Here is a 124608-nt window from a genome sequence, read left to right on the forward strand (position 1 = left end):
ACTTAGTTCTGCATAAGCCCTAGAGAGGCTTCGAGCATGACAAAAGGGGTCCGGAAAGCCTCATCTTCCTCACCAGCTACCTCTGGAAGGCCCAGGTCCTGGGAAGCCTGAGGACTACCCGTACAGAAGCGAAGGCTTTTCCTGTCATTGTCACCCCCGGAGGGCCTGGGTCCCCTCCGAGCCCTCAGCTGATCTCCACCCTCAGGCGGTTTTGTGGGGGGTGCGGGGTTGTTGCCTGCCTTTGCCAAAAGCAAAGACCAACCCCCAGGGTTTCAAGAATTTCACTTTGGGGCAGAAAGCAATGCCCCTCCAGGTTATTTCTCCAAATCCACACTAAACAGGCCTTTAAGGACATATCTAATCAGCTTGGCCTTGGGTCCTGACAAGAAAAACCAAAGTGGTCCTTTGTTTCCGACCTCAGAAACCCCCACTCCCACACTTGTAGTTCTCTGCCTCCCCCAACCCCTGCTAGAGGGAAGATGAGAACTCGCTCACTCCAGGTGACATTCCAGGAGGACAAGACAGAACCCTGGGAGGGTGGGAAGGGGGGGGCGAGTCCGTCCTTCCATCCTGGCCTTGCCGGCCTTCATCCCTGGGCTCCGTGAGGCCCCCTTTACAAAGGGGGCTGCTCCCCAACCCCCACTGTGCTCCCACACCGAGCACGTGCTGGCCAGGTGGCGGTGAATCTGACAGTGACTCCCTGCCTCCTCGGAGCTCACCTTCTAGCAGGGAGACAGGCGATTTATAAGAAAACAAATGATCAGCTAATGTAATTGCAGGTGGGGACACATGCTCAGTAGAAAAGCAAAGTGGGAGCGTGGGAGAAGGCAGGACTGAGACAGGAGGCCCAGGATGGAGCCCAGGGCCTCACCCGTAGGATCAGGAGGCCTCTCTAGGGACTTTTGGATTTCAGAGCCCTTAGGGTGTCCACTCAAAGCATGGGGGGTGCAGTGTTATAACTTCTGAAGTGACAGCCCTGTGAAGACAGTGGTGGAGAAGCCAGCTGGAACCCAGGTCCCCCACTTGCCCCCTCCCTGCTCCCCTGCACACACCACAGGGCCTTTGCAGATGCTGCTTCCTCCATCAGGAATGAATCCATCCCAGATATTCACCTGGACTCCCCTCCCACCTCATTCAGATCTTTTCTGGAAGGCCTTGCCTAACCTAAAATAGCAACTTCTTCCCTCTTCCTTCCTTCCTCTTGAGCTCCTTAATCTGCTTCACGTTTCTTTATAAGAAGCGCCATTATCTGAAATAATCTTGCTCATTTATTTACTTCATGGTCTATCCCTCCCACCATTAGCATGTAAGACCATAAGGGCAGGGATGGAGTGTCAATGGATATGTATCACCAGTCCCCACAGTGGTGAGAGCACATAGGAAGTGCTCAATAAATGTTTGTTGAATGAATAAATGACATCCTAACTTCTTAGCATGACACACAGTCTCTCCCCGATCTGGCCTCTGCCCACTTCTCCAGCCAGATGTCCTGTCCCTCTCTCCAAGAATACTCCAACCATACTGAACACTTATGGGCTGGGGAGGTAACCCAGTCATTGACAGGTCCCAAGTCTTCGCACAGAATGTGCTATTTGTCTGGAATGCCCTTCCCTACTTTGTCTGTCTGCGGACAACTTGCTCTTATTTCTAGATTCAGCTTGAGCACTACATCCTGACAAAGCCTTCCCAGGCTCCCACAGACCAAGCTACCCCTCTCATTCCTTTGTCTGATACCTCCCGTACTCAAGCCTCTACACCTCTTATCTCACTTAGGTACTTGTCCATCTGCGTCCTCCTCTAGCCTTACTCAAGGGCAAGGCCAGGGTCTCCTTCATCTTGCATCTGCTGGAGCCAGCACAGAGCCTGGTACCCAGCATGTGCCCAGGGAATGTTGGTTGAGTAAGAGAAAGAATCAGCCAAATCTCCTGAGTTTTATTTTTCTTAATATTACTCTTAAAATTGCAAAAGTAATCCATGCTAATTAGTTTTTGTGCAAATACCCAAGTGTGCATATACAGGGAAAAGTAAAATTCTGAATTTTTTAGAACTCTCTTGAGCTGCTCCTGACCCCCAAGCACTTCCTCTCTAGTTTGGGAGAGCCCAGGCAGAGAGCCAGACGGTGCAGGGAAAGGAGACGGCCCAGGACCCTGACCATGGCCTAGCCGGGTCCCCCATGCATGTACCAAGCGGAAGTGGGAGTGAAACCCCCTGGTGAGGAGGTTAAGGCTGACACAGCTGACTAGCTGACTCCTCTACTAGAAACTTGTGACACCTTCTGCTTCCCCTCCCCCCAGCCCAGGAAAAAAAAATGTGCCTATGATGCTTTCTTATCACTTTAGGGCTGCCCACATTAGAACTTCCTGGAGAAGTTGGTAACGTTAGCATCAGGAAAATGGATTCGTTGATCGTTCAGCCCTTCTATTTCTTCTTCTTCTCCTGTTTTTGGAAATAAACAGATTCTTTCTCAAGCTGGACCTTCACCATGGCCTTGGTGTTCCCCTTCTGCAGAAACCAAACGCAACCACCGAAAGCCCTCAGTGGCCAGGCCCACACGGCACTCCAAGGCAGCCTGTCCTTCTGGTAGACTCGGGCAAGCCAGCCAGCTTACAGCTCAAAAGTTGGCATCCCACACGGTTTTACTACAGAGAAACGATGCCCCGGTTGGCAGACATGAGTCTCTGGATGGCTCGAAAATCGTACTTCTCATCGTAAGTTGTGATTTTTAGGTTTTTTTCACTCCTAAAAGAGCTCTAGGCATTGGCTCTCCAGAGTCTACTCCAAGTCCCTCTTACCACCTTCTCCACTGTCCCTGCCTCTGGCCCCCAAGGCTGGCACTTTGCCAAGGTCTCCTGTCATTGGTTTGCTTGACCAAGTGTATCAGGTCCACGCCTCAATGTAAATCATAATTCACATTTGCCCGGTACCCTCAGGTTCACGGTTTGCTTTTGCATCAATTATCTGATTGAACCCTCTCCTCGTGGGGTGCAGAGACCCATGTTACAGGTGAGCAGACTGAGCAGCAAAAAAGGGAAAGCGATTCGCTCAAAATCGCACAGCTGGTTATGTAGCGCACTGAGACACAGACGTGCACAGTCCGACCCTGAGCCGGGCACTTCTCCATCTACACAGGGGCACACCAGGGGAGATTATCTGCTTAATCTGAAATACAGAGAAGAAGCTCCCTGGGCTCAGACCTGGTTTGCAGAGACTTGGCTAAAGGCACCAAGAAGGTCGGAATCCTCAGTAAATACGGGAGCCAGGATAGTGCCTTGTGCAGGAAAATGGTGAAGAAGATTGAACTAAGCCAGCACAGAACAGCACTTTAAAATGGGAGAATGTTTGGAAATATTTTAATGTGAGTTAACCCAATACAACATTAATCAGAAAAAAAAAAAATGTAACCAGTCAGCATTTAAAATTCCAGAGATTCCCCAAAACCATAAAACGGAACTGGTTTCCATTGCGCCTTCTGTGGCAAAACCAAAATGGAAAGACGAGACTCGGGGATCCGGCACTGTGGTTCTTGCATGAAAACAGTGGCCGGCGGTGCCTGGCCCTGGGACACGGCTTCTGCCGTCACAGTGAAGTCTACCCAGCGGAGGCTGGAGGACCTGAAAATCCCCTAGAAGCTCCACCACATTGCTAGCTTATCATAAATGGGTTGATCTATGTAACAATTTTATGTTCACATTTCTAAAACATTTCTAAAAAATAGAACTATAGAGAAGAATAAGAGAGGTGTTAGAGTTCGTCATTTTAATAAGCATCACAGGGTGGGCCAGGCACTGAAATGAGACTCAGCAGAATGGGGAGGATTACGTTATATCTCACCAAATATATGACTCGGGCCCGGCAGGGCTGATTCACTTAGATTCAGTAGCGCTACAGTCTACACGGCTTCTGGAATATTGTAGAGTCACGCTCGGCTCCAACTGGTGGTGGGAGCTTGACATTCCAATGGCCCAGGACAAACAGCAGCCTTTCCACGCGTCAGGCTAGGACATACTCCTCACGAGCTATCACCTGCCTAACGGATCCCAATTCACATGAGACATCGAGTCCCCTGGAAGGCATCATGTCACACAAAGGAATTTTGTAGCTAGGGACATCTCAGAATAACGGGGTATTGTTTCCCCGTGACCCTGGAGTCAGTCCTTATAGATACCACAAGTTTTCAATAAAATGGAGGCCCCAAAGTTCTCGCTGCTTTACCCTGGTCCATCTCTGGATTCTTCCCCGTCCCACTTTCCCAGGCAGGACCCTTGAACTGGCTCTTCACAAAAGAGGACTTACAAATGGCCAATAAATATATGAGAAGGTGTTCAACTTCACAAGTCCTGTGGAAATGCATGTGAAACCACAATGGGATAGCACCACATACCAAACAGAAAGGCCGAGGTGAAAGAGGGGGGCAATGCCAAGTCTTGGCAAAGAGATGGTGCAGTTGGAACATTCCTACACTGCGGTACGACCATTGGAAAAACTGTTGGCATACATCTCATGACTCACTCCTAGGTATATGCCAACAGAAATGCTTACATGTGTTACCCAAAATACATGTACAAGAACGTCACAGTCGTTTCATTTCGAATAGCCTGACACTGGAAACAACTCAATGTCTATCAGCAATAGAATAGATAAATCAATTCTGGTATACTCAGACAATGGAATAGGGTCAGCCAATGAGAATATCAGATTGTCCCTACACACAACACAAATGAATCTCACAAAGATGAGGCTGAGAGAAAGAAATTAAACACATCACAAAAAAAATACATGTAGAGTGCATATAGGTCTGCTTGTATGAAGTTCAAAGGCAGGCAAAAGTAATGGATGGTCAGCACGGAGTTACCTTTTGGGGAGGGGGCATTGAGGAGGCTTCTGGGATACTGACAATATCCTGTTTCTTAATCTGGGGGCTGGTTATCTGGAAGTTTTCAGGTCATGATAATTATTCAGACTATACGGTGATAATGTGCTTACTTTTCTTTTTTTTTTTTTTTTAATGGAAAGGCCCCTTGCTTTTTTTTTTTTTAATTTTATTTATTTATTTGACAGAGAGAGACACAGTGAGAGAGGGAGCACAAGCAGGGGGAGTGGGAGAGGGAGAAGCAGGCTTCCCGCAGAGCAGGGAGCCCGATGCGGGGCTCGATCCCAGGACCCTGGGATCATGACCTGAGCCGAAGGCAGACGCTAAATGACTGAGCCACCCAGGTGCCCCTGTGCTTACTTTTCTTAATGTATGTAATACTTCACTGAAGGATTTTAAGACACCATTAGTTTAATAGGGATACAGGATAAATATAGGCTTCAATGGTGCTGGGTTAGAACGGTATAGACAAACTCATATTTTCACGTTGGTGGAGCAGGTTGATGATTAGAGTCACGGATAGTTGAAAACAGCTGCAGATGGAGTAGCCTGGGTGCTACAAATAGGAACAAATAGGAGTCTGAACAGGAGTCAAAAGCTAGAATGGATGGCAAGTAGCAGGACCGGCACGTGGTTGGCTGTTGGTCTGGACCACACCTGCACTTACAGATACGGATCCCTGCCACAGCACCCTCGTCCCACACAAAGGAAGCCTTTTTAATAGACCCTATGTGGCCATCTGCCAAGGGACAAGCAGACTCCCCGCTGGGCTGGGAGCCTGATGTGGGGCTCGATCCCAGGACCCTGGGATCATGACCTAAGCTGAAGGCAGACACTTACCCGACTGAACAACCCAGGCACCCCTGTTGTGAATATTGAATGAGTTAAAACATGTAAAGTGCCATTTATTCATCTTCTATTCCTTTATCAATCCCATCTAATTTATTCATCTTCTATTCATTTATCAATCCCATCTAATATACTGCTTCTCAGACTGGGTCCCAAGGATACCCCAAAGGTTCACTGATGGAAGATTCTTGGAGGTCCACGAAATTTTTCTGATAAAGGAGGCCATAACTAACTCAAGTTTCAGAAATCCTGAGCAAGAGGCCCAAAACTTTGTTCTAAACATCAACAAGAGCCTCAAAGACACGTAAGACCGAGTCCCTTGAAATCCAGCTCACATATCCTGTTGAATAAAAGAGCAAGTTGCAAAATAATACATATTATATGACCTCAGTCTTACTAAAATATATGCACGGACTTGAAACAAACTTGGATGGATAAATATCCAGGTGCATTCTCTCTAGATGATGGGTTGTGGGTGTGTTTTTATTATTTGCTTTTCTGATCTTTTCTGTGTTTTCTACATTTTCTACCACAAAGGTATATTACTTTGGAAATTTAGGAGAAAAATACATAAATGTTTATTATTTTAAAAAATCATTCCTAGCCAGAAGGCATAGAACAATCATATAGCTCCCAGCTGAACACACATACGCTCTCACAGAAAGGATAAAAAGACTTGAGCCTGTATCTTTATGTAACACCTCTCACAGCTTTTCTGTCCTCTATCATATGCTAGTCCCTCGGTTTCTGGGAGAGGGAGTGTAGGACTATGAATTCTACACAGTGCCCAGCGGAGCGCTGCTCAAAGAGGACACCCACGTGCAAAATAACCAGCATCACCGTTACAGAATCGCCAGCCGATGTGGGGGCATCCGGCCAAGCCAGCCCCGTAACAGGCACTTCGCATGTTTTAACTCATTCAATACTCACAACAGGGGCGCCTGGGTTGTTCAGTCGGTTAAGTGTCTGATTCAGCTCAGGTCACGATCCCAGGGTCCTGGGATCAAGCCCAACGTCGGGCTCCCTGCCCAGTGGGGAGTCTGCTTGCCCCTCTCCCTCTGCTCTCCCCCCACCCGCTGCCTCTCAAATAAATTTTTAAAAAATCTAAAAAAAATATTCACAACCTTCTGCAGTGGGTAGCATGGTAATCCTCAATTTACAGATAAGGAAACTGAGGCACAGAGAAATTAGGTGACTTACTCAAGGTCACTCCCCAGGCATTGTATGGGAGAGGAGGGGTGGAACCGGTGGGGGGGAGTAGAACCCCCAGAGTTCTCACCCCTTCCCTTGACCACTGATAGGAACAGGGGCTGCTGACATTTCTGAGCACTTTATCCAAGAGCGAGGGGAGCTTCACGCTTTCCACCCGTTGGCTCACCTACTTCTCTGACACCCTCCGCAGGCCCAGCTGAAGGGTGAGGCTTCTCTGCCCCCAGTTTCCAGCTGAAGGAGCTAAGGCTTCATGAGTTAGCCAAGGCCTCCCTGGAGGCCGAGGAGGCACCAGGCCTCACAGCCAGCTGGTCCAGGCCTGGAGCCCACCCTCACACCACGGGTCCACCCAACGTCTGCATGCTTTTGGATAAATACTTGTCCAGGTGGTGGGATCTCAAAAGCAAGCCCCGGGCTCACTATTTTTACCCACCATTTTATGGGAGGAGGGACGATGAGGCTTGTGTCTGTAAGTGGGGAAAGGGATGCAAGGGAGGGAGGGGCTGAGATCTCTCTTTAGCTCAGTCTGAAATTAGCCTGAGACCAAAGACCTGTGACTTCTCACCCCTGTCACAGACCCCCTGAGGAGTTAAAGTGGGTCTTGCCAAGGGGTTGACATTTCCTCAGAAAGCAGGACAGAACATCCTAAGCGTGGGGGTTCGACACAGTGGTGCTGGGCCTCGGTGTCCACCGTTCACAGCAATGTGCTGTTAAGAAGGAAAGAGCTGGGAGCACTCAAAGTTGCTCAGATGAGGCTGGGGGTGCTGTGGGCCCCTCCCCAGGGGGTGACTCTGGGCAAGTCAGTTTACCTCTGGAGCCTGTGACTCTGCTGGGAAATGCTGACCACAGCGTTGCCTCGAGGCTTAAAGACTGTCCTTGGACCACCATGACTGTCACCCAGGAGGCTGTCTGCCCATCCTGTTAAGGGCAACATGGTGTTAAAGGGATGCAGTCCCCAGTGCCACATGTGGTAGGTGTTAAGGACGAGGATGCTTGCAAAGAGGACGAGCAGGAGGGGCAAGAAAGGAAGGAGGGTGTTGATGTGGACATACTGCATCTCGCAGAAGTATGAGCTCAAAAGTCATGGAATAAAACAGAAATGAAGAATAGGGGCAGACACTTGGGTCTAAATGACAAGCCACAGGGGTGCCTGGGTGGCTCAGTCAGTTGAGCATCTGACTCTTGATTTTGGCTTGGGTCATGGTCTCGGGTCATGAAATCAAGCCCTGCATTGGGCTCCATGCTCAGTGGGGAGTCTGCTTGAGATTCTCTCTCTCTCTCTTTTCCCTCCCTCTACCCACAATCCACTCTCTTTCTCTCTCTCTCTCTCTCAAATAAATAAATCAATCTTTAAAAAATAAACAAATAAATGATGAGCCACGAACTACTCCATGGGATTTCTCACCTGAGGAGTCTTCACTCCCCATCTTACTGGGCCTCTCAGGATCTTCCACGGTTGGCCACCTCTCCTTCCTGAAGGCTCTACCTGGCTTCTTTGACACCTGTGTGCCCAGGCTCCCTCCTACCCCCCAGGTGCTCCTTCTTGGGTTCCTTTACAGGTCCATCCCTTTCTCAGAGTTCCCACACCTGGGAGGTCTATGGCCAGGTTCTACCAAGACCCTGTGCTTGTCTTACTCTCTGTTCTCTCCTTAGATCATCACTCCCAGGTCAATTTCTGAGGTTATATTCCACTTTTATTTTTCATTCTTCATTTTTAATTTTTTTTAAGCAAGCTCTGGACCCAACGTAGGGCTTGAACTCACGACCCCGACATCAAGAGTCGCATGCCCTACCACCTGAGCCAGCCAGGTGCCCCTATATTCCAGTTTTAAACCACTCTTCTGAACACCCCCGATAGCCAACAACCAAACTTGGATGTATCAAAGGCACCTCCAATACCATGTGTCCAAAGTCAAGCTAAAGATTATGCTTGGAAATAAAAACTACACACACCTCAATCACATACATTTTCAGGGACATCAGACAAGACAGAGATACCCATGAGACAAGGAGACAAGAACAGGATCTGGCAGAAGAAGGTGGGGGTGGAGGACGAAAATTATAATAATCAAGGAACAAGAAAGAGTTCTTGGAAATTAAAATATGCTAGAAAAAATTAAAATTAAAAGATTAGGAGACAAAGTTGAGGAAATCTTTCAGAAAATAAAGCCAAAAAGCAAGGAGATATTTTTAAAAGAAAGAGAAAAAAGATTTTAAAAATAAGAAAATCAGTTCACACGAATTCCAGAAGAAGAGAATAGAGAAACATGAAGAGAAGAAAAAACAAATCAGGAAATCATAATTTTTTTTTTTTTTTTTTAAGTCTCAGAGCTGAAGGACACGGGTTGCATTGGTGAATGGGGGCCATCTTATTCTGACTTGTGACAGCCACTTTTTAAATTTTCAGATTTTCCAAGGTGGTTTCTAAACACAGCTACTAAGAAAAAATGACATTATGTAAACTTACAATTAAATAAATTGTATTAGAAACAAATGTAAGGAACACTCAAAATGCCTTACTTCTCATCAGTTTGCAACATTTTACGAGTTACTATTATTCTCTGTGCTTTTGAGGTTGTTTACACCTGTTGCGTCTGCGAGGGACAACATCTTCGTTGTCTGACTTTGTCTTACTCTTGATTATAAACGGAAACACCAACCAACAACCGTTCCGGAAGTACACGTGTTCGTCGATGACACGAACACCCCTTTTGCTGAACTGGCTAATAAACGGGGATTTGCTCGTTATCTGATTTTGTCCAGTCGCACCTGGATTGCAGCTAACGGCCACTTACAGCGTAAGAGGTCAGCAACAACAAGGAAAGCAGTCTTTGAGAATCGACTGGCCATATAGAATTTACAGCAAAGCCTACTGCATATTTTATTATTCTTTGTAAATGGTGGGCCTGGCTTTCCAGACAAAAGCCCCATTCAGATCCCAATAAATGAATGCAAGGAGTCCCACATGGAAACACATCAGTGAGATCTCAGAATACTGGGGAGGGGGAAGGGATGATGCTAAATGCATCCAGAGGAGAAAACAGACACAAAACCACAACCCAGGTCATCACGCAGGAAGCACCGATCACCGGCAACACAGACTGCTGGGAGGGGTAAGGGAGCAGCGCCTTCTAAACCCCGAGGGGAAACAGTTTCTAACCTGGAAACGTGCACCCAACCCAAGTGACAATGGATGTCACAGCAAAGACATTTTCAGAGACAAGATGTACCCTTCCTCAGGAAGCTTCTGGAAAATGTGCTCCCTCCAAACAGGGGGCGGGGGGTGTTGACTCAGAAAGAGGAGGGAAGGGATCCAGGAAGCAGAGGTGAAGGGGATCCTGGGGTGCTGATGGAGGGGGTGCAGGCTCCAGCCGCGACAGCTTCGGGCAGACCAGAGCAGGACAGAAGGCTCGGCTTGGTTTGCGTACATTTTTTGACAGTCGTCTCCCATGCCAATTTTAAGACGCCTGGTACTTGTGTTCGAAAAACCCTTGGGTTTGGTTCAATCAAAAGAAAGTGCATCTGAGTCTTGTTTTCTAGTCTGTCACTCAGGTGTTCCTCAGGCTTCCCAGAGACTTTTGTGAAGGCTGCAAAGTACCGAGGCGGGGGGCGGGGGTTGGGGTCACCAAGAAACTGGGGCAGGGGACACATGGCCAGGCAAGGCATTTAGTGAGCACTGACTGCGTTTCTCTGGCCACTCAGCACCAAGGTAAGCACCAGGTGTTTGCAAAGCATCACGACCGCATTGTCCCACAAGTCACCCACGCCAGGACCAGCCAGATGCAACAGTCTTGAAACTGATAGTGTCACGGGGGGGACGGGGGGGGACATCGGCTGTGGAGAGTGTCAGCAGTGCCCCCGGCAGCTGGTTATTAATCCATGGCCTTTACCGTGTCCACACCCCTTCCCCCCGATACTCCGCTTCGGAGGTGTGACTGTGAGTAGGGCGGCTTCTTCCTTCCCTCAGGCCTGTGCATGCAAATGAGCTCTTGCTCCTTGCAAATGGCCACGGGGAGGCCACGGGGGAGGCCACATTTCTACTCCAACCCGAACCACTGCCTTTCCACAAGTTTAGGGAGGACCTCCTTGGCAGCCCCACAGCCCCTGTGGCATATTCTCTTGAATCCCCTCAGTAGAGAAAGACTGTCACCCTTTGAGAGTTTGGAGGGCATGCACAGCCAGAACTGATGTCCAAAGTGATAGGAAATGGGAATATTTTCTTTGACCAGAAAGCAAACTTGAACCAAAGCAGCGAGGTGACGGTGATGATCTAGAGCTAGCCCCACAAGCGAGTGGGTTTGCGGAGTGTGGGTCTGGGCCTGGGCCCCTGTGGTGCAGGACCACACTCCCATTTCACAGACGAGGAAGATGAGGCTCAGAGACGTTAAGCAGACTGGTTAAGGCCTCGTGGCTACTAAGTGGCAGAGTGTGGCCTGCGAGCTGGCTCCATCTGCCCCCCAGAGCTCTGTCAGGACTGGGGAAGGGGCTGGGGGACTGTTCCTCGAGGAGGCAGGTTTCTTGCAGGGTGGTGAGACAGAGGGCCTGGCGTGGGCGGGGGATGGAGGGGAGCTGGGTGACCCTGGGAGAACTGTGACGGGGAGCAGCGACCAATACACACAGAGAAGCCTCAACACTTCTGTGCAAGGGTTTAAAAAGCCTGGGACTGCCCGGGGCCAGCTCATGGGTCAACCGGAGGTCACATCCTCTTAATGACCTCTTCCAACACAGGAATAGCCAAAGAATGCCTTGAAATTAGATTTTACACTTGTAAAAAAAAAAAAGATTTTACACTGGTTTTGTATATAACACGGTGCTGTTGAGGTCCTTGAAAACTTTGCTGGCAACCAATTAAATATTACCCTTCTCCCTGCAAACTTTTTGTACAGTGCATTGGCTTAGCACATTTTTTTTTTTTTTTAAATAGACCAAAACTTCTCTACTTAAAATGTACAGGATCCGAATTAGTAAGATTGGAGCCGAAGTAGATGATCGTTGTGGCCAGCACTCACTGTGGACTCACACGGCCCAGACTCACACAGCCTGGCCAGGCCAGGGTGGAAAGAGCAAACCGGAGGGGTTGACAGCTTGAGAGGGAAAAGGGCACGTCAGCCAGGCCCCAAGGGCGTTCTCCTGGGTGCCCGGGCCTGGGCCCCCCCGGGAGGCCCTCAGTAGTTGGGGACAGTCCCGTCTCCCATTCTAAGTAAAAGTTGAAAACTGCAGCTCGATCAGCCTGCCCCCAAAACCACATGAAAGCTTGCCTGGTCATGAGTCCAAAGATGAAGACAGGAAGGACGGCATCTGCGGGGCCCGGGGTGACGTGGAAACATGGAAACCCCTGTCCAGATCCCCAGGCGGCGACAGCAGGGTGACAGCCTGAACATACAGATGGATGGTCAGCGGCCGGACCGTATATAAAAGGGGGGCTCTGACCCACAGCCTGCAGCAGCCTGCCCAGGACATCGGCACCTCAGCCACCACGCTCAGCCCAGGAAGCCAGCCTGGTAGCCGTCACTCCTGCAGGAAGTCACGCTGCTCTCTCTAGTGACAATCCGGGGGGCCAAACGATAACGCCTGTACCAACCCGCCCCAAGTGGCCGGGACTTGATCACTAACCAGCAGCTTCCTTAGTGTTTGCTCCCATTTCCGACTTGGCCCCAACCAGAGAGTGCCCAACCTGCGCCCCGCACGGGTCCCAGAGGCTGCCCAGTTTCCAGGCTGCCCGCCTCCAGCTTCCCGGCCTGGGCCCTACCCTCGGCTCCCCCACAAGGCTTCCCCATCCCTCCGCCGCCTTCCAGTCTCTCTGCCAACACGCAGATGACAGCGGCTGACCCCCTGCTCAGAGTAAACAGCCTTTGCTTGGGCTCACTTGGCTGGTCTTCATTTAGCCCCAACTAAGCCTGGCCCTTCAGCGCATGAGGCCCCAGGTCACACTCACCTGTCGCCCAGCCGGGCCTCACCGGAACTGCGCAAACAAGCCAACTACTGCCCTCTGCTGGACTTCCGACCATCCTCCCACCGGCGAGCCAAGAAGACCTCAGGGACCCCACCTCCGGACGGGGACCCTCCCACACAGTCTCCTCCTCTGGGATGTCCATCCCTGGCAGAGCACTGCCTGGTGACCTGGCGTAAGCCAGAAAGCCCATGCTGTGCCTGGGCTTCCTGGGTGGAGGCATTCCCACAGAGCACCCTCAGAAATGCATGTGGTCGTGGCCATGGCCGTGGTGGTGGCCGTGGCCATGGGGAGCAGTCCCTCCTACCTTGGATGGCTCAGCTCTGTGGACCTGGCCCTGCGGGCTGGGAGCCTCAGGCGCTGTCCCACTGGGGGCTCAAGTTAGACTTCTCAGGCACCAGGGGGCGCTGTGGCTTCCCAAACAGGAATGGGGGGCCAGATCCCCACCAGTTTCAGGGCCAGGGCTTCCCAGGGGGCACGGATCTTGAGTGAGTGGCATTGCTGAGCCAACCTGCAAATTTGTTCCTTTAACTTCCACTTCTCAAATGGAAGCTGCATTGTTACATGCCCCGCTCTGCCCACCCCCCAGCCTGTCTCACCCCATCAAACCCCGCTTTGCACGTCGGGTGAGTAAATTAAGGATCATGGGCGTGTGATGTTCTGAGCTACTTTGTCTAAAAACACAAGACGTCCCCGGTGTTTGCCTGACACCGCATTATCGCAGCTTCTAGCCTACAGTTAATGGCCCAAGTGAGTTTTTCTAGTTTGTGTTTCCTGGAGGCTCACTGTCTTCCTCGGGGTTCACAGCTGACCGTTCTGCTTTGAATGGCTTTCCCACGGCAAACTGCAAATCTACCCTCTGCTCGGCCTATGTTTTCATTCTGAAGATCAATTCCCTGCCCCCCCGGCCCCCAAGCTCGCCTGCTCTCCGTTTTCTGTGGGCACCCTTACCCACTGCAAGTCTGCAGACCAACAAAATGCAACACAATCTTGATGAATTGGGCCCTGCTGGGGAGAAAGCACGGCTCTCTCTCTGACACCTGGCCACACACATTCCAGAACCTCCTCAGGAGGCAAAGGAAGAGGACACGGTTGGCTAGTTGTGGGCAGTACTGCCTGGGCAGAAACCACCCTCCTCTTGGGGGTCAGGACTTGGGGTTCGTGTCCTGGCTCGACCACATGCCACCCCATGTCTGCAGGAGAAAAAGCATTGCTCCCCCCCGCGGCCTGTTTCCTCACAGAGCTGACGGCAATCCTGAATGAAGGAGCTCAGCCCGAGCGGAAGCCTGGTCGTCACCGGTCCACGAGGCACAGATATGATGGTGACCAGGCCACTGTGGGAAGACCGTGCTCAGGAGATGGCTGTGGGCAAGGCAGCTGGTGGAGGGAGTGTCTCGGAACAACACAGACCCCAGATGCGAGGGTCCTGCACCACACCGCCTGGCCTCGCACCCCTCCCCCACCCCCTGCTGCCTGTGTCATCACCACGGACAGGTTGGAAAACTGCCCTCCGCCTCAGTTTCCCCATCTGTGGAACAGGGATGGTGTCAGTAAGAGCACTTGCCTTGCGGGAGGGACTGTGGCGGGGCGTCAGTGCCTTACTCACGAGCGGTGCTGGGCACGGCGCCCGGCTCCTACTAAGCCCTCAAACCTGGTTAGCAGTCGTTATCTGGGCTCCGATCGTCGGTTTTGCATCCTGGCTCTACCACCTACGAGTGCGATTGAGACACAGCGAAACCCTCTGAACTTATTTTCTTTTCTGTAAAGTAAGGATAGCAATGCCTTGGTCGCAGAGCTAATCGGAGGACTCTACGGGATCCCGCGGTCCTTCGCATGCTGTTCCTCCTCTGGGACAGACGTCTGCGTAGGAGAACCTCGACAAGCCGCATGTAGACAAGGAGGAAGGGATGGGCGTCCGCGGGTGCAGGGAGAGACCCTCTGATCACGACCAGCCTCAGAGCTGGCCCCAGAGCGCCTGCAGCCCCAAGCACTGGGGATTTTCACGTACAACCCGGCAGACCCACGGGTTCCCAGGGCCAGGTCTGCAGACCCAGAGCCAGCAGACCCTGACGTGCACCTTCACACGGCGGGGGGAAGGCGGATGGTTCATGTGAGCTCCTCCAGGGCCCCGTCTGGCCCTTGAGCCAGGGCTCACTCGAGCCCACGGTCCTAAGCAGTCACCATGCTCTGCCACCCAACTGTTTCCGCCAACAGCAGTGCACCGAGGACAGGATTAGGCGGGACGGCCACCCGAGCCACGGCCTCCCGGAGCCAGCGGGGGCAGCTGCGGCCTCTGACCTCACCTCGGCTACAGCCTTTAATGGACGGCCCAGATGGAAGAAGTACTAACCTGTGGCTGATCCGAGAATCACAAACACCCTCCACGCTCGCGTGTGGCTTCGTATCTTATGCTGCACCGTGTCCCTCTAAGCGTGGGGATGTGTTTCCAGCTCCTCTGGGGCAGTTGGCCTGGGGCTCGGGGGCCGGGCTGGGCCTCAGCCTGCCTAGGTTCGAAGCCCAGCCTCACCAGCCCCCAAGTGACCGTGAGTCGCTGACTCCCTCCAGGCCTTTGGAAGCACAGACAGCTTCCGGTTCTCCTCTGTCGCGCTCACTCCTATCCTCGCCACTCACGGGTGACCTCGGGTCCACGCCCTCCTACCTTCCCCACCATCACTGCTGTCACTGTTCGGTGACTGTCACGGCCTTCCCGAAACCCTGGCCACTCCGTTCCTGACCTACCTGGCTCCAGTGAGTCCCTCCTCCTTCCCGGGGGTGGGGGGGACAGCCCCCAGCACCAGAGTCACACTGCGGCAAACGCGGCATTCCACCACCTCTGGAAGGGTCACTGCAAATGGCCCTCTCCAGCCACCCTCTCTCCCTGTGCTCCCACCACTGATTCCAAAATTCCACAATTCTCCACCCTCCGAGCCACCGCCCTGTCACTGTGGTACCACCTTCCCAACCCCCTCGCCCCCTCTGCCTGGTCGTAATGGGCTGACAAAACCCCAACCCGGATTAAACCCAACGCCCCAGCGGGAGAAAATGATCCCGTGAAGTGGACATCACGTCTCCAGGGCGCCCTCGACATTCCCAGTTCCCCAGCAAGCAGGGGGGATGTCACTGGTCGTGGCTCTCTGCTGAGACCGTGACACCTAGTTCCCGGGGGGAAATTGTACATACCGCCCGCCTGTGTCCCCACACGGCCATTAGGATGCAAGGGACATCGCGCTCCAGCCCAATGCTGAGCCCTCCCCTGGTCGCTGGGTCTCAGACTTTTTGCCTTCTTAAGGATTTCACTCTCACGCTTCCCCTTTTCTCAAGACATGGTCAGTTTCTCCCCCTTCAGCACGTCACTGCTGTGGATGTATAAATATGCCTTGTGTCATCGGTCTTTTTTAAAGCTCCCTGATGCCATTCATGCCCCCTCCTACTCTTGCAGCAAAATTCTTCGTGCGTTGCCCCCGTGGGCAGCTCTGCTTCTCACCTCACCCCTGCCCCACACCCACACCCACTCCCACCGGGCTCCTGCCACCGCCACCCTGGGAAACCATGCCTGTCGGTGTCATGACTGATTTTTTTTTTTAACTAAAAGTCATCTTTTAAATACATCATTTCTTAAGCTGACAAAAACAGAGGCCTTAAAAATTATGTGGAAGCTGAAGACAAGGGATTCTGATTTGGAAACCTAGGTGTAAGGTCACCAGTATTTGGGTGGAGGGGAGGCTCCCGGAAGATCGGTAATTGTCACTTTCAGTGGGCGCAGCCTGGACCAACCATGATAGTTTTTATGGAGACGAATGTAATCTGTCAGTTTGCAATTTTGGGGGTACCACCCATTTGTGAACAAATTTAAAGCACTGTAATGTTGTTAAAATTTCAGGATAATTTCTTTCGGATCTCAAACCAGTGTCCGCTTTGCTGTATGCTAGGATGTTTGGTAAGCCGATCATCCAGTATTTCTTGAGCAACTACCACGTGCTAGGCACTATGGTAGGCACTGGGTATGGAGAGGTAAACAAATGGGCATGATCTCTGTCACAGGGTTTATAATCTAATTTAGGCAATAAAATAAGCACCAGATTAGGACATAACTGCAAATCGGGACATCTGGCATGACGGGGAAGGGGAGGAGAGACTCCTGAAATCTCAGTGGGCTTTTCCGAGGAAGACATTGGCTGAGGAATTGAATGTGAGGAGTAAGCCTGTGAAGTGTTAGGGAAAGGCATTCCTGGCAAACGGCATATCCCAAAGCTCTGGGGCAGAAAGAATCTGGTTCCTCCAAGAAGAGAAAAGAAAGCCAGTATGAGCCAGAGGAAGGTCCTGAGATGGCTGCCAGGGAAGACTGCGGGGGCAACATGCTCACGGGACTGAAAGCTGCTCCAGATGCAACCACCAGTGACTCAAGTGTTCAGACATACTAGCCAATCCTCATCACTCTCTTCCTCCACTTCTTGGCAGCATTGGACATGACTGAAGGCTCCCCTGACCGGGTTTCCATTAATGACGTCACCTGGGTCTCCTCCTCCTTCTGGGGACCACTCTTTCCACATCTCCTCCAATGGCTCCTCCCCCAGCTGGGAGACAATGAGCTCTACATCCCATAGGATCCCATGGCCATGGTCTTCGCCCCTTCCATGTGCACTCTGTGACTCAGAGATCTTGACTTTACAGCCTAGGACAGCAAACCGTACCATAGATATATTAAATTTTATCCTTCACACCTCTTCCTGCAAAAGGCGGGCAGGACACAGTGGTGCAAACTAAGTGGTGGAAGGAAAAAGGGGCAGCAACATGTTATCAACGTGAGAACATTTTCGCAGCATCATTTGACATGCTGACAGTCGTGGGTGCCAGTTTATAGTAGCTACTTGGGCTCCTAAATATCCAGTTCTACTGGGACGCCTGGGTGGCTTAGTCGGTTAAGCTCAGGTCATGATCTCAGGGTCCTGGGATTGAGTCCTGCATCAGGCTCTCTGCTCAGCGGGGAGTCTGCTTCTCCCTCTGCCCCTCTCTCTGTGCTCCCTCTCTCGCAAATAAATGAAATCTTAAAAAAAAAAAAAAAAAAAGGAAAATAAATACCCAGTTCTGCTATCTGAAAAGTGGAAAAAATACAAATTAAAATAATCATGGTCACTCTGCAACAGGAATCAGGAATACAGAACTAAATAAAATCAGTTCCTAAGGTTTCCAGCCTGGTTGGGAGGATATGGGAACAGTGGCAGTTGGAAGGGCAGGAGGCACGAATTACAAACTTGTCTCCTTGCTTTAACATTGAAAACATCTATGGAGCCGGTCCGCACAGCGTCCCGCGGCCATGCCATGGGGCGGACTGACCATCTCTACCGCAGTCACCACAGCGTCTGGGGGTGCTGTTTAGTCTGCACACCCCAGAGCGAGGGTGTCATTGATGAGTCGTAATCGCCGGTTAGCCAGCCTGCTTGGCCCACACAGACCCACTCGACGTCTAGCACCCGGTGGAACGTAGGCTTAAGGCTGAAATGTGGCCTTCTGGGATTGGGTTCTACACATTGCAGTGCCCAGACTCAGGATAATTAGGCCCGCCGTTGTTTAAACAGATTTACAGAACTGTGAGCATGTTGCGTGTAAAATTAATTACATCAGGGTCATTTGTAAGGAAAAAAATATATCCATTTTCAATGCATCTAAGGGAGCAGCTTTTAATTAAAAAATGATAAACATCTAATTACTAAAAAATAGCTTCCATAGACTATAAAGGTTCTCAACTTCAGTGGGCATAAAATCAGGTGAGCTGGTTAAAAATGCAGGCCTGGGCCCTGTCTCCACATTCTGAGTGGTCTTGGGTGGCACCCATAAATTTGCATTATTAATCACCAGCCCAGGAAATTTTGATGTGATGGTGTGTGTTTCATGGAAGATCCTGTTCCAGTGAGCCCAGAAAGTGAAAAACATTATCTATATATTAATAATTCATTTTCTTAGAGCCAACCCTTTAATAATTGAGAATTTCTAAACTGAATATTCCTAAGACTTCATGTACTATTTCCTGCTCTAAAATAATCCTTACTCTCATACTCTAAGGTTTCTGTGACCTTGACTTAGTATAATCCTAAGTACCATCTCCCTCTGCTCAGTGAGAACTAAAAATGGTATGTTGGACAAATGTATATTCTAATAAATGCAATCAGTCTGTAATAATTGTCACAAATGCAAGAGGTACCAAAGAAACTGATCTGCCCTGGAGGACTCATGCAACCCACGATTTCAATCATAGCATTCTCTAGAAGTATTTAGCACATTTGCTTGCTGGATTTCCTCGAGAATTGCAAGTATTTAGATTAACTCAGACATCTATATCTATATCTATATCTAAGAGGCCTTCCCTAGTTATGGGGTCATCAACCCAAGGTTATACTATAATAGTTTTCCTCACATTTATATTCAAATGCTCTAAATAAAGAAGATAAAATGTTTCAGCATTTTGCTAAGTGTAAAATTTTTTATTTTGGAAAATTCAAGAACAAAAGGAAAAAAAAAAACAACCTACAAAGCCAGAGAATTAGCAAGACTATTATCACAATCCCATTAAGTCGGGCACCAAAAAAAAAAAAGGGCTATTTAAATTCCTAAAATATCAACACATTTTATCCTGGAAAAGAGCAGCACAGAATTTTAATAAGTGCTGATCTTTATCAGGTGTCTCCTATGTGCCAACCACAAAGCTCTATGACACCCATTTAGTCCTCAAACCCTGAGACAGGTAGTTGATTATCTCTACTCTATGAAGGTCAGGGCCCAGAACTCCACGAACAGCCTGTGTGTGCCAATGCCCAGCACCCAGGATCCCACATGTCCCACTTTCCTTGTCATTCACTCAATTCAAAACTCAAATTCAGCATCTGCTGCTAAATAAACCAGAAATGATAGTCTATAATGCTCAAATTATTTCTAAATATTAAAAGCAGAGTTTCTGACAGTGTGGAAATCATAGCCTACGTCTAAAAATATAATGATAAAACAGATTATCTGCACTACACTTATTAAAACTTAAAAAGGAATTCAGATATCAGTTCAAACTTTTCTACTTCGATATAATACAAATCCAGTTCCTAAATTATTTATCATATACATTAAAAACATTAATGAAGAAACTATCCTAAAATTAGGAATGATTCACAATTATTTAACTCGATGATAAGGGATAGCTAGTACATCAGTGGAACTAGCACTGATGCCTGGTTCGAGATGATGGCAGAGTCTGGGAGTCTCGGTTTCAATTCATCCGTAGGCTGGAACTGCAGAAAGCAAGCGTGCACATATCAAAAAATCTTTATAAATTTCATGCTGAAGTCACATAGGACAGATTACCGTCTAATAAAGAACTGGTGGCTCATTGTGAAATTGCAATTTATTCTAACAAGCTATAATGTCGCCTGAGAGATTACCTTTCTTGCTCACAAAAGCTAATTCAAGACATCTGCACAAGGCCATGAAACTGACCAACCACCAAGAAGCATTTATGTAAATTACATATTAAGCGTGTTCGAGGCCTGCTATGTGCAAGGCCGCATGCAGGCACAGCCGGGCTCCTGAAGATCATGGTTCTAATCGCCAAGCTCATACACACAACAGTGGCTTCTTGTCAGTATTCCCTTCAAAACTGACACAGATCAGACCAACTGAGGTACCTGGAGTATCTAAAGCATGATGTACCTAAAATCCAAGTGCAACAGGTACTATTAAAGAAACAGACAAATGACACAGAATCCGGCAGTTACCCACTCATGTGGTTAAAGTATATTTTCCTGCCTAAAGATATTTAAAGCTTCAAAAAGTGATGCTTTCATTTATCGGTGAACTGATACTAGAATTCATATATAAAACGGAAACTCTTTGAAAGTCTCATGAGAATACTACTCAACTTTAGGAATGAGCACCAGGAAATCAACAGAAGCTCATGTGCACTAATGTTAAATTAGGCTTAGTTGATCCCACGTTTCTTGTGTTCATAAGGCATTGCACAGAAAGCCACCATGTGTCTTTGACCGATTATAAACAGAGGAAAAAGACACATCTAAATGCTGCCAATTCAAAGGATTCAGAGCTCAAATCCAGTAACAAAATGAGATAATTATGTAGGTGTCAAGCAGTGTTTTTGCTGTTTAGATCATAAAGACAGTATCCATCTTCTGGCTTATTTAGCATCACAGTAAAGCAGTATAATTTTGAAAACATAATTTTGGAAAGCATTCTGGAGACTGAGAATCAACTAGAAAAGGGAAGATGGAAAAGGAGGAATAAATGTTATCTATGTTTTTAAAGTATTAAAGCATCAAAACTTCCAGTGATGAATGACTATTTAAATGTAATTTCTTCTTGATATAGGAATGATTCCTGATACCTATCTTTTAACAGAAAAGACTGAAATTTTCCTCACATTCAATTTATGTTTTCTTTAAACATGAGTTCTGCACACAGTATTAAAAAGAAATCTTGGCCAAAAAAAAGTCTATTATAGTGACTCTACTACTAAGAAGCTGAAGCAGAATAAGGAAAAATAAAATGTATGGTTTATTTCTTTGTTACACAAAGAAAATTAAAAGTGGTCCAAAACATCTTCGTCCATATCCCATGTCCTCCCTGGCACACCGAGAACATAAGGGCAAGCTAGATCAGGAGTCCAGCTCAGGGTCAAGTTTTTCCACCTTGATGACTACGTCCGGAGCTGCGGCAACAGCTCTGGCCTGCGGGTTCTCCGCCTCCGCCTCCGACAGCACCTCTTCCTTTATCTTCACGGGCTTATTACTGGCTTCCTCCTCTTCATCCGAAGACTCATCAAGCTCCCATTCATCATCTATGTCCATTTCAAATACTCTTACATGACGGAGGTTTGAGCTTAACTGGAGAAGAAAAGGTCAAATAAAGACTCTCTAAATTAATGGCTGAACTAATGCATAATATATAAGAAATGAGAAGCTTGAAGAATGGTTTTGTATGAAAGTTATTTTCCCATCAATTTACAACAAAATCACTAAGCTTAGCCTCACTTGCTGTAAAAGGATCTCTATATACAACAGTGACAATTTCATGATAATTAAAATCTAGGGGCGCCTAGTGGCTCAGTCGCAAGACCATGAGATACTTGATCTCAGGGTCAGGAGTTCGAGCCCCATGCTGGGTGTCGAGACTACTTAAAAAATAAATAAATAAGTAACATCTAGAATTGTATTCCTCAGTCAGCTTTCTCAGAACGAGAAAGCTACATAGCTAAGACCACAACATGTTCGTAATCAATAAAGGCAATACACCACGAAATGTTTACACTTTCTGAAAGGACCTTATAGATCCAAAGTCACTTCCTCCTGTTACTCTCAGTCAGTAAACAGTCTGTAAATACTTACCACACAGGACACTTTGCGAAAACCATTCCCAGCAACATACTGAGCCTTCATACTTTCCAGTAATCGCCAATGCTTCTCAAAATGCATGGTACGTGTGGGAATAGCACTGCACTGTTCATCTAGCCTGGAGAGGGGAAAAACCAACCCCAGAATGAAAAGGCGATCTTCTCCCTGGTTACAAGGGGTAATATTAGGATCCACCATGGGTTCGATTTCTACCAATATTCCCATTTCCAAAATAATTCTATCAGCCACTGTTTAAAAAGTATTTTCCTATATCCTAGGAAAATACTGCAATTCCAAAGAGCCAGAATGGCATCTTACTAAGGTTTCTGATTCCAGCTCAAGGAAAGCAAACAGACACATTTTTTAAATTAGAGAAGGGTTAGAGTTAGCTGTGTACCTCCATGTGGCTACGGAGGTCCTAATTCTGGAAGGAAACCACTAGGAGCAAATCTAAAATAACTAATTCTATCATTAACTGGGGCTAATGCTACCCTTAAAAATAGCACAGAAGCCCCATTCACCACTCCAAATAATTCCCCACCTTATTTGAGCAAATACTCTCGATTTATTTGTAAAGCAAAAGGGCAGAAGAGCTGCTGAAGCCAGCATTTTTTTTAAAGAAAAGTACGTCTGCTCGGCTGACTTTCCTATCCCTAGTAAGCACTGTCTAGCATACCTGAGGAGCTAGAATGTACGATACACATTCAAAAGCATTTAACTGTTAGGTCAGCAAGACTTTCTTACTGATGAGTTAGTTACCTTGTGGAGTAGGCCCCAGTGAACTGATACTCTGCAGCATCCTCGCCGTTATACACTGAAGACAACGGCAACTGGACCAGGAGTCTGTCTCTCCCTTCGCGCCCCACAGTGTCTTTCAGAACTACTGTTACGGTCTCATCATCATAGAACTGTGCGTCTAAGCAGCTGTAGGCACTAGAAGTGAAGGACGTTCTGTTACATCACAGATGATCAGGACCAAGGAGCAAGTACTGTGGTACCACGCAAAAAATCAATACAACAAAAACCAGGTGACATTCTATACTAGTACACTAAAAATACATCATTAGTTTGTGCTAAAATCAGTTACCGATTGCAGTGATTGTTCACAGACAGAACTAGGCCCTAAAAAGAGGTCATCATGAAAAAAGAAAAATCTGGGAGGGTGAGGTTGGTCCAGTTCCAGAAAACTCCTGATACCAGTAGTCAGGCCTTAAGGCTGTGGAAATTCCACGAATGGCACCTTGTAGATATCTACTGCCTAAACAAACAGAGCTGACTAGACTGAGAAGTAAAAGTAAGACTGACAGAGGAAAAGTCACAACAACTTCAAAGACATTCTCATAAAAATCTCCTTTTACGTAAGGAAAAGAGAGTGAGGAAAAAATTGGCCTGTGATGAGTGTCCACCCCACAGCCTCAGGGACAGCTCTGGTACTTTTACCCTTTTATATCGTAAGAACATCCCAGAGCAGGGAGAATGAGGCCACCTCATGTTAGTGTTGGTCCTAACAAGAACTTCAGCCACATGCCCCCTGGAGCCCCCTTGCTTTCATAACAGACAGAGGAGCTCAGAAGTATCAATCACGGGAAACCAGGGCTCTATAAACCCCTGAAGGGCAGTAAGGTTCTATTCAATTGTGAAGTCAATCAAAGTATAAACTATGTGAGCAATCCTGTGTCCTCTGCTGCAAGTTACAAAGGCCTCGTGGGCATAACATCATCACTGTACCTGAGTCTAACCACATTTCTGTACAGATCATTTGTACATGTGAACAATCTCATCCAAACAAGATTCAAGACTTACCTTCTTCTCACTTTTTCGGTTGTAGCATATGTGAAGCTCCCAAACTTAACAGCAATTAGACCGTTACTTACAGATCTTGAAGAAAGAAGGGGAGAAAAAAGAGACTGTGGAACAACCTGGATAGCCAATGATCGAAATGCTTGAAAGAACATGATTGTCAGTGTTAGTATATTTACCTAAACAGCCAAGTCCCAGACCCAAAATACCATTATGCTCATTCTGCAACACTGACAGCTAATTTAAACACCTGGATAGACAAACCTCCATCAAAATTACAACTTGCTTTAAAATCTCAGTTACTCAAGTAGCTAGATACCTTATAAAATTAAGGACAATTGGGACAACTAAATTACCTCTCTTTGGCCCCATCTTGGGTCTCAAAACATTTCCTTCAAATTCACATTAAAAACCATTTGAGAGACTAAAAACGAATACATTGAGAAACACGTATTCTGCATGTGATTTATTTTTTAGAACTTTTACTTCAGATTCTCAAAAGAAGTCTCTATAGGCAGGCCTCTTGTTTAATGAAAGGCATACCTAGCTGGAGGCAAAAATTCTTCCTATAAGGAACCCAAACCACAGTTTTGAACTGCTACAAGTTCATGAGATATAATCCTGAGTGTTCCACTGTTGTATTTTTCCTAACGCTAAAGAAATCCTGCAAGTCACAGCTACACCTGTACAAAATTAATAATCTAGAATCAGAAGGGATCATATAGCTTCCTGATTTGGCATTATCCTCTTAATGATGTGAAAACTAAGACTAAGAACAGTTCAGCAACAAGCCTAAAGTCATAAGGTAGCTTAACTGAACCCCAAAATGTAGGGGAGGGAAACTGTATGTTTATTATTAAAAATAATACAATCTCATTCTCAAAATCAAACTTTAGATTAATACTTACTGGGAAATATCAGTATGTCTCCTTAAGATGCACATTTTATGAAGTGAATCTTCTAAAATAGTAAAAAGAAGATAATGTAGATTTGAGGTTTTATTATTCCACCTAAGGAAAAAAAATTAATGTCAAAACATGATATTCAGCTGTCACAGCAGAGAACAAAACTGTTTTTCTCGCATGAGATGGGGAGAAACACACACTTACAGGAAGGGAAATTTGAATAATCTGCGTGTACAGTCCTGACTAAAACAAAAGAAAAAAAGGTAAGAAAAAATTAAATTGGCCGCTGAATTTTACCACCCAAAAAGTAAACAGAATTACCTTCTAGCATCCCTATATAATGGAATACAGATTGCTTGATTCATCGATTTTCCAATGACATCCTAAATAAAATAGATTAAAACAATACCCCATTAAAGCATTTACATACACACAGGTACTCTATAGAAAGTCCCTGACCTTCACTGCTCAAGTCTAGTAAAAAACCATCCAGATAGATCACCAAGCTTTCACATGAGAAACTTCAATGACAGTCCTAACAGCAAGGGAAAGAGACAGAAGAAACTCTGAAAAGGACACGGGAAAGAAGCGCAGACTAAGAACTCCCAGCCCATCTCCTTGTCTCAAGGCACGGACCTGCCCTCCTGCGGCAGTGAGCTAGACGCAAGACAGCCCTCTAGCCAAGACCGTTTACAAGAAGTTTGTTCTGGGAACAAATAAGATAATAAGGATGCCAACACTCTCAATAACCTTGTTATTTGTTTAGCTTTTAGTTTATGTAAGAAACTAACAATAAGAGGAAATGTTAGGGTGAGCCCAACGAGCCTGCCATTTTTGTTAGCCAAAAGGTGAATAGCAGCATTTTCATACGGCTCACCTTAATAACTGTTATCGTTTACATAAGTGAGCCCCATATTGTAGAGATTCTCACTCCTCCACAAAGGCAAGTATTTCTTTTTCAAACTTACTGCTGGTTTTTGCAAGCACAGATCAATAATGTTCTCCATCCGCCTTTTCACAAAATGCAATGATTTTCGAGGATAATATGGAAACAGCAAAGGACTTTCTGGTTTCAAACAAGAAAAGAAACAAAAACACAAAGCTATAGTAAACCAAATGATTAGCAGAAAATAATCTCTTGTCCGAGGCAGCCCGCACCGCATCTCTGGCGGCAGCGATCTCCCTGGTCGCTTCATTATCCCTTCACACAACCTCACCACGCATGACTGTGGCCTCCCGCCTTTCTTTCCTCATCCCCTGCTGCCGGCCCACTAAAACCCACCACACTCGCTGCAGGCCGAGTCCTAGCACCTTGATACTATCTTTTCTATTTTCCCCACCCAAATCCGACAGTATGCTTCCACTGGGTATAAGAAGGAAGGGGTGATTTGGGAACCACAAGACACATAATAGAGTTCGTTCTCTACTCTGCCACAGTGGTGTGACAACAGCAGTTGGAAGAGTGTAATACTAAAAACAGAAACAAGAGACAAGACCCTAGTGCTGTGTAAATAAGCACTTTACTTTTCAAAAGGCTACTTTACCAGTAGAAAGTAATACATAATTCAGCGTTCACTGGTAGCGACTCCGCTAGATTCCTTTCTGTTACTTCTATTGCTCACAACAGCTGTAAAAGTAAGCACCGCGCTCTCCCAACTTACAGATTAAAAAAAATGAGGCTCACGAGGTTTGGGCAATTTGCCTGGTGTGAAAATGATGAAGAATCCACACCTGTGACTCCAACCCTCGGGCTCCTAGGCCCACCACCCTCTTCTCCTGAGCTCTGTAGGCTTCCCTCACTCGAGGCATCTCATATCCCAGCTATGTTGGCAAAATGGGTTTTAATCAGTTAATATTTTAAGCTCCCCACAGGTGACAGATGCTGTGGGAGCAGAGAAAGATATCTGGTCTTTGTCCCTGGTTCCTGGCACAGAGCTTCTAAAACCCTCAGAATTTCCTTAGTGATAAGGGTGACAGGAACATCTTTTGGTGTAAGGAGGCGACTCTGGGTGGATCCCTAGGTAGTTTCAGGATGAAGACTGACTGCCAGAAAGACTAAGCCCCAACAGAAGCCTGGACTTTTCAGCCCTCATCCCCCAACTTTCAGGGTGGGGAGAGGAGCTGGAGTTGAGTCCAATCACCAGTAATCGATGATTTAATCCATCGCACCCCATAAAGAACCCCTGAACAGAGAGCTTCCGGCTGCTGGGAGGGTGGCATGCCCAGAGCAGACGCGGAAGCTCTGAGCCCCTGTCCCCATACCCTGCCCTATGCATCTCTTCCACTTGGCTGTTCCGACTTGTATCTTTATAATAAAGCAGTAAACCATTTTAGCAAATTACCAACCTGAAAGGCGGGGAGGGGTTGTGAGGACAGAAATGTGGGCCACCCAGGGACCTGATCCTTAGGACTGAAGTCAGAAGCAGAGGCAGTCTTGTGGGACTGAGCCATGGAAGCTGTGGAGTCTGGGTAGTTAGCATCAGAACGCGATTGCAGGACACCCAATTGGTGTCAGAATTGGTCTGAGGAGGAAAAACCTCCCATTTTAGTGTCAGAAGTGTTCTGAGTAACAACAGCTCACATACTAACATCCTGATTGCTCAGGAGCCATGAGCCAGGCACCAAGTGCTCTATCTACATTTACTGAATCTTCACAACAGCGTTTTGAGGGAGGCACTACTATTGTCCTCGTGTTACTGAGGAGAAAACTGGGGCACAGAGAGGTTAGACGGTCTGCTCTCAGCCACACTACGAGGAAGTCGTAGAGCAGGTTCCAACCCCCACGGCCCAGAGCACCAACTCTCACCCATCGTACAACACCGACGCTCCCTCATGTACCCTGAGAAAGTACATGTAGCAGATAGTTAGCACGTGATTTTTGCAAAGTGCTAGAAAGAAGTTTCATGAAAGTTTTCTTAACGGTTCCATAATGATGGGGCATCTGGGTGGCACAGTCGGTGGGGCGTCTGAGCCCTGGTTTCGGCTCAGGTCGTGATCTCAGGGTTGTGGGACTGAACTCTGCGCTGGGCTCCATGCTCAGCCCAGAATCTGCTCGGGATTCTCCCTCCCTCTCCCTCTGTCCCTCCCCACCACACTCTCTCTAATAAACAAATAAATCTTAAAAAAAAAACAGAAACAGTTCCATAATGAGAGTCTGTATTTCTTCACACTAGACTAAGAAACTGGAGAATTAATGAGTTTGTTCCAATTCACATACTAACAAAACCTTGAGCATTTAAGAGAGGGAGTTAATAATACGAAGTGTTATCTTGGTTAAATATGATGCCCCTAGCTAAGATTAGGCCTTCCTGTTCAGTCATAGAAGATGTGAGGAGAAAAGGGGTAGGGCCTATTTTTAGCCCATCCACATTCCCAGGACCAGTATTAGCCCACTCCCAGACAGGGTTCAGGTGCCACCACTCCTGGCACACTGCCATGAGCCTTCCTCAGGCTGGGGATGCATCCTGATTAAACAGCAATGGCTTTATTCTCCCTCCATTCAATAACTGACATTAATAGATCTCAAGCAATATAAAATGTCCTGCTTTGAAAAAGAATTTGGACTTCTCACATTAAAACAAAAGAGCAGCAAGCCAAGTTATGAGCTTCAGAGAATTCTCTCCTTCCCCCAACCATCCTCATTCATTCATTCATTCATTTATTCAGATAAACAGCAACCAGACAGAGTGGCAGAGGTTACCACTGAGTCGAGTTAAAAACTCAGGCTTTGAGGTCAGCAGCACCCTAGTTCCACCAGGTACCAGCTTGTGTGATCTTGGGCCTTCTCTGACCTTCAGCCTCCTTGTTAGGAAATAGGGATAACAGGTGCTTCCCCCTAGGCTCCTGGGGCATTACGGGAGGAACTACATGCACAGGGCTATTACCCTAGGGACATAAGAAACTGACAGGCTGTGATCAGATTACTCTGTGAGAAAGCAAAGAAATACAGCTTCAAAAATATCTGCATCTAAAATAGTGAAGTTCTGATATATTTAGTGGTTGCTATTTTGTGTTGCATCCCGAGTAATGCTGGATCATTTTCCTATACCAACATTTCAAGATCCTAGAGAATGAAAGGCACAAATACACACAAACCTACAATCTCAGGAGAACAGTTAAGCATCACTATGCTTTTAGGAGTTAACAGACTGGAATCAGCCAGACTTCTCTCACTAGCAGGTTCTATAATTTTCTTCCCAATATCCTTTTTTTTTTTATAGGGTACAAAACAGACCATATAAGAATACCTGAGAATAAGCAATCTTACCCCATCGCAGTTAATTTCAGAATGTTTTCTATCATGGTAATGTCATATACTATTTGTTATTTTGCTATTTCTCTAATCAAAAACAATAGGCACAAATGATCTAAAGACCTGAAATAAATATTCAGTAATTGTCCAGCAACATCATAGTTAATATAGTGGTCTCAAAGCAAGTATAAACATGGCCAAAATCCACTAAGTTCATTAAATACCTTTAAGGTGGTTGCTATTTTGAAGAAAATCATACCACTGGTTTCCTTCTGTGTTAGGCGGTGACACGAGATCATCATCTTCATCTTTCAAGTACTAGAATTAACACCAAATCAAAATTTTAAGTGTTGTAAACAAAGAAGAAGGCTTCGCAGACTTTATAGTTAACATTATTCTATTTAAAAAGTGATTCTGTTTGGGCGCCTGGGTGGCTCAGTTGGTTAAGCGACTGCCTTCGGCTCAGGTCATGATCCTGGAGTCCCTGGATCGAGTCCCGCATCGGGCTCCCTGCTCGGCAGGGAGTCTGCTTCTCCCTCTGACCCTCCCCCGTCTCATGCTCTATCTCATTCTCTCTCTCAAATAAATAAATAAAATCTTTAAAAAAAAATAAAATAAAATAAAAATAAATAAATAAAATAATTAATTTTATTTAATCTCAACCCTGGAGTACAAATCTTTTTACTGTTCTCTGTGAGAGGACTGGGAAGTATACATAAAGCACTTTTGCAGATACTAAAGTACAATGGCGACCCTGAGGAAAAACATTTAAGAAATTGTTTGAGTTGTGGGTTAAGCCAGGCACTTTGTTGCTGTCAACGGAATTCCATTTTTATTTGAAAGAATGACTGGCAGATAAGCTATGATCATTTGTACGTGGGTATTTGGTAGACAGTTTCTTGAAAATAAAGCAAGCCTGTCACTTTAAGAAAAACAAGTATTTGTTGCCAATGATAAAATTTAAACATTTAAGCAAAAATTAAAATTTTGGAAAATCTAAATCTGCCACTGTGTGCTTGACAGCCACAGTACTTAAAGATTTTCTGATGATATTGGTACGGATATTCATAAATGTGACTTTTGGATACTGCATGGAGAAACGTGTCAGCATTTGGAAGATCTGCATAACTCAGTGAACCAGTATTTTCCAAACAACCAATACATAGTATTACAAAATCATGCACGGGTAAAAGATCCATTCAAAGCACAAGACAGATGAATGGATTTTAATATATCAGAGTACGAAAAGCTCACTGATGCAATTTTAGATTCCACATTAAAGCCAACCTTTAAGACACTCTCTCTTATCAAGACTTGGTATAATATCAAAAAACATCCACATTATCTGAAAAAGCCATTACAATACTTCTCCCTTTCTAAAACCTACGTGAGGCCAGATTTTCTTCACATACATTGACCATAGAAACCCAACACAACCGACTAAAGAAGCAATGAGAAGCTGTTTTCTATTAAGCCAGACAGCAAAGAGATTTGCAAAACTACAAAACGATGCCACTCTTCACTAAGCTGTTTTATAAAACAGTCATTTTTCATTAAAAATATTTATGTTAACATGTAATGGTTAAGCGGAATTATTGTTACTTTTAAATAATTTTGTATTCTGTTTCATTTCTAATGCCTACTAACATCTACCATTGATAAATATAACCCACATTAGCAAAAACTCTTTGGGGTCTTCAATAATTATTAAGAATATAAGAGTTCTGAAACCAAAAGTCTAAAAACTGCTTTTTGGTTACTTTACTAAAAGAACAGGGCTGCTGTGTAAGCTGTCACTGCATTATTTTCCAGAAACTTTGAATAATAAAGACTAACACTGCTAAAGTTTTAACATTAGTTTTTAATAATTTCTTTCTTTTTTTTTAAGATTTTATTTATTTGAGAGAGAGAGAGAGACAGTGAGAGACGGAACACAAGCAGGGTGAGTGGGAGAGGGAGAAGCAGGCTTCCTTGCTGAGCAGGGAGCCTGATGCGGGGCTCGATCCCAGGACCCTGGGATCATGACCTGGGCCGAAGGCAGACGCTTAATGACTGAGCCACCCAGGTGCCCCAGTTTTTAATAATTTCTAAAAAAGAGTAATAACCAAGTTCAATCAAAAGCCCATACCTGACCAACTTTTTCAACATTAAAGTATTTTCCTTTTCGGTTATAAAGGTCTGGAGCCTAGAAAGAATAAACATAGTTTAACTCTTAAGTCAACTCACAAAAGAGAAAGAAAAAAATTTTTAAGCTTAACGAAAGGCTTTATTTTTGAAGAGAGCTGTTAGTGGCAGTTATCTTTTTCTTTTTGATTGTATGACACATATCCAAACAAAAGTTGAATTTATAAAGGCTCTAAAATAAGTACTGCCATTAATTAGTTCAATAGTTTAAAAAGTACAACTGCTAAAAATGTCAATTAAATTAGATTAAATGTGATTACTTCTTACCATTACCCAGGTTTATTGCAATTCTTAAAAAAAACAAACAAACAACAACATTATATAAATACCAATTTCCTACCTCATTGAAATGTTCAGTAAGAAATTCGGCAACAAATGTGATATCTTTTTGAGTCATCTATCAAAACCAAAAAGGAAAAGAAAAACAAATCAAGACAAAAGAAAGCTTCCCAAAAGATCTTATATTTTTATAATAATAAATGTGACTTTTTTTTACTATCTACTAAAAGCCATGATACAAGAGGCAACATTGCTTCAAAGAAACATCAACAGAAATCCAAAAGATTACGCAACTGTGAAAATATGAAATCTTGAGGCTCTGACAAGCATGTAATTAAACATTTTAAACCCATTTTCCAATCAGCTAATCTAATAGCTACAGAATTCCTTATGGCCTAAAGTTGTTTATTATTTTAGGCCTTATGTTAAGACTGTGTGTGCAGGGTCCCTGCTCTGGAAGAGGAGACTGTACGTCCAGAGAAGTTACCTTGACTTGAGTGAAGACCTACAACTCAACAGTGATGCTCACACAGAAATCAGGCGGGAATGTTGCCCTAGTCTGAACGTTCTCACTTAAAGGAAAGTCCACGGCCACTTGCCACAATCCTTGTAGTCAGAAAAACTGTTTACCAGACATCAGCACTGGGACTAATATCTAAAGTACCAGATTTCCAAAGAAATAAAAATGCATTCAAAACTTAAGGAAGGTAAAGAATACAAGCACCCTACATAATGCAGGTTACAAAATCTTACATAAACATGAAAATTATAAAATTAGATAGCCATGGTAAAGGTATTTTGTGATGAAAAACAAATTTCTTAAAGGAAAAAAAAAAGGCTTACTAAGCTGTACTTAGCATCCACAGCCCGACATCTTGTAAACTAGCAATGGTGTAAGAACACCGAGACGAGCAGCCACGCTGAGCTCAGCGAGAGCAGCAGTAACGTGCTGGAAAACGTACTACCACATACTACCTTATTCAGCTCCGGAAGCACATGGTCCTCTGTCATTCTCAACATTGCTGGCAACAGAAATCAAAAAACTGTCTTTAAAGGAAAGCTACAAACGTAATTTTAATACAGATACATTTCAAAGACTAAATATGTTTCACTGGACTAAATCTTCAATATTCAACCAAAGAAATCTTTTCACCAAGGAAAACATTTTCCTTCTAAATGCTAAAACATGAAGACTTTAAATTTTATTTGTATCTTCAGGTTTAAAATGGCCGGCCTAACGATCCTACTAAACTATTATTTTTTATTTTCTCCTTCAACTCAACCCGTTGCCACTCTGGACAGACCGATGTGACGGCTGCTTTGTACGAAGGCGATGTGTGCAGATTGGATTCTTTCCTCTCTTAACACATGGCGTTTCTTCTCCTAAAATCTGCAAGCAATTCATTCCTCCAAAAGCCTTAGAATACCAAACAAACTTGTTTCTCTCCCTTGGGTCTTTTGCTACACAAAGATATTTGCACTAAGACTTCTGTGTATATACATACACTTATATATACATATATTTACAGACTCTTTAATATTCATTTTGTACTTTCTGAGGGTTGTGTTTTTATATTATGTTCACCTAAAAGTCAAGAGGAACGCTGCACGTGTTTCTGCACAGTGTTTGAATATCCTTCTTAATTGCATTCAGTCAGGAATAAGCATGCTGGATGTGATTCTGCAAACACAGATTATTTTAGAAACTGTTCTTAATTAGTTCAAACTTCTAAATTATCTGAAAAGCAAGCCATGATCTAGTCCACTCATTCAGTCATCTGTCCAAAAATTACTCACTGAGCATACTATAGGTGCTGGGGATACAATGGTATAAAAGAAGTTCCTGCCTTCATAGAGGCTCCACATTCCAAAGGAGCAAACCAAGGCTGCACAGCTAACGAGTGGCAGAGCCGGGATTATAATGAGGTCTCTGGTTCTCCGATCCAGCGTGCTTTCTGCAATGCCCTGCTCTAATGATAAGGACTGAGCAGTAATTCATTTCTCTTCTAATCAGACTTCTCATTAGAGTTAGGACATGCAATAAGAATATAAACTGCCTCAACTACTCCAGTAATTACAAGTAAAACCAATCCTCTTCTGTAAAAGAAAATTATTTCGAAGACCTCATTCAGTTTTAATATTGTAATTTATTCTAATCAGTATCTCTGATATTAAACAGGCTGGCCTGATAAACACTCTGGCTCCCCATTCTGGCTAGCGTTGGTACGGTTTTGAGAAAAAAATGAAGAATTTTAAATGCCAACATCTGCGGATCCCATTCTTTTTTTTATCACAAGCAATTACATTAGGCTGACAAATACAAAGTCTGTTTATAAGATATCAGAATTGAAGATTTGGGCATTTGTTTAAAAGAGATGAGCACATTACAGATAATTTAACTTCTATTTTATTTACTCTTTAGAATTTTAACAAACGTGGGATAAATCCCATTTAAAACTAAATTTTGCCTGTGTTGGAAGGGAATGTATGCTGGATTATTTCAAAGATACTAAGGGGGGAGAGTCACAAAAATAGTACAAATGGACCTCCGTAAAATATGCACATGCTGTAGAGTAAGCATTAAAACACTATCAAGTCAATAAATCCTGGTTAACTACCTACAAATGAAAAGACACTGTGGAGACACAAAGAAAGGCAACGAGTGGTCTGCATTCTAGTTAGCTAGGGCACTAGTGTCTGATGGAAAGGATGCTAGAAACTTCTTGTTCAGTGCTGTTCAACGTGGCACTGACAGTGTGTGGCCACAGAGTACTTCAAATGTGCATAGTGTGACTAAAGAACTAAACATGTAACTTACATAATTTCAACTAATTTATTTAAAGATTTTATTTATTTATTATTTAAGAGAGAGAGAGAGAGAGAGTGCACAAGCGGTGGAAAGGGAGAAGCAGGCTCTCCACTGAGCACAGAGCCTGACACAGGGCTCCATCCTAGGACCCTGGGATCATGACCTGAGCTGAAGGCAGCTACTTAACCAACTGAGCCAACCAGGTGCCCTATAATTTCAAATAATTTGAAGAGCCACAGGTGGCTACTGGCTACCCTAACGGATGGCATACATCTAGAAACAGAAGATCAAGAAACAGAACAGAAAATAAGCTACTCAAGAGCAGAGGCCAGATCTTTGTCTTCCCCCACTCTCATTTTAAAAAACCTAACACCTACCAGTGCTTAATACATAGCAGAGATTCAAAAGTGTTATTTTAACCTAAGGAGAAGTTACAAGGTTAAAAAAAAAAAAAATGTTAACCATCAGCAGTGAGTGACAGGGACAATCGGTGCTACAAGTGACGTCTGGGGGGGGCCTGGGCCTGGTGGTGCAGGAGGAAGGAGGGCCACGCGTAGAAACCGCTGACACCCGTGAGGGGTACAAGAGGGGTCATTTACACCATTCGCTCTACTCGTACGGCTACTTGAAATTTTACCAGAATAACTGAAATATTCTAAATTGATACTCCCACAGTTTTTAAAGAAGTGTTAAGGTAACAAGAATGCTTTATTCAATTAACTTACCCACATAAAGCCAGCGAAAAAACGCTTTGAAGTTTTTCATACTACTATCTATAACTCTGAAAAGATAAAAGAAATCAGCAAAAAAACGCCTTGAGGTTTTTCATACTACTATCTGTAACTCTGAAAATATAAAACTAAAAGAAATCAGAAATAAAATGATGATGTGTGGTTCATGTATCATCGTTCAACTGTTGTGGGATATAATACTCCTTACCATTCTCTTTTATCCTATCTGGAGGACATTTAAACCTTTGATTTTACAAATCAAACACATACCTAAAAATAAAGCTTCAGAAGAGCAGATCCTGGTTCTTTTCAAAAATAAAGCAAATGACTCAGATTCTAACTGGTTATAACAGCCTTGCCACAAACTGTGTAATAGCCTTTCCCAGCATTCAGTAAAGTATGAAATCCTTTTCCAACTTTGCAAATAAAAGAAGTTAGGGAAAAAAACGTTTTCAGCATTATTCTCAGTTAAAAAAATACTCACTGGTAAGAAAAAACATCAACGCCAACAGAAAGTCATGATTATAAATTTGTACTATGTCACTGCCTCTGGTATCAGTGGACATTATTTTTGGAAGTTGGTTTTTGATGCTTACAGTAACTGATCTCAAAAACTGAACTTCCTTGAGCTTTACAGAAATGGAACCCCCAAATTTAAGTATTATAAGTGGAAGTCATGTTCATTTTGATGAAACTGTCTCTAAATATGGACAGGGGTATCACTGCTTAAAAAATCTCTTTAAGCTCACATCTACAAGATAATTACTCTAAGCAAGTAATACCTGCACTTTTCTTTCCTAAATCTCAAAGCCCTTTCCAAGCAAGAAGCTTCATACTACTGGAGAGGTGGGTCAGTATCATTAAGCTAGCTCTCTAGAGTAAAACACTTGACATAAAAAGACTGCGACATTTCTGATGTTACCAAGCAACATAATCAAAACTCTCTTATGGCAAAAATGGAAAAAGGGAAGAAAAGTTCCTTTCTGTCTTTCCCAATCAATACTCTGACCCCCTCCCCACACCCAGCAGGCAGTCCCTGCTCTGCTACAGGTGAACATCAAAATTCTCACTGCCTCAATTTCTTCGTCTATAATCTAAATAATGCTATATTCAACTTACTTCCAGCGAGCCAGAAGTTAAATAAACTACCTTGCATTCATATTGAAAAGTGATCACAAAAAGCTTAATATTTTATATTTACTCTCTGCAAATACGGTGAACCAAAAAATAATTCAACATAGGGGAAAAGCAATGTCATCTCTCCTCTCATTTTGTCTTCTGAACACAAGTGTGTCTCCAACCTCTACCTTCTAAAACTCCATTAAAATGATAATGGAGCGGTGGGGAGGGGTGTGTTATAAACTCACAAAAACAAAAAGGACGGTAGAAAAGAAATTAATTTCAGAAATGTCAGAAAGGACACGAGGCTGACAAAGCTCAACAGAGGTGGCCGCACGCAGGACACGGAGAGGACATCCAGCAAGGAGACTTCCGGCCTGCGACATCCCAGGGACACTCAACCTTGTGAACGTCAGGCTCGACGGGATGACACGCGGGGCTGGACACAGGAGGACAAACTGAAATACAGAGCAGTCAGTATGTCCTTTCCCCCAAAACGTGAACGCCTACGGGTTTATCTCCCAAACGAAAACGAACGAACGGAGTTCTCCCAAGAAAGCACGTAAACTGGGAAGAACCGAGGTAGCTCCGTGCGGGCGCTGGTGGCCCATGGCACAGCTCTGCACGTCCCGGGCAGGGCACCGAAGCCGGCTTTCTGCTGCCCCTGTCCGCACAGATTCCAAGCAACTTCAAATCGCCTCATGAATAAACATGAGTAAACACCAGAGCAGCAGGTACCAGAAGAGAGCTTGCAACAAGACGCCAAGACAGACAGAAAGGTGACCCAGGAACGGGAGATCATTCAGGGAACGGCAGGCTCTTAAAAATATCTAATTAATGTCCTCAGAGATTTGAGAAGATGTCTTCTACAAAGCAAGAGCACAGCTTTGAAAAATGATTAAAGAAGTAAGAAAACACATTTGGAAACTGAAAGACTAGGGCTGCCGCGATAAAGAATTCAATGCAAAGGTTCCAGTAACGGTCACATCGTCCACCTCACCTGACTACCGATTCCAAAGCTGACAGCCTAGACCCCAGCACTGCCAACGTGAACCCTCTGACTTTTGTTTTTTTTTTTAAAGATTTTATTTATTTGACAGAGAGAGACACAGCGAGAGAGGGAACACAAGCAGGGGGAGTGGGAGAGGGAGAAGCAGGCTTCTCGCCGAGCAGGGAGCCCGATGTGGGGCTCGATCCCAGGACCCCGGGATCACCACCTGAGCGGAAGGCAGATGCTTAACCACCTGAGCCACCAAGGCGCCCCCTCTCTGACTCTCAGTGTCAAGCATGCCACTCACCAACAACCACCTCTCTTCCCAGGGACCTCTCTCCAGCACCTCAGCTTTCATCTCCCCAAGACTACTGCCCACTGGTTCCCCACCTTTCCTCCCTGTCTCCCACTCACACCATGTCCCCACTTCCCCCCCAAACCAGCTCAAATTCCAGGTTCATCTGAATCATACCCTCACTTTAATTCCCTCACCCCACTCTGGCTTCACTTTGGTCATGAAGCCTAGCAAATCTAAGTGCTCATCTGCTCTGTGCCCCGGCACAGCTGGCTGGCCCCGGCTGGAGAAAAGCCAACAGCCTCGCTGACCAGGGTCACTTCTACTCTCACAAGGGCTCCCCAACTGGCCCTCAGCACCAGCAGCATCTGCCTATTTCGCCCGTTCTTTCTCCCACTGCCTGAGACAACCGGCTCACAGCTTTTCCTTTATTCTTAAACCACCTCCCACCCTTAACCTCCAGCTGACATAACATTGCCTCATCTCATTAAGATGGTAAGAACAGTTGGAAGTGAACGTCCGCAAGCCCCCATGGGCCCGGATACTAGCGTCTGTGACCCTTTCCGCAGCCTTCTCTCCCGCAATTGTGGATACACGATCTTTCCAGCCCATTCCCCAATGCCCCACATAGCTATCCCCTCCCGTACTTTTACTCCAGCAATCCTCTCCTCCCTCCACCATCAATCGTTCCCCTTCCGAAACACCCCATCATATATAAATATGCTCTAACTGCTCCTATCGTAAGAAGATAAAAAAACCCCAACAACTATTTGCAACTACAATAAAACTCCTCAAGAGACAACACCTGCTGTTTCTTTGCATCTGCTCTCATTCTGTATCCCAACAGCTCCACGACTCCATGACGTGGCTCCGATCAAGGTCACCAATAATCGATTCTAGTAATACTCTGAGTATCTGTTCTTTTTTTTTTTTTAAAGATTTTATTTATTTATTTATTTGAGAGAGAGAGTGAGAGAGAGAGAGAGAGCACAAGAGGGGGGAGCGGGAGAGGGAGAAGCAGACTCCCCGCCGAGCAGGGAGCCCGATGCGGGACTCGATCCCGGGACTCCAGGATCATGACCTGAGCCGAAGGCAGTCACTTAACCAACTGAGCCACCCAGGCGCCCTCTGAGTATCTGTTCTATTCTTGGTCTTCATCTTACTTGACTTAGCAGCATCTGACAACTGATCCCTCATTCCTTCTTACCACGCTTCCGTCCCTCGACCTACAGGACACCCGCTCTCCTAGTCTTTCTGCCTCTCTAGCTTCCTCTGCTAGCTCCCCATCAGCCCCATTTCTAAATGTTGGAATGTCCATCTCTGGAGTCTTTAGATCTGTCCTCTTCTCTAAGCACACTCACTACCACCTCATCCAGTCTTATGGCCCAAAATAACACCAATGTGTTGATGGCTCCCAAACTGACATGTCCAGCCTGGACCCCTCCCTTGAATACTAGCCTCATATGATCAACAATGTCTTGGACAGTTCCATGAAGCTATCTAACAGACATTTCAGATTTAATATGGCTGACACACTGACCAGGTCATCAAAATTCACATCACTAAGGAAGGGCAGACACAGACATCATTTGCTTGCCTCCGGATGTGACACCTTGAGAAGGACACTCCTCCAGTTATGTAGTATTCTGGCCAGGGATGTATAACCTGAATCTAATCATAAAAATACCAGATAAACCCATATTGAGGAACATAAAATACACATATACAGTTTATATATTCTCTCCCAAGTCTTCTCTATTTCCGTAAATGTCAATCCTACTCTTCCAGGTGCTCAGGACCTAAACTCATAATTACCCATGACTCCTATATTTTACCACACAATCATTCAGCAAATCCTGTTATTTCTACTTTGAAAACATACCCAGATTCTGACCTCTTTGGATTCTAACCACCATTTCTCTCTTGGCTTCTGTCGTTGCCCTCTTTTAATTTATTCTCAAAACTAAGCAAATAACAAAAGGATCTTTTATTTTTTTTTTAAGATTTTATTTATTTGAGAGAGAGAGAATGAGAGAGAGAGAGAGAGAGAGCGCACATGAGAGAGGGGAGGGTCAGAGGGAGAAGCAGACTCCCTGCTGAGCAGGGAGCTCAATGTGGGACTCGACCCCGGGACTCCAGGATCATGACCTGAGCCGAAGGCAGTCGCTTAACCAACTGAGCCACCCAGGCATCCCAACAAAAGGATCTTTTAAAAACCTAAGTCATATCCTTTCACTCCATGACCTTAACTGCTTCTTCTTATATCCAGAGTAAAAGCCAAAGTCCTTCCAACTGCCTACAGACTCTACACAACGTGGCCCATCCTCCTCTCTCAACTCATCCTCTATCTCTCACCCTCTGTTGCTCAACTCACTTCAGCAGTGGCTCTCGAGGCATGCTCCAAAGTCAGCGCCTCCACACTTGCTGTCTCTTTTACCAAATATCAATGACTCACTTCTTACATCATCATCTCAGCGAGGCCTGCCCTATGTGAAATCGCATCCCTTCCCTGCTTGGTTTTTCTCACCACTACTCACACTATCTGCCTTGCTATATATTTTAATCATTCATTTCTTTATTGTCTATCTCACCACATTAAAATATAAGATCCATAAAGATTTTACCAGTTTCGTTCACTGCTATATCCTCAGCATCTAGAATAATGTTTAAAATATAGTTAAGTACTCAATAAATGTCTACGATGAATGACAATGCTGGGTAAATAAGTCAAGAAAATTTCTCAGGAAACAGCAAAGACACAGATATGAGAAATATGTGAGGAAAAACAGTAGACACAGATCAGTTCACCGCCTAATACCTGACCAACCAAGTTTCTAGAACAAAAATCTAATTAAAAAAAAAAAAAGAAAAGGAGATTACCAAAATAATAACAGAATTCAGGTTCAAATGGTATTTTCTTATTATCAGCGTAATGAAAAGACCCATATCTAAAAACACTACTGTGAAATTTCAACATATCAAGGATAAAGAATGAAGCTTTGAGAGATGAGAAAGAAAAAAACCCCCACAGAGGGATGAGAATCAGAAGCACCAGACCTTCCATCAGCCACAAAAAGGCCAGCATACGATGAAGCAATACTTTCAAACTTCTCTGAGAAAATGATTTCCCCTTCATCATCCTATACCCATTGGACACCATCAATAAAGTGTGAAAGTAGGAGAAAAGACACACAGTTTATCGTCTCGTAGCTACTTCCTGAGTAAGTCACTGGAGGATGTTTCCCAACAAAGTCATTAAAGGAAGCATGAAGCAAAGGAGATCATGATGTCCGGACCTAAGAGAAAGCACCCAAGTGCCTGCCTGAGGGCTGCCGGGGGGGGGGGGGGGGGGGGCAGAGGAGGAGCCATCAGGGACTGAGGGGGCCCCAGGGTGTGATCCTGCCCTGCAGACAGGGGGAGAATCTAAGGATGTGATCAAGGCAGAAAGAAGAAAACAAAGTCTAGGAAAAACAAACACAGAGAAGAAGAATTTCTAAAACTGGATAAATAAAAGAAATGCAGTACAGTTACACAACTTAGAAATATGGAGGTAAGCTGCAGAAGAACTACAAACAGAAACAGTTACAGGAGTTAAAAGGATTCCCCCTGGAGAGGGGACTGGAGTGAGGATGGGGGCGGTGGGGGAGAGTATAATACCACTTTAACTGATGAGACGGCTGTGTTATTGGCTTGTTTTAATCATGTAAAGGTAATAACTTTGATAAAAGCATATAAAACCCATTTTAAGAAAATCATGACAATTTGCTGGGTTCTTGCTTATTAGAATAAAATATTCTCAGGTCAATGATTCCAGGTATCCCCAATACTTACTGAAGAAGTTCATTTGCCTTGAGTATGAAAGAACCCACAGCGGTAATAGCATCTGAAGAGAAATAAACAAACATCATTTTTCTAGTAAGGAAAGTGTGTTTAATGTATTCTATTGAAAAATTAAATTACTACCTTCAATTCCTGCAGCATCTAGTCCAAGAGGTTCATATTTTTGCTTCCACGAAGCCATTCCTTTCAGTTCACTCAAATGGTACAATAAAGACTCGGAGCCACTATCAAAACAGAGCAGAAGTAAGTTAATATCATCACCATCATCAAGGTGGCAGACAGCTACTTCCTCACCTAAATATTTCCAAATTTTCAGAAATAAAAAATGAAAGTAACTTCAATTTTCTTTCTATGAGAAATGATCATTTCTCAAGATTTTCTCTAAAAGCCATAACAGAACCATTTGGCCATCCGGACAACTGAGATGAATACATGACCGTAAGATTTAACCTTACAAATCACACTATGTTCTACAGTTGGCCCTGGCACTTTGAAGACAGTCATATGGTCATCTTATTTACCCAAAAGCTATGTATGTAGCATTCAACAAACATGTATTAAGCTCTAGCTTTAAGTCAGCACCGTGCTACATACTGCGGACACAACAGTGAACAAAGCGAAAGGATCCTACGGCACTGACAGTCTCATCGTGGGGGGGGACACTCATAAGCACATCAGACAGTGTATCATTCCAACTATCATAAATGCCTAGAAGGAAATGCACACGAGTGCAGGTCTGATTCAATAACCTGACCTAATCCGGGGAATTGGGGAAGGCCTCTCGGAACAAGTGAGATTTTAGCTAAGGGGTTCAAGTAAAGAGCAAGGTGGGAGTGTTCCAGAAGGCAAGACGGATGCACAAAAGCCCTGAGTAGGAAGAAAAAAATGTCAAGTCTGGTAAGCCCACCAGTGCGCATGAAGCAGAGGCAGATGTGTTAAAGGCTATGCAAAGGTCTTGGTCCTGAGAGCAACAGGAAGGCCCTGGAAGTTTTTAAGTAAGTGTAACATGATCAGATCTGCTATGGGGAATACATTTGAGGCGCACATATATATTTGTGGACTGGAAACCAGGCCAAAGGGCACTGCAGTGACCCAAGGCTGAGATGATGTAGTAAGGGCTAGGGAACTCAGCATAAAGGGATTTACCAAAATTTAAGTCAAACTCCGAGCAGCCACATGCAAACTGCTTCACTGAGGGAGCTGTGGATAGAAATAGCATGAGACCTGAAGATCGGAGACGGAGTCTGGCAGTGACACTTAGTAACTTCAGGCCAGTATGGGTTTCAGTTTCTTCTTGTGTAAAAGGAGGAAAATCATAATCAACACCTTGCCAAAGTGTTAAATGCAAAAACACGTAACATGCTTTGTAAACTGTAAAATGATAAATATAATTTCTCTGCTCAAGAAAGGGTATATGGGGATGCCCGGGTGGCTCAGTCGGTTAAGCACCTGCTTTGGGCTCAGGTCATGATCTCAGGGTCCTGAGATCGAGTCCCGCACTGGGCTCCTTGCTCAGCAGGGAGCCTGCTTCTCCCTCTCCCTGCCGCTCCCCTGCTTGTGTGCTCTCTCTCTCTCTGACAAATAAATAAAATCTTAAAAAAAAAAAACAAAAAAAGGTATATGCCTTTTCAAAATATACCTCATGGTTGTCTGGCTGGGAAAAAAAGCCCAGACAGAGAGCCTAACCCGGTGAACAGATGTTTGAAAATTATTTCAAGATTTACCACTATTGACTCTTTGTATCTTGGGCACTCCAAGATTCCCCTCAAGTGCCAATGCAACAATTTTAGCTAGAAAAGGCTAAAAAAAAGAATGCCAGCTGATGAAGAACACCGACACATGTAGTACATGTAGACACAATACCAAAGATTCAACATCCCCTTCATACCTCTGTAAGTGACTTATAACCAATTTTTGTATACTAGAATATGATGACTCTATAGACTGGCCAAGCTTCTTTAAGCCCTAAGTAAGAGAAAAAAATATATTTAGCATATAAGTAAGATATTGCATGCTGCTCTAAAAAAAATCAAGAATGTGCACAAAAGCCATTTAAAGACAAAGATATTTTAGCTGCACCTTTACTGTTAACTGGTTCATTAAGAGGGTCTGAAGTTCAGCACTACAATGAAAAAGAAAGTATTTTTAGTCTTCTCTATTCAAAATGTGAATGCAGCACTTAAAACTTTTAAAAGTAAAAACAACATTTTTAAGCAAAATAAACAAAAAGAAATAGCCCAACAAAAATTAAGACTTTGTTGTACTCAAAAAGGGACAGAAAACAGGAAAAATGAAGTCCAGAAACAGACTGAAGTATATTTAAGATGTACTGAATGCTAAAAGGGCATTTCAAATCTGTAAGTAGAAAGAGTGATACCCAATAAATTATGCTGGGCAATTATCTAAACCTTCAGAAAAAAAGAAGTTAGTCTTCCATAGCATATAACCAAATAAATCACATCTGGAACATGTAGATGGAATAAAACATAAACTATAAAAAAACTCTAGAAGAGGGACGCCTGGGTGGCTCAGTCAGTTCAGCGTCTGCCTTCGGCTCAGGTCATGATCCCAGGGTCCTGGGATCGAGCCCCGCATCGGGCTCCCTGCTCCGCGGGGAGCCTGCTTCTCCCTCTGCCCCTGTCTCTCTGTCTCTCATGAATAAATAAAAATAAAATAAAATAAAATAAAAAACTCTAGAAGAAAACACAATTTTTGAGTACTCTTAAGATGGGAAAGGTCTTTTTAAGAATAACACTAAGGCAGATACCATAAAGGAAAAGACTGACGGGACCATAAAAAACTAGAAATTTTTTTACACATTTAGAAATACATATATGTATTATAGACATAGAAAATGATTACATTTACAAAAAACGCATAGAAAATTTAGAAAATTAAATACTATTTTTTATTATGTACCAGAATTTTCTATTTTTTTTACAATGAATATGAATTCCTTTCAAAATAAAAAACTACTGTAAAAAAGAAGAAAAAGCAAGAGCACCTAATACGAGTTTACTACCTTGCTTTCCCCCATAACAGCAAGTGCATGAATTCATCTTGCACAGAAGTGGTTGTGCTCTTCTCCTAGACAAAATGGATAACATCATGATATATATTTTTAAAATTATAACGATGTATAATTCAAAATTAAAACTATAGGAGCATGACTCCCTTCCTTTTCCTTAAGCTTCCTTCAAATCCTTATTTAAATTGATTATCTGACTATCGGTTCATGGAGAGTAGACAGTCAGCTCTTCCAACACCCGTCCTGACTCTCCACGCCCCACCTGCTCCACTTCACAGACCCACCTAGGTTGTCCTGATGCGAGGAGAGCCCTTCCTCTCTGGGGAAACAGTGTGAGATCAGACCAAGCCATCTGAAAGCTTGACCTTCATCTTTTACAAACCCAACCAGTATCCATCAGGTAGCTCGGAAAGTCAATGAGGACAGCGTGCCCGCTTCCACTCCTTCCAGGGGAAACCTCACAAACATTACCTGTACGAACTTGGTGAGACGAGAATCCATCTGCATCAGTATTTCTTCCCAGGCTTCACACATACACGTTAGTGACAAATTTATATACTATTAACAAGAAGGGAAAAAAAATAGCTATCAGAATAGTAAAAAAAATAAAGAAAAGAAACTACATAAATCAATTTGCTAAGTAATATATGCTTCTTCCTGCCAACTATCTCAAAGAAATCCAGAATTTACTTTCAATCATTTTTAACTCACCCTGTGAAAGAGAAGACCACAGCTAATGCTTGATAACCACTTAATCATCAAACATTCGGAAATTAAGTTTTTATCTGGTAAAACAGACATCCTCCAGCTTTTTATATGTACGTTTCATGTACACGAACTGTCAAAATGCTGGTTGAGTCAGCTATTCAATTTTCAAACAGAATCCTTAAAAAGACACCGATGTGCAGAAATCTTTGACATCAAGTAAGTCAGGGACTGTGGCAGACTGAAAAAGAACAGCCACAGTTCTTTGTAGCTCCTCTATCCAGAAGCAGACTCCATCTCCCTAGTCCCTGAATCTGGGCTGGCCTTGAGTCTTGCCGTGACCGACACACAGCAGAAGGGACACCGAGTCCAAGGCCTCCAAAGGCTCTGCACGTTCCCCCTCGCACTCCTGACACCACTGCTGTGGCCGCCACTTCAGGAACGAGCCCGCGCTAGCCTGCTGGGAGATGGCACATGGGGAGCCACCACGGCTAAGAGACACTCAGACCAGCCAGCTGGCCACTGACACACGACCGGGCCAGGCTGCGATGAGCTGAAGCTGGCCCGGATCAGCAGAACCTTCTAGCTGGCCCAGCCCAAACTGTGGACTGACTAAGACACTGACCTACAGAACCATGGCTAATTTGGGGTGGGTGTTTATGTACAAGAGTGAACTGATATGATGGCTGTTTCCCATAAGGCTTGATTTGCAGTAAGCCTTTTCAAATTCCAAAATGTTATTTCACTTAGGGGATTATTTTTAAAAGATTTAAACTACTTTTTTCTTTTCTGGTGGGAATAGATTTTCAATTAAATTTCTTTTTCTTGTTAACGGACATTATAAGATTATCAGAATAGACACTTTATACCACAGTTAGCTTTACAGAATAAAATTTGCAAGTGTTTTATTTATAGACTGTTAGAAACTTAAGAGTAAATATTCACATAAAACAAGTTACAAATAAATACCTGTAAAAGGGCTGAAATGTGAGTAAACTTTCTAGCCATCCGAGTTACTTCAGGTAAGAAAGAGTACAATAGATTGGTTTCAAGCTATAAAATCAAAATAAAGTGAGTTACAATCACACACACTTCTTTCAAAGATAAATCAGTCCCAGCTAAAAAAAAAAAATCCTACAATTTAGAAGAGTAAAGGTCTAAGTATGTATCAGAAACACTATGTCTGAATTCTGCTACCTTTGAGCCTAATACTTTGGAGACTAAAAGAACAGAACTTTAGGATTTTCTAATCTGCCATGTTTAAGTGTGCACAGGTCACCCCTCTCTAGGTTAGCAATGCCATCTCCATAGCTAGATAAATATAATAATCTATTTTGTCACACTATTATGAGAAATTTAAGAAATGATTACAAATATACATGAAAAGTTTTTAAAGAACTATAAGCTACTGATAAAGACAAGCTAAATATCCATTACAATGGTGTAAGAATTATCTTAATAAAGCTGTTATTTAAAAAAATATCCATTACAAACTTCAAAGAAATAGGGAATCATTTTATTACAGCATCAAATGCAATCCTAGAAATCATATTTTCACGGAATCTTAAGATGAAGAGTAAATATGACCAACTATTCTGGGGAATCAGGACATCAAGAGTCCCCTGATGCTCTGAATACAACAATGAATACTGGAAAGCATCAGACACAGTGCATCCTGCATCTTTTTGTTCTACTTTTGTTTGAGAATTCGCGCATCCTTAAGCTAAGTGGCTGGGTTATTTGGCATGAAAATCTAGGGAAGGGGCGCTTAGCTGGCTCAGCTGGTGGAGTGCAACTCTTGATCTTGGGGTTGTGAGTTTGAGCCCTATGTTGGGTGTAGAGATTACTTAAAAATAAAATCTTAAAAAAAAAAAAAATCTAGGGAAGACTTTCCTAAAGGCAAGGCTACAATCTAAATACTCTATAGGAGCCCACACAGTTTCCACAACTTACAATATAAACAGCATACAGTACAAAAGGTGTTTTCCAACTTTTTTTTTTTTTTTAAGATTTTATTTACTTATTTGACAGAGAGAGAGAAATCACAAGTAGGCAGACAGGCAGGCAGGCAGAGGGAGAGGGAGAAGCAAGCCTCCCACTGAGCAGGGAGCCTGATGCGGGGCTCGATCCCAGGACCCTGGGATCATGACCTGAGCTGAAGGCAGACGCTTAACGACTGAGCCACCCAGGCGCCCCAGTTTTTCCCAACATTAATTGATCACCTTACACAAGAGGCAATGTGTTGGTGAAGAGCACTGACTCTGGAGCCACCCTGCCCAGCATCACTTCCATATGAGTGATACCGAGCAAGTTCTGTAGTTTCTACTTATCTATAAAATAGGGATAATAATAGGACCTACCTATTAGGTTGCCATGAAGATTCAAATGAATTATACTGAATCACTCAGTACTTGGCACTAATAAGTATAGCTTATTAGCTAATAAGTATTAGCTTTTATTATTTTTAGGATCAGAGTCCTAAGAACACACCTGATAGAGGGGTGCCTGGGTGGCTTAGTTAAGTGTCCAACCCCTCATGATTTCATGGGTGGTGAGATGGAGCCCCATGACAGGCTCTGCACTCAGCACAGAATCTGCTTGGGATTCTCACTCCATCTCCCTCTCCCCCTCCCCTTGCTCACATGTCTCTCTCAAATACATAAGTAAATCTTAAAAAAAAGAATACTTGCTACAAAGATAAACTGGTATAGCAACCAATTAACATGGTCATTAATAAACTATCAAAACACTGTTTTTATGAAAACTATACTGGGCCCTGGGAATAATCAAGTGTTCACTAGAGTAAGATTCTATATATGAGATTTAGAAGCTCCGAGTTGAGGTTTTTTTCCCCTTGCTTTGTTTTAATAACACCTTTAAAAAATGAATTTACTGTCTGCTGCTACCAGGTTTCCACGCTTACCTGGAAGTATGAGACCTCCGAAGCACCGCCAGCAGAAACCTCTGTGACCACTGACAATGATTTCAAATCACTGGATAAACACAACGCAAGACAAGTACCAACGATCTGTAAAAGAGTCAAATCCCCTAGTCCATTTAGTATTATTGCTAGTCTGCACCTGCTTATAACACAGGCAACAGAAACTCATGGAACTCTCTAAAGCAGAAACACACACGCCTGACGCCTTCCACGCATGTGCAGGAGGGAAGGTGTGTGTCCCCCCAGTCCACACCCCTCATGGACACACACCCCTCCACCAGGGGTCCCAAATCAAGTGCTGGAGAGCCTGCAATATATCCTCTTCACCTCAGAAATGGCAAGAATAGGACAGAAAAGCTGTGGAGAAGACCGAGACTTAGCAACCAGCACAGATCTGGTCCTAAGTAGAAGATCACTCCTCATGATGTTCGTCACGTTCCAGTCACAAACTGTAGCTCTAGCCCTGACTACAGACTAGAAAACCATTGAATCGTAATCAAGTGTAGCATGTCAATCTTTTTCTTAAGAAAAACTTGATTAATTCCACTAATAGTACCTGATCTTCATAGATACCCTATCACCACTATTTTATCTTAGTAATAAAATTATCCTCTTAACATTTAAAAATGAGTAACTCCAATAATTGAAACTGAGAAAAATACCCTGGTGTTTTAATTTTTTTTCCATAAATCAGTTAGCTGGTATATTCTAGGTGGTATATTCTAAGAGAAATGACGTGGAAAATTTTAAAGGAAACTTACCCCCGTGACTCGAGCAATTTTGAACATTCCATACGCATAAAGCTCGATAAATCCAGAGCTTCCTCCGAGGACAAGAATATTAAGCCTAATTAAAAGGAATGTAACAAGCTGAGGACATCAGAGAAGACCGAGTTCTTAAACCAAGATATAAGTTGTTCTTGCTCTCAGATAATCTGCATGCTAAGGCTTCCCTGTGGGGAAACTAAAACCCCAAACAAATTCACCAATACTCAATATTCAATCACACTGGGCTTCTTCCTTTTCTCAAAGGAACATAAATTTGCTCTAGCCTAAAAAACATCGGTTTATAGTAAAATAAGGCTATAGTATTTTAACAACTACTGTATTTATATACTCTCAATAACAACACAATCCTTTTTCCACCTAATAGAAAGTGCCATTAGTTGTTTCATGGCTCTGATGCTAAATGTATTAAAAGGGCTTTAAAAACTTGAAATATTTAATTTTAATTTCAGAAACGCTAGTAACATCTATCCTCCTTTACTTTTAAAATAAACAAAGATACATTATAGTATTATTGAACTTGACACAATCAAAGACCATACAATAAAAACAAGTAAATAATAGACACTAATGTCTGTATATTGTTCAGTGTTGTTTGTCAGCAGGGAAATAACATGACACATAAAGGAACTGCCCTTGAAACTCTGAACTCTTGTCTCAAATGTCAAACACCAACTTTAAGAAATTAGACTTGTTATTTAAGATATTTGCAAACTTTACCTGACGTCTCCCAAAAGCTTAATAATTTCATCAGAATTTTCTTCACTAAAATATAAAAATAATTGGGTTACCTTTCAACTACATCTTTCAACTAATAAAAGATTATTTTACCTGAAAACAAAAAAGGCATATCTTACCTAAAGATTTTTGAGGTGTTGCTGTAACTAGAGAAAAACAGAGACTAGTGTAAAAAGCAATAGAAATATGTTTTCAAAAACGCATGAGAAAATGATCACAGTGTCAAAGGAAAGAGAAATCTGCAAGATGGATTCCAGTGAAATTAAACTCTGATACTTACTTTTTTGGCAGGGTAGGTAGTTTAGGTAAGAGAAGATTTGATTCATCCTCAGCATTATAAAAGGATGTTAGAACACTGAAAAGAAAAGCCAAGAAGAAGCATTACTAAAACACCAAAGATTTTACTTGTTTTTCCATTAAAAAGTACTTTTTTTAAAAACTGCCCAGTTTTACATATTATATACATTACCAAGTAAACAGATGCCACACATACTTTACTATTATAAAACAGTCATTGTAATAATCACAGACAACAAACAAAAAAATAGGAAATTCTTCATTTACAAGGGGCCTTGTTTCTGGGGGGGGGAAACCCAGCCACTTTACACTTAGAGGAATAAATAATTTTCTCTCTGTATTCAGTATTACATACTAAGAATTTAGGTTTTTTTTTTTTTTTAAAGATTTTATTTAAGAGAGAGCAAGCAAAAGAAAGAGAGCGAGCATGAGCAGGAGGAGGGGCAGAGGAAAAGGGAAAAACAGACTCCTCGCTGAGCAAGAAGCCCGACATGGGGCTTGATCCCTGGACCCCAGCATCATGACCTGAGCTGAAGGCAGATGCTTAACTGACTGAGCCACACAGGCATCCCAAGAATTTATGATTTTTTTAACTCTCATCTAAGAACCATCTAAACACATATGAGTATCAAGGGTGAATGTGGGTTTTAAAGAACACTGCAGTAATTATCTCATTTAACTGTGGGTTCTACGGCTTATATACATTTGGGGATTTGACAATCCAGCAAGTATCTAAGACGACACTACGCATTTTGACATAGTCTTGCTTATTCCCTTTTCTCAATTTTACCTCCAAATAAGGGTGGTAATAAATGAGTGAAAAGGTGACTTGGCACACGTTTTTTTCCCACTTTAACACAAACTTGGTGTCCTGAGAGATCCTGGAATCTCCACATTATATTTCTAAACTATTAGTAGAAAGTATGTTAGGATACACTTAGCAGGGACCTTGAATGGGATAGAAATGACATGGTATACTCTGCTCCTCTAAGCATTGAAAAATTCACATGACCATTCGCAACCCTGGATTATTTGATGATGCATTAATTATAGATAAATGTTTTATCTATAGTGAATTTCAAACACCAGGTGAGATCCTTATTATTCAATTTTTTATAGACTCCCCCTTTAGTTAATTTGAAATTAAGTTAAAAGTTTATTAGAAAGGAAAAACTGGGGCGCCCGGGTGGCTCAGTCGTTAAGCGTCTGCCTTCAGCTCAGGTCATGATCCCAGGATCCTGGGATCAAGCCCTGCATCGATCGGGCTCCCCACTCAGTGGGAAGCCTGCTTCTCCCTCTCCCACTCCCCTTGCTTGTGTTCCCTGTCTCGCTGTGTGTCTCTCTCTGTCAAATAAATAAATAAAATATTTTTTAAAAAAAGGAAAAAAAGAAAGGAAAGACTATGGGTAAGAAAATTATCACATTTCCTAAAAAAAAAAAAAAACTTTTATTTTCAGTATTAGGTAAACCCATTTATTCTTTTTTTTTTTTTTTTTTAAGATTTTATTTATTTGCGAGAGAGAGAATGAGAGACAGCATGACAGAGGGTCAGAGGGAGAAGCAGACTCCCTGCTGAGCAGGGAGCCCGATGCGGGACTCGATCCCGGGACTCCAGGATCATGACCTGAGCCGAAGGCAGTCACTTAACCAACTGAGCCACCTAGGCGCCCCACCCATTTATTCTTTAGGCCATCTTGACTGCAAACCTGGTAAATGACTTGAATGTAGACTAAGGCAAAGTTATTTTCATGAGACCAGGAAACTATCAAGACCACAGACACAGAAAGAACTCATTCAATATCAAAACAAAGCACTGAGGAGCACCTGGGTGGCTCAGTCAGTTAAGCATCTGCCTTCAGCTCAGGTCATGATCCCAGGGTCCTGGGATGGAGCCCCACATTGGGCTCCCTGCTCAGCGGGGAGTCTGCTTCTCCATCTCCCTCAGCCCCTCCCTCTGCTCATGCTCCCTCTCTTTCTCAAATAAAATCTTTGAACAAACAAAACAAAACAAAACACCCCAGAATGCTCAACTTAGCACTTTTTGTACTCTGAGGATATTTACGAAGATGCAAAAAAAAAAAAAACGCCCAAGCTCCGAAAGAAATGGGTGGCAAAAAGGAACAAAGAACCTCAATTTGCTAATCAGTAATTTTAATTTCTATTACTTGAAAGTACAAATCACTACCCACAGAATTTCACTCATACGTGGAATTAAGGAAGAAAACATGAACACACGGGAAGGGGGGGAAGAAAAAAAGGAGAGAGGGAAACAAGCCATGAAAGACTCAATGACAGAGAACAAACTGAGGGCTGATGGAGGGAGGTGGGTGGGGGATGGGTTAATGGGTGATAGACATGAAGGAGGCCACTTGTGATGAGCACTGGGTGTTGTATGTAAGTGATGAATCACTGAATTCTACTCCAGAAACCAATATTGCACTGTTTACCTAAAATTTAAGTTAAAAAAAGAAAGAAAGAAATAAGAAAGTATAAAGCACTGGGGCGCCTGGGTGGCTCAGTTGGTTAAGCGACTGCCTTCGGCTCAGGTCATGATCCTGGAGTCCCGGGATCGAGTCCCACATCGGGCTCCCTGCTCAGCGGGGGGTCTGCTTCTCCCTCTGACCCTCCCCCCTCTCATGTTCTCTCTCTCTCTCTCTCTCAAATAAATAAATAAAATCTTAAAAAAAAAAAAAAGAAAGTATAAAGCACTGATATTAACTACTAAAAATAAAAAGCAAAGAAAAATCTTAGCCCTTCAGGCATATAAACTGAAAACCCAAAGTTAAATGCAGCGTGCCCATGCTCAACACTCAGATCCTCCCAAGTGTCTGTTTTAATCCCGGCAGGCGCACAGCTGTCCCACGGCGGCTGCTGGAGTCGTCCTTCCAATCCTTCCTCTACCTGCTTTCTGCAGTCACTTCCATCCAATGCATACAAGACACTGGGGCCTCCACAGAGAAGGAGTGCAAGCTTTCAGGTTTCTCTACATCGCACAAAACGATTTTCTTGGTGTCCGCAAGAGCAAAGGCCAAAACTGAAACAAGAAGAGACGATGAGGACGACTTACTGTAACAGTCAAGAAAACGAAATGGCTATTTCACTTCTTGCCCAGTTTTACTATTTTAAATGTATCATCATCATAGAAATTATTTAACCTAAAAATCCTTCCTTTAAATAATATTTTTTAAAATGGAAAGCTATCTTTACATGTAGTCATGCTGTCATCTAAGCTTATTTTCAAAGGCTCAAACTCTCATGAGTGACCGACTACTTTCTCGTGTACTGCACTTAATGTCTTACACATCTTACACATCAAAGCCTCTGGACTGGAGCCCTGCTTCCAAGCAGAAGATACAGAACAGGTCTCAACAGACAAACAATAATATCCTATCACCAAGATATGCTGGTCTTGTGAATGTGCCTAAACGGTGAGAAGTGATTCCATCTGCTTAGTTCTTAGAAAGTTCAGTATTCCCTTTTGTTCCTAACCCTTAATGGGAAACGAGACCATCAAATGCTGATGAGTCTTGTTTCTTTCACTGTGGCTGAATTATCTAGTATAGTCTCTCCACACAGGTCACTAACATCTTCCTAACACATCAAATAAAGAATTTCTGGGTGCCTGGGTGGCTCAGTTGGTTAAGCGACTGCCTTCGGCTCAGGTCATGATCCTGGAGTCCCTGGATTGAGTCCTGCATCGGGCTCCCTGCTCCGCGGGGAGTCTGCTTCTCCGTCTGACCCTCCCCCCTCTCATGTGCTCTCTCTCATATAAATAAAATCTTAAAAAAAAAAAAAAAAAAAAGAATTTCTAAGTAGAGGGCTATGCATTTCACGGTATACCAAGACACACAATTTTGCAAGATGTGAGGCAACCCACATCTCCTCTTCTTCAAACAATTTAAAGCAATCTTGAAATAATCCCTACCTAAAAAACCTTATTTCACTGTCCAAAAACACAGGGCATATTTTTTTAATGATAAAAAATTCATCTACTTATATACATTTCAACACACACAGACTTTCATGATTTATTTTTGAGATTCTGGTGTTTTTGGATGAATAGTGCAAGATCTCATGATGTTACTTATAAAAGTCCTCTAATTTTACACATACCCTTTTTTTGTTTTTTTATTAAAAGATAAAACGAGAGCTGAACAGGCTTTCCGGGTGTTTTTACAGACTCATTTATATTTACCAGGAAAAAATTAAGCAATAAGGAATACATATCATTTTACAAAAATGATTCAGTTTTTTTTCCTTAAAGCACCAATGATAACAGATGAACTTTAAGCTGTATCATTTATAGCATTTTACTGTATTGACTCTGTGTACAGCAGCTCAAATCACGACTGTCATTGCAAAAACAACAGGTGGAAGCGTAAGAAGCTACAAAATAAAGGGCACGCGGAGAAAGAGGAAGGAATGGGGTCAGAGCTGACAGTCCTTCAGGTGAGACAAGCATTCGTGCCAAGAGAATATTTATGAGCTACACATTTAATGTTAACATACATTTTGGGGAGAAAAGACCACAGTGGTACTTGACAGACTAGTGAATGGTAGATGGAACGTGGGCCATCAGTGCAGGACAAGACAGCGCCAAGAGCAAAGCCTAAGTATTTTGTACATTCCACAGATTTTATTCTAGTTTATATGCCTGAAGGGCTAAGATTTTTCTTTGCTTTTTATTTTATTCTAGCGTTACCTTTGCCAAGAAGTCAAATTTCATTTTAGAGAGATCTCAGCCAAGAAACAACACAGTAAAATTAATCTCAACTCTACGAAAACACTTCAAAGCTTCCAAAAAGCAAAGCTCCGAAGCTGATATTTAGTATACAATAAGAATATAATAAGAACAATAAATTCTTTCAGGAAATAAGCTTTCTTTACAAGATACTTTTTTTGTTAATAATAATAATAATAATAATGTATTTTCAAAGAATCCTATCATTACGTTTGCCATCTGGTCTCCAAGCCAGACAGGTCACTTCCTTTCCTGTATTTTCATTTGGTGGAAAACTCCAAACTCGATGAAAACTTGCAAGTCGGTGAAGTAAAACCTAAGACAAAACAGATACATGGCAAAAAATTAAAAATCCATTTCCGAAACTGAAATAAACCTAGATCCTCACTATAAATCTTTAAATATAATCTCAAGCATAATATTTAGCTATCAGAAGAAATTAGAAGACAACAAGGTCTGAATGAACTGAAGGTATATTCAAAGTGATGGGTGAAACAAAACCTAATTTAACCCTGTACTCTATACATTTTCCTATCTTCTATGTCAATAAGAGACTTATCTTTTAGAAAGAAATAAGGTTGTCCAAGAAGATCATGACAGAAAAAGAAATAAGGAACATAAAAAGCAGAAAAGTAGCTTTAATAGTCAAATAACACCAAACTTGGAATCAGACACCTTGGGATGGAATTTCAGCTGTGTTGCTTACTGGCCATAGGTCTTGGGCAAGTCACTTAGCCATTCTAAATTTCCACTTCCACACAGGAAAATTCCTAGGGTCAAGATGTGCCCCAGAGCTCCTTCTGACTCAGAAATAAGGCTGTCCCTACTCCATCCTCTACACAACCACTGAAAATAAGGAACTGCATGCATCCCTGCAGACCCTCCCACACCTTCTCAGGTCCCCACACTCACAGCTTCACCTCTCCCACTTTAGCTCACAGCACTCTTCACTCCTGGTACATTGGCCCCACAGGGAATCCTTCATTCCCTAAACACAGTGCTCTTCTCCAAGCCTGTCTCTGCCATCCCTTATTTCCAAATCCTTTCCTCTGTGCCCTCTGAAATTCACAACCAGGTATCATCAAGATGCCCATATCCATCTAAAACTAATGATGTAATGTATGGTGATTAACATAACAATAAAAAATTACTGGGGGGAAAAAAAAAAGAAGCCCATATCTTCCTTCTCTTCCCTGAAATGTGTTTGTCACCCAAGGACATCGCTTTCCAGCAGGATTCTCAGGTAATAGCCGTGCTGCATCCCATGTTCCCCACTCTACTGGGCCAGGAGATGAAGGTGGTTTCCTCCTTGATTCCAGATGCCATTTCTGGATGACTTTTCTTCTCTAAAATCCTCTAACTCTGAATCATATGCAATCACACCATACTACCCACTACCCCTCTTAACTGCAGTTCCCTAAAGACCCCTAGGCCATCCCCCTCATTCCTGGAAGATCTGGACTCCTGTCTGACTCACTCATGCTTTCCAACACTATTCATCCCCATTTTTGGTGATTTCAAGAGCTACGATGTCCTGGCTTTTCAGTGCTCAAGTACCTTTCTTCCAATGGTCACGTCTTCCACACAGGTCACCTCAGTCACTCCTGGGGTCATGCCCTTGACCTTGTCCCTACAGTTACAAGTGCTGCCATAATGTCTCAAACCTCCCACCTTCCATCACTGTCTCTATCCTTCTAGTTCATCCCTACTAATACCCAACTTCAATTCTCCAACCTCACCAAGTCCTACAACCCACTGATCCCACCTACTCATTGTCCCTCACTCACACATGCCCCCACTTCCATACTTAATCCAAGGATCATCATTACCACCGCCCCTCTGACATGTAACTTTAACTCCCTTGCATCTTTCTTGCTATGTCACATTTGCAAAACAACAACCCTGTGAAACCCAACCGTGCCTACACCCACCCAGTCGAACAGAACAGCAGAGACACAACCGTGCTCACTAGATTCCCTCAAACTGCAAGACCACTAACCTCCGTGGCTCTTAACACTGACCAGCAATCTTACTAAGTTTCCCTAGTCTGCCTGCCTTGTCAGCTTTTCATACCCCGCCTTTCCCCGCAAACTTCCAGTATTTTCTCCTCCATCCCCACTCCTGGACAGCACTCTCTCTTCTTCACTGAGGAAATGGAAACAAGTGCCCACTATCACATCTACACATCTAGTCGCACCGATGCCCCATCCTCTCCCTTCTGGCCTGCTGCCCTGGCTCTCCTCTCTAGAGCATGAAGAGTTCCAAGGCGCAGTGGCAAAGGAGGGGGGCCAGAGGACACCACAGAGGGCCTTGAGAAAGGAGCCGTCAAGGCCTGATGAGAAGCTATTGGTAGTCAACAGAGTGAGGCAGCTTTGCAGGCTGCTAAGTATTCCTTACCACCTGGTGGCCACACCGGTCTGCACACAACACAACTCTCACCCGGCCAGGTAACTCTCAGGAAACCTGCCCAAAGGCCAAAGGAGGACAGGTGGAGAGCTGAAGGTTTCCTCACACAATGGCTGCCAGGTAACCAGGCCTCTCAGGAGAAAGGTAGAAGCTGCGGGTATACCTGACGAAGCCTAGTGCGATACGCACTAGAAACGCTAAGTGACAACACTCATGCACACCCCGTCAGGACCCCAGGGACGCATCACTCCCTTCCTAAATGTAAAGGTATTTTTAACAGGACGTGGCGATCCGGTCCACGGTAGGAAACCTGGACGAGGGATTCTGCATTTTTTAACGTATCCTCTGCGGCAGCTACATGCATGCACATTCGCAGCTCCTGTGACGAAACCGTAAGCAAATTCAGGGCTGGGTCTGTGCATCTACTATTTCTAGTTGATGACTGACGCATTATGCGCTCTTAAAAAGCCCGTTTAACAAATGACTAAAAGAGACCCGGGGAAGGCAGGGCTGTGCGACTATGCTGTGTGAAAACTGCTGTTTTCGCCATGAAATACGGGAAATGGGCACATAAATGATCCTCCCCCGATATGCTCCCTTCTACTTCCACCTAAGGTTTACAGCTGCTTGGAAAGGAAGGGGGCGGGGTCCACATGCGGCCCAGCGAGTCCACAAAAGGGGAAACTGAGGCTGGGCCAGGCTGCCACGCGCTCGCTGTCGGGTCGGGCTCACTCACCTCGCCTGCCGTGTTGGCCAAAGCGATGAGATCCCGCTTGGGTGACCAGACCAGGAAAATGACCTCCTGCGGCAGCTGCTTCTCTCCCACCACCCGGAAGGACGGAAAACAGGTCGGAAAACGCAACATGGGGGCGGCCCTGCAATGACACCCCGGTCAGAGGCCGGCAGGGGCCTCCCGCGGCCGCCCCGCCCCCGGCCCTCCCCCGAGCGCTCCGACCCCGGCGGTACCTGGGAGACCCCGCTCCGCGGCCTACGCGGTCCCGGCCGCCTCTCCCTCCCTCCACGGGTCGCGCGCCCGCGCCGCCCCGCCGGCCCGCCGCCGCGCGCTGCAGGCACTTCCGGCGCCCGGACTTCCTCGCGAGAGGACCAGGGGGCGCGCCGGGCGGGGGCGCGCCGGGCGTTCCCGAGGCCGCACTCCCGCCCGCAGGTAAGGACGCGCGCCCGCCGGCCTCGTACGTTTTCCGGGAAGTTCGCTGCTAGGGGGTCACTGGGCGGGCATAGGTTTGGGGGCGAGGCCTCAGAGACTTCGAGGAAAAGGGACGCAAACACTAGGTTCTGATCGGCTGGAGCCTCCCTTGACAGCCTCTAAACGGGTAGTTAACAGTCCCAGTTGCTCAGTAGAAGCACCTGGAGAGATTTATTTTTTAAACCCCTCCCCTGCCCAGGCAGCACCCCAGATCAATTAAAAGAGAATTGATAAGGAATGCGAGCATTTATTAACTCTCTAGGCGAGTCCAGTTTGCAGCCAAGGTGGGAGGGCCCTGCCCCAAAAACTCTTGAGTAGGCAAATACCTTGATTATCCCATTAAGCCTCAACAACTTATTGGTGGTAGTAGACCCACCGTAATAAATGAGGGCTGTGGGCTCATCCAGGATTTATCCTACAGCTGTCTGAGGATCTACCAGGACAAAGAATCTGAAAGAATCTGGGCTACACAAATGCGCAGAGCATGAGCTCTGCCCTAAAAGGCTTATAGTTCAGCTCGGTCAACAATAGGATGCTGCTTTATGCAGGACAAATTTAAATGTTAGCATGTTCAAAAGTTGACATAAGTTATGACCCCGGTTAAGAGAATGTGACCAAGTGCTGCCAGTGGCTCAGTTGGTTAAGTGACTGCCTTCGGCTCAGGTCATGATCCCGGAGTCCCGGGATCGAGTCCCGCATCGGCCTCCCTGCTAAGCAGGGAGTCTGCTTCTCCCTCTTACCCTCCCCTCTCTCATGTGCTTTCTCTCTCTCTCTCAAATAAATAAATAAAATCTTTAAAAAAAAAAAAAAAGAATGTGATATCATCCTGTGATTCTTGAACTTAAAATCTATGGTAGAAAACCATCTACCTTTCACTTATTCAAAGGAGAAAGTGGTAGAATCTTCAAGTTTAACAAGCCCCATCTTCTTGCCCTCTATCTGGATCTAGCCCCTGGGAAGTAGGTGTCAGAGGTAGATTCATTCATTCAGCAGCAAATACTCGAGGCACTATTTTGTGGCACTGTTCTTACCTGATGCCTACCCCGCTTCCCTCTCAAGAGATAGGCTTTTCCCCTTGCCTTTGCTGCAATTTAGCATGACCCCCAAATTCTTCCAGAGGCAACATTTTTATTATTTTTTTGTATTATTGTTTCAGGGGTACAGGTCTGTGATTCATCAGTCTTACACAATTCACAGCACTCACCATAGCACATACCCTCCCCAATGTCCATCACCCAGCCACCCCATCCCTCCCACCCCCCTCCCCTTCAGCAACCCTCAGTTTGTTTCCTGAGATTAAGAGTCTCTATGGTTTGTCTCCTTCTCTGGTTTCATCCCATTTCATTTTTCCCTCTCTAACCCCCATGAGCCTCTGCCTTGGTTCTCAAATTCCACATATCAGCGAGGTCATATGATAATTGTCTTTCTCTGACTTATTTCCCTTAGCATAATACCCTCTAGTTCCATCCACGTCATTGCAAATGGCAAGATTTCAATTTTTGATTGCTGCGTAATATTCCATTGTATATATATACCACATCTTCTTTATCCATTCATCTGTCGATGGACATCTAGGCTCTTTCCATAGTTTGGCTACTGTGGACATTGCTGCTATCAACATTGGGGTGCACATGCCCCTTCGGATCCCTACCTTTGTCATCTTTGAGGTAAATACCCAATAGTGCAACTGCTGTGTCATAGGGTAGCTCTATTTTCAACTTTTTGAGGAACCTCCATACTGTTTTCCAGAGTGGCTGCACCAGCTTGCATTCCCACCGACAGTGTAAGACGGTTCCCCTTTCTCTGCATCCTCGCCAACATCTGTCGTTTCCTGACTTGTTAATTTTAGCCATTCTGACTGGTGTGAGGTGGTATCTCATTGAGGTTTTGTATTTCCCTGATGCCAAGTGATGTTGAGAACTTTTTCATGTGTCTGTTGGCCATTTGGATGTTTTCTTTGCAGAAATGTCTGTTCATGTCTTCTGCCCATCTCTTGTTTTTTGAGTGTTGAGTTTGACAAATTCTTTATAAGTCTTGGATACTAGCCCTTTATCTGATACGTCATTTGCAAATATCTTCTCCCATTCTGTCAGTTGTCTTCTGGTTTTGTTGACTGTTTCAGAGGCAACATTTCTAAGGTGAGAATGGACTTGCCTTTATTATTGATAAAATGCATTTTTAGGCATTATTTAATGTTCTGGGGTGGCAGTAATGGATAATCTGGATGCTGGGGTGGAGGGGAGATAGGGAGTAGGCAATATCCATCCACCTAACATTCTTACGGAAATCGAATGCCCATTTTCTTGAAACTTATCCTGATTATGAACCCTCATATAACACGAGAAGGACTAATAGGGGTATACACTCAGTGCTACCAGACAGAGGAGAGTAGTGCATTCACAGAGAATTTCCCAGAAGGTATTATAGCCCAGGAACCAGCGTAGCAGTGGAGTTCCAGATGTGGCCAGGAAACAGATGATTTTATGTGGCCGTAGTACCTCATGTATACTGGTGGGACTGGGGGACACTGTAAATTATCCAAAGTAGCCATAGGACAAAGTAGCCACTAACACAGTGTTTCCAGCCTTTTCTTTTCCCACTGACCCATAAAAGATATTTTGGGCTTTACTCCTCTTCTTTGCCTTCCCCGTTCTCTAAGGAAAACATTGCTTTGGCAAATTGGTTTATACTTAGGCTTCTGTGGTACAGAATCAAGAGGAAAAGGGAAGAATACCCAGGTGCTTTTTAAGGAGGTAAGGGCAGGAGATAGAAATGGTATAGGATTGGCTTTTGAAGGGCCAGGCAGCTGTCAACAGATTTACTGGGGGGGGGGGGGGGTCCATATTGTTGGTTGCATCATACTGGTTCATTGGTTATTCAGGACCTGAACTCATGTGACAGGGGTGATGACTGCAGGTGTAAAGATGGGCAGGAAGACTAGTTAGGTGGGGATGGGGGACGCACAATTCCAGACGTTTCTGAAGTAGAACACTAAGAACTGATTATTGATTAGACTGAGGGAATGAAAGCAAGGGAATAGTCAAGACTAAGTTTGGGATATTTGGGTATGCAGACTCAGGGAACAGAGAAATGGTTGTTGCTGGATCAGAGCAGAGGTAATGAGGAAGTATGAAGGGGAAGGGAGGGAAAGCAGACCAGAGAAAAGGAGTTGAGTGAGGACTATGTTCAGGTGGAGGTGTGGTGTGCAAATCTGTAATGACCAACAGGCACCTGGAATGGCAGGTTTGAAAGGGAAAAGTCAGGGCCTGAGCAAAGATGTGGGAGTCACTGTATACAAGAATGGGAGATGGAACTATGTGGGATATGACTAATCTAGGCCATGTGAGAGGCTGTTATTGTGAGAGGTCTATTTTGAAGTCATAAAATAGGTGAAACATACAAAATAAGAAATTGACCGAATTTGCTGGAAAGAGATAAATGTAGAAAATTGGTGTCAGAATCTCTTGCCCTACCATGGTTGCATTTATTAGGTAACAAAAAATCCCAACTTAAAGTGGCAGAAGTAATAACTAGAATGTATTGGCCCATGTAAATTACAAGTCCATAAGTAGGGCCAACTTCAGGTCAGGCTAGATCCAGCAACCTGGAGTCATCAGGGACCAAGCTCAGGGCGTACATCATCATAAGTCTGGGTCCCCATGTGGTCAGTGGAAAGCTATCAACAACAACTGGATCTACATGCGTCTGCATTCAGAGAGAGAACAAACACCTCTTCACCAATCACAAGGCTGAAGTCCTGAGTTTTGCTGTAATTAGACCAACCCCTATCATGAGCCTACCTGAAATCAGTCACAGGTAAGGGGTATGGAACTATGCCCAATAAAAAGTCCTCCCCAAGAGCTGAAGAGGATATCAGTCATCTCTCTCCCAAACCCCACGGCAGGCACACGATGGAGAGGATGGGAAAGATCCTGCTGATGCAACCAATCAACAGTGTTCAATAGGACAATCAATCACAATTACCTAAGTTTTAAGTACAAAAGGCATTTGGAAGACGGTCCATCCTGGCAGAGAGTCTAAATCCGGGGTGTTCTGTTTGTCTCTACAAAAGAAATTCAGAGACCAACTGATGAAATTCCAATCTGAAGAAAGAGGTTCTAGTAAGAGCTGCAGACCCAGTATTCATATGTCTAGAAATTTATTCTAAGGAAACAAAAGATTTAGTCATAAGAATGTTTAGCATAGGGTTGTTTACAAGAGTGAAAAAATACAAACAACTTAGATGTCCAACCATAAGAGATTGATTTAAGTCTGATTTCTCTGGTTTCTCCTACTCCTGGCCCCTACATTCACAGGTGAAGAAACTGGCCCATCTCCTCAGGCTCAGTTTCTTAGAGACCAGCAGCTAATAAACTTCTCATCTGCAGTAGTACGAAGCAACTAAATAGTGTGAGAATCTTGTGACTGTCCAGCTAATGGGATAAAACTCATCCCTCAGAGCTATGAGATCTGCTTGCTGTTGGGTGCTTCTTTCCCTCAGTCTTGCTGAGTTAACATTTATACTAAATCGCCTGAAATCCAACTGTCAAGATCTTATCTGCACTTGATTGCAATGACCTTCTTGGCTGACCCTTGACTAATTTGACCCCTATCCTAATGTTCCAATTAAAATCACATCAAATTAAGTGAAATTGGATTTTCCTTTGCAGTCTGTGCAAGCTTTCCTTACCTAGGCAGCTCTAAGCATATTAGCTTCGTCCTCATGTGGCACAGTTAAGGTTTTGAGACCTCAAGCAGTATATGACATGGCATTTCTATTCACTCAGTCCCGATTTAGGAGCAGCTACCACTTGGTGGGTGGGGAAATGTGTCAACCTGGCCACCCGCTTCCCGGGGTCATGGCGGGGGGGGGGGGGGATTGGTGAAGTCACGTGGGCAGCAGTTGGTTGTCTTGGACATTACTGTGTGCAACGCACAGCTCTAGGAGCTAGAGAACACACACCACGGTGCCTGCAGGCCCCTGCTACCAATGAGCTTCTAATCTGTACAGGGGAAACAAGCACAAAAAGGTCGATCTAATACAGAGCATACTTTAAGTACCTTAAAAGAAGGAGAAATGAAAAGACACACAAACACATTTTTATTTCACTGGCAAGAAATGTACTATTCCAGTGGAGACACCAACAAGGACATTGTGAAGGAGACAGCATCATACCAGGACCTTTTGTGGGCTGGGATTTTACTTTAAAAATTAGTCAAACTTCTCCTAGATGCCTAGTATTTTTTAGATGACTTTGAAGGGACCAGACATCAACCTAAGTGTTTTTCTTAAAATAACCCTGGAAGCTGAATTATTCTAAGCTTAAAGGCTGTCAATCTTGCTCACACAGCACATCCCAACCTTAAACACACATCTAAACCCTCAGTATCAAGACAGTCGTCCTACTGACTCTAAATATCTGCCAATATTGTTTAGGTCTGTTTTCCTTTTTTTCAGTCCTTATAGGAAAAAAGACCAAGGGGAGCCTGGGTGGCTCAGTCGGTTGATCTTGATCCGGCTCTTGATCTCAGCTCAGTTCTTGATCTAGGGGTCATGAGTTCAAGCCCCACATACTTAACAAAAATAAATGAATAAAAATGAAAAATAAATACAAGAAAGAGAAAAGACCAAGTCCTCTCCATATCTTAGGCATGCCTACTGTTAAGAACTGACTTGTATCCTCTAAATCCAGATGCTGAGAGGCCCTAGCCCCCAGTACTTCAGAAAGGGACTGAATTTGGAGATGGGCCTTTAAAATGGAAATTAAGGTAAAATAAGGCCATTGAGTGGGCCCTAATCCAATCTGACTAGTATCCTTATAAGAAGAGGAAATTTGGACACACAGAAGAAACATCATGGGAGGAGTGAGAAGGTAAGCTAAAGAGAGAGGCAGCAGAAGATCCAAACTTGCCAATACCTTAATCTTGGACTTCCAGCCTCCAGGACTGGGAGAAAATAAATTATTGTTATTTAAGCCACCAGTCTCTGATACTTTGTTATGGCAGCCCTAGCAAACTAATGCACCCACCATCTGGAAACTTCTAGAAAATTCCACGCTTTCATCAAATTTTTATTGAGCACCTATAATGCATGAGAGATATAAGATGGTATAAAATGGGTACTGACATTAAGAAACTATCTTTGGGGGAAGTAGAATCTGTAAATCTAATTACAGAATAATACACAAAAAGTGCCTCAAATGTGGTTGCAGAACACCCAGGCTTCAGAGAGGAAGGTACCGGCTGGTAGCGGGGACTCAGGCAAGACTTCCCAAAGAGAGTGGGACTTGGGCCAGGGCCTGAAGGCTCCATAAGACTTTAATAGATGGCATATGGAGGAAACATTCCAAACAGAAAGAAGAGGGTGAGATGAAAACAGTGGGGCATACTGAAGAAATAAATCAGTCTAAATATTGAACTAAATGTAAGAAAAACCTAAAATCTGATCATTCAGGGCCTACAAAGTAACTATGGATTTCCTCAAATTTTGTAACCTAAGCAAGAAGGGTAATGAAATTTAGCTGTAATAATTTAAGAAAAACATCCTTTTAAAAAGCTTAGAAAGTTTTATGTGTCGAATTTAGGGATTTTCCTCTATTACTGTTTTGACTAGGTATCTTAATGTTCAGATATGCAGATTTCTAATTAGAACAAATGACCTCATCTCCCATCCCACTTTATCTCCCAGAGACATTTTTACATCCTATTAGTTTACTCCCTGAGAAAAGAAAATCCTTAAAATTAGTATTAATTGAGCAAAGAACAGAATCACCAAACTTCTTTTTTTTTTTTTAAGATGTATTTATTGTCAGCAGGGGTGGGGGGTGGGTAGAAGAGGGAGAGAATCTCAAGCTGACTGCCCGCTGAATGCAGAGCCCAACACAGGGCTCAATCTTACAACCCTGACATCATGACCTGAGCCGAAATCAAGAGCTGGACGCTTAACCAACTGAGCCGCCCAGGGGGCCCCAGAATCACCAAATTTCTTATTTTTAACTTCCTAAGCAGTTAAAGTTTTAAAGTAAATAATTCCTGATTATAAGTAATACCCTATTTCAATTCTAAGGTGTACTCTTTTTTTCACATTTCAGTATTTCTGAAACAGGATACCCCTAAAATTTAATATACACAATTAATGAGCTATGGCGTTTCTCCCCCTGAAAGGCTACAATCACATCAACAGTGCATTTTACAACTGATGGTACCTCAGAACTCAGGAAATGGGGCGATGATAACCCCTGGCCAGCAGGACCCAGTTCTTCAGGAATCATGGTCCCTCAAGTGTCTGAGTTTCAGGGGAGATTTCAAGAGATTTTACCATGGTTTTGGGGGACACCATGAAAGTCAGGTAAAGTCTAGGCCTGTGGTTGAATCGGGGGTGGGAGGGAACACTCACAATGATTCTGCAAAAGGTTCATGTCTCACCCAGTCACCTCTGAATCCACCCCTCTGATCACCACAGCAACCCACGTGGAAAAGGGGGCAAGGGAAGGGTTTTCTGATGCTTGTTAAATCCAGGGGGCTTAGCTCATCTTTTGATGTCGCCAGATATACGCCCCTATCCACTGATCAGGGCCACGCTTGTGCCTTCCACATCAAGCATCCAACAGTCCTAACTTTAAGACCAGATGGAATTTCCAGGCCAGATGGGGTACAGCTCTTGTACCTTCACTCCCAGGGCTCTAGCTAAGCCCAAGCAAGCATGCCTCCAAACCTGCTCTAAAGCAGCTGTTTGGGAATAAGAGAAAAGTCATTATGCAAATGTAAGCAATTCAAAAGTATGCAATCTGAAGGCGATCATGTCAGGTACCTAGCAGAGAAATGGGGAGACGAACTGTTTGTTCTCAGAGTTTAAGCCCAGTCCCTTCCCGGCTATGATCCTGGACCACCAGATGATTACCATGAGGGCTCCAGCTATCTGCTGGTTAACATTTGTTAACATTTTCACCAACACAACTGAGAGCCAGGCACATGTGCCTCATTTAACGTCACCACCACGAAAACAAGCCTGTGGTATAACTACTGTTATATAATAAAATAATTACATAATAATAACAAAGAAACAGGTTGCCAGTGAATGACCTGGTCAAGGACATAGAGTCAGGAAGGGTTCGTCCCAATAGGGATGAGAGGTTTTAATCCCCAAACTCTTCTGCCTTCTGCTATTACTTTTACAAAGAAATAACCTTAACTGCTTCGGTTAAAAGACACTGAGATGACAGAGCAAGTCATAATTCTAAATGTCTCATTCATCCTACAACATTTAAATGACTCTATTCCATCAAAGGACACTGTAAAGAAGTACTTGAGAAACAAATATTTAGTAATAAAATCATAATTATAATCTTCATATCTTTAGCTTTGTCAAAACTCTTCCCATCAGGGGCACCTGGGTGGCTCAGTCGTTAAGCATCTGCCTTCAGCTCAGGTCATGATCCCAGGGTCCTGGGATCGAGCCCCGCATCGGGCTCCCTGCTCGGCGGGAAGCCTGCTTCTCCCTCTCCCACTCCCCCTGCTTGTGTTCCCTCTCTCACTGTGTCTCTCCCTGTCAAATAAATAAATTAAAAAAAAATCTTTAAAAAAAAAAAAAACTCTTCCCATCATCTTCGTCTAAAAATAATTGTTCAGGGGCGCCTGGGTGGCTCAGTTGGTTAAACGACTGCCTTTTGCTCGGGTCATGATCCTGGATTCCCGGGATCAAGTCCTGCATTGGGCTCCCTGCTTGGCACGGAGTCTGCTTCTCCCTTTGACCCTGCCTCCTCTTGTACTCTCTCTCTCTCTCACAAATAAATAAATTAAATATTTAAAAAAAAATAAAAATAATTGTTCATTGTACTTTTCTTTGCAAGTGGTGTTTAAGTCATCACACAATGTTTTGATATTTAACTTAAAACATTTCTGGACCTAATTTAACATACGTGTGTTCAATGTAAACAAGACCTCAAGTTTTCACTTTCATTTTTCTTCTGACATTTTCTGCAAAAGAACATGCATGCCCATTTTTCAAAAGAGGCCAAAATCATGTGATTGGGTGAGATTTTAAGGGAGAAAAAAAGGCACACAGAGAGATCTGGTCAACCAGTTCAGGATGGAACACCTCCCCAGGTCCCCAGAGAGGCTGGAGAGGGGTCCATAAACCAGCAAATACCACCTGCCTATTATCTGCCTTAGAAAGGTGCATACCTTTGAAAGCGACAGAATTTAAGTCCAGTGTGGCACTTGCAGAAAATGGCATCAAAGGTTGGACTATAAATCTTTCTTATTCTCAAGTCACTGGACATTTAAGAGCAAAGATATTGATGGGCTCTTTCTCTCTTGTTCTTCTTCCTTGTAACAGATGTATGATTCATGGATTGTCCTTTAGTGGTCCCCATTTTCATCTTATTACTTTTTCTTTGCTTCTGCTTTCTGACAGCTCTGAAAAACAAGGTGCTAAATTATTTTGTAGAATAAGCATAGTGAATTATGTAATTATGTTGGAATTTAATGAACCAGCTGACCAAATAAGAAAACAGAAGGAAAAGAATTTACTGTATCATAAGCATAAATCCTCAGGATCCTAACCATAATAACAAGGAGACAGTGAGAGGCCTGACGAAGCAAAATGCTTGAGTAAAGAAATTTCTTTGAAAGACAGTTACCACAGATTTATTTGGGACAAACCCACCACAGAGGTAAAGAGTCAAGCCAGGAAAAACCACTGCTGTGCTGAACCGTATGGCAGCCTCTAGCCCAGTCCGTGTGGCAACAGAGCACCTGGGATGTGGTGAGAGCGAGTTAGAAGTGCTCTGAATGTAAAATGTACACCAGATGTTGAAGAAAGAATGCAAAGTATCTTGTCAATAATTTGTATGTTGATTGTGTGTTCGAATAACATTTGGGATATATATTATTTAAATTTTAAAAATAGGAAAGCCAATGAGTTAGGAGGTTTCCTTGCTATTGTTTTGGTTTCAGTACATCTGTACTGCTCAGCTCCGCACTTCAGTCTCCAAATCCTTGAATGACGTTTTTCAGGAAAAGGACCGATACATTTGCCAGTTAGCAGAGGCAGAGAAATGAAATAGCACAATGGAAAAATGGACAACACTTACAAAGGCCCATCTTATAAGCCCTACCACTAATTTCCCTTTCCCCAGTAGGTCTAAAAGTCTGGACAGGTGCCACACAGGATGTCCACGTTTTGTGGTCTTTGTCTTCTTGAAAGACTAGCTTCACAATGAACGAGTTGGAACTCACACTCTAAAGACACTAAACCACACCAGAACAAAACAGATCCTTAGCTTCTGGTGCTCTCTGAACTAGGTCACAGACGATCTATAGCTGAGAAAGATTACTGGTCTGTTCATTCACTTTCTCCACGCTAGCAGTATCATGCAATTTATCATACGGCGAACCGAGGAGAGGGCTGGGGCTGCCAGCACCAGCAAACCTGGAAAATCCCCACGGGTAACTGGCGACATCATAGATTCACTTCTCCTAAACCACAAGTCCTGGGGAAAAGCTTACTCTTTATCTTTCCAGGACCCAAATCTGCGATTCACAAGCAGAATATAGTCCCTCGATGGAGCAAACTCTGGCCTCACTTTTGGTTCACACAACATACATAGTAAGTGTTGGAAATACAAAAATGAGTGGGCATCATCTTTGACTCCAAGGATCTGGGAGACTGAGACAAGGCAAATGTCACCTTTCATCTTCCTTCCTCCAACTCTTTTTCTGGGGAAGAAACTGAGGCTATGAAATCCTCCAATGAGGAAGTAGCAGAACCATCTTGATTCTAGAACCTGTGCTCTTAATTACCTTGATACTATATACTCTGCTATAAGTTATTCAGATATGTAACATGCTAAGCATATTGTAATCACTAAACAAATATTAGCTATTATTAGGGGCATCACATGACTATTCTTCAGAATTTTGCTTGACAACTTTCCATTTTTCCATATTTAGGTTTTGGATTATAGACTATCAGTTCAAAAATAAAACAAATACCACAGCCATCTTTATACTCTTCTGGGTATGTTATATAAATCTCCTTTCCCTCCAGCCATTATTTTAAGAAGGCTAATGTCCTGATAAGTGATGATTTAGCAAATTTAATGAAGTAGAACCTCTTGATGGCACAATCAATGAAGCTGTGTGTGTATGTATACAAAATTTAAACACGTTTTCTTTGGCTTTTTCACTTATAAGAACTAAACATGAACCAGATCTCACTAGTGGATATGTAAACAAAAGCAAAAGAAAATATTCATTTTAATATGAATAAACAAACTTTCCAGAGATGGAGTCTGTCAACGGAGTATAAATTGAACTGCCTGAGTATAAATCAATTCATTGTTTTGTTTTGCCTTAAAATTGAACTGACCTAGTGTTTGTCCTCTAAATTATAGGTATTCGTGTGATGATAAAAATGATTAACCACAAGAGGGAGCCAGCACCATTCCAGTTCAGGAGAAAAGGCAAACTAAACTCAAGAAAAACAAGTTAATATAAGACAGCTATGAGGTATCTTCTATGCCATATATGCTAAAAAGATGATTAGAATTATTTTTTACTATTGTAAAGAAAAAAAAAAAAAACATTTTGCCTTGTCAATTTCATTAGGAAAATTTTTTGAAAGCAAAACCTGAAGGTAACTGTTCACAGGAGTTTAGGAGTCTTTTCTGAGAGAAAAAAGTAATACTATTTAAGATTTTTCAGGTATACCGCATCCTAATGGATTTGCTCCTTGAATTAAACTTGATAAAATCTAATACTGAAAGATACTAAATGGTTTCCTTCAATGAAAACAACAGAATACCACCAAGCCAACTAGCCCAGGCCATGGAGGACCAACAAAGAGCCTACAATACATTACCAAAATACTAATTCAGTTTCCCTGTATCATAAGATCACAGACTGAAAGTCTGAGCATGTCACTAACTCTGTCTGCAACCAGAATTACCCTGTACCTGGTGCAACAATCCCAGACCAATAGCTTATTAGGTGGTCCTCTATTCTTAAAGGTTTCTAAGAAAAAATCTCTTATAGGATTCTTCAATACAGTTCTTAATTTAGAAACTTCCATTTCTACCCTGGATTACTTAGTGGAAATAATTGTCTAAAGTAAATGTGATGAAAAGTAATGGAAAAATAAAACAGTAGGTAGAATTCAAATGGCTGGGCCTTAATGGGAAAAACTAATTGCCACTGACCAAAAAAAAATGAACAAATGGAAAAGAATTCTAATACGATCATAAATAGTTACAGTAACATCAGATATTTCTAATACTAAGAAATTATTTTTATCACAAGTTATAAGATAGCTCAAAAATTTTATGCTGATCCCATAATGTTAAATTTGGCTATCTGGTTTTCATAACAATAAAACAAGAAGTCTCAACTATCATCCCTTTTAGTTTTTTTTTTAAGTGTAATTATTCAAATGAGCCCAGCTGAAATAGCAATGGTTTTTCTAAATATGCTGTTGTCATTGGTATAACTTTGTTCTGAGTGATAACCAACACCAAATATTGGTGGAAGAAGTGAAAATAAGCATAGAAAAAAATAGTAAAAATTAAAATTTTACATATTTAAATACTCAATGTTTTTTAGAAGTCTGATATAATTTAAAGAGATAACTTCATTTTCCGATGTGTTCACTGTGGGATTACACACTACATTCCACCTGAAATGCCTTCTCCAGCCTTGCCTGCTGTCACATGTCTGCATCTGATCTGTCCCGACTTAAATATCATGTCCATCAATAGAGGCTGGACTCTCTCCCCACAAACTGTAATTTCACATGAACCACAGGAGATAAAAAGTTAATCAGTTTCTACCTTATACTTTGGTGATTTTCATGTCTTACCTGTAAAATGTTAGCTCTTTCACTCATCTTTGTGCCCTCCCACCCCACCATCTATGCAAACAGTAAGTAACAGTAAAAACAGCAAATAATTCAGCACTTCTGAATCCTCTATTGTATACTCTTGTGGAGGACTGCTTTACACAAATCACACAAGGAAAATTTTTTTCTAGGCAATAAACGAATTCAACTTACTTGTTCGCTTTCTTAGATGTAGCGATCTTAGGACAAGTACTGCGTTTGTGGTCTAATTCACCACAAATAAAGCAGCCATCTTTAGGGCCCCCGCAAGAATGATTTGGAAGAGCACAGTGACTACAAATGCTACAGTGGATCCAGGCTATAAAATAAAAATTAAGTTTTAGAAGAAGTTCATTTAATATAATTTTTCATTTGATCAACCTTTATGACAGGGAAGCATGAATAGTGTTTACTTCAAATACTGTGACTGGTCTGCATAGCTGGTTATAATTTGGCTAAAGCACCAAGGTTAAGAGGTTGGAATCCCACATAAAGCAACTAACTTCTTTCTGATACATGGCAACCAATGCAGCCCTTCCTCAATGAGCCATGAGCAGAGAGCCCCACTGACACAATGGGGTCTGGCTGAGTGACACAAAGCCCTAATAAAATGAGCCAAACCAAATGCCACAGTGGAACAGGTTACAAAGTCATGTCTCCCTATGAAAGAGAGAGTGTGTATTTTGGCAACTGCCAAAATTATAAAGCAAGTAAATCAATGCAGGTCTTTATATTAATTTTTTTTCTCTTATAAACACAAATAAAAATCCCATTTAGCTGAAGAAAAACTCTGAAATGTTTTCATAGGATCTCAAACACGGAGTCTAAATACTTACAAGGTTTTACACACTTTTTGCAGAGAAAGCAATGGTTCCATTTCCTGCCATCCTACAACAATAATTTTTAAATTATATTTAATGTATCATTAAAAATCAAGTTCTACAATTAAAAATTAAAATGTCCTTTAAAAATCTGTGTAAATTATTCATTCCTTATTTCTCACTTTCGTGGGCTTCACAATTAAATACTTTGATTTTAATCTATGCATTTCTCCACTCAATTCAAATGCCTCCTTGATGGGCCCCAATTTCCTTAACTGGAAAACTAGGGGATTTATCTACATGATCTTGAAAGTCCACTCCAGTTCAAGCAACCCAATCGGCACAAAGAAGGACTCAATTTCAAGAGAATTAATGATTCATAACTTTTACGTGTCTATGCAGCATAATCCTTAATGAAATTCATATTTGAGAAATTTATATAATTTTAAAAGATACAGATTATAGGGTACTGTTTGGGTAATGTTAAATCTGTGAAACAAAACTACCTAGAAAAGTATATAAGACACTTACATGTCCAGTTTAATGAGTCTTATAAAGTACACATTGATGAATCCCAACAGGTCAAGGGTACACTGTCAGCCCCCTAGACACTCCTTCGGGTAGCCCTTCCCAATCCAGCATTCCTCTTCCCCACCGAGTAACACCTACTCTGGTTTCTGTGATGGTCACTTCCTTGCTTTTGTTTTTTTACCACTTATGTGGTAAATAATAAAGTTTTGTTTTCCTCATTTTGAGCTTTATAAAAATGACCTGGGCATAATTTTTTTTAAATAAAGAACACAGATAATATCTAAACTGATTGAAAATACATGTAATCAGATGTGCTACCACAGTTAAAAACAAGTATAACCAATAACAAAATTGTAAAGTTATGCAAAATGTATCTTATGATAGTTATAAAAATACAGGCTTTCCTTTGGACAATCATTTGTGCGTATTAGCCAAACTAAACTTCACCTGTTCTTTCTGACTGGATTTAGTTAAAATAAATAGGCCACCTTACGGGTCATCCCACCTCCTTAAAACAATAAGTAGGAGGTGTGTCCCCGTCCTTCCTGACCTGTAAAAACTGGAGAGTACTTATCTACTAGGGCTTTGTGCAGAGTGACTCAGTTAATCCATGTACAGCCCTTAGGGAAGGTCCTGGCACATAAAAAGTGCACAGTATATGTTCTTTATTATTTCATCAGAATGGGGACGGTATCTCATAGTTCAGTTCCTTATTTGAAACATCTTAATTTTACCCTCAACAAAGGTTAGCACTCACCTCATGCCTTATTTGAAATATTCCTGATTTTAGCAGTCATACAGTCATACAGTACCTCACATAAAAGTGAATTTAGGGGCACCTCGGTGGGTTAGTCGGTTAAGCATCTGCCTTCAGCTCAGGTCATGATCCCCGGGTCCTGGGACTGAGCCCCGCTTCGGGCTCCCTGCTTAGCGGGGAGTCTGCTTCTCCCTCTGCCCCTCCCCCCAGCTTGTGCGCGTGCTCTCTCTCTCAAATAAAAAAATCTCTTAAAAAAATAACATTAAGCAAATGTAATGAAACAAGTAAGCTAAAATAAAATGAATATATATGAATAAAAATGCATTCTGTAGAAACTATACCTTGGAGGTACAAGAATTACAGTGCTCACAGTGTTGATTCTCTAGGGAAACATATCGTTGACACAGAGGGCAAAATCTAAGGAGGAAAGAAAGACTTAAATCAGCTGCATATTTTCAAGAAGATTCACAGAGCAGATAAATGGCACTTGTTATAAAAATGGAGTGTAATCCAAATTCAATTCAAAATTATAGACCAAATTTAAAGGTAGCAGAAGAACTACATGAGTCAATATTAAAAGCATTTTCATGTTGGATATATGGAACTTTATTCTCAGTGATTCGTATATCTCAAGGCCCCACTAGGATCTTACCTGTACCCTTCTTCGCTAGGAAGGATTATTTTGTTGGGTGGAATATTGGTGAAAATACGCACAGGAGACTGTTTTCGACCTGTCTTCCCATGTTTATAAAGTGCATGATTATCATAATCTACCTAGAAAGTTTAAAAAATTGAAAAAGAAAATTTACTTAAAGGAGTCAACATCTATGAAGATTCTTTAACCAATAAAGAATAAGCTGATGCTAATAGAGGAATTAAACCAAAGTATTTAAGAAGAAATTCTTAAAAGCAAGAGTTTACTTATTAATCAACAGAGAGGCCTCTATGGCGGTGAAATTTCATTATAGAAAATGTAAACTTTATTATAAATTCATATTGCCTGGTCTTAAGAGAACAACTGTAATCTTTTATCCAAAACAACAGACTTTGCAAGAAGGCCTATTATGGAAATACAAGTTTGGCTTTTGGCACTAAAGAATTCCACCCTTGAAGATGTGTGATGCCTCAGTGGGGGCTTTTCATTTTTGTGTGTGAGATGGGCTACTTGTCAGTTCGCAGGTCACCGAGTCTCAGTACAGCCTTACTCTGACGCCCCCCACCATTCACAGGCCGAGCATAGCGTTGGGGACCAGAGAGGCTCTGCCACTCACCTGTTGCGCCGTGAGACAAATTTACATAATTCTCACCTGGAAACAGAGGTTACTGAGCCCTGCCCCAGAGATCTGGGAAGGTTACATGAGACAATGTGTGTACAACGCCCAGTTCAGGGCCTGGCATATTGTAGAGACAGAAAGATGCGGACGAAGAGAGAGATTCAGCAACAGTTGTGACTATTTCGGATATTAACCTCTCCTCAAGACCCCTACCTCAGCTTTCAGCCTTGGCAGATCATCCTGAAAGGAAGCTGGAGCTAACAGGCTCAATGTCTATTAGCTTCTTGCTCTCGTCTCCTTCTCCAACCTCTCTGCTATCCACACACGTTCTCACTTTGGTTTTAAGCCTGCTCTGAATCCACCTGGTCACTAAGTCCATCCTTCTTTAGATCACTAATTCTCCAAGTGCGGGGACTGGATCAGCAACACCAGCATCGCCCCTGAGAGCTTGTTAGAAAAGCACATTATCGCCCCACCAAAGGACCTCATAAAACAGAAGTTCTCGGGGGTCAGGCCCCACAATCTGTATTCTTAACAAGCCCTCCTGGCACACTAAAGTTTGAGAACCATTGTTCTAGATTATTCACAAGAATATGGTGAGTTTTTTATTAAGTCAGTAAAGGCAGAACCCAACTTTCAAATACATTATAATGAACTATTTAGATTCTAAATAAGAATACACTTAAGAATTTTTCAAAAGAACTGGCTTGCAAGCTAGCTCTAATAAGCAAACCACAAAAATGTAAGGACTTACTGACAATGGAAAGAGAGGGCTTTAATGAGAAATTCCTAAGCTCTCCGAACGACCCTGCCCACGGCTACCACTTTAACAGGTGAACGAGTTCAGGAAGACTGATCAATAAGCTTTAGCAGTGGGGGGAAAAGTAAGTGCCATACAAGGAGACCCAGCTAGACAAGGGACAGTGTGGGTAAACCAAACCAAACCAAACCTGGGGGTTCTGGTTAACTGTCAGCATGGTGAGTCCACAGTCTGGCTAACTGTACTAAAGCTGTCATGGGCTCACGGCCGCCCTGTACGGAAGTGTAATACCATAACAAGCCAAGGATGAGGTCAGATCATATGTGAAGCCCTGCATTCAGTCACTGCATTTGAAGGGAGACCCTGATAAAACCAGTTCGTTTCTACCGAAAGTAATGGGAAGAGGATTTGTCATTTAACATTTTGGGGGTGTTTATTCAGAAAAGCGCAAACTAGGAGGATCTGATAGCTATTTTATAACTGAAGCGGTGTCGGTGGAATCAAAATGAGACTTAGCCTTTATTGCTTTGGAGAACAGAAGTAGGACCAATGGTTAGAAGTTAATAGGGAGCATATTTTATCTCAATATGAGAAAATTTTCTAACGATTAGAGCTATTAAATAAATTGAGTTGCCTTGTAAGGCTGCAGGACTTTGCTCGCTGAAAGCATTCAAGTGAGGCCGGGTGACGGCTTGTCATGAATTTAGCAGAGAGGATTATTACAGTGGGAAGTTAGCCTATGGTACACCCCTCATGGTTCTTTCCAACTTTAAAATTCTCTGAATATATGTCACCTGTTAGAGGCTAAGATACAAAAGCAGATTTTACTTCAAAATCACCTTAAAATAGTACCATTAAGTAGTTTTTTCAAAATGATTTAAATTCGTAATTTTTCCCTAATGCACTCCTCTATGTATTTTATAAATATATGACACTTTATTAAATTCAACAAAGATATTTTGAACATTTGTGTCATAAGAAAAAAAAAATTCTTCCCAAGAAAACCTTTCAAAGATCTTCAAATGTTGGAAAAGAGGGCCTTAGAAAGATTTCTAGTAAATGGAATATTCCATGCAACACAATAGATAGCAGATGGAAGAGAAGGAAAGAAAGAACAATCTCTTTATGGTTACCCAAGGAGTCGGAGAACGTATGTGTCAGGAAGGTGGTTGATTGCTTGATTTTGCATAACCTAATTGAGATTATTATTATTTTTAAATGCGGGTTTGTTGTGCTAATTAACTATAAACATATGGTATGTAAAACGCATGCTGCTAGGATAAATTAATGTACCTCTAACATACATCCATATTTCATAGCTTCATCCACACAAATAAACGTCCTATGGAAGCGCTGTAAAGCAAACACAATTTTGCAAATTGCGTATCACCAGTAGTAGAGCTGATACACCATTTTCCCATCATTATCTCTGACATTTCACTCACAATGATGAGAGGAATTTTCAAATAGAAAATTTCTCCCAGGGAACTGATTAATGTGATGAAGTACTGTATAGAAATGAGGGAAAGCAAAGAATCTCTGCAATTCTTAACTTTTAATTTTATCTATACGCAAATTTCTTCTGTGACATGAGACTGAAACCAGTTATATGGAAACCAAGATGTTCAAGTCAACAGACATTTATTTTGCACCTACTATGTTCTAGGCATCTGGTCGGGAAACAAAGATGAAGTAAGACAGAGTATTTGTATTTTCCTAACTCCCTCGGGATTGTGTTCTATTTAATTTCAATGCATCAAAAGATTGCCATCAGCCAACTTCCACAAGAGCAAAAAGGTCTTTTAGTCATATTGCCCATATCCCTCTTACCTCTTATTTAAAATTATATCTATATGTATGTATATTATATATATATTATGACCCTTGTCACTCCAAACCCATTAAATGTTTGTGTTTATTACACATCAAGTTTTAAGAATTTCAGCTGTCATCTTGTAACTTGCAATCACTTGTCAGAAATTCCTGTCAAAATATCTTCACTTCTGAACATGAAACTAACCTCAAAAAAAGTCTTCTACACAGGATGATTTTTTAAGGGACAGCTTTAAAAAAAAAAAAAGCTTTACTTTTAACAATCCAGACAAATGCCCCAGATGAAGTAGGAACAAGACATCATAGCATGTTCCTGGTGGAAGGAAAGTGAGATCTAGTTCAGATATGGTAAATACAGGACCTGAATTCCACCACGCCCAAACCCGGCCCATGGCAGACATCACTAATGAATCATACACTACCCCCTCCGCCACTGAGCCTGGTATTCTCCACAAATTCTCCAGAAAGTCACTACCAATTTTCAGGCTTAGCACTAAAGCACTAAAAGTGAAACTTATCTGCCATCTCTTTCCTGATCCAATCATTTTATTTTATACGTAAGGAAACAGAGGCCAAGAAAGATAAACTGACTTCTCCCTCTTAAGATTAAAGAGCCTCTAAAAGGCAGTGTGCTAGGACTCACACTTTTGATTCTGGGTCAAAATTTCTTTTCCTTATCACATCCTTCCTTTCTAATCTGCCCTTAATAAAACTCTTGCTTTTCTAGGTCTTTGATGACTGTTTTATTCTGTACTCATCAAGTGCTTTATCACTGAACAGTCTACATAATTTATATTTTATGGAGATCTGCGGCATTTCTGCCTCCCTATTACCTGAAAAGTATCTCAAAAAAAAAGATTTAGTGATTTGGGGTTTTTTGTTTTTTTACTGCATTGTGGTTTGGGGGCTCATAATCACCTTAGGCAATGTGAGAAAGAAGGTCTAATCGAGGTGTATAGCAAAAGACCTGTGAAGGAGGACAAGAGACTTTCAAATTTTTCATTTGATGAAGGCAGCTAATATACAAGAAAAGAAATTACTACAAAATAAGGTTAAAATAACAAGAAAAGGAAAAAAGAAAAAGTTTCAGAAAGAATAATAATAATAATAAATCCAGAGAAACTTTCAGGAAAGAAAGAAATTAAGAAAAGCACGAAAGACCGATCATCAAGGTGAGGTACAACAAATAAGACTTATGAACACAATAGAAGATATGGTAAAATCAGTTTCTCCAACTGAGCATGCAATGGGCAAGTAGTGTTCTTATCTTTAGTAGGAATCAGGAAAAACGAAGATTTGTTTTGTTTCACAGATTTTATTCTAGTTTTTCCTTTCAAAGTTTGGCTTTCTCTTTACTAAAAAGACTGCTTTTCACCTTGTCTGATACCCTGTCTGATAAGGCCTAGTTAGAAACTTTCTTCACCAATACACTGAATTGTATAATTATTTTTAATAAGCTTGGACCTTGGAACTATTTCTCAAAACTGAGACTGCAGTATTTCCACAAGTTCCTTTCTAGTAACACAGACTGTCGAAACAAGCCATGGCTGGTTTCTCCACTTGAACCTCTCTCGTCCACTCTACTCTGGATCTGCCTTCTTTGGCCTCCTTGCCATTTCAAACTCTTGCCCGCAGTGAAAACGCATTTCTAAATGTGCATGGAACAGTTTTCTGAGGGACCCTATGTTTCATATACTGTACAAAAAAAACGAAAGCCCCAAAAAAGAGTTTTACCCGTACCCGGGGACTATCTGAATGATCTCAACAGTGCTGAGAGCAATAACCTTTGGTCTACATTTGCTGTGTGTTCGGGACAAGGCTAAGCCTTTTCGTGTATTGTCTCATATAACTCCTAAAACCTTATGAGGCAGGTATATTATTACTCTGCTCATTTAACAGGTCACATGAGCTACAGGGAGTTAGATAAAATGTGTAGGCCTAACTAGTAAGTGGCAGAACCAGGATTAAAACCCAGTTCCTTTCCAACTCTGGAGTTCATGCTATTTTTCACTCAACATGTGTAAAGCACCTACTCTGTGCCAGACATTGTTCTAGATGATTATTCACTGTCGAAGGCAGCAGGCGCTCCTGCCAACTGAAAATAGTTTATTTAGTTAACGTCTTTAGGATATGTCTGCTATCTCTGCACTGCAAATGTCAATACTAGAAGTACCCCTCGGACAAGAAACAGAAAACTATGTGCTCTAAAAAGGAAAGTAAACCAGATTTGGGAAGAATTATGATGTGGACTTTACCTAATGCAGAGCTCAAGAAGTTAAGGTTAAAATGGCTTGTGCTATAAACTTTGGAAAGGAACTGTTATGTGGTTCAGTAGCCATAAAATGTCCATTAAATTTGATAACATAATTTTTGGAATTCTATTTCAGTTTTGGAAATTCATTTTAAGGAAGTTATGTAAAATCTGGAAAACTTATGTGAATAAGAGATGTTTATGGCAGTGTTACTTATAGTACCTTAAAGGCAGAAGCAACCTGTGTGTCTAAGAAAAACAATGCTAACAATTGATAATATAACCTGCTAATGAAATAATGTGAAGTGATTAAAAGCAGGTGCCTGGGAGGCTCAGTCGGTTAAGCATCTGCCTTCGGCTCAGGTCATGATCTCGGGGTCCTGAGATCGAACTTCCCACTGGGCCCCCTGCTCAGTGGGAAGCCTGCTTCTCCCTATCCCTCTGCCTGCCCCTCCCCCTGCTTTTGCCCTCTCTCTGTCAAATGAATAAATAAAATCTTAAAAAAAAAAATAAAGTGATTAAAAGCATAAAGACTATGGAGCTACATGCCTGGGTGGCTCAGATGGTTAAGCGTCTGCCTTCGGCTCAGGTCATGATCCCAGGGTCCTGGGATCGAGTCCCGCATCGGGCTCCCTGCTAGGCGGGGAGCCTGCTTCTCCCTCTGCCTCTGCCTCTCTCTCTCTCTCTGACTCTCATGAATAAATAAATAAAAAACATTTAAAAAAAAAAGTTATATCTGGGAAAAAGAAGAAAAAAATAGAATAATATTTAAAAAAAATAAAATAAAAATGTACACTTACGTACATGAGACACAGTGAAGAAAGCAAAATTCGGATTCATCTGCTATGATTACAAACCTGTAAAACGTGTCAAATTATGATATTTGCTACTTGGGGTGAATGGCAGGTAGGGGTCTGTCCTCTCATTTTTTTGATAACATTGTTTCTTTCAGAATTTCTAGATAATTTTCCTAACAGTAAATGCCTTCAAGATTAGAAAGGTGAGATCCAAGTGCTAGCTTGGAACAGGTAGTGAAGACATGTTCATTTTCAGTTCCGGGGCTGAAAAGCCTTCATCAAGGTAGTCCATTGCTCAGAAAGCTCAAACAGAAAAATGTCATTACAAAAGAGGAAGCAATGGCCACTTGGCGACCCCCCACGGTGCTGGTGACAGGGGTTAACTTCAGAACCCAAGGAAATGAACAGAGAAGGAAGTGGACACTAAAGCAGCAGGAGTTGAGGGCAGAGGCGGGAGGGAGGGCCGGTCAGCTCCACCCTGGCATCAGCACGCTCGCCCCCACACGCAGGCCTCAGCCTCTCTGCTCCTCTGCCACCTGCCAACCTGGACACACCTCCCTTCAGAGCTGCCAGCATCCTCTGAGTGGTACAGTAAAGTGTACTTGACATTCCACTGACCAGAAAAAGCAACTCACTTCTCTACAATCTCTGAACAGACAAAACTGTTCATAACAATGACTCTGGGGTCAGTTAGGTCAGTGGGTCTAAAACCTAGCCGCGCTGCAGGGTCACCTGGGAAGCTTGGTAAAATGTGCTTTCTTGGGGCTCTACCCTCTAATTTTGATTTAGTAGGTGTATTTTGGTACCTAAGAATCTATATTTTTTAATAAACACCCCTAAGAATTACATTTAGGAACCTCTGGACTAAGCAATGCATGGTACAATTTTAGTGTTTAATACAGCTTATCATAGTTTCATTTCCTAAAATCGATGGACAGTCTGATCAGAGTATTTATTTAAGTGGAATATCCATCCATCAACTGTGCCAGAAAACAAAATGTTTACTATACCTGGTAATCCAGCATGCAGAAGCTTGGAAAAAACTGACGAATTCGGGATTCAAAAAAATAAGGGAAAATCCAGAATATGGGTAGTTCTTTGTGACTGCTATCTAATGGACCACAAAAAAGGAAAAGAAAATAAGAAATTGGTATTTTAAAAAAATAAAAGAGCTGTAACTGAAATACTTCTAATATTGGGAGAAATTGCAATTGTTCAATACACTTAAATCATACAAAAGAAGAGAACGTTTACCAGAATGCCATTTACAACTTGACCTTTCCCAAAAGTCAATGGAAACATTCTTTTACACCTAAACGCAGGTATAAAGGGTATATAAAAGTAACCCTTACACACATAATCACTATATTCTAGGTAAAGGCAAAGATATCACTAATTAATAAACAACCCCATTTTATAGACAGGGCAACTGAAGCCATAAGATTTAAGTAATTTGTTCTTCATTGCTTCCTCAGTAACACTGACTGTATCCATTCTGATCAGTGGACTTAAGAACTGAAAATAAGTGGAATACTTAACACTGAGTCATGTTTCGGATTTCTTTTGCATTCTGTCTCCAAAGCACACTATTTATGTAGCACAATTAAAGAAGAAGCTCGATCACAAATTCCTGACACTCTTAACAGTTCGTCAACTTGCAAGCTGGAAACTAAAAAATGATTGTACCAACTAATTAAACAATTAATTAAATAAAATATTTTGAAGGCCTAAGCCACTTTAAGCTGAATAATAACCCCCAGCCACTAACCCACCTCTACTGTGTGGGTGTCTATCTGTCACTGATAACCACGGTAAGGCTGGTGCATATCCGATCTTCCTACCTAAATCTTGGCACAGTTTAGAGCTCTGAGCCAGAGGCTGGGCACCCTCTTAGAGCTGTGGGCAAGACTTTAGGAACATGGAATGTAAGATCCATGAGGGCAGGAATATGTGTCTGTCTGGTTCAGTACTCTATTTCCAGCACCTAAACAGTACCTGGTACACAGGGGCCACTCAGTAAATAGTTATTGAATAAATGACAACAGTTTACTGCTATTCTTCATAATGTCCCCTTATGCTCACCTACAAGTCATTTTGAGAACATGTGATTAGGATAATACAAAGTGTATCATGATAATGAAGTCTGCCACATTCTCAAATAAGCCTATTAAAAAAAACACACACACACACAAAAACACAAGAACCCAAGACATGTATATTTTATCAGAGCTCCAATTCACTGAGCTCTGCTAATATTTGACAGGAAGTAGATACACAGATACATGTTTATTCTGCAGTAAGTAATAAATTACACACCTTGGCTTTGACCTTCTTTCCACATAGCAATTAACTTCTTGAATGTAACAGCCAGAGGTTCAACCAAGCCACCAAAAGGAGGATCTGTCACCATAATGACTCCCTCACCTTTATCTTCCTTTAAAAATGTTCTGCATACTTCAAGGGCAGCCTGGAACAAATAAAAATTCATTTCTAAATGAGGACTACAGGGAGACACTCCATCCTATTCAGAGAATGCATTAGGCTCGCTCCCACTGTTTGTACTGAAACTTCACCCGTCCTGCCACCCCAGAGTCCCTCAGTGACGTCCTGAAGCCTCTCCCATTCAGCCCCCAAGAGATTTTATCTTTTGGGTTCCTTGATAAGTGGGTTTTTAAAATTGCAAATTCAAGCACCATCACTATCAGAGGACTACACATTTCAAATGGTTCAATTAAAAAACTAAATTTAGTAACCTGAGAGAGAAAAACTCATTACCCATGAAGACTATCTAAAATGCTGAATTCAATCCCACAAACAGAAGCGGGGACTGAGCTAGACACTGGAGACACAAAGACAAATAAGACCTATTTTTTCCCTGTCTGATTTGTCCACCACCACGAGTTCACACATTATCAGTCACCGCGCACACATTGCTGAGCAGCAGGTACTGGACAGACGTGTTCGGACACGCACGGTAAGTAAATGAATGAGAGTCCACAAATAACAAAGCTCAGCCAGGCCATAAAACCAGGCTATTAACACATTTTCCCAACAGACCAAGTGGAGTGTTTTTAGTCATTGTAAAATTAACATTACGCACTGTCTATTATTTTCTGCTTCGGGAGAAGACATAATAAGAGATATACCTATTATACTAACTCCAGTCTACTGGCTCTGTAGTCCTTTCCAAGCACTCACCTATAAAAGCAAATCAGCACAGTATACAAAATAGTCTAAGACTTTAAAGTTTAATGGCATTTTAAACTTTAATAAACCCATATGTACTTTATAATAAAATATATATTGCTCTACTACTAAATCAATTTAGAAGACTCAGCTGATGACAGGAAAAACGACAACATCCTAATCCGCTTTCCCGAGGAGAGTCTTTATTAACTTCCTACTGGAAGTCCTAGAGCGAGGGATGGTGTGTCAGGAAGGTTAATCATTTTTCAAGTGCTGCCTGGCACTTCCTTAACCTGCCTACATGAACAAGGACTTAAAATACAGATGATGTTACTGAAAAACCTTCCAGTTCCTTAGACTTAAAGGTAGGAAAAGAAAATAAACAAGGAAATGAAACCTCCACTCTTAGCCAAATTAAAAAACCATAGAGTACATCTGTTTCCGGGTAAGAATCAATGGGGTGACGTCCAGTCGTGACCCGCTGAGGGTCCTAATGTTGACCACCTATGGAAACCAGACGCTTGCTTATGCTACCCGTGTTGACAGTGCCTTACCTCTTCCCTCCATCTCAATCATCACTAGAGAAGTCCTTGGTACTTTATTATTTTTTTTAAAGATTTATTTACTGATTTGTTTGGGGGAGAGAGAGAGAGAGAGAGTGTGGGGGTGTGCACACGAGCGGGGGGAGGGGCAGAAGGGGAAGGAGAGAGAGAGAGAGAGAGGAGCAGACTCCCCACTGAGCAGGGAGCCCAAGGCGGGGCTCGATCCCAGGACCCCAGGACCATGATCTGAGCCAAAGGCGGACGCTTAACCTATTGAGCCACCCCAGGCACCCCAAAAGTGCTTGGTACTTTAAATAACCATCCCCTGTACATACTTCAACCTCCCTGACCATTAAGGCATATGACATTTTCTATTACCTGAAAGACTATATGATTTTCTATGAGAAAATCCTGCACAGGGAACTCCCGCTTTTTAATCCAGTGCGCTGTGAAGTGCTTATGGGCCTCAACAGAAGCTTATATACCCCAAAGCACCCTGTACACCTTCATAGGCGCCTGGTAGACGCTTCAATACTCAGGGATTGGTAAGTAGATGGTAAGCCTCCACTAAAAACCCTGACTCAGGAAGTAGGCAGAAAAAGGGCAGAGAGTAAAATCATCCAAGACAACAGTTTTCTGTAGATCAATCCCTACAGTCTCAGTGCTATGTAGAGGCCGCTCCTAAAATATAGAGAAAGGAAGGCCTGAGCTAGATGATTGTTTTCTTCCGGGAAAAATAAAGTGGAGCCCAGTCTTGGCAGCTTATTCCAACCATTATCTTAGAAACTTATAAGGTAATTCCATAAGCTTTCAATAAAAGTTAAAAAGAATTTTCTAGAAAAAGGCTAATTACATGCTACATTCTTAAAATATAAACAACGGTTAGCCAACTGTTAGGTATTCAAACATCATTTCACTCTTATCTCACCATTACTGTTCAAGACAGAAAGCAAAGTCGTGGTATGAAAAACAAATAAGCACATAAACAAAGCCGACGCACGACTGCAGCATCCAGCAGTAATACAGACGTGGTTATTTTACCTACTCTGACGCCGGCCCTGACTGCACCTGTCCCCTGACCACACCCTGGAGCTTGAGGCCCCAGAGTTTCAAGAAGCCATACCGAATACCTCTACATCAATATTCCACCTGCCCCACAAACCCAACATTTCCAATTTTCAATTCCAACCTTTCCTACCCTGTTTTGAAGAATGAAATACAAAGCCAGGCTGGACCACTAAGTCATCTTTGACTTCTCCCCCAGTACACTTACCACCAAGTCTTCCAGTTTCCATCTGTGAAATGCCTACTGAACCCACCTCTCTCATTTCCTCATCACCACTGGCCTAGCTGAGAAGTCCACCATCGTCTGTTGTCAAGTGAGTTTGCAATTCCTCTCTCCTTCACATTCATCTAATCAGTTCTTAAATCCTAGAAATTATCGACCACATAAGCCCTTCGGAAAACTAACTATGTCTAATTCTAAACTGCTATTTATTTCAATACTTGGTTTACATGGCTATCACAGCTAAAAAATATGTATTTCAATGCTGACTGAGTCTCATGGAAGGAGTGCATCATTGGCTAGACTGAACCAGGAGACTCATTTTCCAATCCCAACCAACAATTTAAAATTTGTTTTCATTTCCTAGATACGTAGTTTTTTAGTTTTGCTTGGTTTTTGTTCTATCATTAATTAACACCTTAAAACACAATATATACTTATACATGGTTTACAATTTTTGAAAAAATTGATATACGTGCATATATGGATATGTGCTTCAGGTAGTCTTGATCATTTCAAACAGTTGCGGCCAACTTCCTGTCAGGTGTGATTACTTGGTTGGGTATAGTTTTTACTTTGTAATACAACTAGATACTAGAAGTATCAGCTCTGCTATGTTGTTTATTTATAGTGACATTAATAACATCGTATTATTGAAAGAAGCTACGCCCTGCTACCCATGGACGGCCTCCCTCATTATCACCATCCCCCACCAGAGTGGTGCATTTGCTGCAACTAATGAACCTACATTGACACATCATTATCACCCAGAGTTAACAGATTAGGGGTCACTCTTGACCCTGTCTAATTTTTAAGAATTAGTTTAATAAAACTATAAATCCCTTTAACTGGTACATGACATTTACCAGGGAGGCAGACTGATACCAAACAACTATCCACAGAATTTTTTTTTTTTAAATATTTTATTTATTTATTTGAGAGAGAGAGAATGAGAGACAGAGAGCACGAGAGGGAAGAGGGTCAGAGGGAGGAGCAGACCCCCCACTGAGCAGGGAGCCCGATGCGGGACTCGATCCCAGGACTCCAGGATCATGACCTGAGCCGAAGGCAGTCGCTTAACCAACTGAGCCACCCAGGCGCCCAATCCACAGAATTTTTTAATTATAGTATCATATAGCTACAGAGGAGAGCCTGACCTTGTCTGGGGGTCAGGGGAGGCTAGAGAAAGTGACTTGGAACAGAGCTTTGAAGGACAAGGTAAAGTTAACAAAGACTAGAAGGCAGAGGGAACAGCATGGGCAAAAGCCCACTTGGCAGAAAAGACAAAAGCCAGTCCCAGATGAAAGCCATACATCCAGAACACAAACAAACCCCAGAGCGGGAACAAGAAGACAGACTGGAGGGTGGCAGGGGTCAGATCAGGCAGAGCCCTGGGGGCCTTGGTAAGAAAGTGGGTCTGTATCCAAAGAGCAGTGAAAAATCACAAAAGAAGAACAGCACAATTCACTTCTAGATGCTCGATACACACTCAGTAGATGAAGAAAAAAAAAATGCCAATCAATAAATGGTGGAACAGCCATGATATGATCTTGAGGGACTCTAAGAAAATAAGAGAGGGTACTCTGGAATTTGTTCTTCCACAATAAGAAGGATAACGGTCGTAATTCTTACCTTTCCATCAAAGAAGTGATGGTTAAACATGTTATAATGGCAAAAGCTATCTTCCATATAAAACTGTGAATACCTGTAAAATAATTTATTACTGTAGTTATTTGTCCAGTTATGGCTATATAGTAAGTAAATACAAACTAAATTTTAAAACTATGAAATCACACCTTTAATAAAAGCAATTTCATCATTCCTTAGTGTTCTGGAATATAAAGAATACTTCTCCAAAATCTCAGGGAGTCAGTCACAATGAATGAATATCAAACTTAAATTATGTTCCCAAGTTAATAAGCTAGTGACAAAACTACAGAAGACTCATATATAAAGTTCACATGTTCCTTCAGACCACAGAATAATACAGAAACAATGAGATCACTGATAGAGTGTTATACAATTTAAGTTTGAGATGGGTTGGCAATTAAAATACATTTCATACTTAATAATTTTAAGAAAAACACTGAATCAACATTTCTGCTCAACAGCTGTTAATTAGTTTCTTCTGTGGTTAACAAAAAAAATATTTAATACAAAGCATTTCTTGTCTATTGCAGATTAGCTCAATAAAATATGCTTCTCAATATATAAGAAAAATAAGTACGTGCCTTTCATATTTACTGAATTAGTGCCAGGAAAGAGAGATATTTATTTACTGATTGAACCATTTTATTCTTCTAAGATACTACTTTACAATGCAATCAGTAATGAATGAGAGTACCAGCTTTGGGCATTAACATTTTATAAATTTTTGCTAATTTACTAAAAACTCATAGCACATTATGATTTAAATTTACTTTTATTTGATTTCTTATAAGACTGAGCTTTCTTTACACCTTAATTGTCTGTCTCTACGTTTTCCCCATTTTTACATATATGGGTCTTGGTAGTTCTGGCTGAATACTGAGCTTTTTGTATAATGTTTGTTATCACAATAGGATTCTGAACTTCCAAAATTTTGCTATAAACAATTCACATATGAACCACACCATCCTTCTACAGAATTCATAACCTAGTGAAAAAAATCAGGGACACATGCTTTTTACACAACTTATTTAACCAAATCGTGAGAGCAGCACTTTGCTTCTACTTCTACTCCTCCCTTACTGTCCATAACTGACCACCCATGGTGACTATTTCATCTAACAGGCAGCCCTGCTTTATCCTCTTCATATTACACTATGATTAAAAGTACAGGCTCTAGGGGCGCCTGGGTGGCTCAGTCGTTAAGCGTCTGCCTTCAGCTCAGGTCATGATCCCGGGGTCCTAGGATCGAGCCCCGCCACTGGGCTCCCTGCTCCGCGGGAGGCCTGCTTCCCCCTCTCCCACTGCCCCTGCTTGTGTTCCTGCTTTCGCTGTGTCTCTCTCTGTCAAATAAATAAATAAATAAATCTTAAAAAAAAAAAAAAAAGTACAGGCTCTACAGTCAGATGGTCTGGTTCCAAACACTGGGTCTTAGGGCGCCTGGGTGGCTCAGCTGGTTAGGCATTCAACTCCTGATTTTGGCTCAGGTCATGATCTTGGGGTCATAGGACTGAGCCCCCACAAAAGGATCTGCGCTCAGCTTGTCCCTCTCCCTCCCTTCCTGCCCCTCCCTGTGTTCACTCACACACTCTCAAATAAATAAAATCTTAAAAAAAAAAAAAAAAGCCTGGGTGTTTCACTTAGTACTTATGTAACCTTAGTGAGTTACTTAACCTATTGAGCCTCAGTTTCTTCATCTACAAAATGGAAGAAATAATAGTGTCTACTCCAAAGGACTTGGTAAATATAAGTGAGATAATATATGTAAAGTGCTTAATACAAAGCAGCTGCATACCATATACTAAAATGTTAGGCATCGCTATTTTAATAAATATCAGCTATAAAGATTTATGTCTTAATGCCCCTCATATTAGGGAATCATGTTTATGTCCAACCAAAATTTCTCCTCCTATAATCTAAACCCCTTTCGTCTTGTGCTGTAGAGACAGAAGAACAGCTGTTCATTCTAAGTACAATGTCCCTTAATATCATTTGAGATACTGTTAGTACATCTGCTGATTTCATAAAACATAAATTTACACTGAAGAAATAAACAAAAGGTTTAGATAACTGAAAACACATTTAAACTATAGACTGTAACCTGATGAACATTCCAAAACCTGTGGGAAAATGTCAATTAGCGTTAGTAAACAAATGTCTTCCTAATTAACTCAATTCCAAGTAACTGATGATATAGATATATCAGTTATCTATAGGTGTATCTCAGTAGTAGTAATGCCGTGGATCAACTATCATTTGATGATCTTCTTTCTTGTATTGCTTTGTAAGTGTGAGCAAAGGAAAATACAATCCCTTTTAAAATATATTTCTACCCCCTCTCCACTTTTTCGTATTGCTTCTCAAAGACACAATAGTCTGTTTTTTAAAAATTAAAAAAGAAATTTTATTTACATAAAATTCAGCACAGCACACTTGTCTAAAACATTCTGGGCAGCAGTAGGCAGAGTCAGAGAGAGAAAAAAGCCAAGATTTCAGCTTTGAGTTTCCATCAGATACAAACAAGGGAGCATAATTTTTCATATTTTAAATTACGAAAAATCACTGAACATTACCCTCTTAAAATGAAATTGGCCTCAAAGAATTATTCTCTCTATTGAATAAGGCAAACAAAACCAATCAGAAATGCATGCACTTGAAAACTGCAAAAGGACATTCATTTAATTTGGCCATTCATTCTCTTTAAATGAGAGTCAGTTACCAAGTGTGAAACATGCTCTATACACAGGAAATGTAATCAAGAGCTGAATAAAATTAGTCCATGAAATGAACCTAAGAAATTCATTTTTTTGATATAACTTTATTTGGATGATAGTTTGCCAAATAGAGTTTCACATCTTTCATGCTAAAATTAGAGCATATAAAAATCCATCTTAGCAAATGTTAACTTCATATTTTAGACCCCCCGAAGAGGATATTTATAGCATATGTAACACTGGAGTTGAGGTAGTTTTCTGAAGCCTTGGACAGACCTTTTGTAGGGCAACAATAAACCAAAGTCAAAGTGCCAAAACTTAACTACTCGCTGTCACTCTATATCACATAGGAATTTGTTCCTGATTTAATTGTGGTCCTTCTGAGAAATCTGAACCAACTCCACACCCCATAATATTGTGTGTACGGGGAACAGACTCAGTTGATTCTGGCCACTAACATGTTTCAATAAATGGGCTCACTCTCTCGCTCTCTCTCTTTTTTTTTAATTTATTGGAGGGGGGGCAGTGGGAGAGGGAGAGAGAATCCCAAGCAGGCTCCACACCCAGCACAGAGCCCAATGCTGGGGGTTCAGTCTCACAACCCTGAGATTATGACCTGAACCAAAATCAAGAGGCGGACGCTTAACCGACTGAGCCACTCAGGTGCCCCAACGAGCTCTCTCTTAATACCCAATGTCGACCTTTTACAGAACTGACTCAGCATAAAAGAAGCTAAGCTAACTAATACAACCCCTTCAGTTTTTGTTTCCACACATACACAGAAGTTTATTGATATGAAAAGAAAAAAATATCAGTATATTCAATAAGTTACAAAATAACTTTATCCACATCCCCTACTCTGTGCAGGAGATTTCAATATACAGGCCCAAGAAAGGTAAAACTACAAGACATATAGCTTACATTAAGAGTTAAGGGTCCATGTAAATCTTTCAAATTAAAAGTAATTCAGCTATGATGAAAAGAGTTCTGGTGAATGGTTGTACCCAACAATGTGAAGGCATTTAATTTACTTAACACTACTGAACTGTACACTTGAATAACTAACATGGTAAATTTTAACCTATATGTATTTTACCACAATTTTTTTAAAGAAGTAAATCAGTACACTAGCAATGAACAATACAAAATGAAATTTAAAAAACAATTTAATGTATAATAGCAACAAAAAGAATAAAATATTTAGGAATAAGTTAAAAGAAGACAAGCAAGACTTGTACACTGAAAACTACAAAATATTGTTTAAAGAAATTAAAAACGACCTAAATAAATGGAAGGACCTCTTATGTTCAAGAACTGGAAGACTTAATATTTAAAACTATTCCCCAAACTGATAAAAAAAAAATGCAGCGAAATCCCTATAAAAATTCCAGCTGGCTTTTTTGTAGAACTTGACAAGCTAATCCTAAAATTCATATGGAAATTCAAGGAACCCACAACAGCCAAAACAATCTTGAAAAAGAATACAGCTGGAAGACTCACACCTGTAATCAAGACAGTGTGGAACTGGCATAAGGATAAACATAGATCAAATGAAAAGAATTGTGAGTCTAAAAATAAATGCATACATTTGTGGCCATTTGGTTTTCAGTAAGGTACCAAGACAATTCAATGAGAGAAGAATAATCATTTCAACAAATGGTGCTGAGGTAACTGGATAGTCACATGCAAAAGAATGAAGGTCTTGGACCCCTCCCTCACACCATATATAAAAAAAATAACTCAAAACAGAACAAAGACCTAAATGTAAGAGCTAAAATCATAAAACTGTTCAAAGAAAGCACTGTGCAAATACTCATGACCTTGAATTTGGCAAGATATGACACCTAAAACATAAGTAACCAAAGAAAAAGGAGGAAAACTGGACATAATCAAGTGAAAAGACAGCCCACAGAAAGGGAGAAAATATTTATAAATCATATATCTATTAAGGGTCTAGTATCCAGAATATATTTATTCTTTCAATTTAATAACAACAACAAAAAAGACAAGTAACCAATTAAAAAATGGGCAAAGGATTGAATAGATGCTTCTCCAAAAAGATAAACAAATGGCCTGTAAACACATGAAAAGATGCTCAGCATCATGAGCCATCAATAAAATGCAAAACAAAATCACAATGAGATACCACATTAGAAAGACAGACAATAGAGGCACCTGGGTGGTTCAGCTGGTTAAGCGCTTGACTTTTGATTTCAGCTCAGGTCATGATCTCAGGATCATGACATCAGGGTTGTGAGATCAAGCCCTGCATTGGGCTCCGTGCTGGGCATGGTGCCTACTTAAGATTCTCTCCCTCCATCTCCCTCTGCCCCTCCCCCTGCCTGTGTGCACTCATGCTCTCTCTCAAAAAATTAAATAAATAATTTAAAAATACAGACAGACAATAACAAGAGCTGACAAGAATGTCGAGAAATTGGAACACCCATATATTGCTGGTGGAAATGTGAAATAGTAGTCACCTTAAAAAACAATTTATCAGTTCCTCAAGAAGTTAAATGTACAGTTACCACGTGATCCAGCAATTCCAGTCCTAAGATAAATACCTGTTATGGGCTGAATTGTAACCCTTCAACATTAATCTATTGAACCCCTAGCCCCCAGTATCTCAGACCATGAACCTATTTGGAGACAGAGCTTTTAAAAAAATGATTAAAATGAAATGAGGTTATTAGGGGAGACTGTGATGCAAGATGACTGGTGTCCTTATGAAAGAGGAAATTTGGACCCACAAAGAGAAACTGGGGCTGTACACACACAGAGGAAAGACCATGTGAGAACACAAGAAAAAGGCCAACTGCAACCAAAGGAGAGAGGCCTTAGAAGTCACCAAACCTACTGACACCCTAATCTTGACCTTCCAACCACCATAACTAAGACAATGAATTATTGTCGTTTAAGTCACCCAATCTATGGCTCTTTTGTTACTGCAGCCCTAACAAATTAACACAATACCCAAAAGATAATAAAACCTACATTCACACAAAACTTGCACACAAATGTTCACAGCTGCATTATTCAAAGTAGCCAAACATGGAAGCAACACAAATGTCCATAACCTGATGAATGGATAAACACAATTTGGTATATCCTTATAATGGAGTATTATTCAGCCATAAAAAGGTATAACATCATGAACCCTGAAAATACTATGCTAAATGAAAGAAGCTAGATACTAAAGGCCACATATTGTATGAGTCCATTTTTATGAAATATCCAGAATAAGCAAATCTATAGACAGAAAATAGATTAGTGGTGGCCAAGGGCTGGGAGAGGGTTTCAGAAAAGAGGAGAGGTCAGTAATTGGGACCACTTTGATGGAGACACCTCCATCAAAGATGATGGAAATGTTTTGGAATTACGTAGTGGTGATGGTTGTACAACTCTGAATAATACTAAAAACTTCTTTTTTCTATGTGAAATACATATGTCTCAATTTAAAAGACAAAAATATGCCTGATACATAGTGGGGGGGAAAAAAGACTATCTGATTCTTACTTTTTAAAATGTTTATATGCATAAAAAAGGTCTAAAAGGCCAAAATCCACAATGTTTTTGGTGACAGAATTAACGATCATGTCTCTTTAAAAAGCTTAAAAAAAAAAAAAGTAAACCAGAGATCCTTGAAATCTGAACAAGAGGAATCACTGATTTTTTTCTGGGTTGTGTATAAACCAGTCCACCACAACTAGCTTAGAAAAAGCTTGATTTGAATGAAATCAGAATACAAATTGTATGGTAACTTCAAAGAACCATACTATTAGGTAACACTGTACCATTTTCACGGAGGTGAAAGTCCCAAAGGGAGGAAGGTGAGCGCTGCTGACAACTGAGACACATTATGTTAAATAATTCGGGTTTGGACATGTGACGTGTGTGTGTGTGTGTGTGTCTCATGCACCTACGGTCAGAGAGGGGTTTCCTTTGGTGAACCCACTCCACGTGTGGGCACCCTACCTGCCAGGCCACAGAGGTGGTTCTGGAACGGGCATATGGACCCCGTCAAGCCAGTCTTTCCCGGGAGCTGTGCTGCTGGGGCTCTCAGGAAAGAGAGCCATGTCTCCTGGACAGTTAAGCTGAGACTGCAGAAGCTGAAAGCTGCTGCTGCCAAAATCCTTGGCAGGGAGCATGAAGCAAACTGGAGCGGAGAGCCAATCCAGAGAAAGACAGGACGAGAGTTGGAGAGAGTAAGACAGAGCCCAAACAACAATGGGCAAAGCCCAGGATCTCGCCTGCTCCGAGGCCTGCTATGTCCTAGGCTCATCATGTGAGCCAATACGTCCTCTTCGACATAAACAGATTTCCAGGGCTCCAATGAAACGTGCCTGATAAAGAAGTGCCTTACTCTAAATATACGAATAACCTGCAAACCCATTATTGACTCATGTGAATCTTCGTGGAATAGGCATGGGGGGTAGATGGAGACAGGGAGAGACATTAGGACGACAAAAGAGAAATGGGCTATATTAAAAAAGGCTTATATACAAGTTCAAAAGCAGAGTTACTTCCAGAGGGTATCTTAATTTTTGGAGTCACACTGACTGGGTTTGAATCCTGACTTGGCCACTCATCACTGTGAGGTCAAGTTATTTCACCTCCTTCATACCTGATTTTCTCGTCTGGAAAATGAGGAGGGTAACAGCATCTACCGTACAGGAGAGGCTTTTGTGAGGACTGACTGAGGTAGAGCAGGGTTTCACAGGGGACTAGCACTCGATGCAAACACCATTTATTGTTGGTATTGTTACGATAAGAACCCCGAAGTTAAACATCTACCTTTAAAATAATACATTTACAATAATTTAACAGTCATTCTTTAGGAAAGGGATGTAAAACAAGAATCTGATGTATCTATTCAGTGGAACGTTAATACAGCCACAAAAGGAGTGAAGTCCTGTTATGTGCTGTGAGCTGGACGAACACAGCAACATGTGAAAGAAGACACAGCATGGGTCACATATGGCAGGATGCCATGTACAGAACACACACAGAACACACAGACCCACGGAGACAGAAAGCAGATCCCTGATCGTCAGGGCAAGTGGGGAGAGGGCTTCTTTCCAGTGTGATAGAAACATTCCAGATAGGGGTGATTACTGCAAAACATAATGAATACACCCCAAACCACTGGCATATACACCTTAACCTGGTGGGTCTTCAGGGCACTGTATCTCAATTTAAGAAAAAGAAACTGAGTTTCTCTTTAAAAAGTCTGTATTATCACCTATGGAATTCCATTGTGCCAAGCATCACTCATGTTAAGCAGAGATTAGTGAACTGTGCCAGTCCTGTTAACAGGGAATGAAAGGCTACAGAAAGTGTGGCTTCTTTCTGAGAAACGTAGCTGATTCTATTAGACACCCTAAAGTTGACCTGGAAATCTAAAAAAAATAAAAAATAAATTATAAAAGCTGTTCTTCTTGTTGTGACTTTTTACACTTCAAAATCTGTCCACCTTGTTTTTAGAGAGAAAGCACATGTAATTTCATAGGTTCTCTCCAACAAATACTGGAATATTGGCCAAACAGACCCTATCAGATTAAATAAAAAGAAACACAGTACCTGCCTCCTTCAATATATTCAAGAACCGGTAAAAGATACTAACAACACAGTGTTTTAGAGTCTCACCACGATCTTGTGGAATTCAAACAACTATAGAAAGTAGAAAGACTACTCCAAGTTTATAGGATCCCAGAGACTGTGGATGGACACATATGCTACCAAATTACCACCTAAAGGGAGCCACAACCTGTGCTCCTCCAGCACTCTCATCGCTATTTGTCCCAACACGTCAGATGCCATTTAATTCTGACCCTCTCCCACAGACTCCATCTGTTTGCTAATCCTCTGCTTTAAGACCTGTCTGTTCCCTGGTTGCACTCCCTTGACCTCAGGCTATATCCAGTGAAAGACAATATGCACATCATCTGGTAAAATATATTTAAATAAATTACAATGAATAAAATGTGTTAAAATAAAATATATTAAAAGAATGAGAACAAATAAAATGAATTAAAATTAATTAATTAAATATTAAAATAAATGCATTAAAATATCATGATGAAACAAAATCCTGGAATTTATCTTTGAAAAATTTCAAAGAGTTATCTTTGAAAAATAAGTGTATAAGAAGAAATTTCACTCAGTAAGAATTTATCTCTAAATTACAAGCCCAAGTCAATGAGACACATTCACTGAAAAAATTTAGGAAGCACATCAAGCAAAAAAAAAAAAAAAAAAAAAGAAATCCACCGCCTTCCTGTTTGAAATATGGAAGATTACAAGGGGAGTTTATATGAATAAAAAGGTGGCTTCTAACCAATTACTACTTCTGAACATTAAAGGATTGTAATAGGTAATAAACAATTAATAAGAGAAAAACATTAAACAGAAACAGGAGACAATGAATAAGAATAAATATCATACTTTATAAACCTACCTAAAATCAATATCCAATAAAAGGCTTTTAATGTTAGACTTCTTTTCACCTGATGCTTTCAATCTGATCAGCTCATGCAACCTAAAACAATTAATGAAAGCAAACTTAATAAGGAATTACAAATGTCACAGATAATAAGCAAATAAACCAAAACAACCCCACCAATGTTCTCCTGGTATTTCTAATATTTCAATGAAACACTGAAGAGAATTTGGCAGATATAACCAAGGTTTCAGTTTTTCAAATATTTTTTTAAAAGGCAGAACTTATTTGAAAAGGAGAAGTCTAAAATTATAAGCAATTAAAAAATCAAATCAGAAGGAATCTTCTATCATATATCAGAAATCTATAAAGATTTCTCTCAAATGTAATATAGATTACAAACTCCTCAAGAGAGGGACCGTGCTTTATACTTCTCTTGTATATTTAAAACTGCAATGCTATGTCCCAGAACATAGTAAATAACTACTTGGTAATTTTTTCTTACAGTTTAAATAGTGGGCATAGTAGAAGTTTTTTAAAAAATCATACAACATACCTTGGTGTTCCAACACATAGTACTCTTGTAAATCCAAGGGTAGAAAGTAGGTCTACCAAGAACTGACAGCTCCGATCAGCAAACAAATACTGGGCATTTGTCTTCTTGTTTTCCAATGGATAAAGAAGCTGACTGGGCCTTTTCAACTGGGTGATAGAAATATCGCCTACTACTCGATGCTCCTGATGCTTCTCCCAATCGTCTGGCAACAGCAATTGCTGACATCGTTGACAAAACTTTCTCTGAGACAGGGACAACTCAATAAACTTCAAGTACCTTCAAGACATATTTAAACACAAAGTAATATATTTTAAGTTTGTGGTTTTAAAGACAATTTCTGTTTGCTATTTTTAGTATGCACAAAGTACTATTACTTCCTTAAGAGTACCCTGTAAAGAAGCCAAGGTAAAAAAAAAAATCTGTGGAATGTTGGCTAGAATTTATGTCCAGCTGCATACCTACAAAGTAGAGAAGAATCAGCAATTTTATAAGAACTGAGATGCTCCAATTCAGTCACTGAATGAGGATCAATATCCATTTAAAATGTGAACATAATATACTACTCAAACAACTTAGTAGTAATGGAGACTACTATCAACGTTTAAATTTATTGACAAATCCATGTGTTCTAACTTTGAAGTGTTAAATAGTCTGGCTCAATATGACAGTCATTTTAAAATGAGAAATTAAGGTCATTCTTCAATTTTTTTATGGCATACTTAGCAAGAAAAATTACCTCCTAAAAGAAAAAATGTTCCTACAAAGTTCCTCTATTCTTAGCAGCACTGAGGAAAGCAGTTCTGAAAAAGCTCATCCCCAAAAAAGCTAGACAATATCCAAAGCCTTAAAAAAAAACCATACTGATAGCCCATTTGATCTCTTTCAAGTCATACTCCTATCTGATTTCAAAGTTACCACTTTGGTTTTTTTTTTCCTTTCATTTTATTAGAGATAATTAGAAAGAGAAAATAATCACGGTACGTTATTTTAAAACTGCTGTTACCAGATATGAAATCAGAGTAAGAAAACCAAAGAAAAACAAACAACAGTATCAAGGCCTACAGCAGGTCGGCAATGTCTAAATCTAAGCATGTCAAATAGTGCACTAAAGGATTCTTAACAGTTTAAGAAGAGTCACAGAGTTTCAACTGAACTAACCTCTAGAACTGCACTGTAAAAACTGTGAACTTCACATAGAATCAAAGTGGGTTTTAAAACTTTTTATATCTAAGCAGAGCTTCACTTCAAAGCACCCAAGGCAGTGACAAATCGATATTCTGAATGGCTACAGCAAGAAATAAGCTTATCGTGCCAGTAATTTAAATGTTTCTATTTCCATGACAACTGTGCTTCTGACAGCTTTATCTATGGTTGGGAAGAAAAGGGAAAGCGGTATCAGGGGAAATTTTATAGTAATTCAAAGTAAGAATGTCAGTAGAGAAAAGGGCCCCTAAGATAAGAAATGCAGTAGAAAGAATCAGGACATTCTCCAGCAACAGAAACACTGAATTTACCTTTCGTTATTAAATGCTAAGGGTCAAAGACCTCCATATCCAGCCATGATAGAGTCGCAGAGACTAGGTTTACCATCCTGGCCCTCAAAATTTTTTTAAACAGACAAAGTAACATAATGGACAACCGGAAGCCCAAGAGTGAGTAAGAGAAGGGACCAGATGAGGGAGTCTACACCCGCCCAGTTTACTGCCTGTGGCTATAGCCAGTACGGGCACGGAGAACCCAAACACGGCTCAACAAACTGAAGAGGCAGAGCTGAGAAGTGGTGGAGGCGAGGGCGGCTAGAATTCACAGGGCCGAGTACTAGAGAATACATATATGGAGCCCACAGGCCAGAAAGCAGGACACTGAGAGAGAGAGCTGCACGGTTTGCCGTGATTCCCCTCAATATATTTAATTAATTTATTCGTTAAGGGTCTGCCTTCAGCCCAGGTCATGATCCCAGGGTCCTGGGCTCGAGCCCCGCATCGGGCTCCCTGCTCAGCGGGAAGCCTGCTTCTCCCTCTCCCACTCCCCCTGCTGTGTTCCCTGTCTCTCTGTGTCTCTGTCAAATAAATAAATAAAATCTTTAAAAAAAAAAAAAGAAATTATCCAAAATGAAACACCAAGGGACCAAAATACATGAAAATGGACCCCCAAGGAAGGTGGGCAGAAAAAATTTTGAAAAAATTATGGCTGAAATTTTCCAAAAATTACATCAAAAGATTCAAGAACTCAGAGAACCTCAAGTACAAGAAACACAAAGAAAACTATAAGATGCATCATAATAAAATTATTCAAAATCAGTGAAAAAGAGAAAATCTTAAAATCAGAAGAAAAAAGACATGTACAGAGGAACAAAGATTAAGAGAATAATATCAGATTTCTCACTGGAAACAATGCCAAAAAGAAGACAGGGAGGCAATACCAATTCTACACAAATTCTTCCAGTACATTGAAGAGGAAAGTACAGTTCCCAATTCCTTTCATTAAGCCAGCATGACCCCAATACCAAACCAGAATAAAAATGTTATCAGAAAACCAAAGAACAATAAGCCTCATAAACACAAACTCAAAAATTAATGGAATTTTAGCAAGTCAAAGCCACAATATATAAAGAAGGTAAAAGAGCATGACTAAGTGCAGGTTAGCCCAGGAATGCCAGGCTGCTTCAATGTTTGCATTTGATCAATGCAATTCACCATATTAACAATCTTAAAAATATATATATATATCATCTCATTAAATGCAGGAAAAAAGCACTTTCTCATTTATGAGAAAGATTCTCAGAAAACTAGGAACAGAAGAGAACTTGCACAACCTGATAAAGGGCATCTGAGAAAAACCTGTAGCTTAACACCATACTGGTAAAAGACTGAACACATTCCTCCCAAGACTGGGACACAAGCAAAGATGTCTACTTTTACCATTTCTATTCAACACTGACTGGGATTCCAACCACTTTGATAAGACAAGAAAAAGAAATAAAAGGCACAGACTGGAAAGGAAACATAAAAATTTTATTCACAGATAACATGATCATATATGTAGAAAGTCCTGAGGAAATATTTTTTAAAAAGTTGATGGGGCACCTGGGTGGCTCAGTCGTTAAGCGTCTGCCTTCGGCTCAGGTCATGGGCCCAAGGTCCTGGGATCGAGCCCCACATCGGGCTCCCTGCTCGGCGGGAAGCCTGCTTCTCCTTTTCCCACTCCCCCTGCTTGTGTTCCCTCTCTCACTATGTCTCTCTCTCTGTCAAATAAATAAATAAATAAATAAATAAGTTGCTACAACTAGTAAATAAACTCAAAGATTAATATACAAAAGCAATTGTACTGCTTATAGACTGGCTAATGTGCACATGATCAATCTTAAAATCACACAAAGTGAATAACCAGACGTTATCTATGTAATACAAAAGGAAATATACACCATTACTTACAAAAGAGTATTGCCCCCTAAAACTGAACTTGAGTCTGATAATAGCACTACAAGAAATATAGGGATAGAATAAATGTTAAACATTACAGCATGCAATCAACAAATCCAGAATGTGAGGAATTCTATAGGACAAATTACTCTGTTTCTTCAACAAATGATTAAAGATATCAACAAATTACAACGCACAAACCCTGTCTGGATCCTGATTTGTAAAACCAATTATAAAATGGCACTTACAGGCTAATCCGAGAAATGTGAATATTAACTGCATCTTAGGTAACATTAAAGAATTGTTTCATTTTTTAGGTATTTTAACAGTATTGTGATTATGTTTTTTTAAAAGGCCTTATTTCTTGGGGCGCCTGGGTGGCTCAGTCGTTAAGCGTCTGCCTTCAGCTCAGGTCATGATCCCGGGGTCCTGGGATCGAGCCCCACATCGGGCTCCCTGCTCCGCGGGAAGCCTGCTTCTCCCTCTCCCACTCCCCCTGCTTGTGTTCCCTCTCTCGCTGTGTCTCTCTCTAATAAATAAACAAAATCTAAAAAAAAAATAAAAATAAAAAAAAAATAAAGGCCTTATTTCTTGAGATACATAGAAACATATTTATGGGTACAATTATATAATATCTACACTGAAGGTCAGGGTAGAAGGTATAAGTGAAATAAAATTAGCCACATACTGATGACTGATGAAGCTTTGTGTGGATGTGGGAGATTCTTTATACTGTTCTCTCTGCTTTTGTATATGCCTGAAATTTTCCATAATAAAACATTTTTAAAAGTGCTTTAAAGAAAAAGCAAGAATTTGCTTGCTTTGAAAACAAGCAAAGAGGACCCCAGAAAATACTAAGCAAGAAATGGGTTGTACTCAGCCCTAAATCACATGCGACTTGGTTTTTCATTCTTTGGCAAGAGGAATATAATCTGGGAAATTTCTCAGACCTGAAGGACACGAGTTTCCAGTTTGAAAGGATTTACCTAATACCCAGCAAAATAGGATATAACAGACTCACATCAAGATAGGTAATCATGAAATGTCACACCTGTAGGAATAGTAAGATTCTAAGAAGAAAAAAAAAAAGACAAAGGGATCAAATGGCTCACAGATCATTTATGAGATCAGGAATGAACTTTCTGAACTTGAACTTCTCAACAGCTATAATGAAGACAAAAGTAAATGGAACATTGCCTTCCAAATCCTGAGGGAAAAATATTTCCAACCTAGAATTCCATCATCTGCATAGGGATCAACCAAGTATCAGCATAGATAAAGGTATCTGCAGAAACGCAGATTTCAGAATTGTTGGGTGGTAAAACCAAATTTAACTCTAGAACAGTGTTCCTCACAGACTGGCCACGCACCAGTGCCAGCGGTCAACTGTTACCAGTTCCTGATGAGACAAAGACAGATATCAAGAGTCTACGTTTAGGGCGCCTGGGTGGCTCCGTTGGTTGAGCGACTGCCTTCAGCTCAGGTCATGATCCTGGAGTCCCGGGATCGAGTCCCGCATCGGGCTCCGTGCTCGGCGAGGAGCCTGCTTCTCCCTCTAACCCTCCCCCCTCTCATGTACTTTCTCGGTCTCTCAAATAGATAAATAAATCTTTAAAAAAAAAAAAGAGTCTACGTTTAGAAATTTTTATACCAATTAGAGCACTTTTATGTCTGTTCAAACTAATAAAAAAATGTGAGCTTGTGGTCTGTATGTCTTCTCTTTTTTTCATTTTATTTTCTAGTAATTTATTTTCATTATATTTACAGAAGTATCTGATCCCAATGGGTAGAGAATAAAAACAAGAACAAAAAATAAAAAAAAAGAACAAAAAAATAAAAAAATAAAAACAAGAACATAAAACAAGCAAACAAACAAAAGACTGATCCTTTCACAGAGATCATTTAAGAAGTACTGCTCTGGAGGATGTGAAGCAATCCCGCAATTGCCCCAAGGAAAACATGTAATCTGAATAATGTTATAGTTGGATCAGTGCCATTCAAGAATAAAGGAAGTAAACAAATATTTTGGGACTTGGAAGAACTCAGGTTAGGTAATCATATAATCTGGGTCCTTACTGAAGAAACTGACGGACAGCTGGGTGCCAGGTAAAGAGGACATTCCAGACTAGAGCATTTCTAAAAGCCCTAAGACAGATTTCTCTAAGAAGATGAAACCAATGGATTATGCTATATCTGAATGTTCTTAAAGGATTTAGACAACTGGCAGAGAGTGCTTATGATAAGCACATAAATAAGCCAATAGCAGCTACAATAATAAAAAACCCAAGACTATTATTAACTCCAAAGAAAACAAAAAGCTGTGTAGAAAAGAAAAAACTTATTTTGATTTATTACAGGGTTTAACTCTGAGCAGCACTTATATGGTTATAATAACGCAAACACTAAAACATGAATCTAACCAAAATTGTGATATAACCATATTCAAATGGGGTAGGAAAAAGGTACAGATTATGGGGGGGGGAGCAGGTGGAGGGGTGAGAGGAGGAGAGGAGAGAAAGAAAGATAAACCCTCAACTTCCATAGGAAATAGATAATTTCAAAACTTGATAAATCAGGAAGTAGCAATATGAGCATGTTTTATATTTCAGAGACAGGAAGGTAAGTTCTAAAATAATTAGCCAAAAGAGCTGACTATAGTTGCCTCTAGAGAAGGGGAAATGCATAGGTGGAGGCAGGGGTGTTGGTTTTCATAAAGCCTCTATTTGGTTTTTGAACTATTTGATTCCATTGCCACATACAGATTTTATTTTTTACTGAAATTTAATTCACGTACCATACAATCTCCCTTTTAAAGTGTACAATTCAGTGGTTTTTAGAATGTTCATGGAGAACGTTCATGGAGTAATCATCACCACAATCTTATTCCAGAACAATCTCATCACCTCAAAAAGAAACCCTGTACCCATCAGCAGTCACTCCCCATTCCCCAACCCCCAGCCTCTAGCAACCACGAATCTACTTTCTGTCTCAACAGATTTGCCTGTTTAGGATATTTCATGTAAACAGAAACATACAATAGCCACATAGGGATTTTGATTTAAAATTTCTGATTATGAGCGCCTAGGTGGCTCAGTTGTTAAGCATCTGCCTTCAGCTCAGGTGATGATCCCAGGGTCCTGGGATCGAGCCCCACATCGGGCTCCCTGTTCAGCGAGAAGCCTGCTTCTTCCTCTTCCACTCCCCCTGCTTGTGTTCCCTCTCTTGCTGTCTCTCTCTGTCAAAAAATAAATAAAATCTTTAAAAATAAATAAATAAAACTTCTGATTACCATTAAGACTTTTATTTAAAAAGAAAAAAACACTAGAGGATGAATTTTAGCCAAATAGGAGATAAATGAAGGAACTACAGCAAAGGGGCTGTCAGTAAGCGCCGAATCCATTTAACCACAGAATAAAAACAGAACAATATGAGTATCATGGTTACAGTATAAAATGTAAATAATATAAATCCAAATATAAGAGGTGGGGGAAGTCCCAGAGAAAGTGGGAGATCATGTAAGTATACTGATTTTCTCATGTGTTAAGAGTCAGAGGCCAAAAGATAACATTTAAAACTGAAAAATCAAGTAAAAGCTGTAAACAATACTGAAAGGCATAAAGGTTATCCCTAAAAAGAAATAATCAACCAAAACTGGATAGTGACTGTAGAGAAAGAGATGAGAAGATGAAATATACAAGTTCATCATTTCTCATTTTTAGATGTATGAAGACAATCTAAAAAAAACAGGGTGCCTGGGTGGCTCAGTTGGTTAAGCGACTGCCTTCAGCTCAGGTCATGATCCTGGAGTCCCAGGATCGAGTCCCACATCAGGCTCCCTGCTCAGCAGGGGGTCTGCTTCTCCCTCTGCCCTCTTCCCTCTCGTGCTCTCTGTCTCTCATTCTCTCTCTCTCTCAAATAAATAAATAAAATCTTTAAAAAAAAAAACAACTGGGCACCTGGGTGGCTCAGTTGATTAAGCGACTGACTGCCTTCGGCTCAGGTCATGATCCTGGAGTCCCTGGATCGAGTCCCGCATTGGGCTCCCTGCTCGGCAGGGAGTCTGCTTCTCCCTCTGACCCTCCCCCCTCTCATGTGCTCTCTCTCATTCTCTCTCTCTCAGATAAATAAAAAAAATAAAATAAAAAAATAAAAAATAAATAAATTAATTAAAAAAAAACAACAACAAAAAAACAGAAGGATTAAATATAGCATAAAAAGCTACAAAGGCAACCATAAGAACAAAAAAATAGAAGAAATACACATTAAAAAAAGAAAACATATGCCACATAGTGAAAGAGAGCAGAGAAGCAAAAAACCAGAAAGCATAAAATAATACAGCAAAACCAACATCAAGCATGTCTGTTATACCCACTCTGCAAATGAGCTAAATCTACCCACGAAAAGAAAGCCCATCAGACTGGATCACAAAGCAAAATCCAACCATCCCATTTCATCGCTGCTTCTTTTTTTTTTTTTTAAGATTTATTTATTTATTTATTTGCTAGAGAGAGAGAGCATGGGTGAGAGAGAGTGAGCGAGAGTACAAGCAGTGGGAGCTGCAGGCAGAGGGAGAAGCAGGCTTCCTGCCAAGCAGGGAGCCCAATGCGGGACTCGATCCCAGGGCCCTGGGATCATGACCTGAGCCAAAGGCAGCCGCTTAACCAACTGAGCCACCCAGGAGTCCCTCCATTTCATCGCTTCTAAGACGCATATGCTTTCACATTTTAGCATCTATGACACTGAGATATGATATGTAATGCCATCAGCCAGACAGAGGTCATGACGTAGCTGGGATGGTTCCCCCACGTGCAAACCTGTCCCAGGCCTTCATGCTGTCATCTCTGCAACTCGGCACAGTGCACTGTTGGAACTACACGCGAGGGTCACTGCCATCACCTACAATTTCAGTCCCCAAAACGCAAAAGTATTATACATGTAGTCAGAACTAAAACGGAGCAACAGAGCGTACGTTTCATATTAGGGAAGCAAACACTCATCCTTGAAAGAATGACAACAACAATCAAGGGCCTTAAAGGAAAAAAGAGAAGGAAGATCCCCATAGGTAAAGCTGTGTCAGGTTCTGTTACTTAAACACAATCAGAAGGACTGCCTATCCCTCACCAAGTGATGCCCACTGAGGGCAGGAGAAGCTGCCAAATCACCAGGAAGAAATGAAAGACGGTTTGAAACCATGAAGGATTGGAGTACAATTCGCTCATACACAGGACTCTCTGATGGTGCTTAGGACACCAAGTTTAATTACTTTGAAACAAAGGAAAAGAAGAATACTGTTAAATGAACCTCCACTTATATATCTTTGTGCCTTGTCAAAACCGTTTCTCAGAAAGCTTTTCTGCTAGTTTATTAACCTTTTCTTGACAGAAGATAAACGGAGATCTCATGCATACTTCTTTCTACTCAAAAGCACATCATAATCATTCAAGTATACTGCTTTAAATTTAACATTCAGAAACAAGGTTTTTTAGAAGTATGGTAGGAAGAACATGAGAGCGTAAGGGCTGAGGCTTACTCAGCGCTCTCTCCTCATTATACTTTCTACACATACCCAAGGGGCAGAGGAAATTCATTCCACTGCATGGCTCAGCATGATTCACAATTTGCAGGCTAGCATTTTGAAATGTCATTTTTATTGATCTCCGTTTGATGTTCCATTTGCCTTTCTTGGAGTAGACGAATTATGTTTATGGCATTTCCCTAATAGCAGACCTTGAAAATCTGAGTTTAAATGAGCTCTGAAAAAACATAACCAAATGAAATATCAACTAAACAAAACTATATGGATGCACATAAATTAATGCTTATTTTAGCATTAAAATATATCTTCTCTAAGACTTCATAGGTCACAATAAGGTGCCAACATAGTACATAACAGAATGGCATTTCAGGGCGTTAAGAGGCAGCTAAAAACTATCAGGAAGTCAAATCTCAGACACAAGATGTAAATCTGTCAACTGAACACATGAAATATAAAGCATGGTTCAAAGAGTGAGATTAAAAAACGAATATCAAATCCTGTTCTGTAGCACGCAGACATCTGCGGAGCACTGCCAGCTCCATAATAAAAATCAAGTAACATGGGCCAATTTATCTTGCTAGCTACCACAATTCCTTTCTAACAATTTGGAGAAGGAATTATCAATGAAAAGCTATTGTGACTTCAACAGCGACAGATGAAGGTTTGCATTATAGAACAGGAATATGTTTAAATGCATTTTAATACTTTCAAATGGACTACTTATTTCATAAGATATTTATAAATGAGTTGTAGAAAGTTAACTTTGAAAACGGTTACAATCTTGGGACGCCTGGGTGGCTCAGTCGGTTAAGCGTCTGCCTTCGGCTCAGGTCATGATCCCAGGGTCCTGGGATCAAGTCCCGCATCGGGGTCCCTGCTCTGCAGGGAGCCTGCTTCTCCCTCTGCCTCTGTCTCTCTGTCTCTCATGAATAAATAAATAAAATCTTTAAAAAAAAAAAAAAAGAAAACAGTTACAATCTCAAGTAATAGTACATCATCCTTAGGTTCATTTACACACAACGATGAACGGCTAGTCTCCATTTTCTCATCTAAGAGAAGAGGGAACTTAGCAACACGGAATAAGTAAGTTAGTAAACTTTTGATTTTAAAAAGCCAAAAGTTTAAATTTTTAGAGGAATGCCTGCTTTCAAATGTTTTTCTCCACAGAAGGCCCCTAAGCAAGCATGACAGCATCAATCCCAAAGTGAGGCAGCGAAATCAATGATACATTTCAAAAAGCTTCAACTTCTCCCCACCCTTCAAAACCTGCGCAAGTCCTTAAACTGTATTGATTGGCGACAGCACGAGGTAGCTGCGTCGTTGCTGACTTTCCAGAGCACTCGGTTTTTCCTATCAATATTTTCTACATTTAGCACAATCTTCTTAGCATTGCATTATCTTTGCATATCTCAACTCCACTACCAGCATTTTAAGTTCTTTTTGAGCCCTCAATAAAGAATGAATACATGGATGGAAGGAAAGAAGGAAGCAATTAAGCAAGCAAGCTTGGGCAACAAAATCCAAGGTTATGGGTTACAGAGGATTTAAAATATGGAGAATTATTTTATTAAGACCTGCTCTCAAGAATCAGCACTAGATTACAGATGAAAGTATGACCTCCAAGAAATGACCTTCTGAAGATTCTTTAATACTTCACATTTTAGCCAGTATTTTTATTTTCTAATTAACATGAAATATGAATTTCCAAAATTATTATCAAAAAAACACACCCTGGCAGTACAAAGAACAGTGGTTTAGCTCCCGACTAAAATTTTATTACACAAGGAAACAAGATCACCTACAGTTTCTTATAGAGTTTAACTGAATTACCAATATCCTATGTCACAACATAAAAAACAAGCTTATCAGATAAAATCCATAAAGCAAAGTACAAGAGACTATGTATACATTATGGCTACGATCTTGTAAAACAAACTTTGGCACAGGTGTAAAAAAAAAAAAAAAAAAAAAGACCAGGAAAAAATACTACAAAATGAACAAGGTGATGGGTTCAAAGGGAGAAACAATGGGTGATGTTTTTCTACTTTCTACTTTCTGCAACTTTGATATTCTATTTTATGTCATTATGATAATCTCATTGTATCTCTATGTAACTCACGTTTTATCTTCTTAAATCTCCTTAAATTGTTACGCACCATATGTTAATTACGATCTGCTTTTATGTCTAAAAACAACATTTTAAAATCAGAGGCATAAGTCGGAGTCACTGCTAAGTCATTCTAATAGTGATAGCTTAATGAAGTCACTCAACTTCTCCAGGCCTCAATTTTCTCATCTAAGTGACCCACCTTAGCAAGATTACGTAATTCTCCTGTCAAACACAGCACACTAGCTGGCTCACAGTAGTGCTCAATTTACATTAATTCCCTTGTAAATATTTTTTGTTGTTGACTGAATTTCCATATAGCAAGTAGTTATCACTGATTAAGTACTTTGGTTAGGAGTGATCAAGTTATCTTAAGAAACAGCCTCCTCCATCAAAAGACTTCACAATGTAACAAGTTCAAGAAAGGTATTTTTAAGAGAGCCCAGTTCTCCTTTCCACTTAACATAGATAAGACCTCAGAATCCTTCTGAACACAGCAGCCCAGGTAACTAAAGGAGTTGCCTTGAGAGTAAAAACCTATTCGTTACCAGCAACCCAGACCAGGACCTTCTTAAGGAGCTTCTCCCAGCATTTACAAACAAGGCCTATGACACAGGAGAAGGTGGCTTTTCACAGGTCTCCAAAGAATTAAATCTAGGATTCAATTCCCAGTCACCCAATAAAGCATTTCAACAATGTAGCTTTTTTAAAAAGAGATGTTCACAACTTCCAAAAAATGGTTTAGTTCTTTTAGTATTTCAAAAAAGAAACATTATGGTAAATCTTCCTAACAGTGGATATGACAATGGATTCCTAGCTATATCATCAAAAGCAAAGAAAACAAAAGCAAAAATCTGATAAATTGGACTTCATCAAATTTAAAAACTCTGGTGCATCAAAGGACATCATCAAAAAGTGAAAAGGCAATCTACAGAACAGGAGAGAGCTTGTAAAAATCGTGTATCTGTTAAGGGCGTTAACAGCCCTTAACATATAAAGAACTCCTATGATTCATCAACAAAAATTACAATCCTATTAAAAATGAACAAAGGGGGACGCCTGGGTGGCTCAGTCAGTTAAACGTCTGCCTTTGGCTCGGGTTGTGATCCCAGGGTCCTGGGATCGAGTCCAGCATCAGGCTCCTTGCTCAGCAAGGAGCCTGCTTCTCCCTCTGCCTGCCACTCCCCCTGCTTGTGCTCTCTCTCACTCTCTCTGTCTGAAATAATGTAAAATCTTTAAAAAAAAAAAAAAATAGGTAAGGGGCTCCTGGGTGGCTCAGTCGGTTAAGCGTCTGCCTTCGGCTCAGGTCATGATCCCAGGGTCCTAGGATCGAGTCCCGCATCAGGCTCCCTGCTCCGCGGGGAGCCTGCTTCTCCCTCTGCCTCTGTCTCTCTGTCTCTCATGAATAAATAAATAAAATCTTTAAAAAAAAAAAAAAATTAACAAAGGACTTGAACAGACATTTCTCCAAAGAACATACACAAATGGCCAATAAGCACACGAAGATAATCAACATCATTACTCATTAGGGACCCAAAATTCAACACCACAATGACACATCACTTCACAACTAAGATAACCAAAAAAAACAGAAAATAATAAGTGTTGACAAGGATGTGGAAAAAGTGGAACCCTCATACATTGCTGGTGGGAAATGTAAAATGGTGCAGCCACTGTGGAAAACAGTTTGGTGGTTCCTCGAAAAACTACACACAGAATTATGATATGATCCAATAATTCCACTCCTAAGTATATACGCAAAAGAAATGAAAACAGAGACTCAAACAGATATTTGTATGCCAATGTTCACTGGAGCATTATTCACAACAGCCAAAAGAGGAAAACAACCCAAGTGTTCACTGATGGATGAACAGATCAACAAGATGGGTGTGTGTGTATAATGGAATATTATTGAGCCATAAAAAGGAGGAGGTTCTGACACATACTACAACATGGATGAACCTTGAAAACATGGTAAGTAAAATAAGCCAGGCATAAAAGGACAAATATATGATTCCACTTACATGAGGTAGCTACAACAGTCAAATCCATAGAGTATAGTAGAGGTTACCAGGGTTTGGGAAGAATTGGAATGGGGAGTCATTGCTTAATAGTAACAGAGTTTCTCTTTGGGGTGATGAAAAGGTTTTGGAAATAGGTAATTGTGGAAATGGCACAACACTGTGGATATAATCAACGCCACTGAACTGTATACTTAGTATTAAAATGGCAAATTTATGTTACATATATTTTACCACAATAAATTTTTTTTTAAAATGAAAGTAAGTGCAAAGGCACAGGGAAAAACAAAACAAAACAAAAATAATAAATAAAAGTGACAACACATCAGCACCTTTCCACACACTGCGTTCGGGACAGAGGAGGCTGACATTTTCGGTTATGAGCTTCTCGGGCAGCAAGTCTAGCTCCTGACAACTGAAAAGGAATAAAAGCACCATTTAATAAACTATCAAACTTGCTATCATCCTAGAAAAACTGGTATCACATTCTGACATCAAGAAGCCAATTAAAGCAGCTCCATGTTGTAAACAAGCATCTGTTTCAGGGGAAAACAAAAACAAAACACATTAAACTGGGAAAGTTCTAGAGGAGCATGAAGCAATACCTAACATATTAAAGCACTGAGAGATTATCTTACACATGGTGATTTTAACAGGTGTGCAGAAGAGTTGTAAACAAGACGGTTTTCTAATAAACCTAACAAAGCTGAAATTTTTCTAAACAAAACTTTCAGAAACTTTAACTGGAGCTGAGTTAGATACCAAGAGGATACCAAGCTCATAACTATATCTCTAAGTGCCTTCATCCGTTATACAGTAGCTGTAATGGATGCTCAATGCAAATGTTTAAAAAAAAAAAAAAATGTTTTTCTAAAACACTGCCTGGAATGATCACAACCTAAGCTCTTTAGGGAGAAATTTGTATTTGCAAATAAAAGATCAGCCACCCAGTATTGACACCTCAGAGTCTTAAAAGGGAACGGTCTTTGAGACAGTCGTTTACAACATCAGCACTCAGAGTAAGTTTAGAGTAAGTATAAACTCCAGTCTGTCGAATCAAAAAGCACAGTATCTTCATCTATCTGAAGAGATTTACCTCATTTAATGCTCAAGTTGCATGTTTTTATTGGTTTAGACATTCTCAAATTGTCACATACATCAAAAATTTTTAAAAATGCCTAAAAAGTTGATATACCTTTTCATCTTCCCACTGAAAAAAATTACAGTCTTTTCTATCTCTACAGGCTGAGCAGGCATAAAATCTCCGTGTTTCTTCTTTCCCTTGGTTCACCTTTACAAACAGAAGAGTAGGTCCTAGTTCCAGAATGGGAAAAAAAAACATGTCAAACAATAGTCATCTACATCAAGTTCCTAGTTTTCACTGCCCTTAAATAAAACTTGATTTGGTTTTATGCACAATTTGTCATAATTAAGCCCACTCTGTTTACTTTTTTTCCCCCCATCACATTTAGGCACTGATTACTTGAGGCATAACTCTTGAAAACTAGTCTCTGCAGAAAGAAAATGCCATTGTCAGTTGCTGTCTACATGGTGAATGATCTGGGTCCCGAGACGAAAAATATGGAAGGGATCCAGAGAACGGAGCACTTTGCCACCTCCACCCAGTTATCCTTTCAGTGAAAATCTGAGCTTTTGGAGTCGGATGTGCGCACATCCTCTCCACAATTGAGAGAAAAACTAGGTCTGGTCTCTGAGCAATAATTCATGCTATCCTTCCCCCTAACTTTTTAAAATAAAAAGCAAAACAACCAATGAAATCCCCAAGTACTCGGCAATGGATTTACTCAGTAACAGGCATCCCCTTTGCCTAGACTCTGCCTCTTCCCTTGGGGGGGGGGGGGGACTGTAACAGCCACGGAGCAAAAACCACCACAGTGAGGACTTTCTATGACAGTTTCTTAAGTAAACTGAAAACACTACGTCCCCAGGAAAGGGCGTTTTTTGGCATCACACATGGTGAAACCGAGGAAGATACAAATCTGGGAGCCCTAAGAAGCCCAAGGCATCTTCAGGCTAACCTCCGCCCCTCGCGCCCGACAGCTCGGCTGAGCCCAGACGCACACCCACCGTGAGGACACAGCGGGGCGGGGGTGGCGGGATCGGAAGGAAATACCACCTCCACTCCTGAGCTCGCCTGGCGCCCCGCGCTTCCCTCTGCTTCCACCGTTCCCAGCCAATCCCTGGGTGCCGCCATCTTCCCGCCACCGTCCCGAAAGCCTCAGTCCCTACCGAGGAGGCTGAGAAAGAGTGCCGCCGCGCCGGGAGAGAAGTCACAGCGCCCCCGCGCGCCTAGGAGGAACTGAGCCCCGAAAAGCCGTCCCTTCTGCCCTGGCTGCCCCTATGGGATCCCTGGCGGGCGGACAGGGGTAGGGGTTTTGGGAGTAGGGGACGGGGTTGGGGGTGTTTGCAGGCAATTTACTGGATCTGTGCAATAAGCTCACCTATTTTCTGCTTAACCCTCAGCACCGCAAGTACCCTCCTCTCCTAAGAATACAGCCAGAAGATGAGATGACTCTTTCGGAGAAAAGATTTGGAAGGGTTTTAAGACCAAAAGGCAGCATCACCACCACCAGCACCTGACAATAGAGATGGCTGCAGCAACCGCGTTTGCGGAAAACATCCTCTTCTTTTTTTCCCCAAAGTCAGAGTCACACTGTTCTCTTCTACCTCTTGGGCAACGCTACCCGTTGCACGTTATAGTTGCATATCCATCAACATTTATACATCAGAGAGAGAGAGAAATAAAACTCCCTCTTTGCATATGACGTGATTGTCTACTTAGAAAATGCCAAGGAATCTGCAAAAATAATTCCAGCTGAAATTGAGTTCAGCAAGGTTGCAAGATACCAGGTAAACAAACATACAAAACCCAATCATACTTCTATGTACTAGGAATGAATGATGCAATGAACACCCAAACTGGAAATAAAACACCACTTACAACTGCTCAGATAAATGAAGTACTTAGGTGTAAATCTAACAAAATATGTACAGGACTTGTATGCAGAACACAACAAAATGTTAATGAAAAAAATCTACGATCTAAATAAATGTAGAGACTGTGTTACTACGTTAAGAATACTCAACATAGTGAAGATGTCAGTTCTCCCCAGGTTTAGTGCATGTACAAGTTTAATACAATTTCCGGGGTGCCTGTGGCTCAGTTGGTTAAGCTTCTGCCTTCAGCACAGGTCATGCGTGATCTCAGGGTCCTGGAATGGAGCCCCGCATTGGGCTCCCTGCTCGGTGGGAAGTCTGCTTCTCCCTCTCCCTCTGTGATCACTCTCACTCTTGCTCTCTTTCAAGTAAATAAAATCTTTAAAAAAAATTTCTTGTAGGTACAGATTTGTGGTCATTGAAAGACTTCTTTACAAAATTTGTGGTTGAGTTCATGAAATCATACCACCAAAAATAGTCACTGAATCTATATTTTCTGAATCTTTCTTAAATAACTCTGATTCTGTGGGGTGACCTATAGAAGCAGGCCAAACCAGTATGGATTTGCAGGCTTTACAGGTAACCTTCCCCAAACAGTAAAAGTATAACAAGGGTTGACCCAAATAAGGCAAATGAGAGAGTACCCCTTAGTGTGAGAGAATGTGAAGGTTTCAAAAATAAGGCAGTTCCCTCTTTTCTGGGGCATAATTTTGGGAAGAAAAACAAACAAACACACACCACCTCACCTCATATTCAGACATATATGGTGAAAGTCATGTATGCTGAATATTTGCTGAGAGGGGCATAAATAGGAGCTCACAACAGTAAACTGGGAATGTTTCTTTTTATTTTCTACTTGTACAGGAAAATCCTTGAGCAGAGGAAAGCTGAGGGACATCAGCAGGAGGTTCAAAGGAAACCAGCGGCAGAGCTGGAAACGGGTCCCCTGAGGCTGGAGCGCAGAGACAGACCCTGGGTACGCGCCGTCTCACAGAGCAGAATCCCTGAAGCCACTAAAATGAGCTCGGATTCAGCGACTCCCCCCCTGGAGGATGTGGACAAACCCCTGAGCTTCCCACAGGACAGGAGGAAGACTCACTCCTTACTTGGTTAGTGGGGTAGAAGCACTCCCACCTCCAAAGCTACTGCAGAGAAAATGGTTCAAGCCCAAGGAGCATTTGGTAAGTAACAGCGGAGCGACTTCTCTGTATTCTATAACCAACCCCCAGTTTCCCTTTGGAAATCCGACCCTCCCCAGTTTTAGCCCATGTAGTGGGAGTAATACAAAGGGCCAGAGGGGCTGGCTTGGGTTTGGGCAGATGACTGGGGGCCTCTGCCAGAATGGTTAGGAAAGAAATTACAATAGTTAAATGTTGTCATCTTAGGGCGCCTGGGTGGCTCAGTTGGTTAAGCAACTGCCTTCGGCTCAGGTCATGATCCTGTAGTCCCTGGATCGAGTCCCGCATTGGGCTCCCTGCTCAGCAGGGAGCCTGCTTCTGCCTCTGACCCTCCCCCCTCTCATGTGCTCTCTCTCTCTCATTCTCTGTCTCAAATAAATAAATAAATAAAATCTTCAAAAAAAATTTTGTCATCTTAGTGGCATCTGTCATGTTGATTGGTCACGTGTCACACAGGTTCAGCCTTCCCATCTTGGCTGGGCCAGGTGACTGGCTTGTCTAGGGTTGCCTGGGCAGGGGTAAGTCGTCTCTGCCCCATGTGTCTCTCATCCCCCTCCTGGAACCAGTGGGCCAGCCTGGAAACGTCTTTCTCATGGGAATGGCCAGAGCACAAGAGTTAAGAGAAAGGGACAAGAATCGGGAGGCCTAGGCTTGGCGCTGCCCCTGTTACTTCCGCCATATGCTTTTGGGTCAAGCGAGTCACATGGGCAAGCACTGCAAGCCTGGCAGAGGGCGTGCATCAGAAGGGGGTGAAGGGTGAAGCCAGTGGTACAATTCGTCCCTGAAGCACCTTTCACTGCAGCAACCACGTGGCTGTTGTCTTTGTGGTAGTTATGGTTGTGGTTTCCCACCATTTAAGGAGCACCTGCCTTGGCAGAAAAGCCAGAGCAGTACTAGGAAATAGGAATGCGTGAGGATACCATGTGAGCACCTAGATCCAGCCATGCCTGAAATTTTCACTTATACGGGTCATAAATTCCTTTGTCTCTTTAAGCCAGTTTGAGATGGGGTTGGTTCTATCAATCACCACCCAAGAACGCCAAATCTATGGCTCTATGGCTGTAGCCATTATATGGGATGGATGTATCTGGGTATTAATATGCCTCAAAACCCTTTGCCAGTCAAGACCAGCCAACCCTGCTCTCCATTCTCCCTGCCACACCCCCTGTCAGTCTGCCTGTCCTCCTCCCCAGCTATCTTTTCTGGCCCTTGTCATGGAACCCTGTCTCCCCACCTGCCCTTTTTCTTGCTGCCCCAAAGCAAGTACACAGACCTACTTTATTATTATTATTATTAAAGTTCTACACCAATTCACGAACTTGGTATCAAGAGTCGCATGCTCTACAGACTGAGCCAGCCAGGCACCGCACAGACCTCGTTCTTTTTAAAGGAAAAACTGTCGGGGGAGACCATCAAAAACGAAGGAAATCTACAAAGACTTCACTGTGGCTGTCTCTGCTCTCTGGTTATGGATCCTAGCTTCCCTGCTCACAGGGTCATTGCTATGGATTGAATTGTGTCCCCCCCACCCCAAACCCCACCAAACTCATATGTTGAAACTCTAACCACCAATGTTATGATGTGGGGCCTTTGGAATATAATTAGGTTTAGATGAAGTCATGAGGGTGAGCCCCCAAATAGGACTGATGCCCTTATAAGAAAAGGATGAGACCAGAGTTTGCTCGCCCTCCATACCTCTCCCCCTCCCTCTTCTTCCCTCCCTCTCTCTTTCTCTCTCTGGCTCTCTCTCTCTCCCTGCCCTGTGAGAACACAGGAAGGAGCCTAACACCCACAGGCCAGGAAGCAGGCTCTCAGCAGGGACTGAATCTACCAGCACCTTGATCTTGGGCTTCTCAGCCTCTAGAACTGTGAGAAATAACTTTCTGCTGCTTAAGCCACGGGTCTGTGGTATTGTTGTGGCAACCCCTTGACCAAGAGAGTCATGCATCCCCTTGACTTTCCCTCTCTGCTTTGATTTCTGAGGGAAAAGCTCACCAAACCTCTCCCCACCCCTGGAAAGCATGAACTCTGACAACCTGGTTGGGGAAGGACTTGGATCCAAAGGGACTTCGTGCGGTTTTCCTCAGATCTTTGAAAAACAGCAAGGACACTGCTGAACCAAACACCCTGAAGGTAAGGACACTTGGATAAGCTTCTGAGCCTCGCTGGTCATTTCTGAGGTGCCGGGCTTGGCCAGCATCCTGGGGCCAGACAGACAGGAGCCCCCGGGGGAAGGGGCCTCAGAGAACAGCAGAGACAAGGAGCCCCTGGGAAGCACTCCGAGCTCAGAAGGGGCTGTACCAACCCGTCTCTTCCTGCCTGCGCTCGCCCCTCTAGCATGAGAGCTGAGAACAAGGGGCAGGAGAGAATGTGTGCTTACGTGCGTGACAGTGACTGGTCCTAGGAACACAGAGAAATGAAACTTAAGGGGCACTTGGGTGGCTCAGTTGGTTAAGCGACTGCCTTCAGCTCAGGTCATGATCTCAGGGTCCTGGGATCGAGCCCTGCGTCTGGCTCCCTGCTCAGTGGGGAGCCTGCTTCTCCCTCTCCCTCTGCTGCTCCCCCTGCTTGTGCTCTCTCGCTCACCCTCTCTCTCTCTCTTAAATAAATAAAATCTTAAAAAAAAAGAAAAGAAAAGAAATGAAACTTAAAAATAAATAAATCTATGAAGAGCAAAGCTCCATGGGTGGTGGGTTAAGTAGTGTTCCCCCAAAGATTTGTACCCACCCAGAACCTCAGAATGTGACCTTGAAATAGGGTCTTTAGAGATGTAATGGGTTAAGGATAGAGGTGAGATCCTACTGGATTCCGGTGAGCCCTAAATCTGACAAGAGTGACCTTTTGAGGAGCAGAAAGGACACAGAGGGACACGCAGAGAAAGCCACATGAAGACAGGGGGAGGCACAGATGGGAGTCCTGTGGCCACCAGCCAGGTGATGCCTGGGGTGGCTAGAATCTAGGAAGGGGCAGGGAAGGATCGTCCCCCCGAGCCTTGGGAGGGAGCATGGCATGGCTGACAGCCCTAGAGCTTTGAGAGAATACATTTCTGTTGCTTAAAGCCCCCCAGTTTGTGGCACTTTGGGACAGTAGCCCTAGCAAAGTAATATACCTCGTCGGGTGCTTTAAGTCCTCCTCCCAGAGAGCCCAGCTCTGCCGTTTATCTTCCAAGTGACCTTGGGGAGGTCGCTATCTGAACGTCAGTGTCCTCGCCTGTAGAAATAACCATGACTACCATCAAGGCCTGGGCGCATCGGAGGACATGACAGAAAGAACACGGAGCACCCTGTCAACAGCCCAGTGATACGTACACGTTAGTTATTACACTATTGTTTTATGGCTGTGCTCAAATGTTTGAGGGAGCCACTATAAGGAAGAGAATTCCATGTATTCCAGATCCCAGGTGAGATTATAAGAAGGCAGATTTAGGCTAAAAATGAACATGGAGTTCCTGCACGCAGACCCTGGGATGTAAATTCTTTTGCAAGTGGCCTTTGGAAGGGAAAACCCTGTAAAGAAGTGAGGGGAGCTGGAAAGGGCAAGGGTAGAGCCGAGGCAGAGGTGTCGTTGCAGCCAGAGTCGATTCTCAGCCTGATGCACAGGGAGCTCTGGTGTGTGACCAGCCCCATGGCGTTGCCTGCTTTCAGGGGAGCCCGACTGTACCCCACCATCAGTCAATCCCAGCCCCAGACTACGAAGACGTCCCCTGTAAGACCCTTAAAGGAACTGACTCCACTGGGAGATTTATCTCCTTATTCTTTGCCCCTTTGCCTTCCTTCTGGTGGAATGCAGTTGTGATGACTGAAGCTCCAGCAGCCATTTTGGACCTTGAGGTAACCGAGAGAAAGAAGGCAAAAAGTTAGGAGGAACTGGTTTCACTACAATTCTTTTATGTGAGAATAAACCCTCATCTATTTAAGCTACTTGCATGTTTTGGTTTTTTTAGGATTTTATTTAGCCCCGAGCCCCCAAGATTAGGTTGGGTGCTCCTCCTAGGTGCTCCTGCAGCAGCCCGAATGTACCTCAGTGGTTTTAATTATTACTCCACATTAAAATTGTCTGATTGCTGGCTTGTGTTTCCCTCTACGCTGTAAGCCCTTTGACAGCAATGGTTGTATATTCTTCTATCCACGGTGCTGACACATAACAGACATTTAATACATATTTACTGATTAAATGACAACTAAAATCAGACTCAGAAGGGACCACTGAGTCTCTTCATCTAGTGATTCCAACAAGGGCCATGCCACCTCCCAGGGAGCATTTTGGAAATGTGCAGAGGTGTTTTTGGTTGTCACAGGGTTTGGGGGGGCCCTACTGGAATTTGGAAGGTTAGGGGTTAGGTGCCAAATGATTTGTAACAGTTGGGACAGTCCCATGCCACTAAGTCTTGCACAACTTTTTTTTAGAATCTGGAAAGACATGTATGTAGGCAAATAATATATTGCTACTTACTTGAACCTAGAATCTAACTTTGATTTACACAAACACAAAATATTTTTGTACCATTTTAACATACCTGAATATGCCAGGAATGCAACTGCTGTGCATATCAAGGGGGAAATTATACTTTGCTTTTGTCCAGATAGAAAAAAAGAATCGTTCACCCTTGTGGAAAACTCGCATGAATGATAGCCACATGGCTCATGTTATCTGAGTGCCCCCCAAACAATCCCTCTGTACCTGCCTTTATAGCTGTTACAGTCACCATATTATATCTGTCAGCAACTTCTGGGGAACAAGCCAGTCCAAAGCAAAGTGGCTAAAAAGAGCAGTCATTCTCCCCCATGCATCTTGGGTTGGCTGGGGGTTGGCCGATCTAGGCTGGGCTCAGCTGGGCGGTTCTGCTTCAGACTCAGTCTGCTGCACTTGGTTCCGCACTTGGGTCGGGCTCAGGTCTGCCCCACGTGTCTCACCATGGGCCCAGGCTGCAGGGCCAGCAGATAGCTGGGAGGAGCTCCTCTCATGATCAGGGCAGAGGTACAAGAGGGCAAGTCCCACTGCACAGCACCTTTCAAGCCTTATTCCAGTCTTGCCTGCTATTATGCCACTTGGTCAAAGCAGGCCACATTGGCAAGCCCAAAAATCAAGGGTTGGAAAAATAAAAGTATTCTCCTGCCTTGGAGGTGGAGGAATAGAGTGAATATTTTTGAGCAAAAAAATTGAGTCCAGCTTAGGAGTGATCCTACACGAATCTCCTAATTTAGCTCTGATTTTAAAATGTCCTATATAGGGGCACCTGGGTGGCTCAGTCGGTCGGGCGCCTGCCTTCGGCTTGGGCCCTGATCCCAGGGTTCTGGGATTGAGTCCCGCATCGGGGTCCCTGCACAGTGGAGAGCCTGCTTCTTCCTCTCCCTCTGCCCCTACCCCCACCCCCACCCTCCACTCATGCTCTCTTTCTCTCACACACTCTGTCTCACATAAATAAAGTCTTAAAAAAAATGTCCTAAGTAAAAAGTTCAGTTTTGTCTTACTTATCTTAAATCTAAGTGTACTCATTATAAGAAAGCATGTGCATCTAACTTTGTTACAATGTAACAATGAGGTCATGCTAAGCATTTACATATGAAACACATGTTTTCATATGTGTTTAAAATAAGAGTAACTGTCCTCTTATTTTAAAATATTTTACAGGGGTGCCTCAGTGGCTCAGTTGGTTAGGCGTCCGACTCTTGATTTCAGCTCAGGTCTCGATCTCAGGGTTGTGAATTCAAGTCCCATGTTGGACTCTGCACTGGGTGTGGAGCCTACTTAAAAAAAGAAAAGAACGAAAGAAAAAAATTTTATGTATTTTATTTAAAATTAGGCCTTGAGGTAGATCTGTTACGTATGACTTCATTTTACGACAATCAAGGGGGTCTACAAAGCGTTCTTTTTTTTTTTTTTTTTTTAAGATTTTATTTATTTGACAGAGAGAGACACAGCGAGAGAGGGAACACAAGCAGGGGGAGTGGGAGAGGGAGAAGCAGGCTCTCCACTGAGCAGGGAGCCCGATGCGGGGCTCCATCCCAGGACCCTGGGACCATGACCTGAGCCGAAGGCAGACGCTTAACGACTGAGCCACCCAGGCGCCCTACAAAGCGTTCTTTACAGAAAGAGGACAAAGGCAAAAGGTTGGGACCACAGCGGTAATGCAATATCGTGCAGCTGGGTGAGGGGCAGGCAGCACGACTGAGTCACACAGACCTTCCTTCGAATCCTGCCCCGTCACCTACAAACGAATTATGTAAGTTCCGACAGGCTGTTTAACATCTCCGAGACTTTCGCCGGCATACTATGGGGTAACAATACAAATCTTCCTGCTTGCCAGAAGAATGGAATGAGATCATGTGTGGGACATTCGGGATCCTGGCAGGAAACAGAGGACATGCTCCACTGGGGAAGTGGAGGGGTGTTTTATAAGGGAGCTGTTCACCAGCTTAGGGGCTAAGTTCTGTTCAGCTCCCCAGGGACTGTGCATTCTCTTAGGGCTATTAGCAGCAGACTGCCGTTCCCACCCTGGGTCTCCAGGGCCAAGGCGAGACATAGAAGGGGCAGGCCTACAAGAGCCATGACCTTCAGCACAGGACCTCGGTCAACCATGACAAGCCCACAGGGAAGAAGCTTGGGGGTAAATTCTCCAGCCTCACTCTCCCCCTTCGGACCCCAGAGCTTTCATCTGTCAGTGGTTCCTACTGGCAAAACCCAACAGAGATGAGATGTGGGGGTGCCTGTTGACGGCGTCCGTGGAGGTCAGCCTGCCAGAGCACAGAGCAGGAGGGGAAAAGTGGAAAGCTGACCTGGATGGGCAATTAGAAGATGTCCAGCATGAAAAACATTCCACACAGCCCATGGCAAAGTAAGGACTTTATAAGTGGTAGCGCTGTTAGATAAACCCTCACACGTACACACATACATACATGCATGGGAAACTCAAATACCACTCCGAATTATGAATAGAACCTCCACTAGAATCTAGTTGACCTTGGAGGGGAAGGAAAAAAATCTTTTTCTTCTACCCATCTTGGGTTCTCTGGCTGAGGCCCCATACATTAGACTAACAAAAGACAGATTAACAAGAGAAAAAGCAAGCGGAAGTTCATTAGCAGGTGTGTCTAGCATACACAGGGGAGCTTAGAGATGAGTATCTCAAAGGGCTGGTTAGAAATGGGGCTTAGCGCCTTCACAAAAGAACAGTGTATTTTTAGAGACATGACAAAACAAAGGAAAAGGACTTAGAGCTTCCCAAACTGGGGGGAAGCAAGGATATGGGGAAACAATGGTAAGGGTCTAGAATTGTCTGCATTGATTAAGTTCTGTCCTTGTAGGTGTGTGGGGGGGAGGGGGGGGTGGCATCTTTACATATGTCCTGCTTTTAGGCAAATATAGGGGGAAGGCAGAGGGCTCTTCTTAGATCTGCATCCTCTCAATTGCCTTCAGCTCAAGATCATCCTTATGCCAAAGTGACATATTTGGGAGTGGCCTATTCTGCTACCTTTCAACCTTACTTATCTTAAATCTAAGTGTACTCATTATAAGAAAGCATGTGCATCTGACTACTTTGTTATAATGTAACAATGAGGTCATGCTAAGCATTTACATATGAAACACGTTTCCAAGTCCGAGTCAAAAGGCTTTTTCTTTTTTTTTAACTGCATTCTTCTACAGATGATGCTAAATTTCTGTATCAACGATGAAACTTGCCCTCTCTGAACCACAGATGTTTGAAACTTCATAATATTTACCCTTGAAACATATCAAGGGGGATGCCATCCAGAAAAACGAGCAGCATTTTAGCTAGTGATTCCGGGAATTCGGCATTTCCAACTCCTCTCGCACAGCACGGATAGCAAGTGTAGCTATAGATGTTAACTCGCTTAGAAACTATGCTGGGGGGCGCCTAGGGGGCTCAGTCGGTTAAGCGTCTGCCTTTAGCTCAGGTCATGATCTCAGGGTCCTGGGATCAGCTCAGCATTGCGCTCCCTGCTCAGCCAGGAGCCTGCTTCTCCCTCTCCCTCTGCCCCTCCCCCTGCTTATGCTCGCTCTCTCTCTCTCTGATAAATAAACATCTTAAAACAAAAAACAAAAAACAACCTATGCTAGGGCAGTGGTGACCTTGGTTTAAACCAGTACCTTGGTTTAAATACAGTTCCTGATTACCTTTAAGTAGTGCAATTTAAAACAAGCACTTGAAGGATAGAATAGCTTTCTGGATTGGTCCCAAAGCCCCACTGAGATAAAAGGCCGTCGTATTTGTCCTGACAGGCATTCAGGCATGAGCATCTCTGAATCCGGTTAAACCAGTTCCCTGGCAGCCAAGGGATCAGCCTTGAATGTGTGGACGACTGTCTGACTCTTGGGAAAGGCAGGGCTATCTGCTTTTCCCACTCTTTCCGCAAGCCTCCGTAGTTTCAGAAGCCTGAACTGTCAGGTGGGAACTGTGTAACAGAGCCGAGGAGCAGCCAGGCTTCTCGGAGTCAAAGGAAAAATGAACACCTCTTTGTATACAGAGTAGACTCGCCTCTTCTTTTTGATTTCACATGCTTTCAATTTTTAGGTCTAAAAAACCCACAGGCAGAAGTACAGCCATCGACGGCCACGTGAGCATTTCACTGGCTGGAACTTGGCGTCAGGATTTGAAACAAATACCTTTTGAGATGTCATTTAGTTTCTCAGAGGATCAGGTTTGGAGAAATCGCTTACTTTTATCCAGTGACCTCGGGTGCCTTTCCCTCTCACACACCACGGAGAGCTTGAAGATAGCCTTTTGATTCCAAATCTGTGGCCAATGCTCCAGGCAAGATGTTTTTCAAATCCATATATTTGCACATGCACATACGCTCTTTATGCAATAATCCAAACCCATAAACACAGAAATAGCCTTATTTCATCATCTAAAGCCGAAAATCCAAAAATGCCATTAATGCATACAGGCAGATGCTTGGATAGAAACCCAATCCATAACTATCAGAATTTTTTTTAAGATTTTATGTATTTATTTGACACACAGAGAGAGAAAGCACACAAGCAGAGGAGAGGCAGAGGGAGAGGGAGAAGCAGGATCCAAGCTGAGCAGGGAGCCCGACGTGGGGCTCGATCCCAGGACCCAGAGATCATGACCTGAGCTGAAGGCAGCTGCTTAACCAACTGAGCCACCCAGGCGCCGCTAACTACCAGAATTTTTCACACTTTTCACAAAATGTGTCTTAAATGTCCTTGTTACAAACCTCTGAAGTTACCATTAGCTTGTGTATTTTACATGTGGCGAGAAAGCTGGTTTGGGAGATTTGCAAGTTCTGTCCAAGGACACAGAGCTAATAAGGGGCAGAACCAGGACTTAAATACAGGTCTATTCCAATTTAAAATTCTTAGTCAAAAGAGAATCGTGGCAGACTTTCCATTTATTGAAGATACGCAACATTAGAACATAAGTAAGTTTACAGTATTTTGAAATGACAAAAGTCAAATCTATTGCATTACTTGGTGTTAGAATAAAAACTCTAAAGGTTAGGATTTACTTTCTCAAAAAACTCTCTACATGGATTTTGAAACAGGCTAAAAACTTACTGAATAAAATGATTCTGATTAATAATGCAGTTTGCTTAGATAAATTCATTTTTGTTATGTACTTACACTGTTCAGTCCATGAGCCCACTTAATATTTAGGGATCTTCCTATGAAAAGCACCGAGTAAATAGCAAAATAGCTCACAGCAAGGAATGAAAGCTCACAGAAGTGAAATACAGCTTTGTTGTAAGTTATGAATTTTATTCTTGAGATTTTAGGCTTAATGAATATCAATCATGACAATATTCTTTTGATATTGTGACAGATTAGTACATTTGCTTGATGAAAACCAACTCATCTTTATCATCTCTTTATCAAAAGAGAGCTAACTTAGAAAAAGTCATTGATGAAGAAGATGGGACAAAAATTAAGTTTTCAAAGAAATGGGCGGGGGGAATCTAACCACCCTCTACACAGACAAGATGATTTGATTTGTGACCAGAATTCCTACCGCCATAGCTCTCTGGCTCCTTTGGGACTTCCTCCCCTACCATGATGAATTCTTCAATAAAAATGAGATCTCTTTTATCTAACTCTTGATGTAAATGCAGTATGAAATGTGCAGAGTCATCTATGAAATATTCTTGTCAAAAATGTTTAACCTGAACTGAGTCAAGCTTTCAGATCTCACCTCCAGTTTATAGAAAATGTAGGGAATAGAAGATCAAGCTAAACAGTAAGAGGAAATAATTACACAAATTCAGAAGGGAGGATGTTCCAAAAGTTACTGTTGTGGGGAAAGTGAAAGAACTGTTCTAGATTAGAAGATGGAACAAACAAATGCAATGAGTAAAACTTGATTGGATCCCAACTCAAGGAAATCTGTTTCCTTGTTTCATTTCTTAATTTCTGATCCTCCTGCCTTTTGCCTCTTTCCTGCCTTGACTGCGCTGGTTATAGGCTCTCCAGTACAATATTGAGCAAGAGCAACGAAAGCAGGCATCCTTACCACGTAACCGATCTCTGAGGGAAAGTACAGAAGGCAGAATAATAGCGCCCCTGAAATGCCCATGTCCTGCTCTCCAGAACTTGTGAACATGTTGTATGGCCAAGGGAGGTTAACGTTGCTGATGGAATTAAGGTTGTGTATCAGCAGGCCTTAAAATAGGGAGAAAACCGGGGCACCTGGGTGGCTCAGCCGTTAGCGTCTGCCTTCGGCTCAGGTCATGATCCCAGGGTCCCGGGATTGAGCCCCGCATCGGGCTCCTTGCTCAGCAGGGAAGCCTGCTTCTCCCTCTGCCACTCCCCCTGCTTGTGTTGCC

At 42.1% G+C, this 124608-nt stretch overlaps 2 protein-coding genes across 3 annotated transcripts; both read right to left on the minus strand.

Annotated features, from left to right (window-relative positions):
• Positions 1-21405: 21405 nt before the first annotated feature.
• On the minus strand, positions 21406-58174 carry ANAPC4 (anaphase promoting complex subunit 4). The gene is made up of 29 exons (XM_035005198.1): positions 58077-58174; positions 57847-57985; positions 54915-55020; positions 52865-52997; positions 49947-50021; positions 49786-49812; positions 49649-49693; positions 48905-48989; positions 48126-48230; positions 46172-46255; positions 44969-45055; positions 44492-44556; positions 43549-43591; positions 43358-43434; positions 41593-41693; positions 41461-41512; positions 35219-35274; positions 32660-32706; positions 31746-31802; positions 31350-31406; positions 29446-29539; positions 25938-26035; positions 25291-25352; positions 25174-25212; positions 24973-25074; positions 24068-24142; positions 23024-23197; positions 22259-22382; positions 21406-21757 (listed from the first exon to the last, which is right to left on the minus strand). The coding sequence occupies exons 2-29, from the start codon at positions 57973-57975 to the stop codon at positions 21530-21532; spliced, it is 2427 nt and encodes an 808-aa protein (XP_034861089.1). The 5' UTR covers positions 57976-57985; positions 58077-58174; the 3' UTR covers positions 21406-21529.
• A 3006-nt stretch (positions 58175-61180) lies between these two features.
• ZCCHC4 (zinc finger CCHC-type containing 4) lies at positions 61181-111916 on the minus strand. 2 transcript variants are annotated; one of them, XR_004679281.1, is made up of 14 exons: positions 111756-111916; positions 110863-110981; positions 110000-110082; positions 96582-96857; positions 96044-96124; positions 86858-86930; positions 82529-82679; positions 81223-81323; positions 73950-74071; positions 73639-73714; positions 72025-72076; positions 71363-71507; positions 67498-67731; positions 61181-62377 (listed from the first exon to the last, which is right to left on the minus strand). XR_004679281.1 is itself a non-coding variant. In XM_035005199.1 (13 exons), the coding sequence occupies exons 1-13, from the start codon at positions 111880-111882 to the stop codon at positions 67596-67598; spliced, it is 1542 nt and encodes a 513-aa protein (XP_034861090.1). In that variant the 5' UTR covers positions 111883-111916; the 3' UTR covers positions 67325-67595. The 2 variants fall into 2 exon arrangements, 1 of the variants encoding a protein (XP_034861090.1); XM_035005199.1 differs by lacking the exon at positions 61181-62377 and having other exon boundaries at positions 67325-67731.
• Between the last annotated feature and the right edge of the window lie 12692 nt (positions 111917-124608).

The sequence above is a fragment of the Mirounga leonina genome, unplaced genomic scaffold, assembly GCF_011800145.1.
Source record: "Mirounga leonina isolate KUSES-001 unplaced genomic scaffold, KU_Mleo_1.0 Mir_129, whole genome shotgun sequence".
Lineage (NCBI taxonomy): Eukaryota > Metazoa > Chordata > Mammalia > Carnivora > Phocidae > Mirounga > Mirounga leonina.

Coding starts and splice junctions, on each gene's coding strand:
- ANAPC4 (XM_035005198.1), bottom strand. CDS start 57,975: ATGTTGCGTTTTCCGACCTGTTTTCCGTCCTTCCGGGTGGTGGGAGAG. Junction 46,256..48,125: donor CGGAGGTCTCATACTTCCAG/GTAAGCGTGGAA, acceptor TTGATTTTATAG/CTTGAAACCAATCTATTGTA. Junction 41,694..43,357: donor GTTATAAGTCACTTACAGAG/GTATGAAGGGGA, acceptor CTGTTTTGATAG/TGGCTCCGAGTCTTTATTGT.
- ZCCHC4 (XM_035005199.1), bottom strand. CDS start 111,882: ATGGCGGCACCCAGGGATTGGCTGGGAACGGTGGAAGCAGAGGGAAGC. Junction 86,931..96,043: donor TTATTGGATATTGATTTTAG/GTAGGTTTATAA, acceptor ATTATTTTACAG/GTATTCACAGTTTTATATGG. Junction 82,680..86,857: donor ATCACTTCTTTGATGGAAAG/GTAAGAATTACG, acceptor TATTTGTTCCAG/GCTGCCCTTGAAGTATGCAG.